The sequence below is a fragment of the Pan paniscus genome, chromosome 7 (genome assembly GCF_029289425.2).
Source record: "Pan paniscus chromosome 7, NHGRI_mPanPan1-v2.0_pri, whole genome shotgun sequence".
NCBI lineage: Eukaryota > Metazoa > Chordata > Mammalia > Primates > Hominidae > Pan > Pan paniscus.
In genome coordinates, this window is record NC_073256.2 from 113,550,934 (window position 1) to 113,695,112 (window position 144,179).

Sequence of the window (144,179 nt, forward strand, 5' to 3'; positions counted from 1 at the left end):
TGATAATAAAAACAAATCACTGAAAATTTGGAAAATGTGAAAAAGCATACATAAAAATCTTAACATCATTTCTAATTTCAGTAATCAGAAATACCCTTTTAGTCTATGGAGTTTCAATCTGGATAGATTTCAAAAGATCTGTGGCACAAACCTCTAAAAATTTATGGAAAACTACTGCTTAGTCTTTTTTTTTTCCAAACCCATACGTGGTTTTTTATAATACTGGTATTGTATATTTTGTTTTGAAACTGCTTTTTTATTCAGTTAACAAGAATGCATGCACATTTGTCCATATCCTTAAGTACCCTTTGAGAATATCACTTTTACAGGGTGAATAACATTCCACCAGCCATCTTCCCAAGGTTGAACAGTAACTCTAACTATGCTTGAACAGTAACTTGAACTATAAATAATGCTGTCATAAACATCCTTGTACATAAATCTCTGCATTTTTATATACACCTTTTACATTCTGAGATGTGAAATTACTTATTGGGTTAAATGGTATGTCTTTTTAAAGACAGCATCTGCTGCCAAATTGCTTTTGAGAAAGATCATCTCAATCTGCACACTGACCCGGAATGTATTAAAGTGTAAAGGAATCTATTTTTTTGTTGTTGTTTGTATAGTCTTTTTTTTTTTTCAGGCAGAGTCTGAACCTGCGAGTATGTTAACCTACATGGAAAAAGGGACTGTGCAGATGTGATGCAGTTAAGGACCTTGAGATGGGGAGATTATCCTAAATTATTCACGTGGGCCAATGTAATTCTGCTCTGTCGCCCAGGCTGGAGTGCAGTGGCGAGATCTCCGCTCACTGCAACCTCCGCCTACCGGGTTCAAGCAATTCTCCTGCCTCAGCCTCCCGAGTAGTTGGGATTACAGGCATGTGCCACCACACCCTGCTAATTTTTCTATTTTTAGTAGAGATGGGGTTTCGCCATGTTGGCCAGGCTGTTATCAAACTCCTGACCTCAGGTGATCTGCCCGTCTCAGCCTCCCAAAGTGCTGGGGTTACAGGCATGAGCCACTGCTCCCAGCCTGTTTGTATGTTCTTGAAATGCATTGTGTAGCTTTGATTTCTTTTCAGATCTCTTGTATTAGCAAAGTTTTTTGGAAAATGACAACCTAATAAAGGGCCCAAGCGTCCTTAAATGAGTTACCTGAAGAAAGACAAAAGAACTCACCTGAGTTACTCTAAAACCCTTCGTCAGTCCCAGCCCAGGCATCTCCTGCTCCACGAGGACCCCCCAGTTATCCATTCCTTCCTGTGGTGTCTAGGTGTTAGATGTGTCCACATCAGAGCTCCGCATCTGAACATGCTGCCTCCTGGGTGGAGGGAAGGAACCCTTCAGAGTGTGAGTCCTGGTGGAAGATAAACCCCTCCATCCTGTTACCGGAGCATCAGAAACTATATGCCTTCTCCTGAAAGCTGGCCCAGTATTCCTGAACCAGGCTTCACCAACTATATGTTCCAACTCAAGAACTTTGTCTTGCAGGAATCACACAGGCACAAGGATAGCTGAGAAATGACTCACGGCAGCAGCAGGGGCTTGCAGCTGCAGTGGCCAGTGCAATGCTTCAGGTCCTGGGCAGGACCTCGGCTATGTACTTGAGGCTATCCATACCTCTCTTGCATTTTTCTTTCTTGCCCTCTGTCTGAGTAACAACCTCCCCAAAGATATTCCTATCCTCCTCCCTGGAACCTGTGAGTATGTTAACCTACATGGCAAAAGGAACTGTGCAGATGTGATACAGTTAAGGACCTTGAGATGGGGAGATTATCCTAAATTTTCCAAGTGGGCCAGTGTAATTCCAAGAGCTTTTATAAGAGGGAGGCAGGAGGGTCACAGATAGGCAACGGCCATGTAGCAATGGAAGTAGAGATTGGAGTGATGTGGACATCAGCCAGGGAATGCTGGAAGCCTCTAGAAGCTCAGAGAATCAAGGAACTGATTCTTCCCCAGAGGAGCCAGCCCTCGCAACTCTTTGATTTTGTCCCCATAAGGCTCATTTTGGACTTCTGACCTCCAGAACTGTAAGATAATAAATTTATGTTGCTTTAAGCTACTAAGTCTGTTCATTTGTTACAGCAGCAATAGAAAGTTTTCAACTAACACACCTTCTCACTGATTCCATGATATTCTCTCAATACAAATTTCTGCTGAATTAAACTACAGTCCATTTCAGTTGCTTATTACCAACTGAATGTTACCCACCTCTAGCCTACACCCCAGCGTTGGTTGGGTACCCATCTTCTATGCTCCCATGCCACCTCCTGCTTCCTGTGAAGGAGTCTCTCTCTCCCTGAGTTGTGATTGTCTGCTTACTGGGCTATCTCCCCCTCCAGACTGTACTCAGTAAGAACAAGGACTGAATGTGATTCATCTTTCCATGCCAACACCTAACACATTGTATGAATAAATATTAGTTGCATGAACAAATTAAAACTTATTTGTATATAAATGTGCAAAAAAGGTGGAAGTGGCTTAAGAAAAAAACTTTCTGAGTAGATAAACATTCATACTAGGCTCCTTTTCTTTGGACAATGGAAATTATAAAAAATCATATACTTCTCTAAAAGGAAAATTCTGTTCAGATTTATGATAGAACGGTAAAAAGCTGAGTAAACTTACAATATGTTAGCTAAATCACTTGGACAGAACCGAAAGCAGAGTCAATGTAATCAACATATGATAGTATTAAAACCTAATGAGAAATTAAATGTCCGTTTGAGTAATGCTGGGTGTGTCTATGTTTCTCACACTTCAGTGTTATTGTAGGACACTCCAGTGGCTGGTTGCAAAATCTTGATGGTCTGCTAAACCTGGCTTTATCCAGGCTGATGTAGAACACGCATTTGAGACATTTGAACTTAGGAGATCTCTCTCCCTTGCATGACAGGGATTTTCTCCCCTCCCTACCAACCATGTTTCCTGTCTAAATTTTTTAAGCCTTTGGATTCTATCCTACCAAAATTCAAAAGCACAAGTGCACAAGGATATTCACTGCAGCTTTGTTTGTAATAACATTCGATTGGAAGCAACCCAAATGTCAATCAACAGGCAAGTAGTTGAATAAATTGTGGTACATCCATAATCCGGAGTTGTATGCATTTCTTAAAAAGAATGAGGTAGTTTATACATACTACTTGCCTTATAATCATATTTCACTGTTAAAAACCCTCCAGGGCCTACAGTTGCATTTGAGTAAAATTTAAACTCCTTCTTCTGGTCTAAAATGCCCTCCATGGGGTGGCTGTGCCTACCTTTCTGACCTGAGGGTTGGCACTCTTCCTTCTCCATTTGGATTCAGCACAGTGGACTTCTCTGTCAACTCCTTCTCAGCCACCCCCAGCTCATTCCTACCACAGGCCCTTTGCACTCACTGTCCTCTTTGCCAAGAATGTTCTTTTCTAGATCAATGTTTATCAGCCTCAATTACACATTGAGACCATCTGCATCCCAGGCTGCTTCCCAAACCAATTAATGTGGAAACTCTGGGGGTCGGACCCAGGCATCAGGTTATTTGGGGTTTGTTTGCTTGTTTGTTTTGAAGCTTCCCAGGTGATTCTCTGCATAGCCCACCTAAAGAACCAGGGCTTCCTGTGGTGGCTCCTCTCCAACGTTCAAATGTCATCTCCTCACAGACAGCATGATCACTCTACTTTCACAACTAAAGATTTCATTTAAGAAATAGAGTTTAGAAAGAAAAGTATAAACAAAAGATGAGTACAAAATGGAATTGAGTTTGTAAAAATAAAGGTAAGTGTGGGACAGCATTGTTGAAAAGACAAAATAAAAAATAAAATAACCTGATTAAAGCATGGGCAAAGGACCTGAATAGACATCTTCCTAAAGAAGACATGAAAATGGCCAAAAGGTACGTGAAAAGGTGCTCATTATCACTAATCATCAGGGAAATGCAAATTAAAACCACAAAGAAATATCCTTTTACACCTATGAGGGTAACTACTATGAAAAAGACAGGAGATAACAAGTGTTGGTGAGGGTGTAGAGAAAAGACAGTGCTTGTGCACTTTGGTGGGAATGTAGATTCATGCAGCCATTATGGAAAACAGTATGGACATTCTTCAAAAAATTAAAAGTAGAACTACCATGCAATCCAGCAATCCCAGTTCTGGATATATACCTCCAAAAAATGAAACCACCATCTCAGAAGGCATCTGTGCCCACATGTTCGATGCAGCATTATTCACAATAGTAAAGACATGGAAACAACCAGTGTCTGCCAACAGATGAATGAATGAAAAAATTGTCATACACACACACACACACACACACACACACACACACACACACACACACAATGGTATGTTATTAAGCCTTAAAAAATAATAAGATACTGCCATTTGTGACAACATGGATGACCTGGAAGACATTATGCTAACTGAAATAAGCCAGACACAGAAAGAGAAATACTGCATGATCTTATTTATTTGTGCAATCTAAAACATGTCAAATACATAGAAACAGAGAAGAATGGTGGTTTCCAGAGTGGGAAGGATCAGGAAATGGGGAGAGGTAGGTCAAAGGATACAAACTTGCAATTATATAAGATGAACAGGTCTAGAGATTTCATGTACAGCATGGTGACTATAATTAATTATATTGTAAACTAAAAATTTGCTAAAAGTATAGATTTTAGGTGCTCACCAGACACACATACACAAAGTACTATTGTGGTAATGGATATTTTAATTTGCTTGCCTGTAGTAATCATTTCACTATGTATATTTGTATCAAAACATCATGCTGTACACCTTAAATAAAAAAGAAAAGACAACATAGCAATTTCAAGGAAGACAGAATTTAACTTTCCATTTGCTCACTTGCAAAATGTGATTTTGTACCCGTTACCTAACATGTCTGAGCCTCTATGAAAAGAGGATAATTGTGCTCACCTTGGAAAAATTTTCAAGGAATAAATGAAACCTGAAATGGCCCACAGTGAACACTAGGTAAATAGTATTCATTATTGTTAAATAATAAATGATTGGTTGAAGTAGTAAGTGCTTTACAAAGTCAAAGAAAATAGAAATGTCAAGTGCCTGTGGATGACAAAGAGCTTCTCCCAGTAGGCAGAATTTAATTTTTGTCTTAAAGTAAAGCTAGAATTTAGACAGAGAGTATGGTGAGGATTGCAAGTGGCATTGCAGGGGACTGAGAATAGAAGGAAAAAAGGTTAGAGGTAGAATTTTGCAGAATGTGTTTGGGGAAGAGGGAGTTAAAACAGGAGGAAAGAGAACACAATGTTTTCAGAATGGACAAACCTTCTGTTTTCTATCATATGGCATCTTTTTAGCACTGGCATTTACCTGCATTAAATTGTGTAGAAGAGTAAGTCTCTGATTGGAAGCAGATCTATCATGGGTAGAGGCAGACAGGTGGGGGTGGTAGAAGCCAGGCTTTGGAAGGCCACTCCCTTCAACTGGAACTAGTGTGGTCTCCTGGAGTCTGACTCTGGGGCATGAGTTAGCTTACCTCAAAGAAGCAAGTTTTGGTTTTCCAGGAACTGACCACAAACCAGTTCCAAGTGGCAGCACTTGGTGCTCTCATGGGGCAACCCAGCCATTCTCAAGGGCAGCCCAGTTCTGTGTGAGTCAGAGTCCTGGCAGGAAAGTGTGGCTCACCCAATCAGGCAAACCAAAGAATGTCCAATGAAGGGACAATTAACAAAGGGCAGGCAAGGTCAAGGAGAACCAACTTTGATAGAGATAGCACAGTGGGGAGGGATGGAAGGGAGAGCTGTAGGAATCTTGAGAGGGGCTGCCTGACAGGAGCTGTAGCTTTCTTCAGAGGAACGTGGGCTGGGGAATAAATATCCCTGTCTCTCTCATCTGCCCTCTCTTGCAGGTGGCCACCCTCCCCACACTGGCTGGCCAAGCCCAAGCCAGAAGCCAGAAGGCAAAAGTGTCTATTTGTGCAGTCTTTACATCAATTTATCTCTCCTGGGGTACAGAGCTGAATCCTGGAGGGACAAGAGTAGATTTAGAATATGCAGCACAGCCAACGTCTCACAGAATGAGAAGCCACAGAAGGGGCTGATTGCCAGGCTGCATCACCCTGAACAGACCCGTGTTTGCGGAGCCCCTCCGGACCTCTCTCTTTTACCCTTCCTCACATCCACCTCCTACACATCTAACTGATATCCAGTCAGGCCAACTGGACTTCTTAGTATCTCTCAAAAATATACTCTGCTCACACCATATCCCTAAACTCCAGAGGGATTGAAGATTTATGGTTTTGTTTCTTATACCTAAAAGCACTGGATGAAACCTTGCTGGATATTTATGAAACCTTGGAGTAAAGAGAGGACTTCTCAAAGCATGACCTCAGAGGCAAAACCACAGAGGAGAGGACTGAGAGTTTGTACTACATAAAAATCAGAAAATTCCATTTGACAAAACCCACCATGAACAAAGTTGAAAAGGCATCCAAAAAACCTCAAATAAAATTCAAACAATGAAATAAAAATATCATTTCAGCAAATGTAAGTAAAAGGGGTACTATCTAAACATATAAAGGTCTCATACAAATAGATAAGAACTGACCCAGGTTTGGGAAGGGGGAAGAGGGAGCTAAGAGGAAAACTAAACAAATAAGGAAAAGGCTGTGAAAATTAAAAATAGGCCCATAGGTGAAGGACATGAACAAGATTGATGAAAGAGAAATAACAACTTGATAATAGCATATGGAAAAACGTCTAGCTACTCAATCCAAGAAATGCAAGTTTAAACAAGAAACTCTCCAACCAAATTCACAAAGATTGCTTTTAATGAGAGCACTCAGTGCAGGCAGGAATGCAATAAAGGGACCCTCGTGATTGCTTAGATGAATATAAATTATTATAAACTTTTGAAAAGCAAATTGGAAGTCCAGTATTGAAAAACTTCAAATATTCATCCCCTTTGCCCCAACATTTTCACTTCCCAGAATCTATCCAAACACTCTGCTGCTCACAGGATGAAGTCCAAGCATCTCAATATGGCGTACACCTTTCAGGTTGCATCTCCCATGTCTCTCCAGCTGATATTTGCCACTCCATCAGTGCAAAACTGCCTGTCCTTCCCTAGACATACACCCTGCACTTCCATGCCTTTGAGCATTTCCTGCTCATTTTCTTCTGCTTGGAAAGCCCTTCACCATCTTCTTGGCTTAGCTAACTTTGCTTACTGTTCTGGAATCAGCCACATTATCAGAGGCCCTGATTCCCATCCAGGTTTAGTTAGTTTACCTTCTCCATGTTTCCATAGTACCCAGGACATATTTTTTGTGGACAATTCACACAGTATGTACATATATGTTTACATATTCATGCATCTGATTACATACCTGTCTCTACCATCTTGGTTTTTCTCTGTATTCCCTACACTGGTGGTTTTTAGCTGGGGGCAATTCTCCTCCCCCAGGGGACATTTCCAGACAATGTCTCAAAACATTTTTGGTTGTTACAATTGGAGGCAGGAGGTGCTACTGGTACTTACCGTGTAGAAGCTAGGGATGCTGCTAAATATCCTGTAACATACAGAGGCCCCCACAACAAAGAATTATCTAGCCCCAGATTTCAACAGTGGCGAGGCTGCTATATTCTTCCTAGCTTCTGCCTAGCCTGGAACATAAACACGTACATCAATTTAAAAAATCCAGAAAATTATGTAATGAACAAGCATAAAATGGACTTTCAAAGCCCAATTTCTTCTTCCATACAATGGACATTATAATAGCCATGCCAGAAGGTTGCAGGGAGGATTAAAAGAGACAACATACGAACAGTGCCTAGTACAAAGCTAGTATTCCATCAGTATTAGTTCATCCCAACAATAAAGAGCATAAGTTAAATCACAGACCCAGAAGGTTTTGGTACTGAAATGAAAAAGACTTTTTAGTCAAAGCCCTTCATTTTATAGCTGAGGAAGCCAATCTTTAGACTAATGACTTGCCTAAATCATTGGCCTCAGATCAGTGCTTCCAGTTTAATGGCAAACCACATTTTAAATGCATGCATAAGAGAGAAATTGTAAGCTGACTCCTTTGTAAAACAAATAATTATCTTTTTTTGGTTTGGCTTGTGAATACAATTGTCACAGATATGTATACAATTTTCTTAAAATATTTAGAATACTAACAGAACAATTGTTCAACTGGATAATGTTACCAGAAGTTTTCAGGGGTTTATTTTAAAATTACATTTTTACATTTATGCAAAAATAGGCACATGTATTCAAACAAAAAGTTCAATAAATAATACACTCTTTCTCTGTAGGAGATATAATCAGAATCCAGAATGACAATTTAAATAGTTTATCATAAGCCTCTGGAATATTAACAGGCTTTCTGACATCTATGCTAAAAATTAACCACCTTATAATGATTCAGTTCTTCTTTCCTGCTCAATTGCTAATACAAGAAAATTTCTCAGCAAAATATAACTTAGAGGCACTATCCGACCTGAGATCTCAGATTCTAACATGTTATGGCTTTTAATATGAACTCCAGTATAACCAGAATGTAAACAAATTATGGCATATAAATTAAAACATTTAAAATATTTTAACATCTATAGACTTTATTAGGTGTTCCTTATACAGTCATCTGGTATGTTTAACGAGTGAGCAATCATATAAAAGGAAATATGGTCATAACTGATTGAAGTAATAAAATCCTGAAACTAAATAACATCTCATAATTCATTGCACAACATATATTAGATTTCATTACATCAGTATATAGCTTAGTAGTAAATTCTCCTGATGGCCATAAACCTCTAAGGTGTTGTCATCCTGAAAAATGAAGGAGGGGAGGGAGTTGGTGGGGTGCAGAATGGAGAAATCTTCCATAGTGCTCCTGTGATGTACCCTAAGTTGTAAAGTTATAGGGCATCGCCACCTAGTGGCAGAATTTCATGCCTTGTTCTAATAAAGGGATTTTCCTTGTTTTCCAAAGAGCAAGCTGTCTTACTCACTTTCTAACCATCCCTCTCTGATACTGTCCCTCCTAAAATCCATGCTTCCTCCCATACACCGTAAACCCATCTGCTCTTCATCCATCAAGCTGTCAAGGATTTGGTTATGACAATCTTCATGTTCACCTAACTTTTTAATTCCAAGTACTTTGGTTATTTTCAAAGCTACACACAGGATGCCCATATTTTTAAAACTCCATCCTATTTGTGAAGGATTATTACTTTGGGCTTTGGCCCAGTTTTTATTCTTACTGCTGAATCTTTTCATAAGTCAAAATTAGTGCAGAGTTAATGCTTGAAAAGGGAGTCCTTAAAGTAAATAACTAAATGAAATCACTACCAAAATGTACACTTTGGATTTATTAAGATTCTAGAATTTAAAAACAGGAAAAGGTGCCATTAGGGAAAATTCCATCACTAACATTTTGGTACCACTCGTAGAGCGTCACATAAATATTCAGACCATGATAACTCAGTGCAGGAATGTTATCAAATATTTCCATGCAATCTGGAACTAGGACCACAGCTGGCAATTGGGGGTCTGAAGGCCCAACATCCCTTACGCTGCTTCCTACATCTTGACAACAGGAAGGCCAAGTGATACTAGGTAGTGCACTACAACAGTGAACATAAGCCAGCCATCTGTTTTTTTGCAAAGTAAAACGAACAAACAGAACATAGACCACTTCAGAGTAAACAAACATAACCTTCTTCAAGATGTAGGAAAACCGTATATTCAAAACCAATCTCAAACTTTAAACAACAAAAGATAGCAAACATTTTAAACTGTACAAAGCAAATTAGCAGGATTTGAATGTTGGCAGTTTTAAAATGTCACCCATCCAAAACACAAAACAGGGAGATAGCCAAGTCTTAGCTCCATCCTAATCAAAGCTGTCATGCAGATCCAGTTCCACTCTTCTCATCTCCAGCAGGTACTTCACTCAAGGAGGTGACACCCAAGGGGAGTAGATGAACCAGAAACAAGAGTGCCACATAGAAGGAAGAGAGGAGACCTTGGACCTTAGCTACTGGTTAGCTATTCGACATTGATGATATTCAGCGTTTTCCCAAGTTATTTTTTCTCGCTTCTCAGCACATAATTTACATTATGCATACTATGTGCCAGAAACTGTTAGTGCTTGACATGCAGTCAGTTAATTTTCACAACTGGGTAAAGTAGGTTTCTATCATTAGCTCTATCTTAGGAACAAACAAACTGAAGCACGGAGAGGTTAAATTGTATTCCTAAAGCACTACACAGTGAGAAAATAGATTCAGACCTGTGCAGTCTAACCCAGAATTAGCTCTGAATCACTCTACCATTCGGTCTACAGGACAATGTAGACCAGTCTACAGGACAATGTAGATTTGGTCTACAGGACAATGCAGAGTGCCTGTGTTTCAGGCACTCTCATGGTGATTTTTCACACAGGACAGCTTTTGATAATAGAAAGGCCCTCTCTTTCAAATGAAAGGACTTCACTGATGGATTAACAAATTCTCACCCATTCACCTGTGTGAGCCAAATACTAGATCTACTTTCTTAGTCTTCATAACAAGCAGGACGATAACCATAATTTATAATGAACACAAAACATTGATCTAGTGTTCAAAGAACTTTTGCACACTTGCTCTCATTTAGAAGAATGAAGTAATCTGGAAACATAGAATAGGCATACACTTTGGCTTTAGGAAGAACTCTTACAAAATCAGAGGTTGCCCTATGTAATACCACACTTTACCTTGAGCAGGTGGATAGCCTGGGGGTTCCTGTTATACCTCAGTCTTGGTCAGTTCTATTTGTTCCCCTGTCCTTCAGCAGTGCCCTTAGGCTTGCTTTAAACATTAACAGCATTCATAAGCATGGTTTCTAGGGTCAGAGCCCAGCCTCCCTCCACCCGGCTCCCTACACACCTTGACAGTGCTCTTTGAGATGCCTCAGTTGTAGTCTCCTTGTAATTGTGCACAGTAGACGTCTGAACGAATAGACCAGAGTCCTGCAAACGTGATCTTGAAATCACTATTAAAAGAGCCTTTGCAGAGATCTACTCAGGAAAAATTTCTGAATAGACAAATGCTTTTAAAGGGGGTTCTAGACAGCCCATCTTCTTGGCCTCCTTCTGCAAAGTAGGACTACATTAAAACCTTGTCACAATGTGACCTGAGCAAAACCATTATCAAGTGATCTAGTTGTCTTCAACCATACAAAGGAAAATTGACATGATTTCAGGATAGGTTTAGAAAAATAATGACCAGCGGAAAGAAAAAAAAAGTGGGGGAGGGGGTTCCTAGAGAATTTAAGAGGCTAATATTTTAGCAAAAATTTAAAGATGCTCTTTATGATACACACATTTCTCATTGCTTTACAAATTTTAAATGTAACACAAATTCGTTTTTCACACTGTTTTGTTATTTGAGGTAAGGCATTCCTGCCACACACAGCAATGACTTGTCCTGGAAAACCAGGGAGGCTGCAGGTCCTACTGTTCCTTCTCTACTAGCTGTGGCTCCGCACTCTCACCTCTACCAAAGAAAGCATTTCAGAATTTAGGAGTGGAAATGATGACAACATTGAATAATCCTAATTTTTTTTTTTTGAGACAGTCACTGTCGCTCAGGCTGAAGTGCAGTGGTGTGATCTAGGCTCACTGCAACCTCCGCCTCCTGGGGTCAAGCAATTCTCCTGCCTCAGCCTCCCCGGTAGCTGGGATTACAGGTGTCCACCATCATGCCTAGCTAAATTTTTGTATTTTTAGTAGAGACGGGGTTTCACCATGTTGGCCAGGCTGGTCTCAAATTCCTGACTTCAGGTGACCCGCCCGCCTCGGCCTCCCAAAGTGCTGGGATTACAGGCATGAGCCACCATGCCTCGCCAATGATTCTAATTTGTATTTTTAAAAATTACCCTATAATCTTAAAACTTTTAACTGACTAGTATCCATCCCTTAAACTTCATAACAATCATTTCCAAAGTGGAAAAGTCACTGGGATATGGGGACAGTATGATTTGTCTTTATACTTTTATTTTTCTAACGTCTTTTTGTTTTCTAGTCTACATGTTAGCATAGGAGTATATATATTACTTAAGTATGCCTATGTTGGGGTGCATACATAATTTCTTTTTAAATGATAGGATGCAAAATCAAATCTGTTTGCATAGCAGTGAAGAGGCTATTTCTCAATCTTGGCAAACTAGGGGGTGCATACCCCCTTCTTTTATTCAGTAGCTTCCATAAGGATGTAACTTACGGAAGTTATATCCTTCCATAAACTGATAGGCTACCCAACCAGTGAGGAAAACTGATAAAGTGGTTTCTGAGCTCCAAGTAGCAGTTAAACACAACTAAATATATCTTGAAAGTTTGGAAAAAAATTTAACAGTAAAGGGATTCAGTAGTTATTCAGTATAAGGTTTGGAATTCAAAAACTCCAGCCATTACAATAGACATTTATTTAAAGTAAAACATCTGCAGACCAAATAATTCTTAAAATTGTTTGTTTCAAGTTTAACCATCTTCATAACAGCTGCATCCACAGACTTCAACTACATGATTACTTCTTTGCCCATTCTTCTCTTTCTTTTCTTTCCCGAATAACCTCTTTCAGATACGGTTCAAGGTAGAAATTTTCCTAAAGAATGAATGAAATATTATATGTTACCATCATGTACTGATATATCCCAAACACTCAACAGGTCTTCAATAACAAGAAAAAAGCAATTACTTTTGAATTTCCAATTTTAGAAAACATATTCTCAACCTAAGAACTATCTGCTTTTTAAAATGTCAAATCTGTGGTGATGGTGTGATAAGTTGCTTTGATAGGTTATGAGGGGGAAGTCTTTTCAGGAAGAAAAAGAAATGAATGTCTACAGGCCTTTGCCTAGTTTCAATGCAGTTCAAGGGGTGAGAGTTTGCTTCACAGAAGCTCTTCTTGGGATCTGGAGGGACACTCAATGGGCTGATCTTTTCATCTAAGTAGGAAGCAGAGTGCAGAGGTGGAAGAGCAAAGACCTGGGAGGCAACAGACCTGGATTTTAGTCCTGGCTCTCTATATTAGAGACTTGCTTAGTAATTTCAGAAGCATCATTTCACACATAAGACTCAATGTGGTTTTCTTCTAAAACGGAAATAACATTTGCTTTATTAACCTCACATATTTATTTGACATGACTCAGAGAACTCTAACACTATGCAAATGAACATGTTTCTCTTGTTTCTAAAACTCCATCCTTAATGAGCAACACTGTCAGGTAAATAAAGCTGTGCTACCTCTTCATATTTGGTCCACTGCTCTTTAGGCAAGATCTGATGCTTCAAGTTCAGGTCCAGTGCCCTCTTAATGCGAAACATCCTGTCATTATAAAGGTTCTCAGGAAGCCTTCTTATGGCTTCTTTTACATCTTCATCCTCGTATATTGTATCATCTCGCATTAACCCTATGATAGACGACAAAGTTAGATTGCACATGCATCTCAAAAATCGCGGTTTTTTTTAAATTAGTAAAATATCTTTATGACTTATAACTTATAACTTACAACTTTTGGTGAACTATCGAATTCAAATCACTAGGTTCAATGGAAATTCAATGCATTTCGTACATTATTAGGTTGGTGCAAAAGTAATTGCAGTTTTGCCATTAAAAGTAATGAGTTATTACTTGATATAATGGGTTACTTCTTGAACTAGACTATGGAAACAATATATGAGCCTCTTAAAATCCAATGCCACAAAATTCATATTTTATCTAAACCATTTACAAAATATTTTAAATGTTTACTTTGTTTTTAAACACACATTAAAAAACCACATCTCTTCTCAGTTTAAATCTGAGATCAAGGTATTAAAGAATCTTAAAATGATAGCATACTAAGGAATAGTGACTTTTGCTTACACTTTCTTCAAGCTTCAATAGCAAAAGATGAAGTTCATGGTAAATTACAAAGTTCTAAAAAAGCTTAGGAATCATATGATTGCATGGACGTGATAAAATTTTAATATTCGAAAACTCTCTACTTTCAATGTTTATATAATTTAAATTAAAATTTTAAGTGGAAGTCTGGGCGCAGTAGTGCACACCTATAATCCCAGCACTTTGGAAGGCCGAGGCAGGTGGATCACCTGAGGTCAGGAGTTTGCGACCAGCCTAATATGGTGAAACCCCGTCTCTACTACATACAAAAAAAATTAGCCGGGCGTGGTGGCACATGCCTGTAATCCCAGCTACTCAGGAGGCTGAGGCAGGAGAATCACTTGAACTTGGGAGGTGGAGGTTGCAGTGAACCGTGATTGCGCCACTGCACTCCAGCCTGGTGACAGAGCAAGACTCCGTCTCAAATAAATAAATAAATAAATAAATAAAATTTTAAGTGGAAGAGTTGGGAAAGGGGGTGTAGAAGGAAAATGTCTTACTACTTAAATCATTACCAAGTCGAACATTTTAGAGGCTTTCATCCCTCTTCTCTCAAAAAAACTTTAAAAAGGAACTGGATTTAACATAATGTGATTTAATTTTAAAATCTTCTGATGTATACAAGAATTGAAATGGTTTTTGGAACCACAGTAACACTTGCAAAAGCAATACTCTCAGAAAAATTAAAAAAACAAAGAAACAACAACAACAACAACAAATATTAAACAGCACAGCTGCTTACCCAGTTTATTGAATCCTGCAGCATTGTAATACCATTTTCGAATACCATCCAGCCACTTGCCTGATGCTGAAACTGATAATTGTCACACTGTTAATTGCTACAATTTAATTATACTATATGAACACATTGATAGGCAAGCAACCAGTACTCAGTTATCTTGCTGATGAATGCAAACATAGAAATAAATTTCCTTTTAAAAGTATATAGTATATACAGCAAGAATTTAATCAAAAAAGAATTAGATTTAAAAGAAAAAAGTTTATACTCTATAAAGTGTTGATAAAAAGTGCTTATTTATGAGCAAAAGTGGTTGCAGGAAAATGGTGGCAAGTCATGACAGAAAAGGGTAAACTCAAACACTGAATGTACAAAAGATCCATAGGTACATCGTGTGCCCTTATGCCTGCCCTGTTACCTTCAGAAATGAAGGGGTGGGAGATAGGAAAAGGACTTGGAAATTTCTATCATTTGTAATTTCATAAATAGATCACAGGAAATAATTGTAAACTTTTCATTTCAAGAGAGCTGGAGTTGTAGGGAAAAGACAGTGAGATTTCAGCATAGACTGGCAGGTCTAAATGACCCTCATCCTCTAAAATTTTCACTCGATATTACAGTTATTTCATTTGGCCACATTCTTTAAAAATGTATGTATTTTGGGGAGGATTTTGATACCATTAGTCATTTAAACATTAATATGGATTCGTAAAAGAAGTCCATTTACCTCCTCCTAAGCAACTAAGTTCCCCCCAAGGGAATGGATATTGAAAACGGATGAGAAATAGGTAATTTTAAAACTGTTTGGGGAACAGGGCTGAGCCTGATAAGTAACCCAGCAGGGTCCAAGTACAGCAGGACCGTATCTGACATTTTAGGAGAGACATTTTACAAAAGGAGAGGTAGAACAAGTTTGTATTCTCTTTTAAAATTTTGTCTAGGGTTAGCCCTTACCAAGGAAGGAAAGCAAACTCTCCCTTCACTCAACTCTCCTTGCTTGCAAACTCAGTGCACTACAGATTACGTGGCTTTAGCAAATCTCCTTGGAAATTAAGAGTCATGTATAAAACTGCTGCTAGAAAAACAAGTATCAGTCAACAATCTACAAACATACTTGTGGAAAACAGATTATTTTCAACCATTTCAACCACCTATCAGTGACTATAATAATATTCACTAAGCACTTATTGTGCACCAAACACTTTCCTATTTGCTTTACCAACATTAGCTGATTTATTTACATGTCTATTACTACAGAAGGGGAAGCTGGCTTACAGAAGTGACCCCACCCAAGGTCAGAGTTAGCTAATGGGAGTTGAGATCTGGTCTATGTAGTTCCCAAACACGCACAGAAGCAGTGTCTTGAATTTAGTAAGACTCCTTCAATATCTGCCAAATTAATAAAATAATTATTTAAAAAGTCTCCCCCACCCCCAAAAAGCTCAATGTCAATTAGGTTAACGGATGTTTCTGGCAACCTGATGTTTCCTAACAGCTTCACAATTGCTGGGGGCGGGGAGAAAAGGATCAACATTTTTTAAAAGCTACTCCAACTTGGTTGCATTGCAGTGAGACGAGATTGTGCCATTGCACTCCAGCCTGGGCGACAAAGCAAGACTCCGTCTCAAAGACAAAACAAACAAACAAACAAACAAACAAACAAACAAAACGGCTACTCCAACTTGTACCGCCAGAGGGCAGAGATTAGCAAAAAAAAAAAAGAAAGAAAAAAGAAAAAAAGAACCTACAATAAATTCAAATTTCTCCAAACCTACTGATCAAGCTGACGCTCTAGATAATCCAAGGTCAACCTGAGGCGTCGCTCGTATCCCTTGCTCAACTGTCTCTGATTCGCAGTTTGAGAAGCGCGAGGGGTGCAATGATATTTCCAATTCTACTTCCTTGGGTCACTTTGCCTCAGTTATCTTATCAGCGTAAAAGGGAAATTAATATCTCCCTCGTCGCAATGGCAAGAAAATTTATAGGGCCAATGCACACGATAGAGCACTTGGGTCATAGAAAGCACTGAGCTCATTCGGGTTGAAAGTCATCCACTAGTTATCCTCTTGTGCCCTTTAACTTTTCTAAGGCCAAGGGGAAGGACTTCCGAGCACAGGCAGCTGGAACTCCAGGGCTGTCAGAGCCACCGCGGGCACCTTCACAAACAGCGGGTTAACATCCCAACCCTATACAGGCAAGCCCGCCCTGGGGACAGCAAACGAGTGGGGAAGCACATCCTTTTCGCTGGACTGAAGCAGCCAATTTCCCTTCCGCGACAAACTTGGCCACTTACAAAGAAGAGAGAAAACGTAGCAAGCTGCAGCAAAAATAAACGGTGAAGCGCGACGATGCCGGCCAAGAAGACCCCCAGTTACTTACCAGCCTGCTTGCCAGCCATTTTGACCAGAAAGAGAAGCGTTGCCTTCTGGGTAAGTCATAGAGGACAAGCTGGGCCCAGTCCGCAGGCGCGTTACGTCACATCGCGAACAGAGAAAGGCCGCTTGCGCAGGCGCAGTTCTGACGACGGCCGTTCAGCACCTGCGTAAGCACCTCTCGGCCAGGGTGAAGCCAATGGAGTAGGCGGGGCATTTTGCGTGCTACATTCTAAGAAGTATTGGTTGTGATGTGATGGGAAGAACACAGGTCAGGAATTAGGAGACCGAGGCTTAAAGCTGGGTTCTGTTATTTGCTGTTAATAGCTATGAGAGCGTGGACAGTATTAATTCAGCTCTTTGTGCCAGGCAGGAAGCTAAATGTTTTAAGGGCATCGTCTTACTTTCTATTGAAGGACTGATGGATGTGCCATCCCAAAAATATATGGAATTGGTACATTGATTATTTCGAGTTGAAAATATTGGAGAAATTGTAGTTTCAGAAAAGGTTTGATGACCTATCTCTTCCTGCATGCAGCAAGCCATAAAGCTTCCTCCAGGATTCCTCTGGAGTACCCGTCCCTTACCAGAGGGAGAAAATAGCACCTATCACCAGAGACGAAACTGGGGGCTGCTTTGGACCTGAATATACTTTCCGAAGTAACCGTTATCTTCCACTAAGTTTACACCCCAACACACACACTTTTCTCCTAATGACTCCACAAGAAATTTACTGCCCCTAGCCAGATCCCCTTTCTTCTGATTTGTAGTTCGTGTAAAAAGTATAAAGGCATCTTACATTGGCCACTTCACTCTTTTGTGCGGATCCCCGTGTACATGTAAAACTAGTAAAATTAGTATGCTTTTCTCTTGTTAATCTGCCATGTGTCAATTTGGTTCCTAGATCCAACCAAAGAGCCCACATAAGAGCAAAGGGGAGGGAGGGTTGGAGGTGATCTCTCACTCCCCTACACTATCTTTTAATTCTAAAAGTACTGTAATTATCTCATTGTAGAGAGGAGAAAGCTGAGGCACAGAAAGGTTGGATAACTTGTCCAAGAGCACATGACTAGAAGAGTCCAGGTTCTTTTTCCAGAATCTGAAAATCCAGATGCAAATTTGGGGCTCCTTAATTCTAGGGTCATATGCTATACTGCTACACTACTAATCCAGGAAAGACACCAAGTCTTTCAGGCCTTGGGTTTCTCCAGCTGAAGATCTATATCTAGCTATTTTAGTGAAAGGTTAGGTCAGAAAAGGTTTTGGGTTTTTTTTTTTCACCCCTTTTTTTTGTTGTTCAGCCTCTGTCACCCAGGCTGAATGGCACAATCTCGGCTCACTGCAACCTCTGCCTCCTGGATTCAAATGACTCGTGCCTCAGCCTCCTGAGTAGCTGGGACTACAGGTGTACACACCACCATGCCCGCTAATTTTTGTATTTTTAGTAGAGACGGGGTTTCACCGTGTTGGCCAGGCTGGTATCAAACTCTTGACCTCAAGTGATCCACCCATGTCAGCCTCCCGAAATGCTGGATTACAGGCATGAGCCATCATGCCCAGCAGAAAAGGTTTTTAAAGATTAAATCTAAGATGTATTGCAGAATTTGCACACAATTTTAAGACAAAAGAGAAGTATATAGATTTTCTCACTTTTAAGGTCTCAGCCCCAACATGCGAAGTCTTAGGCATAAACATCTAGAGACAGAAAACAATTAGGGGGAGCTAGCATGACTGATAGTTAACTGGTGAACTTCTACCATTACTCAGTGATATCTTTTTTTTCCCCTCAGTTTTAAGCTCAGAGCTGGGACAATATAGAGTAGAGCCTTGTCTCATCCTAAGTTCAAAAGGTTAGATTTAACGATCTTAGTCACATTCCAGTTCTAAAATTCTATTGATTTTCCTTTTTCTTCTATCTCCATGCTGTCACAATTTCTTCATTAGTCAGTCCTGTATACAGCACTAAAGCTGATGAATGATCTCTTCTATCTTACACTAGCCAAAGTGAAGTCTGAAAGATGTGAAGAAATGCAATACATTTGCACATTGGCACATTGCCCTGCAGAGGGTAGGTACTCAATGAACTCTCCTCCCTTCCACCCTTTAAGTTTTAGCTTGCTGGTTACAGGTGAAGGTAGCAAGAAAAGACATATCAAAAGATCTGAAACCCAAAATTGTCACAAAATCCAGCTCCTAAGGAATTAAGCTAGAGAGACTGAATGTTTGCTGGTAGTGATTGTTGATTCAAAAACTATTTTTGGTTTTCTTTCCTCCCAGCACAGGATTAGGGATTGCCTCTCTGCCCTATTAAAGTTAGGCATGGCCATGTGATACTTTGGCCAAGAAAAATGTGACAACTTTTTAAGAGCAATTCTTCACATTCCTTTCCTTTTCCATAGACTGGCAACACCAGAAATGATGGAGACAGGATACATCAACCTGTATCACTGAAGACGATGTGGAGCAGAGCCTTTGTGGTCCTAAGAAACATGTATAAGATAAAAACTTTTGTGGTTTTTCAATCATTTGAGGTTTTAGCATTGTTCCTTGTATTAACACAACTTGCCTATTCTGACTGCTAAGGTTGTTCAGTGGGTTATTCATAAAGGCAAAATGAGGTTGTGAGCCACAGAAAGAGAGGACAGGATGGTTCCATGGTGTCCCCAGCTTATTTTTTATTGTTTCCTGTTTATTGATCTCATCCATTGGAGAACTCCATGAAAGCACATATCTATGCCACACTCACCACTGTATTCTAGAACTCAAATGTCGGTTGCATGAATAAAATATGTAACAGGAAGGCCACTATACCTGGCCCTGACCAATTCCAAATTTAGTTTTTCATGAGGTTTTTTAAAGGGCATCCAGCACACCACAGAACCCTGTGCACAACAAACTACCCCCAAAGTTAGCGGCTTAAAACACTTTCTCCCAATTCTGAATTCCGCTGAGTCGTTCTGCTTAGTGTAGTATCTACTAAGTCTGGGACATCCCAGATAATTTCTTCATGCATGTCTGGTGCTCAGTTGGCATGTCTGAAAAAGCTGGGTTTGGCCAGACATCTTTCTGTCCACCTAGTTTCTCCAGCAGAGTAACCAGACCTCTCTACACAGTAGCTTAGGGTGCCAAGAGCAAATGTTCCAAGAGGGCAAGCCCTGATGTGCAAATTCTTAAGCCTCTGCTTGACAAATGTCCTCTGGGCCAAATCACATCGGCCCAGAGTCAGTGTGGGAGAGGACTAACTACACAAGAGTGCAAATACCAGGTGTGGTTCATGGGGGCCACCAGTGTTAACAGTCTACCCAATCTGGTGATCATAAGGCAGACAACTGAAGTCATGATGCTTCGTTTTACAAATAAAAAAGCAAAGGCTCAGAAATGAAATCACTTGCCCAGGATAACACATGTTGTAAATGGAAAACAAATCTTTGTTTACTGGTAATAAGTCAAAGGCTAGTTAAGCCTTTCACTATATCTCATTGCCCCTAATCTTTAAACTCCACTTCCCTTTTCCTTATTCTTAGCCAACTGTGAATATCTGTGTTCAAGAAGTTAACAATGTAGATAATCCAAAATGAAGTGTGTTTTGTAGCATTATCTGAGCAGTAGATATTAGATGACTAATGTAGTATGCTCTGGAAACTCGTAACAGTTCAAAGGAAATAAAGCCATTTTATAATGAAACCACTTTAAAAATCCTCCACTGTTTTTATCTTCATGAGAATGACAAAGCACCAACTTAAAGTAAACCAACTCTTTCCCCTTCTCTGAGCTTGCTGTATTTCCTAAGAAGGAAGGAAAAGGTCAAACAAGAATTAAGTCACTAGGAACTTGATGAAAGTTCTACCACAGTATATGTACCCAAATTTACAGTATCAAATGGTTTCCAATATCAGTTGAGACCCGAGGCATTTAAAAATATATTCATTTATTCATATATATATTCACTTTACAATACTGCATTTTAACATACATAAAAATCTAAAGCGTTTTTAAGAATTTTTCAAAGTCTTGTACTGATGCTTTGGCAATCTCTTCACAAAATATTTCATCAGGAATAGATACTAGTTTGTCCAAAGAGATGTAGTTAGGTTTTGCTGGATCATACTGTGCTCTTCCTAAATAGGTAAGAAACAAGTGTCTTTCTTTGACCTTAAACAGCCTTGTATTAAATACCTAGAAAAGAAAAAAAAGTTTTTAAAAAACACTGCACACGGGAGGATGAAATATTAAAAAGTTTACTTGGCAAAAATTTTAATAGGTTAACCAATACCAAGTACTGACCATGCGTTCAGTAAGTAGGATAAATGCCAGAGGATTTAAATCCTATATTTTCTGTGAAGAAACTAGAAAAAGGGATTCAAAATCAACATACAAAACAATAATAAAATAATTAAGGGCTATACTGTGGGCAAAGAAGATTGAGTGCTCCAGAGACAGAGGAGAATGTGTTAAAAAAGCAAATCTTCGGCCGGGCGTGGTGGCTCACGCCTGTAGTGAGGCTGAGGCAGGCGGATCATCTGAGGTCAGGAATTCAAGACAAGCCTGGCCAACATGGCAAAACCCTGTCTCTACTAAACATACAAAAATTAGTTGGGTGTGGTGGCGCATGCCTGTAATCCCAGCTACTCGGGAGGCTGAGGCAGGAGAATTGGTTGAACCCAGGAGACGGAGGTTGCAGTGAGCCGAGATCACGCCACTGCACTCCAGCCTGGGCAACAGAGTAAGACTCCATCTCAAAAAAAAAAAAAAAAGGCAAATCCTCAAGCCTCACCCCAAAACTACTTAATCAGCAACTTTGAGAGCAGAACCCAGAAATCTGTCTTAACAAGCCCTCTAGATGATTCTGATATCTACCAAGTTTGAGAACCAATGTTAGAGATTAAGATGTTATTATAAAAAATTGTATAAGATTTCATAATCTGTAACACCTCTCTCTCTCCCTTTTTTAAAATTTGCACTCCTCCCCTTAACTAGAATCAAAATGAAATGAATCTGACCTCTGGGAGAGCAACTAGGGAAAGTATGTCTTACCTGCCTCAAAGTAAAACTCCTAAAAACTAGAGTGAGCGGCAGCAACTTTAGAAAGGAGTCAGAAGCAGGCAAGGCTCTACAGTCAGCTACAGAAAGAAGAGAGAAATGGGAGATCCGGCCAGACGAGCTACAGCCCTGAAGCCTGAGAGACCTGTGAGGTTCCCTGGTGAGGCTCAGAGGAAGCCCTTTCAATATTATGCCTGCCTCAAGCTCTCCTCTTGGCTGTTACAGATATAATGTGAACACGGGATGTGACACATAACCCCTAGGCCTCTTTCCCTATATTCAAGTGGAAACAGTAACAGATCAGTTGGAAAGGACACTGAAAAGCAATTGTTGAAAACCAAAGTACTATGAGAAGAGTGACTAAAAAAAGCACAGGGTGCTACCTCAACATAGGTTTGGCTTGCTTTTGGAACAGAACATCTCCCTTTTCAGTCTCTGCTATTCTGCCCTTGTTCTGATAACTAAATTCCCATGATCACAATATTATGGATAACGAAGATGTAAGAGGTTTTAGATAGATTTTTTTTTTAGAAGTATGACTCCTATGCAGTGATTCTTGGCTTAAAAAACTATCACCCGGCCGGGCACGGTGGCTCACACCTGTAATCCCAGCACTTTGGGAGGCCAAGGTGGGCGGATCACAAAGTCAAGAGTTTGAGACCATCCTGGCCAACATGGTGAAACCTCGTCTCTACTAAAAACACAAAAATTAGCTGGGCATGGTGGCAGGCGCCTGTAGTCCCAGCTACTCGGGAGGCTGAGTCAGGAGAATCACTTGAACCCGGGAGGCGGAGGTTGCACTGAGCCAAGATCACACCACTGCACTCCAGCCTGGCGACAGAGCCAGACTCCGTCTCAAAAAAAAACAAAAAAAACAAAAAACAAAAAAAAACTATCACCCAACAACAGACAAAACCACAAATGGTTCTGGTGCTCCTAAACGATTACTAATTTCCTAAATATAATAATACTTCAAAGCATTTATTTAGCTTATGAGCAGATATTATATGTTTACTTCTCCAGTGGACCGAAGTTACTCCATCATTAGAGAGTTGTGTACTCTTTCAAGTCCAAAAGCTACTGCTCAGATTGCGGTGTTTCTCCCTTCTTTTTTTATGGGTGTGGTGGTGTGGGGGGAGGGTTGTTGGCCACCAGGGGCTACTTTGCCATTGGCACAAAAATTTCATCCTATTAATGACATATTAAATTCTTCGGAGTTAAAAAAAGTGCCCCTAGCCTGAGAATTATTGGTCCCCTCTAATCCTAAGGTGGACTTCAACTTTGCCTTCACAGAAAGTCACAGAGGAAGGGGAGAGTGAAGGTTTCGGGGGATCCTGAATATAACCTCTTTCCTTAGCCTAGTGATTTCTTCACATTCATTACCCTAAAACTGCTTTTGTTATCCTTTACCTTCCAAGATCTCTTCTTTGAAATGACTAAATTGATCATAGTTATTAAGTTATACTTCTTTCCCCATTTTTAATTAATCGTAAGTCAGATCTGCCAACCAGGAATATTATCTGCATGAGAAAATTAGTTCCACGCCACTGAGATTTAAACACCAGCCAAAAATTTAAAGTCTATATCAGCCCGTTCACAGCCTTACTGTCCGTTAATGTATTTTTTCATTAATAAGCTTTTTATTTTTCTGTTTTTTTTCCCCAATAATTCCACCTAGACTCTAGGAATCTGAGAATCCCAATTTGGAAGCCACAATTCTGCAACAGAGCTTCTCTGAGGCAAGGGTTTGGGGTGCCTAAAATCTGTGTTTTTAAGTGATTTTGATGCATCTGGTCAGCTTATAATTTCTTCTATTTGGAAAGCTCCTCTCCATCTTTTAAACACCACTCACTCTTCTACAGACAATTCAAATGTACTTCTAGCAGATCCTAGTAAAGGGCTTGGGTTTTTAAACTGGACTGTTGGAGTTCTAATCGTGGTTCTGCCCCAACCTTGTTACTTGGGTAACCTTATAGACAGGTTACTTAAATCTCTTTAAGCTTAAGTTCTTTACGTGTAAAATAGGGGTAATAATAGAATCTACCTCATATGGTTGTTGTGAGAATTAACTGTGTTAATACAAATAAAGCAATAAAGATAGAGCTGGCACACAGTAAGTACTCAATTGCTGTTATTACTTCTATAATTCTCCTACCGCTTCTAAATCACTGTAGGAGCTCTGGTTAGGACTCTTTACCATCATATAAAGCAATTCTATTTTTAAACCTGTCTTCCACACTCGATTATAAGTTCCACAAGAACAGAGATCATGTCTGCTTGACTTTTGTATCCTCAGTGCCCAATGTGTAGCACTGATGGATGCTCAGTGATATACTGGAAAAATGAATTACCCACCAACCCAGGGAAAAACAAATTGTCATTTCTTTTTCGTTGAAGATTATTTCACAATTACTCCATGAGCCAAATTCACAAAACTGTAGGCTTCTAACACTTCTATAATGGGTATATTTACGTTTGGTAAAATAGGAAAATCCTATATTAGAGGCCCATTCCTAGTGAAGTATAATAGGCAAATAAATATAGCTGTATGTGAAGGAACTGGACCTAATGCAATCTAGTTCTGAGAGTTGTATTAAGGTCATATTTCTTTTACCCATCTTTTTTCAAAAACAGGAACATGTGTTCTAGCAAATGGAGTAGAGGGATCACTTAAATAAAAATCCAGTTTGTCATTTATCCAATAAATACTGAGTGGCTATTTGCATAGGAAATAGGAAAAAAGGATTACTTTGATAAAATCCAATCATTCATTTGTTCAACAAATATTAATTGTGTGCCTACTTAGTGCCAGGTGTAGTTCTAGGCACTGAGGATTTGGCAGTGTATAAATCAGACAAAGTTTCTGCTTTTAAAGAGTCAATATTCAAGATTAATATTCTTGTGAACAGCAGATAATATCACTCACTAGGTAAAGAATATGGATGGAAGCTTGATTAGCTTAGAAAATATAATTACGGCTTTGGCATGATGGCAAACTGGATCACTTTTATATTGGGATGGGGATCATTACAATATGGCTTATTGATTCATGAATTTAAATAAACTGTGACTAAAAAGTACACGTAGCAGTGAAAGGACCTTTAAGGGAAGTGATCTATTCCAAAGTAAAGTAGAGAAAAACATGAGGGAGACTACATTAAATCTGTTGGCCTAATTCCAACAATCAGAACTAGGACTAGGTAGAAACTCCAGGGAAAGAGACTAATCACTGATTTCTCCTCAGGAGATGGATATTTGCGCCCTGCAAGTTGTAAACTCTTCCCAGCGTACAGAACTATGCAGCTGGAGAGCAGCTCCAAATGAAGCGCAATGGCAGCGCTTACAGAGAGAGCTGTGAGTGGCATTACCTGTGGGAACTTGACAATGATGTGGTGGGGAATGCTCATCACATTGTGCACAAAATCAAACGTCTCGGTAAGTTTCATTTTATTTGCAGTTAACATCTTTGGGATTCTGGTGATCATATGTTGAATTTCGTTATGTTTAAAACCAAGTTCAAGACGATAAACCTAAAAGAAAGTAAATTTGCTATGAATCGTAAGTAGAAATAGTTATTTTGGTACCATGGCAAGGCTGCACTGATTTTTTTTTTTTTTTGAGATGGAGCTCGCTATGTTGCCCAGGATGGAGTGCAGTGGCATGATCTCCTGCCTCAGTCTCCCAAGTAACTGGAACTACAGAGGAATGCCACCACACCTGGCTAATTCTTGTATTTTTAGTACAGCCAGGGTTTCACCATGTTGGCCAGGCTGATCTTGAACTCCTGACCTCAAGTGATCCACCCACCTTGTCCTCCCGAAGTGCTTACAGGTGTGAGCCACCGCGCCTGACCATGATTTTTTTTTTTGAGATGGAGTCTCGCTTTGTCATCCAGGCTGGAGTGTGGTGGCACGATCTCAGCTTACTGCAACCTCCGTTTCTTGGATTCAAGTGATTCTCCTGCCTTAGCCTTCTAAGTAGCTGGGATTACAGGTGCCCACCACCACGCCTGGCTAATTTTTGTATTTTTAGTAGAGATGAGGTTTCACCATGTTGGCCAGGCTGGTCTCAAACTCCTGACCTCAAGTGATCTGCCCACCTCGGCCTCCCATGCCAGGGTTACAGGCGTGAGCCACCACGCCTGACCCATGATTCTTTTAAACTTAAAATAACATTTTAAAATTTGGAGACAGCTATGCCAGTGCCTTCAAGGAATTACAGCTTCCGGCTCCTGGGGTCACCAGAATTTCAAACCCCTCTGCTGAGAAACAGCTACACCGTGATGGTCATGAAGATCACCAAAGGGGCAACCATAATTACAAGAGAGAATGAGTGACATGGGAGGGCTGCAGGTCAGAGGCATGGGCCCAACACCAAACAGATCCTTCAGCAGCAGGATCTTCAAAATGCTTTTTGAGCTTTTGCTCCCAAGTACACCCACATATGTGTTGTCTGAAAAACGACATGTCAACATTCCAAGCAGAGATGAGGAACTAAACAACCAAACACAGGCCAGGTCCTCTACTTGCTTTCATAGTGTCCTGTGTGCCCCCACCAAGTAACTGCCCCCATCACTCTGGATTTGATCCCCCACTAGATTGTAAGCTCCTTGGGAGGAGAAGCTGTCTCCTCAGCATGGCACTTGGGCAGGAGCTCAATAAAGATTTCTTCAATGACTGAACTGTTCACCTCAGAAAACAGCCCTTATATAATATTTCAAATACTACTACAGCTTTATATACTAACTAGTCAGCTGCTCTTGGCTTTATCTTATTCTCTTGGAGGAAGGACAGTAAAGAGTGTCTGGTACATTCTGTGATAGAATGAGAGTCGGCAACTGGGACAGGTGCAAAGGAGAACAATGTGCTGGCTGCTACTCTTTTCACAGAAGTCTTTTGGATCCAGCCTCCAAAACTCCCTGAGACATACACAGACTGTCATGCTGGCCAACAGGAGTACTTTCATAGACTGGTAACACTGCCCAGGTAACAAAGACGTCAGACGCCCACAATGGGCAACAGAAGCAGTTTCAGGGTACCACTTATATCCCTATCTAATGCTTTAGGATTGTGGGTATCAATGTCTGCAAGGTGATTTACTCATGTTAATACCTGCTCAACGTGAAAATATTAACTGAAACAAACTGCTTGCTAGACATTTGTTAAATGTTCCTATTTCTCTTTTTAGAAAGAACTTATTTTAAAGTCTAGTTTTCTTTTACATGACAATAGCAAAATCTGTTCTCTTCAGAGGATTTTAACACTTAAAGAAACTGATTTCTCAAAAAGCCTAAAGTTGTCCTACCTTCATATTTTCTTTCACGGGTTCCAGACTTCCAGTTAGCAGCCTTGGGAGACGAACTACCAGATCTCTAGTCTGTGGTTGCAAACAAAACAATCTAGTATTACTATATGTGCATCTTTAACTAGTTTGGAAAATTAAGGCATTATTAAGATACAAAGTTAAAACTTAAAATATGACCCAATCAGAAAAGTGATAGGAACCCCAGGAATATATAAGATTAGTACTGTTTGGAAAAAAAGAAAACAAAAACTGAAGGAACCAGTTTGATTAAGTATTATAAAATGATGGAGCTCTATGTTTAAACTAGCAGGATAATTCATTTTTGTACAAAAAATACCAGGAATTTATATGATTCACATGGGCCAGGCATCTGTTGGGAACATGAGATCTATCAGCTATTAAAATGTACCTGACATGGAAATAAACAAATTCTCTCCTTTTCTTTACCTTCTTCACACTAAGTTCAAGTTCTTTCTGAAAAAATCCCAATCTGTTATCCAGTCTTTCCACTGAAAAGTTCAGCAAAAATGGTGCTTTTCTGACCATCTGTGCAACATCTGCTTTACTGAAATTTTTTGAATGCAGATAAGCCACCCTAGAGAAACATAAATACATACGCATGTGATAAACATTTACATTCTTTTTTTTTGAGACGGAGTCTCATGCTACTTCCCAAAGTAACAGCTATTTTTAAAAAGGCTCCCACACCCTAAATTACTAACTAAATAAAAGCATTCTGTAACAATGGCAAAAACATGTTTAAAAAAAAACAAGCATTCACCCAACTCTAGATGGTTTCCATTTATACTTAAAAACAGAAAATAATTCTGAAATCCACTAATAGGTATTAGTTGCGGTTTTTGCCATTACTTTCAATAGCAAAAACATGATTACTTTTGCACCAACCTTTAGATTCTCTTTTCAATTAATCTGGTTTATTACTTGGTAAGAAAGAATGAAATAGCTTCTGCTTAAGATTTTTTTTTTTTTTTGATAAGAACAGAAAAACACAAATTAAGAAAATAACACAAATTAAGAAAATTAAGGAAATAATGGTTATAACTGAGAGAGGCATTTTTTAGGTTAGTATATTTACTGAGCCCCTCCCCACCCCTCTTCTATTCTTTTCTTTTCAGGAAGAGTCCCGCTCTGTTGCCCAGGCTGGAGTGCAGTGGCATGATCTGGGCTCAATGCAACCTCCGCCTCCCAGGTTCAAGTGACTCTCCTGCCTCAGCCTCCCAAGTAGCTGGGATTACAGGCACGCACCACTAGACCCAGCTAATTTTTGTATTTTTAGTAGAGACGGGGTTTCACCATGTTGACCAGGCTAGTCTCGAACTCCTGACTTCAAGTGATCCGCCCACCTCGGCCTCCCAAAGTGCTGGGATTACACTTGAGTGACCATGCCTGGCCTGAGTATGTATTTTTATAAATGATTTTTACTACAGTCTTTCAATATGTATTTTGTTAACTGAGAGATTTTCCTGCTAAGTTTTTGAAGATCAAACTATGTAAGTTAGTAAAATATAGAAAGTTTGGCTATAAAATAACATTTTTAAAAAATCTAAAACATAGTAAAAGATGGTTTTACTAAATGTCTAAAATATATCAGGATATTATTTTGTTTAATTCTAACCAGAAAAACAAAACAACTTGTGAGCCAAGTGAATTTTCCATGAGGAAACACGGATTCAGGGAAGTTAAATAACTTGTCTGAGATCATCACCTAATTACTGACAAAACTAAGATGTGAACTCAGGCATGCCTACATCTAAAGCCTATGGTATTTTTATACTATATACCAAAACTTATATTACTTTATAATCACATGACTATTACTCCTTTAAAAATAGTTAAAATATTTATAAGTTTAAGTATATAAAAATTTTAAATGCATGGCAAAACAAAACAAAACAAAAACACCCCACTATAAATGAAGTCAAAAGACAAGTGACAATCTAGGAAAAATATCTGCAACATGTCTCAGAGACAGAACTAATTTTCTTCATATATAAAAGAACGTTTACCAAAAAAGAAAAAAGCCTGATTAAAAAATAGCAAAGGATATATTACAGAAAAGGAAATGTAAACAGAAATTCAACATATGAAAAGATGCTCCAAACAACATTCCATGTTTCAACATCTGATGCTCCAACCAACAAATAAAGTACTCTTTTTATCTATACAATCAACTGAAAGCAAAGTGTGATAGCACTGTATCTGTAAGGATAACAGGGAAGCTGGCACTTCTGTACACTGTTGGGGAGAGTATAAACTGGAAAACAACCCCTATGAAGGATAATTTGGCAATATCTATTGAAGTTACAGATGAACACACCCTTTGACCTAGCATTTCCACTTCTAGAAATACGTCCTACAGAGAGACACCAATATGTGTGATTTTTCAGAAGTATCTACAAGGTAAGTCACTACAGCCTTGTCCTAACAGTGGACTGGAAACATACTCCATGCTTATCAATAGGTACTAGCGAGATCCGCAGCATGGACTGTACTAGAGTTAAAAAGAATAGGCAGCACCAAGAAAAAATAATCTCCAAGATACAGTGAAGGTAAGATAGTGGGATACAGAATAGTGTGTATAAATGCTACCAATTGTTATGTATTTGTATTCATGTGTGTATACACAGATATATGCTTCCTAGAAGGTTGAACAAAAAATCCTGATAACAGTAGCTGTGTCGATAGGTGGGTCTTGAAAGGCCAAGGGACAAAGTAGGAGAAAAGGAGGTATTACTTGTTTTTTTGGCAGCAAGGTTCAGCATTTGATTAAAAAATTATCAAAACTATTGTCTACATTGTAATGATTTTTCCAATAAAAAATCAAGATATAAGGCCCACCCAACCAAAAAAAGAGTATTTAAATAATTAAAATGCGACTATTCATTTGAAAATTCTACAAGGATTTTTTAAATATAACTTTTTATTTAAAAAATAAGTACATGAAATCAGTGCTGCATATATCAGAACCAGAAACAAAGTTCATTTAAATAAAGGTTCTCATACCTGTGCCTATTCAGTATTTTTTACTGTATACTCTTTTGAATACATGTGGCTGCATTACCTATTAAAAAATTCTAAGTAATTTTTAAAAATGTTCTACAGTTTAATTTGATAGCCAGCCAGGTTTAGGAATCAATGGACTATGCTACCGACGTGAGAATATTCCTCAATTGTTAGGAGCATATATGGCTTGAGCAAGTAACTTAAGCTATTAAGTTTCCTTCAAAGAATTAAATGTAGAGACAGTGTGTAGTAGTCAGAACCCTGGAGTTTGATTAACTGGGGTTGAAACCACTTACTCTGCTACTTATACTAACGGTGTGTAATCTTGGGCAAATTATTTAACCTCTCTGCGACTCCCATGTACAAAGGTGCTATTAACAATAATGGTGCAGCGTGTGAAATGATCCCTACCCTCCTGGTATTCATGCTTTCTTGGAATAAATCTTGAGCAAAAAGGGCAAGCTGGTTTTTGACTGCAGAGAGAATTAGTGTTCCTGACGCCAGGAAGACTAGAGCTGGATATGTCAGATGAGTTTCTTAGAATCATTCTCTCTCCCTTCTGTATTGTGATAGACTATCACTCTCATGAAGGGAAAGACTGTTTTTGATGTCTAAAGTTTAGGCCAGTGTCTCACATATAGAAGGGCTCAAATGTTCAATTTAATAAATGCGGTTTTTGTTTAGTTTTTTTTCCTAATTCCGAGAAAAGACATTAGACTGATGGTTTAAGGAATCGCAAAGCTCTCTGAAATGTAGTAAGAATCAACATCAGTGTGGAGAACAGTCTGGAGGGTCATGACTAGAGGCAGACCAATTAGGAGACCATTGCAGTAATCTTGGTGTGATATTATGGGGAACTGAGGCAAAATAGTCAAAGCAAAGATTCAGAGAAATGTCATGACTGATTTGAGCTATAAGAAGAGAAGAACTGATGGGCTTTCATGGTTTATTAGATGTAGATGATAAAAGAAGAGAAAGCAAGTTAATACCAATATTTCTGAGTTGGGCAAAAGGGTATTCAGTGAATCTGGGAATACAGACTGGGTTGAGTGACAGGTGGGGGCGATGATGAATTCAACATGTTAACTTAGGGACAGGGGTTTTGCCTTGTTCTCTGTGGTATTCCCAATGCCTAGCAGGATTCTTACCTCATAGATCAATATCTCACTGTATTTATTTTCACAAATTCAATAATTCTTTGAATGTTGAATGAAGTACAGAGATGTTTATAAAAGTGCTCCTTAAGAAGAAAACAAGGAACAACCAAAATAGCCAACTTATGGAAATGATTAAGCAAATTATACAGTAATTTGCCAAGACAATCTCAAATGTCTAACAACAAAAATTGGCCAGACAAAAACTACAAAAACCACAAAAGATCATATCTTTAAGTGCACTCTCAGATAAGTTAGCTATTTGTTGATGGGTTTTTTTTTTTTTAAGAAAAAAACTTATTCCAGTTTCTAAAGAGAAAGAGTTAATTACTGACTCAGTAATAAGTTGAAAACATAAAAATAATAATGGGGCCAGGCAGGGTGGCTCATGCCTGTAAAATCCCAGCACTTTGGAGGCCAAGATGGGCAGATCACTTGAGGTCAGGAGTTCGAGACCAGCCTGGCCAATGTGGCGAAACCCCATCTCTCCTAAAAATACAAAAATTAGCCAGGCATGGTGGCCACTTGTAGTCACCCAGCTACTTGGGAAGCTGAGGCAGGAGAATCACTTGAACCTGGGAGGCGGAGGTTACAGTGAGCCGCAATTTTGCCACTCAACTCCAGCCTGGGCGAGACTCCATCTCGAAGAAGAAAGAAGAAAGAAGAAAGAAGAAGGAAGAAGGAAGAAGGAAGAAGGAAGAAGGAAGAAGAAGAAGAAGAAGGGGTACTTGAATAAAAGAACTGTTGTAAATACTTAATTTAGATCAAAGAAGGTCTATAACAAAAAAAAATTCATGTTATCTCAGTAGACCCTTGTGCAGCAGAGACTTAAAGAATAACTTCCACATATATTTCCTTCATAACCACTTCTTAGGTTATATGAGAATCCTTTTAAAAGTCCTACCTGGTCTTCAGATTTTCAAGGTCTTCAGAGAAAATTGCATGATTTTTTGTCAGGAATGCTCCCAGTTGGTTATCCTCTATACCCACATCTTTAAGAAACAGAAGCATTTGCTTAATGTCTTTTTCAAAATCCAGTCTCAGAAGGAGGTTTGCTGCTTCTGGATGTTTTTCTATCTTGGACAAATCCACGCCTATAATAAATTATAAATACTGTCTGAAGATGACTTCTTAGTTCACCCATTAAACTCATATACATAAGCACAAGAAATTACTGATGGAGATCAATACCTATCCAAAGGAGCACTGAGATAGATCAATAGAAACTTCTAAATATTTTTAAACTAAGTTGGTTGCAGAAACAACATAGTATTTATTTTAAAAATCAAGTACAGAGGAAAATAGAGCATTTAGTGCTACATTTCCCCCCAAAACAAATTCACTAAGTCATATTGGTGTAGGGTCATCATCTTTGTCTAAGGTTTCTTGAATATTGTTTCAGAATGTTTGTCAGTCCCAAATGAACCCCATAGTAACTGGTAATTCTGCAGGGTAACAAACAATATGAATAAAATGTTACCTTCTTTGAAGATTTTATTTTTCCTTAGTTATAAGCATTATTTAAAAAATATGTTTATGATTCCCATCATAGGGGGAATAAAAATGACCCTGTGCCTTACTCATCGTTGTAATTTCTAGGTCTTTAGCGCGGAGACAAGTCCCTTGAAGAAACTCAAGAAATGTCTGAGTGAGAACAAGTGAACACATAGCCCTTCAAGTATACAACAAAGCAGAAAGTATACAACCTTAAACCTCCACATTTAAAACTTCTTAATGGCATCACACAGTCAAAAAAAAATTGTCATATTCATTATAACTCCAAATATTATTAGAACCAAATATAATTATAAATCCAAATTTCTTGATATTAAACAGGTATTAAGATGCCCATGAACAGTAAAATAGATTAAATACACAGACACAATGATATGGTTAGGCTGTGTCCCCACCCAAATCTCATCTTGAATTCCCATGTGTCGTGGGAGGGACCAGGTGGGAGGTAACTGAATCATGGGGAGAAGTCTTTGCTGTGCTGTTGTGTGATACTGAATAAGTCTCAAGAGATCTGATGGTTTTAAAAAGGGGGGTTTCCAGGCACAAGCTCCCTTCTCTTGGCTGCTGCCACGTGAGACGTGCCTTTCACCTTCTGCCATAATTGTGAGGCCTCCCCAGCCACATGGAACTGTAAGTCCATTAAACCTCTTCCTTTTGTAAATTGCCCAGTCTCGGGTATGTCTTTATCAGCAGTGTGAAAACAGAATAATACGCACACTCAATGAAGATGAGAAACAGATCCAGAATAAACTAAAAAATGTTATTATACAAACAATAATGCATTTCAAATCAAATAGATAGACTGTTAAAATATATGGGACCATTAGCTATACTTTTGAAAAAAATTATCTTTGTATCTTATACAGAAATTAATTCTAGATAAAGAATCTAAACATATATTAACTCTACTAGAACAACAAAAAAAATTACGTTTAACTACAGAATAGTATAAAACCTAGTGTAGAAAAAGGTCTGGAAAGCTATTCCACAATTTGGTTAATAGTGGTTACCTTTGAGAAGTGGAACTGGGGACGAAGAGAGGGTAAGAGGTCCTTCTCTTATAATATCTGCACTTTTGACAACCGGATGTAATTCCTTTGTAATTTAAAAATAATACTAGTAGAAAAATAAATCCAATTATTAGATGGACAAATAAATAAGATGAAAACCAGTTCCAAAAATCTGTGATAAATGGGGGAGCAGATGCTTTAAAAATAACATAAAGGGTTCAGACTTCACATTTAACTAAATATTACAGCTGACATGAACTGAAGTGCTTTGCTCAGCATGAGCTGTCACACCCTGACTGTGCTCGAACAGAAATCCTGAAAAGCTGCTTTTTAACAGCAGTAGGAGAGCAGAATCTCATCAGGAATGCACACTGCTCTCAATGCAAATAACTTGGGCTCACTTCATTTCATTAACTTGAAAAAATATTCCCTGAATGCCCACTATGGACCAGGCACTTTTTTAGGTATTGGGGTTATAAAAAAAGAATAATACACGATTCTAACCTCTAGGTGACAAATCTAGTTGGGCTTTACCTCATCAGTTCAGTAATTACGAATATTACCATTTTATTCAGTTATGGTTACATGTATTTAGTACATCAATCAGGGTCTAGCAGGCTATACAACGTGCCCTGGAAAGTACAAATGACAAGGACTTTAAGGAAGGGACTCTATACAGCGGTGTGAGCAGCCTTAAGAGAACAAACAAGAGCCTTCCCAACACTAAAGAGACAAGGAGGCAAAATGTTACCACGGCGCAGAGGGACTAGAGGCTATTAAGGAAGGGCTGCTCAAGAGTGCTGTTGTCATGGAGTGAGGCAGGTACAGGACCCAAAGAAGGGAAGGAACGGGAAAAATATCCCCACCTGACCCTTCTACCTTCTGTCCTGTAGGTGCCTCCCACTGGCTGAAGCTGCCAAGAAGCCAGCTGGCATAGGAGCCCTGGTGCATAGGGGTTGGCCTCCTGGGATACAGATCGGGCAGAGAACAGGTCTCAGAAGCAAACAGAGAAAAAACTAGGACTTGGGTACTCAAAAATACTGTCTGACAGAGCAAATAAGGCTCCCCTAAGTTACTATTATTTAAGTTACTTCTAAGACATGCTGTTGAAGTATCAGCATACAGGTAAAGGAATGGCTGAAACATATTCCAAACCTGTAAGTATACTGTAAATTATTTAAAGATAAGGACTAGGCCAGGCACGGTAGCTCATGCCTGTTATCCCAGCACTTTGGAAAGCCGAGGTGGGAGGAAAGCTTGAGCCCAAGAGTTTGAGACCAGCCTGGGCAACACAGTGAGACCTCCCTCTATTAAAAAAAAAAAAAAAAAAAATTAGCCCAGATGGCATGTGCCTATAGTCCCAGCTACTTGCGGGGCTGAGGTGGGAGGATCACTTGAGCCCAGGAGGTCAAGGCTGCAATGAGACAAGACTGTGTCACTGCACTCCAGCCTGGGTGACAGAGCAAGACCCTGTGTCAAAAAAAAGATAAGACAGGGACTGTGTCTTAGGTTTTATCTTGTATCATCCATAGCACCTGCCATAAGACAGGGAAAGCTGTTTCGAAAGGAAAGGTGACTGTCTCCTCACAGCAGACGTCATCTTTTTCCTGCCTCTGAATGTACACTTTTTAAATTATATGTTTATGGGATACAACATGCTGTTTTGACATTTGTATACATAGTGGAACGATTAAATCAAGCTAATTAACATATTCATTACCTTACATATTCATGACTTTTTTTTGTGGTGAGAACACTTAAAATCTACTCTCTTAACAATTTTCAAGTATACATTATTATTAACTACCATCATCATGCTGGACAATAGATCTCCAAAACTTATGCCACCTGTCTAATTGAAACTTTGTACCCTTTGCCCAACAACTCCCCATTCCTCCCCACCCCACTCCCCAGCTCCCTCTGCTCCTATGAGTTCAACTTTTTTAGCTTTCATATATAAGTGAGATCACGTAGCATTAGTCATTCTGTGCTTATTTCACTTAGCATAGCATCCTCCAGGTTCATCCGTGTTGTTGCAAATAACAGGATCTCCTTTTTCAAGGCTGACTAGTACTCCAGTGTATAAATATACCACATTTTCTTTAGCCATTCATCCACTGATGGACACTTAGGCTGATTCACAGAACACTTTATTTGCCTCTCATGTGGGACTTATCACTTTGCTCTCCATCCTTGCATTCCAGTTATTCTTATATATTTAGATGTTTCTGAGGACTTGAAGCTTCTTGAGAACAAAGGCCATTCTAAACATATGGGTAACATATGGGTAACTGGGCAGAGAGAGATGCGTATACAATTATAATAGAGTGTCATTAATGCTAGGATCCAAGTAAGCAGGGAGTGAAATGAAAGCCTGAAGAGGGTAACTCTGTCTGCAGGGTCAAGAAGACACTTTAGAAGTTACTTGGACTTCAGTGATGTTCTCCAGTTGTTGGAGTTGGCTAAACAAAGGAGGGAAGTGGCAAGCCATGAAGCTGAACAGGTAAGCAGAAGCCAAATCAGGAAAAGCTTTGATGCCATGGGAAGGTTTTGAAGGATTTTAAATAGGTCACTGACTTAGATCTGCATTTCAGAAAGAGCACTAACACTGGAAAGATATCAGAGCCAATACTGCTGAGGAGAAGACTATCAAGATAGGAGGCTCCTGCAGCCACTCAGTGACAAATGAGGACCTAAACAAGGTAGTGACTGCAGGATGAGAGAAGTGGATGGATTTGAAAGAAATAGAGAGGGTAGAATCCATAGGATAAGCTATTAAATTAGATGTAAAGAGGGAGGGGACAAAAGCAATAAGAATCAAGGATAGGCCGAGTGCGATGGCTCATGCCTATAATCTCAGCACTTTGGGAGGCCGAGGTGGACAGATCCCTTGAGGCCAAGAGTTCAAGATCAGCCTGGCCAACAGGGTGAAACCTCGTCTCTACTAAAAATACAAAAAATAGCCAGGCATGGTGGCACATGCTTGTAATCTCAGCTACCAGGGAGGCTGAGGCGGGAGAATCACTTGAACCTGGGAGGCAGGTTGCAGTGAGCTGAGATGGTACCACTGTACTCCAGCCTGGGAGACAGAGTGAGACCCAGTCTGAAGAAAAAAAAAAAAAAAAATCAAGGATGACCCCCAAAGTTTCTAACAGAGCACAGATTTTTCTCTTTTTCCTCTCCTGTTAAAAATCACCTCCCAAAAATATGGGGAATGACAAACAAAAAATGAGATCCTTCTTTAAGGAAACGAGATTATATCCCCACATATCTGAAAACATCTGAAAACAGATGAAAGCATGGCAACAGCCTTATCGGAGAGGAGAAAGACAACACTGAAATGCCTGCAAATGAGAATCTGGCAAGTGGTAAGTGATCAGTACCACAAAAAACTCAAAGGTCTCCAAAATTGGAGTCCCTAGAAATCTGAGAGATTAGAGGTGAGGCACAGACTAAAAACTGGGGTATTGGGTATGGAGAAACCCGACCTCCCCCAAATCCAGTTCCTCTCAATGCACTAGGAGAAAGGAGATTCATTATCTGGGAAAATCAAGTATGAGAAGTACCAAACCCAGAGAAATGAGGAAAGCAAAAGTTTGTAATAAAATGCCAGACTAAAAATAAGATGACTAAATGAAAGTTTGGAGGGAGATCCCCTGGCTCCCTTAAGCTATCCAGATCCAAGTGCAACCTAATGGTCAACAAGTGAAGGCAGCTATAGAGTAGGCCTAGAAACCATTCAAATCAGGAGGACAGTGGCTTCAGGAAGGAGGTCGGGGTAGTGTGACAAGCAGGGAACAATCCACTCTGGAGAAATGAAATACATCATCTGATAGGGTTACCTGGGAAAAACTGTCCTGAGAGGCTACTGGAAGGTATGGAAAAGTTTAACCCCAGAAACAAACAAACAAACAAAACAATTCATCAAATGAAGAACAAGGCAACTATTAATGCCGGAAAAATGAAAAGTTGTACAGGAAGGTAAATAATGATAGCATACTTCTTGTTAGGGCAGATAGCAATATTTATAGTCATAATTTAACTACTGACTAATGATTTATCTAAAATTGTAATTTATATTAGGAGAATTGAAAAGAATACAGGAAAAGTACATGTGTACATACAAGAGATCAAATGATGTCTAAAACTGATGAACCAAACAACAGCACTACAAACAACTATTTTAAAATGAGGAGGTTGAACACAAACAGAAAGAATGATACAAGTTAAGTAGATGCATCTGGGGAATAGGATGCAAGATCAGCAAGGATGAGGCAGGGAATACGGTTTCTCACTAGAAGCCTTTATGCTATTAGACTTTTGCTTATGTTTGTATACTACTTAGTATAGATTAAATTGTTAATTTAAAAAAGTAAAAAAAGTAATGAAGAGTACATGCAAAAAGTACTTGTAGTTTAGTCAAACTTACCTAGAAGAACCAACTTCTGCAGAGTCTCAGAATGATCCACATAGTCTCGAAGTGTGAATGAAGCTGGTGGCAATGGAGGGTCTGCAATAATCTGAATAGCCTCTTCCTCTGAAATTGGCTGCATTGGAGACAATGGAGGCAATTCATCCAGTTCTTTGAAAGAGAGAAACAAATTAGTGCTCTAATATGCACACTTAAAACTATTTCTACAAAGACCAGCTCTTCCCTTGTTTGCTTCTTTCAGTGGTTAAATCTTGGGATCATTTTAGAATTAAACATCCAAGTCCCCAATTTTTCACCTTTTAAGAGGTAAGGTTACAACTATTTAGACAGACTAACTACTGTTCTTCCGAGATTAGAAATTTGTTGGTAAATTTCAAAGCATACAATGCCTTTCCTTCACTTAATCAGTAGGTGAGAATGCTAAAAATCACCTAACTTTCAAGTGAATTTTGAAACAGAGATTGAGTTTACCATAGCCTGTTAACTTGGCTAAAAGTACACATATGCCAACAGTCTGAATTGCATGGATTAAAGTAATCATATCATGAAAGTCTTTGTTTTGACCCAATGCCCTCCCTTCCAAGTTACCCTCAAATACATCTTTAAAAGGGCTTCTATGATTGTTTCTACAACCTGCAGTCCTCTCTACAGGAGATGTGACTCTCTAGTACAGCCCTGATTCTGAAGTTGTTTTTGTTTTTTTAAAATCAAACGCAGCATGGAAGACACTTAGAACTACACATTACCTTAAGCTAAGGAATCAGGTCTGTGATCTTTTGTTCTGTTTTGTGCTTCTCATCATTAACTATCCTTTCTCATCATTTATAGCCAGCATCTCCTCCCTGCCCTCTCCCCAGCTGTCTTTCCTTCATATTCTACTTAACCTTATATTATTTCATTACCAGTGAAATATTCCTAGAATAGGACCCATAGGAAGGAGAGGATTGACTAAAAAGCGACCATGAGGGAACTCCGTGGAGTTAATATAACTGTTTTATTTGTTGATTGCAGTAGTTCTTACACACTAAATGCATATGTCAAAATTCATAGAACTATATATCCCACAAGATGAATTTTACTTGATATAATTATACCCTAATAAAACTAATTACCACTAGAAGAATTTTGTTTTAAGAATCTAAACAATAAAATATTTAAAAAGCAAATGTTTTATATGTGTAGCTATAAAATAATCTTACACGTTAGCCCACAAACTTTTTTTCTTACCAGTAAAATAAAGGCATGATAGAAGTTCATCAATAGAACTGGTATTATTCTTTTTCTTTCTTGGCACAAAATATTACCTGAAATGGGCTAGCAGAAGGTAAACAGGTAGCTTGTTCAAATGGCCAAAGTAGGGAAAGGGAGACTTTTCTGAAAGTTCAGAATTACCTTCTAGAAACAGCTCAGAATCAAAGCTGGATATATTTTGTGTCTTCTGTGACTGTTCATTCATGGAAGGAAGCAGACTGCTTTGGGCAGAATTATTCTCCTGACTACTTGAGCTAGTAGACTGGGAACTATTCCATAAGGAGGAAGTCCTGTAAGTCTTAAATCCCCACTGGAGAAAGCAATTGTCAGAGGATATCTGAGGCTGAGCAGAAAAGCCATGTAACAATGTTCTTGCTGGTCTAGTAAAACGTTTTGTGAGTTGTGCAGCATTAATGAGGCTCCTCAACTTAACTGAGTTAAACCATCTGGGTATCTGTTGGGCTGACAAAGCCATTTTTCTTAGTCTACAAAGGAAAGATATAACCGTCAAAAGAAGAGAAATTTAATTTACTTAAATGTTTAAAACAGTATTCAAACAACAAAAAGATGAACTGGAAATTATTTTTTTCTAATTGAAAGGTGTTTAAATATATATTTAGTCTAAAATAGTGAGATGTTTCTTATGTACAGGAAAAGCCAACAACAAGGCAATCTCAGTTACAAACCAACAGACAGGAACTTCTGAGTGGAAAAATAAAGATATACTTTACAATTTAAAAACAAAATGCAATGACACTGGTGTAAGAAAAATGCTTAAAACAAAAATCTGCAAATGTTCAAGTGACAGCAGACCTCACTAATCTGTTAATTTAATCATTTAAAGAGAATAAGCTGATGCAAATAAGTGTTCTTGAAATTTGGTGTGAAGGGTGTTTCCGCAGCAGATTGCTGATCAAAGTAACACTGAATTATTCAAATGCATTTTATGTATATAAATTTGTCCCAAAATGAAAAAACAGAAATCTACTGTGTCCTAAACAAATCATCAAAATATTATCATTGATATATAGAACAGTGAAAGCAGTTTCTTGCTTCATTCTCAGGGCTGAACACTGTTGATTACTTCACAGATAAAGCTGTTCTTCCAAAGGGAATTGAACAAAACCAGTTTTGTCAAGTTTTGTTTCCCTGTAGGAAAGGAGAAAAAAGCCTTCAAAAAGAAAAGGTCAAAACTAGTAAACAAAACCAAGTGACAGAAATAAATAAGCAACCAGCAATTAATACCTGTATATTTTGACTGAAAAAGTAGTTTTCAAAAATATTTTTATCAGGAAAGGCTAGTGCTATGTTAAACTCCAGAAATATGAAGGGATTTTATATTTAGCCAGCTAATTAGAAAGGTAAATTTGATGCATATAATCTTACGTTAAATAACATTATCCATATAAAACACAGGATGGAGTCAGGATATAAGAAATGCTCAATAAATGTTAGCCATTATTATTGGTTACACAACCAAATACAAAAATTCTGCTGAATTAATTGCTGCCTACAACTTTATACTTTGTTTTTCTGCATACTGGAATTCAGCTTGTTTTATGCTCTAAATTAGACCAAATACTTGAGGGTCTAATCTTTTCTTGGAGATCTGTAGTTTTGGGAAGTTTGCTGAAAGAGATTTTACAAAAGTGAAAGTTTCCTTTCATTCTGCAATTATTTATTATTATTTTTTTTTTTGAGACGGAGTTTCGCCCTTGTTGCCCAGGCTGGAGTGCAACGGCACCATCTTGGCTCACTGCAACCTCTGCCTCCCAGGTTCAAGTGATTCTCCTGCCTCAGCCTCCCGAGTAGCTGGGATTACCCACGCCCGCTACTATGCCCGGCTAATTTTTTGTGTTTTTAGTAGAGACGGGGTTTCACCATCTTGGCCAGGCTGGCCTCGAACTCCTTACCTCAGGTGATCCACCCAGCCTCCCAAAGTGCTGGGATTACAGGCGTGAGCCACTGCGCTCGGCCCATTCTGCGATGATTTTAGAAAAGAAGTAAGTATTCACAATACCCTGCTGGGATAGGTGGTTTCTGTTAGATTTTGGTGGGAAATGGGACTCCAAATGTGCCAAGTTTTCCCTCAAACCTACAACATTCATTCTCTGCACGGTAGTCATAAGGGCACTAAATTGAAAGTCAGAAGACCTCGGTTGGGCTACCTTGACAAGGCTGTTTCTGGCAGCAGTCTAACAAAAGCAGCAGTCTAGCCCATGATGTGGGGGGTGGGGGTGGGGTCAATAACCATTCTTCAAATAATGCTTTTTTAAAAGGCTAGGGGTACAATAAGATGATTCTTAAGGCCCCTATCAGCTCTAACATTTTTTGACGTCTAAGCACTTCATCCTACTTCAAACTCCTGAAATCCCAAATTCATCCTGAAGCCTTTCCACACTCAATACCACTTAAACATCAGGAAGACTCACTTTCAAATTTCACCCCGTCATTAAAAGATCTTTGTGCATACAACTAATGTTTATCCTTGCATTTTTATTTACAAGTGCACTATCTTCTCCATATCCTTTCATTGCTACCTACACATCTTAACAATTGATTAACTGTTCATGCACAAGAGTAGAGCTGGGTCTCATCCCTGGATCCACCCTTCCGGGGACTATTCTCTACTTTCCCAGAGCCTTGTACTGCTCTAATGTTTGCGGAATGGAAATAAATCAATGGCAAGTACAGTTAACTCACTTGCTTACACAGTATGCAAAAGCGGGTAGGGGATGTGCAGATGTGTATAAAAGCCCTGTAAGGTAGTAACCAGAAGTCTTCTAACAAGGTCCTTTCATCAGGAAAATTACAGAAAACCCTTAAAGAAACTGAAGTCTCTTAACAATTCATATATACTGTTCTCAATGAGTGCCTAGTGCTTCGCTAGAAAAAGGCACTGAAATAGAGTTCAAGATTTCTACCTACGAAATGCTATAAATGAAATTAGGAGAGAAGGGCGGTTATGGGGGCAGCTTCCTAATAAAGGGTCTCTCAATACTTCCCAGGCCATTTTAGCCCACTTCAGTTCCCCAAACTTGCGCAGGAAGGCAGAGCCCCCTCCTGAGGCTTCTCACACTGCGCTAATTAGCCAGCATGGTTGAGTTTTCACTACATCAGCCAGGGGAAAAACACAAAACAAAACCAATCACCCTCTACTGGGCCGCGAAAACCTAAAGGCCCTTGAGGCCCTGGGGCGCGGTCTGGACGCGGGTGCGCCGGAACCTGAACCCTCGCCAGGAGCGCGATCCTCGTGCTGGGGCAGCTCCTGCTTTACCTGTGGCGAGGCCTGCTTCCCGTAGCGGGTGACCCCGGGACCGACCAACTCGCTGGGCCGCACGTCCCGTCCCGCCGCGCCGCACGCCGGCTCCTCAGCCCGCCCTACACAGCGCAGCCGCGCTCCCGGGCCCACGTGGGCTGCGCCCGGAGTGGGCGAGACCATGTGCCGGGTTGCGCGGGGAGACAGCGGGCTACGTGCTCTGAAAAGAGCCAGCCAGGGGCCGCGGCTACCCTTCTCCGGCTCGCTATTCCCCTGAAGTCCTGTGGACTTGGAGTCTGAAAATTCCTCGAGTGCGTAGAGATGCCTCAGCCAGGATGACAGCGTGGGGACGGCCGGCGGCGTCCCCTGCCCCAGGCCGCGGTGGCGGCGCCGCGACCCCGCCCTCTCGCGCCTGTCCTTCCCTCTGCTCCCAGCCTTTGCTGGGCGCCAGACCCGGCTTCGCCGTCCGGCTATTAGCCTACTGTGGCTAGTCACCCCCGGGGTCCCGGCCTTCTCGGGCTGGGGCCGCCGCCACCGCGGCAGGACGGGGAGGCGGGCCATGGCGTCCTGCGTGGGGAGCCGGACCCTAAGCAAGGATGATGTGAACTACAAAATGCATTTCCGGATGATCAACGAGCAGCAAGTGGAGGACATCACCATTGACTTCTTCTACCGGCCGCATACCATCACCTTGCTCAGCTTCACCATCGTCAGCCTCATGTACTTCGCCTTTACCAGGTGGGGCGGCCCAGCCGAGCGGCGGGCGCGTCCAAGGGCTAGGGAAGAGGCGGGAGGGAGGGTGGCGGGGAGGGGGGCCCGGCATGGCTCTGGGTGAGGAAGTGGGCTGGCTGCTCCACGCACACGCACTGGCAGCCCGCCGCGCACGCGGCCCCTCCGCCCGCCCGGTGTCTCACAGTACGCTAGCCTGCTCCCCTACCCCTCAGTGCCCCTTCTCCATACAGCGCCTCCGGTTACACGGGGAACGCACGCGAGTCACCTAGCACGATCGCCCCCCCACCCACCGCACTCAGCATCGCTCCACACAACATCACGACGCGGGCCCCTCCTCTGCACTGCTCCAGCCTTCGTCCCTACCCAGCACACCGCATGAATCATGTCGTATGCACCACTTTCAGCACACACCGCTACACATACAAAGCACCCCAATCCACAGCGCCTGCAGGCACCATACGCAGGCCCAGGACACAACCTAGATCCCTTCCTGTGGAACTCCGGTATTCGGCACTATCCGTAACGCACAAAAAATGCACATGTGTGCTACATACACGGTCTTTCCTGTGCAGCACTTCCCGTATGCATTGCACACAAGTCATCCAGCATAACACTTCCCCCAGCCTCAAACACTACCATCTGTACCACGGCACAAACTGCCACTCTAAACACACACCTCACAGCGGACCTTTCCTTTCCAGCACAGCCCAATACCCATCATCTGTGTACATGGCTGCACAGACACCAGCCCGCCACACATCACGCGGTGCATACCCTGCTCACTCATTACCTAACATACGTGCTGAAATGTGATCTTGTCCAGCAATTTTAATGGTGCCTGGGGTATAGTAACTGCTGTGTGTTAAATGAAACACATAAACCTCACACAGCATAACACAACTCTCTTATTCCCTGGAAAACATACACACACATTCTAATATATACCGGTTCATAGGAGCTGCCCAGCCCAAATCTTGAACACACCTCATGTTAACTCTGGCACTGCGCCTGTGGCTCCTCATTCCTAACCTAGAGAACTAATTCATCCTTGGTTCATAAGGAGGTACACACCGTGGTTCCTACTTAGAATGATTTATACTTTCTGAATGAACCTCTTTAAAGAAAGGGAAGTCACACCTGTCTCACCATTATGGCTTAAAAGGCCAACTTAGAGTAGAGTAGTTTTTGAGCCACACTTTTGGTTTCAAAACTGGCTGTGTGTCCTTAATTAAGTTGCATAACCTTGCTCTGAGCCTCAGGGGCCACACTCGTAAAATGGGGATGAAATATCTACTTATATAGGGTTATGAAAATTAAATGAATGTGTGTGAATGCATTTAGCAGAGTCCCTGGAGCACAATGTACAATTCATGTCAGTTACTTCTCTCCCAATATTTTTATCCAACAATCAAGGTTCTCTGTCAGGGTCAGCAGAACATGTGTAGGGATATATGTATTGGGTAGTCACAAGAATTGAGAGAACTTCTAGTATTTGGGAGGGGGAGCAGTTAACGGATACTAAATGTATTGTGACATATGTGACAGCGCTGTACAACATAAAGTGAATTGTCTTCTACACAGTCGTTTGCATACACACACACAAGTGCCGGTGGTGCCTCCCTTAGGAATAACTGCAGTTTTTCAAATCCTCATAAAACTAATATCCTCCCACATCACACTTGTTCCTTACCTCTGGGATTCATTTGACTCTTGGTTCTTGTTATGTAAGTGTTTATCCATTTGAAAGAATCTACCTAAAGGTATAAAGCTTAAGTAACAATTGCTTACTCTTTAATGATTGAGGGATCTTGCCACTATTACTATAAAATCTGCTAAAGCTGTGCAGCAGGTGAAGACCAGACCTTTCAACAGTACCTGACCAGACATATTTCTAGCTTTGGAGAGAAATTAGTCATGTCCCTAACTATGGTTACTTTCAAATACTTCATTATGTTGCCTGATTTTATCACTTAATAGCTGTGTGGCCACATAATTTTGCTAGGCCTCAGTTTCCTTATCTGTATGTAAAATGAAAATATCAATACATTAATCTGTCGGGATTATCTGTCATGAGGATTAAATTCATCTTTTTAGATAATCTGTTTAGCTCAGTGCATGGCAAGTATTAAGTGCTTAATAAACATTAGTGGTTATTACGATGTGATTTCATTGAATGCTACTGTCTTCTAAGTTATATTTATTATTGAATGAGGATGTAGTATGCTCTGTAATTGAGAAGGATAAAAGCATTGGGAAAATGGACATTAGATAACATACATACCTGTTTGATGTTAACTTCAGTTTAACTTCATCTTAGGTGTGGGCTTGAAATAATGAAATTAGTGAGGGAGTTTCTCTGGAAATTAGAAAAATAATTATGGTATTTTGTTTTAAATAATGAGAAGCAAGAATGAGCCATTTGTTTCAGCCTTTCATTTTTAATATTATTCTAGGTCCTTTCAAAATAGGTTTCTCTTCCTCTTTTCTGATATAAAAAGTCACAATCTTCTGAAATTTCCTTTTACATCATATTCTGTCAAGGCAGTCAATAAATTGCAGCAGTGAAAGTATAAGAAATGAATATGAATTTTAACAGCTTGTCCAAAATAATAGAAGAACCATAATCTCAACTTCAGACTGTAGCCTCGTCCAAAAATGTTAACAATTTTATTTCTTCCACTAATTTCATAAAGAGACAGAAATCACATAATGAAGAACTAACTAATAACAAGTTTCACTTTATATAAAATCATAAGCACCATTAATAGAATTAGTACTTACTAAATCTTACTCATTTTTTGTAATGATTTGACTTAAGTGGGGCATTACAATGATAGCTCTATATTCCTCCATAAAGACGGAAAGTAACGACTTCTTAAATGAAAATTTATCCTATGTTCTTTTGTAATGATTAACTCCAGTGCCTTATTATTTAATTTATAAGATTTTAGTTGGACAATTGTTCAGTGCAATTCTTTCAGTAAAACTTAAAAGATATGTCTTAAAGTTTGTTTTGCAAAGACTAGTTGTCTAAGAGAACAAGGAGATAGGATTCTTTTGGGATGTCATATAACCAGTATGTGAGAAACAGTACTTGGGTACTGTCACATGCTTCAGAGATCCAGCAAGAATTTAGAATTACAGAGGATTAGATACCTTGCACTGAAGTCTGAGACAAGTTTGGATTTGTCAAGTAGTTCTTTTGTTAGATGGCCCTTAGGTCAATTCCCTGTTAAACCATAGTATTTAAATCTCCTGTCTTTATCACCATCATTAAAAATAAAGTTAGATACTACCTAATCATTTTCCTATTTGAAAAAGCTCATTTCCAGCCTGGACAACATGGTGTAACCCTATCTCTACAAACAAACAAAACAAAACAAAACAAAAATTAGCTGGGCGTGGTGGCATGCACCTGGAGGCTGAAGTAAGAGGATCACCTGAGCCTAGGAGGCAGAGGTTGCAGTGAGCTGAAATCATGCCACCATACTCCAGCCTCCACCCTACTCAATCAACAGAATGAGACCCTGTCTCAAAAGAAAACCAAAAACTTATTTTCCCACATTTTAGAATAAGTAGGCTGGGTGCAATGGCTTATGCCGGTAATCCTAGCACTTTGGGAAGCCAAGGTGGGAGGATTGCTTGAGGCCAAGAGTCCAAGACCAACCTGGCTAACATAGCAAGACCCCATCTCTATTAAAAAATAAATAGTATTTTTATAAATAAATGCTTACGCATATGTCTTAGAAGTTTGTTAGCAAAGTAGGGCAAGGAAAACTTTTGTCTCAAGCTCAGAGTATAATAATTACCTATAAGATACCCTCATATTTACTCTGCATTCAGGGGTTGGTAAACTTGGAAATATTGAATGCCTTTAGTTTAAAAAACTCAAGCTTTAGATTTAGAAAACACCAGAATCTATTAATTCACATTCAAAGAAGCCCACCTCTCCTTAAGAGGCACCTGCCATTAAACAGTAGAATCAGCCTTTGTTAGCACTTGTCCAACAAAAATTGTTACTTACCTAGAAGACATTGCCTTTCTGCGGATTTGTGTACTTAAGTGATCATCAATTTGTCTATGCTTCATTTCTCCTCGATTTAGAACTAAGGAGACAGGCAAGGACAGGGAAATGGACAGACTGATTGATTGACTGATTGATTTGTTAATAATGGTTTTTACTTAATTTCCCTTATTGGCTTTGGAACTCCAGTTCACCGTCATATCATTGGGGCATACTTCTGGCCACCTGTATTATATTGCTTATGGATACTTGCTAGCCTTCCCTGTTCTTTCCCTCTTGACCACATAAATTCCCATTAGAAAATGTCCCCTGATACTGCTGATTCAGTTGTCTTTATCCTGTTTCCTTTATATACATCATGTTCCTTCTCTCCCAGCAACAAAAGCCCTGCATGCCCTTGTTGGCTGACACTAGCAATGTTAAATGCTCATCTATAGTGATTATGGGCTAGGATTAAACCAGCCCTGGAGGTGAACATTGTGTTAGGTTGCACCTGAGGTCCAGTTATCAATGATTGTTAGCATTTCTTTTCCCCGGTTACCATTTGAATCAAATTTTTTATTGAACTTAATGTTTTACATTTTTTGTTATACTGATTTCCAGAGTTTTATGTCCATAATACGATTTCTAATTTGTTAAAGGGGGAAATGTGCCATATATTTCTCTGGGGTCTTCTGCAGTGAATGGGCACTTGGGTGACTTAAATATTTATTTGGCTTAGATGATGCCTCAGCCCACAGAGATTATATACCTAGGAACTGCTGCCTTTCAGACTCCTCTTTAGTAAGCAACCTTAATTCAAGTTCATCTGTTCTGAATAAACTGTGTTTAGCATTTTAGATGTAGTTCTATTACCAGATGTAACACAATTTATCTTGTGACATAATTCCTATTGCCCCAGATTTCTGTAGAGAAGTTACAGTTTTTCAGTCTTAACTAATCCCAGAACCAGGACTAGTCCAGTCAGCCTGCACTGCTTCCTCAGCCCTGGCATCCCATTTAATTCAATTAATTCAATTCAACAGTTCATAGTCCTCATTGCCTCTAGCCCAGGTTTCTCCCAACCTGGAGTTCACCATCTCATTTATCTTCAGCAGGTCTGATTGGGCCTTTATAGCTTTCGGGACTGTTCTCTTTCCATTCCCAAGCCTTTGCTCAGCAAACTCCCAACCCTTTGGGATAGCTGACTCTCAGGCCCTGGCTTCCCCTCCCTCCAGTGCTGCCCCTGTGATCTTTTTAGACAAAATCATGGTCCCATCTTTCCCTGTTTAAAATTCTCGTTTATCTAATAAATACTTTAAAACATATCACCTTTCTCCTGCTTTAGTTGATAACTTAGCTGTAATTCTTCACAAGGATTGTGACTTTCCATAAAACGAAATTAGTATGGTATGAAAGATAACACCAAAGCTGGTTGACATCGGTATTTCAGTAGATGCCTGTCACCTAAAGGAAAGTACTAGCTGGACTCCAGCGTCCTTTGTAATGGAGTAAGTCTACTTTCCCACCTCTATCCCTCCCTCCATACACAGCACACCCAACACCCAACACCCAGCAGGCCCCGGCAGCTCACGTGTCCCATACCTAGGCAGGGCTGCCATCTCTCAGACTGGAAGGCACCTCCCGCCACCTCCTGCCCACACATGACACCACCCTTGGCATCCTTCACAATCCATTTGGATGGTTCCCCTCCAAGATACCTTTCTCAATTGTTCCAAGAAGCACAGAGGAAGAAATGTTTATATCCTTCCAAATACTTGTTATTATTGTATCTAACATGTCATAATATTAGTTTCTGTATCAGCTTCTTGAGGCCAGTTATCTGAGTCATCCCAGGATAGACATCCAGTAAATGCTGAATGAATTGAATGCATGAAATCATTTATTCAATAAGAACTTAAAATTTATCACCATTCTTTTCCTTTAGTTGATGTCTCACCCATAATTCTTAACAAGGATCATAACTTTCTATAAAATAGATGAATGTGGTATTAAAGATAATACCTAAGCTACTTAACATTGGTCTACCATGTAACCTGGGATTAAACTTTTTACTGGGAGAGATGATCCTTAAACAGTGACTCATCTAAACATGAACCTATAGGTCTTTATTTAAGGACTCATATTAAAAGTAATGAGGGAGAAGATGGGAGGGGGAGAGGGACAATTAACCTAGAAGCCTTAGGAATCATAATAAAGGTTAGATATTCCTGGCTGCCTGACCCCAGGGAGAAAGACTTGTCTAAAAGATTGTAGGGAAGTGAATGGACTTTGCTTTGGTTTCCTGAAGTTACCACCCCTCTGGTCAAATTCCTGTACTCAAATATTAAATTGAGACAGAATCGGAGTCAGAGTCCAGAAATTCTTTGGAGTGCAAACTTTTTTTTTTTTTTTTTTAAACTCAGGGCTTTCCTGATACTTCCTGCTGTTAAGACTTTGTCTCTTTGGGTAGTTCCCTATCCTAGCTGAAACAATGCTCTGCAGAAGAAGCCAAGGTGTTTGAAAACTTGATTGGGATTTTAGATATTTGCTGATGGTCTCAATAGCCCTCTGTAGCCAACACTCTGCAAGGGGAGAGGGAAGTCGCTGCCAGTGGACCCTGTGGGTCAGGCTGAGACTCCCCCCTCATGTTACCTGAGTCACTGGCCTACTCTGTCATATCATCTTGCTCATTCTTGCCACCTACTATGGCAGGTGGATGCCTGCTGTGTGTCAGGGCATTGTGCCAGGCACTAGAGCTACCTTGGGGAAATGAGGTGGGACTTGTGCCCTGGGGAGCTTTCTTATTTTAATCTGTACATTTGGTATTTTCACAATATGTGGTCAGTGCTATTCTGGAGCACCTCCTAAGTTTAGCAGAGAGCGAGGAAGACTTTGCCTTCCTAAGCTTGTCTGTTTTTGTCCTTATTGGAGAATGTATAATAGCAATCTTGACCTACAGCCAGCATTCCAGAAGCCCTCATACCTACTTCCACTCTGCCTCTATTTGTGTGTGACTGTGGGCAAGATAAACCAAGAGCTTAATTTTCCTCATCCTTCAAACAAAGATAATATTGGCTCTGCCTTCCCCCACAGAACTGTGGAACTGTTAAATAAAACACCAGCTGTGAAAGTTCTTTGGAGTGTTCAGGGCACTGCAGACTGGGGCATTTTGTTGTTAGTAGCTGCAGTAGACCCAGGAAAGAAGTCAAGGCAGTGTCACAGCATCACAATGGAAAGCTTTAAGTCTTCATATTTGTTGTTGCTGTGAACAAGCAACATGTCTTAGTTGAGCAAGTACCCTTAGGCCAGGAAGAGTCAAGATGAGGATTGGGCAGCCCAGACCACAAGTCATGATCTTTCCTGAGAAGCAGGAACCACACTGCAGCCTCACAAAGCCAGGAGACAATTACAATCCCACCAAGGGGCCAATCACAGGTGAATACCCAGGCTTTTTTGAGGTTTGTCAGAGACAGTTCCTACATATGAAAAACATTTCCTTCAGGGCAAGGCTATACTAAGATAATGTCTCATTGTCCTTTTTTATCTTGATCCACTCAAGAATAAGGGCCATGTCTCTTTATCTCAGACCTCAAAGAGTCCCTACCCAATGATAGGCATTAACTAGAAGAAGGAATGAGTGGACATAAATGAAGGGCATTCAAACGTTGTAAACTCATGATAGTAACGGACACTTTCTCTGTGCCAGGCACTGTTTTAAGTGCTTTACATGTTTTAAGTTATTTAATCCTCACACAACCCTATGAGGTAGAACTATTACCATCCTCTGTTTACTGAGGAGGAAACTGGGGCACTGAGAGGTTAAGTAATCTGCCCACGGTCACACAGGCTGGTGGTCTGGCCCCAGCCTGTACCAGTCACTGCACTGTATGGCCTCCTGTAGGGGAAATAGCTTGTACTTTGGGGCCAGACCCTATCAGTAAAATGCAGATTATGATCATTTCCTGCTATAGAGTGTTACAAAGATTCAGAGAGCTAACATGCAAAGCCACTAGAATATAGTGGCTGTCCATGGATACTAGATCTTGTCCCTCATTTGGGGTCCACTCATGTGGACTCTGCAGCCAAGTTCTGTTTCATGATTAACTATGGAAACTTCAGCATGTGGTTAAATCTCTGGATTATTCGGGGTTCAGAGAGGAGGGACTCACACCAGACCTTATAGAATGGCCCTGTGTGCTCAGGTTGCCCTGTGGCCAGAGGGGAGTTTGGCATCCTCACCTGTCAGGCATTCTGTTCTTTTTGTGCACCACCACCACAGACTGGTAAGGGGCTGTTCTAAATGAGGTGGGGACACCCTCTCTGCTCTCGAAACTCACAGTAGAGTATGACATCGGGGCCTTTAGTCTGATAGGACTCACATGGCTTCGTAAACTCACTCTCCTATCCCCTAATCTTTGATTGCAGAAGTTTGATCTTCCCATACTGCATATTTTCAGTTTATCCAAAGACCTCACTGTCTTTCATTAATACATTTTTTCCTAATTAGACAAATATAAAACTGCCAACTTTTCAGAACCACCTGCTATTTTATTCCGTTTAATCAACATTTTCCCGCCTCTGAAACTAGGCCATCCATTTGATCCTCTTTTTCTAATAAAATTGCTCAAAATTTACAAAACTGCCATTTCATTGGTTTTACAACCTAATATATTACCCATTTAGTTATAAATTTAGTGCTGATGTACCTTTTCAAGCATTTTGATTGGTAGATAATTTTAAATAGAGACTAATTTACTGATTTGCCATGGCCATTTATTTGTGGTTAATAACCCATTAATTAAAATTTTAGTTAATGTTTTTAAAGAGAATGATGTATTCACGTCGCTTGAAGTCCAAGATACATCAAAGGGTATGTGGTGAATACCTCTCTCCGTACTTCTCCCCAGCCCCTCATTTTTCCTCTTTGGAGAAAACCAGTGTCACCATTTTTTTGGGTGGATTTCCAGTGACATCCTATGCAAGCATAAGCATAAATTATAAGCTACATACCCATACACATTCCCCACCTTGTTTTGCACAAATAGTTGCTTATTATACCTACTATTCTGCAATTTGCTTTATTTACTTAATGATATCTTTTAAATTATTATGAATCAGTTGATTCTTAAAAAGCTTCCTTGTTTTTTTAAATGGCTGCCCAGCTTTCCATCACAAGACTGGACCATAATTTCTTTACTCGGTCTCTTTTTGGTGGACATTTAGATTGCTTCCAACTTTTTAAGAATACATGTAATGCCATGTGAACAATCTGGGATATACGTCATTTTTACATGAATGAGAGTTTATCTAAAGGATAAATACCCGAAAGTAAAATTGCTGAGTCACAGAGCATATGCATTTGTAGACTTAAAATAATGCCAAATTGCCCTCCATAAAGGTGATTTATTTATACTGCTACCAGCAATGTATGAGCATGCCTATTTTCCTGTTTCTTCATATCCTCCCCAGCTCAGTCATTAAAGTTTTACCTTTATCAATAAGGTAGATTTTAAAAACAGTTTCTATTTTAACTTACCATGAGTGAGGCTGACCATCTTTTCACTTCTGAGAGCCTTAGATTTTTTACTCTGTGAACAAACCCTTCATATCCTTTGCCCATTTTTCAATAAGGTAGACTTTTAAAACGGTCACTATTTTTAACTTACCATGAGTGAGGTTGACCATCTTTTCACTTCTGAGAGCCTTAGATTTTTTACTCTCTGAACAAACTCTTCATATGCTTTGCCCATTTTTCTATTTAGATTTTTTTACTTTGTGAACAAACTTCGTATCTTTTGCCCATTTTTCTATTTGTTTTTCTGTGTTCATTTGTTGTTCTTCCTGTTAGTTGATTTTGGGGAAAATGCTTTGCATATTAAGGAAATTAGTCTTCTGTCTTGATATGAGTTATAAATTTTTTTCCCCCAAGTTTACCTCTTTTCCTTCGATTTTGTTACTGATTTCTTTGCCATGTGAATTTACCACTTCATGATTGTTGATTGTTTTGTTTTGTTTTGAGGTTCGTTTATTTTTTTAATTCTCCAATTTCTTCCAGTATTTTTAAAAATTTTTTGAATCTTTAATTTTAATTTTTTGAATCCTCCAGAATATATTTATTATAAAGTATGAGTTACAGAATGAACCTTCTTTTCCCATGCAACAGTTGTTAATTTCAGCTTTGCTTTTATTTTGTAACCTACATATTGTGTGTCCTGTCAATGTCTTTTATACCAACCCTGTGCCTCTAACATAAGTCAGGCTGATTTAGGATGACAGATCATTTTTTCATGAGATAGCTTGGCTTGGGGGAACAATCATTGTCTTCAGTGTCTAGCAGACCTGGTTTTGAATGCCAGCTTAGCAATGTCTTACCTACACAACCTCAGACAAGTTACTTAATCTTTCTGAACTTTTGCAACCTCATTTTGTAAAATGTGGTTGATAATACTTCCATTTTGCAAACTTGTGATCATTAGGGATAACGTTTATAAACTGCCTGGTCAGTGCCTGGCACACAGTAGATAGATAAATGGGAGCTATTAATGTTGTCATCATCATTCCCGATGTCAATTATGTGATGTCAGTCTGAATGAGGACATTGTGTGCCCTCAGTGTGCAGCCATTCTTAAGTAAAAACTGGTGTTCCTGGAAATTGGATGTTGAGCCTCCCTATCTAAGCCAGAAGGCATCACAGGTACCCTAGTAAAGATCAGGCTGGCATTTTGAGGGCCACATTTATAACCTCTGGGCAGATATTCAGTTGTTAGGTGTCTATTAAAAGTGCACTTCACTGGAAGGTAAAGTGTGTCTGATTATGTAGTCTGGTTTTATAATCAGGTCTGTGAAATTAACAGTCAGCATTAGTTTGTTAGTGCCGTTTGGACACATAATGATCTAAGAATTATTGTATGATCTGTATAAATCTCTTATTTCAGAACCTATGTTCAATCCTGTCATACATCTAGCAGTCCCCCAGTTTTTAGAACATGGAAGTCTTCCTTCCTCTAGGTTTTCTATTTGGATCTGAAAGTAAATGCTCAATGTTGTTTTTCTATTTTCAGGGATGACTCTGTTCCAGAAGACAACATCTGGAGAGGCATCCTCTCTGTTATTTTCTTCTTTCTTATCATCAGTGTGTTAGCTTTCCCCAATGGTAAGTAACGTCATGCATTACCACATTTCTCCTATATTGTGCCTTTCTGGTTTTTTTGAGATGTGAGTCGTCTAGAAAATGAAGTAAAGAAATAATCTGAGTTTTGTATAGCAGTTAGGGGCACAGGCTCTGGAGGCAGACTGCCCATTCTGCCACTTCCTAGCCCCAGAGAAGCCTCCTAAGAGTGCTGAGAATACTTCAGTTTCCTTCTATAAAATGGAGATAGCAGACAGGTACGGTTGTGAGGGTTAACTAAATGGGTGCACGTTAAACACTATGAACATGACTGACAAATTATAAGCTCTCAATAAATGTGGTTCTTTTTGTTGCTGTTTTTGTTATTATCAGTTGAGTCATAAAATACTCCATTACTGCTGAGTTCTTCCTTTTTGCTAAGGACAGGGTCAATGCTGTAATGAGTATTACTTAAATAAGTTGTCCCAAGTGATCTTCTGTCACCATAAACTTTGCTGATTATGCATTTAGGATATGATGAATTTTCATCAGCAGGAAAAAAAGACAATGATTTCTGTGAATTTTACCCCCATCATGATTATGGAGTGAGTGAGGCAAAGCTTTTGTTTAAAAAGCAAGTTTGGTGTTCTGCCATGCTCATAATTCATCCCTTTCCTCCAAATTCTTCCTTAAAAGTTGTTTTCTTTTTTCTTATTCCCTTTCAGTACCTTTCCACTAGAATATTCTCTACTTGTTCGCCGTAGCCGTAGCCACTTCTAAACGCTCACTCTTGTCTTCTATTTTTTTTTTTTAAACACCTATGACATTTGGAAATTGTTCCAGTCTTTCTTAGGGGTTATTCTCCATGGGCCGGACATACTCAGGTTTTAAATATCTTGCTTTAAGATGCATTTCTTTTGTAACCGCTCATGCTATTCAGTAGGCTATCATGTGTAATATAAGAAGCTCATTATGAATGTTATCAGATGCTACCTGGAAATGTTCCATGTCAAGGCCTTCAGGCTTCCTAAGATGGTGGCAGTGGAATTTTGTCCTATTTTTTGAGATACGAGTCATCTAGAAGATAGAGTAGAAAAAACAGCCGGGTGTGGTGGCTCATGCCTGTAATCCCAGCACTTTGGGAAGCCGAGGTGGGCGGATCACCTGAGGTCAGGAGTTCGAGACCAGCCTGACCAACATGGAGAAACCCCGTCTCTACTAAAAATACAAAATTAGCCAGGCGTGGTGGTGCGTGCCTGTAATCCCAGCTACTCGCGAAGCTGAGGCAGGAGAATCGTTTGAACCCGGAGGCGGAGGTTGCAGTGAGCCAAGATCACGCCATTGTACTCCAGCCTGGGAACAAGAGTGAAACTCCATTGCAAAATAATAATAATAATAATAATCCGAGTTTTCCATCGTAGTTAGGAGCATCACTCTGGAGGCAGACTCATACGTAGCACTGCGTTTACAAGAATGTAGTGGTTTTAGTATGTAGCAGACTAGCATAATAATCATGCTGATAAAACCATGACTCTGAATCTCTCAGAGAATGAATTGTTCTACATAGCCAAGTTATTTGGGAGCTGAGTTTAGCTCTCCAACCACTCAAGCTTTTAGGTGAAAAAGAATTTTTTAATGAAAATCTGCATACCTTATGCAGATATGTCAAATGTAGTTTGGCTTTTCCGTAAGGATTGGTGGTTCTGGTAATGCACAATTATCACGGTATGAAGACAAGTTGTGCATAATATGGGTAAGTCATGGAATAAAGGGGTGTTGACCCTGCTATTGAATTTTTAATTTAAAAAAAATTTTTTTAGAGATGGAGTCTTGCTGTGTTACCCAGGCTGGAGTGCAATAGCTATTCACAAGTGTGGTTATAGGGCACTACATCCTCAAACTCCTGGGCTCAAGCAATCCTTCCGCCTCAGCCTCCTGAGCAGCTGGGACTTCAGAGATACACCACCACACCCAGCTAATTTTTTATATTTTTTGTAGATAGAGATGGGGTCTCACTATGTTGCCCAGACTGGTCTTAAACTCTTGGCATCAGGCAATCCTCCATCCTCAGCTCCCTGAGCAGCTGGGATTCCTGCTATCAAATTTACTGAAAAAAATCCCTGACGTCAAACAGCTTTTTGGCTATTTGCCAACTTTCCCTTCCCTCTCATTGAATTGTAGGTTAGAGGAGTGCTTGGGTCTTATGTAGACCCTCCTCTCCTTCAAGAGTGCTGTATTGTATATGGCATAAGTGGCCAGCCAAGGGTGGGTTCCCTGAGCTCTTTCTGTACAAAGGTGGCCTAAGAATACATCTCAAAGCAAGGAAATGGCAAACTCTATCTCAGGTTACATACCAACACAAGGCTGACCACCACCAAAGCAGACATTTGGAGCCTCTAAAACATGACTAGGTGACTATTCAGATGGTAGTGACAGTTTATTCCCCATTCCCCTCAGCCATTCTACCTTCTGTATCCCGTGATCTGCTGCTTTCTTCTTTGTCATCACTCAATGCCATGACCATTATTGGTCTGTGCCCTCTATTCCTACTTTTCTCTTATTTCTCTTATGTCCTCTGTCCTTTTTGTTCCCTTATCAGTCAATCAGAGCATGATACGTGCATATGTCCTCAGGAAACTGATCAGTGCACAGGTATCAGGTCTGTTCTTTAAGTCTTCAGCTTTCCTTGACCTGTGTTATTTGTTGCTTAGTTCTCAAGGGTTACTTTTTCATGGCTTTGAAAGTTTCTTTTTGGCTCCTTATGAAAAATTTGCTGTTTCTGAGCCCAGAGCTGTTTTAGAAGTGTGAGGATTCTAAAAGATTAGTCTCTCAATAGCTGTGATTTGTACAGCCGTCCCTTCTCTAAGTCTTTAGCGGGAGCTGAGTATTGGGGCTTCATTAGCTGATGTTTTTCTTGAGGTACCAAAAGCACTGAAGGTTAGGGGATTAAATCTATTTGATGTAACACTTTGTGTGATTTCTTCTGGCTTTGCCTCTGTTCCCCAATGAAGTCCTCTAATCTTCAAAGTTGACTTCAGCTGCTCAATCTCTCATTGTGGGACTGTGCTTTTGTTTTGATTCTGGAAAGATAAAACTGAAGCTCCGTTTCCTTATCCTGGCTGCATGGACTTTGTGATACACACAAAGGGAGGAGGAGCCACAGAGCTCATCTAGTTCAGCCAGCTCGGTTTACCAGTGAGAAGGCTGAAACGTGCCACCATGTACCCCAGCCTTTGATGTCAGCCTGTTGGCAGGGCCACAGCTGTGCATTTCCCTTCCGCGGTGCTGCTCTGGTCATATCTCATATTAGGTCCATTGCAAGGTGCTTTATCTCTGGCTTTCTCCATAATATGTTTTCTGTCTCCTGCTGTTTCTCTTTTTTTCTGTCAGTCTCTGGCTTGTCTTTTCCCCCATGGTGGGATCTTAGTTGGCCTGGACCTAGCGTGCTTTGCATCCCACAAAGGAGGTGGGTGGTGACTGAGTTGATGCTCCTCCGTTGCTCATGTGTTGTCTGTGACTGGCAGGAGCTGACACATTGATCTGAGCCTTCCTACTGTCTCCTGTTTCCACTCTATTTCTGCCCTACCATCCTTTCTTCTCCTCCCAGGCACATACACGCACACACACACACACACACACCCACACACACACCATTCACCAAAAGGCAGACCATGCCAAAAATAAGGTTTCAGATAGGTATAGAAGGTATAAACAAGGAGGATGGCAGTTCAGTGTCCTGTGCAGGAGGGATTGGGACATTAGTCAGCAAAGGGAGGACTTGGATTCTCTTGAAGCCATGTGTATATAGCAAACATACTGTGTTTACATCGTTTGTTTTCTAAAGATCTGTTTATTCATACCTTACCTAAGAGTAGTAAAACTAACTTTTCCACATGAAAGAATGTTATTGAATATTTTCAAATTAGGGATGGCTTTGGAAGGTGCTAGTGGAGATGGTGGGGAGTTGGGAGGGCCCTGGGCAGGGTGCCCCTGAGGTGCGTGGCCTCCCCTATTAGAGCCCTCTCTCAGGCCACAGGCCTCCCCAGGAGCCCATGCTGAACGGCTGTCTCTGTGAGTGGAGTGTACATGCCCCTTCACACTCAGTCTTGTCCCCTTATTTTCCATTCTCCCCACCCTTGGCACATATTCTCAAATCAAGTAGTGAAAATGAATAGGAAAAATGGAGCCCAAACTTGCCCTCTCCTTCACAGACAGTTTTGGGGAAGTGCCTGCAGTGGATAGCATGTCCGGAACAATTTTTTGGCAACTTGAAATGCATTTATCCTTGACCTGGTAAATGCTGCCCTGCACGGCTGTGTATAGGCCAAAAGTGGATTGTGTCCATTTGTCTCATCACGTATGTGTGAGTTCATATATGTTATCTATGTGGTAGACTTGGTCAACTTCTACAGGAAGGGAGCCTTGTGATTCTTTTTGTAGAGTCTAAATAACAAAAAAGACCTTTGACTTTCTCCATAGGATTTTATAATAGTCAGGATGCTTTTGGCTGCAAGTGATAGAAAACACATTTCAAAATGGCTTAAACACTAAGGAAATTTGTTATTTTCTTACGTAACAAGACGTTCTGAGATAGGGTGGTTGGCAGACTGGCTTATTCAGTGGCTCAGTGACCTGTGAAGACCCAGCTTCTTTACCCCTTTCTGTTCTGCCGTCTTCTAGGCTGCAGTCTGCCCTGCTGGCCTTGAGACAGCTCCTGCAGTGCCAGCCATGTAGTGGCAGGCAATGGCCAGCAGATGAAGAGATCATCTCTTCTCGTGTGTCTTTACTTGAGTAGAGACCCCTTTTCTAGCAATCCTCCAGCACACTTACATGTCTTTGACTAGGATTGGGCCATATGTCTCTTCTCAACCAGTTCCAAGGACAGAAATTTATAGTGTGTAGAGGAGTAGGTGTTCAACAGATATTTGTTGGCTAGAAGAATGACAGGGGACTAGGATTACCTCCACTGGTTTAGAATCCACTCCTGAGCTATATGGCAGAGGAGTGGACACTCAAACAAAATTTTGTGTGACAATCAACAGGGTGAGTGGCAGGATTAGGTCCCAGAGTTCTTTCATTCAGTCCCATAAGCAGATGTGGAGGGAGAGGGCTGGCAGTGAGAGCAGGGGAAGGAGAGGGTCTGATGTCTGCTTTTACACTTCTCTCCTGCCCTCTTCGCCTCTTCAGTTCTCCTCTTCATTCTCTTTTGGCTTCCTTACAAAAATGTTTTAATTGCTACCTTCATCCCATTATAGCAACTGACACTCAAGTGTCTGTGTAATTTTAACTATACCACCCTATCACTGGAGTGAAATTTAGAAACCTATTTGAGTCTCCAGTTGGCTGGAGATTTCTTTCAACGGGCGACCTTCTGATGTACATTTCCTGCTTCTGAGAACTCCCTTTAACTGTTGTTCATCCCCTTTCCACCTTACCACGCCCCCAAAACCAGCCCAGCCTTATCTGTACTTCAAGTGCCTGGCCCATATTAACTTCTCATGAATATATGCTGAATTAAATAATAAATCCACCTGGAAAAAAGTTCACAGAACAAGACCTCTTTTTTCCCTTTTGTTGTCTGCAAGAGAAACACCATTCAGCCCTTTTTTTTTTTTTTTTTTTTTTTGAGACAGAGTCTCACTCTGTTGCCCAGGCTGGAGTGCAGTGGCACAATCTTGGCTCACTGCACCCTCCACCTCCCGGGCTCAAGCGATTCTTGTGCCTCAGCCTGCTGAGTAGCTGGGATTACAGGTGCATGCCACCACGCCCAGCTAATTTTTTTTTTTTTTTTTTTTTTTTGTATTTTTAGTAGAGACAGGATTTCACTATGTTGGCCAGGCTGGTCTGGAACTCCTGACCTCAGGTGATCCGTCTGCCTCGGCCTCCCAAAATGCTGGGATTACAGGCATGAGCCAGCACACCTGGCTGCACTCAGCACTTTTTTACGGTCTTTGAGGAGAGTGAAAAACTAGTATTTCTTATTTTTCCTGAGTTTATCATTGTTTCTTCTTCTGTGTCATTTGATTTCTCTTTGCTAAGATAATGATAATCATGTCTCCTTGATGTTTAGAAGTGGTCCAAAAGGTCACCATCTTCTAAATTAAAAAAAAAAAAAAAAGTTCCTTTCTCCTTCCATCCTGTGTCCCCTCCTTCACTACTTTTTGTAAAAAAAAAAAATTTCCAGCCCAGCGTAGTGGCTCACGCCTGTAAGCCCAGCACTTTGGGAGGCCAAGGCGGGTGGATCACTTGAGGTCAGGAGTTCAAGACCAGCTTGGCTAACATGGTGAAACCTTGTCTCTACTGAAAATACAAAAATTAGCCAGGTGGGGTGGCGCATGCCTGTAATCCCAGCTACTCAGGAGGCTGAGGCAGGAGAATTGCATGAACCCGGGAGGCAGAGGTTGTAGTGAGCCGAGATTGCGCCACTGCACTACAGCTTAGGCAACAGAGCAATACTCCATCTCAAATAAATAAATAAATAAATAAATTTTCTTTTCCTTAGGTTTGAAAGTTGCCTAGAGATCATTTTTTTCACCTTCTCAAATTTTCCTAGAAGAACTCTAACTAATAATAATCAAAAAGAGAAGCTGACTAAGAGGGTCTGCCAGGGGGCCTCTGGCCTGAGGATACAAATGTTAGCTGTTGGACAGGCAATGTCTGATTTTTATTAAAATAATTATATTTCCCTAAGGTGAAGTCCTGTGAACTTAATTTTTTCTAGGTATAACAGTTTCTGGTGAGTCAGGCAATGATCTTATTTTCTAATTTCTGACGTAGATTTTAAAATGCTAGCTCTTCTCATGAAGACATTTGGTTTCTAGTTCTTTTGAAATTAACCTTGCTCTTAATATAAGATTGAAAATGATGTATTCTAGGCCAGGCGTGGTGGCTGACACCTGTAATCTCAGCACTTTGGGAGGCTGAGGTGGGCGGATCACTCGAGGTCAGGAGTTTGAGACCAGCCTCGCCAACATGGTGAAACCTTGTCTCTACTAAAAATACAAAAATTAGCTGGGCGTGGTGGCACATGCCTGTAATCCCAGCTACTAGGGTGGCTGAGGCAGGAGAATCACTTGAATCTGGGATACAAAGCCTGCAGTGAGCTGAGACTGAAGCCTGCAGTGAGCTGAGATTGAAGCCTGCAGTGAGCTGAGATTGCGCCAGTGCACTCCAGCCTAGGTGACAGGGTGAGACTCGTCTCAAAAAAACAAAAAAGAAAAAGAAAATGATGTATTCTAGGTGGAAGGAACGGTAAATAAAACACATAGTTTTTAAATGTCCCTCATAAGAAAACCAAAACCCAGCGTTTGTTGCTGCACCACTGCCCTAAGAAGTCTTCCCCAATTCTCCAACATAAGCAAGAGAGTAAGTAACCAAACCACAGATCCAAATTCTCCCAGGCAGCTTTTATCAAATCCGATATAAAGCACAGATAAGGAGTAGGAACTCCTGTGGAAAGCAACCATGAGGCTAAGCCCTTCTAATAACCTAAGAACCATAACAATGGTCAGAGAAGAAAAGGAAGCCTGCCTTTACAAGACCACTGAGAAAGTAGTCAGTAGTCTGTTGGGAAATAAGATCTGTGGGGAAGGCATTGAGATGACATGAATGTTCACAGGATGCTACAGGTGGGGCTCATGCCGGGCAGGTGATGCTGTGGAAGGCGGGGCTCCTCCTCAGTTGCATCCCCACCCCTGGCACATACACCCTTAGGCTCTGCAAAGGTGACTTGACTGGAGTAGCCAGGTGCAAGTAACCTAGTGAGCATAAGTATCAGGATTTATAATCTAGAACACGCCAGCCTCATCCTCGATTTTTTTTTAAAAAGTAAAATGATACTTTTAGCAATACTGCTGTCTGACAGTAAAGATTGCACTGTTAGTATATAATGCTACTAAAATGTACTTTTTAAAATACCACTTTAAAAAATTCAGAGTTTCTTCTCAGGAGGCAATGGGCAGTTATGACAAGGTTCACACTCGCAGGGCGGCAGATTTGATGGTTGAAATCAAACCTAGACTGGGTTTTGAAGTTAGTTACTGAAAGGGCCACCTTACATTCCAGGGCCTTATCTCACCTTTTGTAGGCAAAAGTTACCAGTGGTTCCCACCTCCCTGGATTAGGGTGGTCCCTGGCTTTTATCTCTAGAGCTATCAGTTCCCTGCCCTTTCCCTGGTCTTGCTTTTCCTGAGCCTGCTTATCAGTTCCACATTATGGTAAAGCCTGCGCCATGCCTTTCCCCCTGTTGCATCGGCTCTAAACACTCCTAGCTTGTTTCTTTCCCCTCACTCTCCTGGTTCTGAAACCAGTCCGGGCTCAACCCTCAGATACCCTCTCTAACCCTTTCCTCTTCCTGAGCCGACCCAGTTCTGTGAAAGTTCATAGGAAAGTCCCCAGGTGCTCCTCACGACTCAGCCTGGTGACACAGGAGGCTCTGATGGAACTAAGGTGGACTCCATGAGCTGCATGACCCCGGGCAGGTTCCTCTGCCTCAGTACCCTTATCTGTAAAGTGGGAGTAATGATGACACCTTTGTCACTGAGTCCTTATGACACTGTGTGGGGGTGTCTCATTCCACAGCCTGGTGCATAGTAAGTGCTCAGGAAGGTACTGCTGACTCCTGTCATTATGATTGCTCTTGAGAATAACATTATAGAATTTTTAAGTGCTGATTTTGTCACAAGCCAAATAATAGGTCATACAGTTTTAGAGGTGAACCTTATAAGAGGAAACTATACAGAAAACTGACGTCCCATTTTATATCTAAAAGGTTAATTTAGTGTTATAGATGAAGTAATATTTGCAAGCCAGGCAGCCACCAAATACAGAAGTCACTTATGGTGACACGTCAAGAGCTATGGCCTACCATGAGTAAAGAGGAGCATTTGGAAGTGAAAATAACTTAAAAGATGATAATTTCAGCCATGAGTTTCCCAATGACTTGACAAAAGGTGATGGTGTCACATTACCTGGCGGGGGATCCTGGTTTATAACCTTCACTGTGACTTTCTGAGAAAGAAGCAGCTGATTTTGAAAAGGAATATAGGTATTCCTCACTGTCTGAGCCCTCACTATTAGAACTCAGAAATCAAACAGATTTAGATGAATTTTCAATAAACCCCTAACCATCTGCGTTCTCACTACCTGCCATCCAAAATGCAGGAACCAAACGCAAATGCATTTGGATAAAGCAGAGTCTCTCATGAACCAAACTCACCATCCGAACTGCCACCTAGGAACTGATAGATTTGAATGGTGGGGGGTACTTGTAACTGATTTTCATAATAAGAACTCGACTCATCAAAAGAAAGTAGTTAAAATATATTTCAATGTGGTCTTTTTAAGAATATATAGATGATTTTAGAATGAATTCAGGAATAAAAATTGCAGCAGAATGTTTGCCTCAGATAGGATTCAAGATTGCAAGCAACAGAAGCTGACTGTGCTTATTAAAGAGCCTGTTAAAGACTAGGAGTGGCTCACAGTGTCATAGGCTTGCTTGGAAACCAACCATAGTCTGACCTTCCAGAAACAGGCACCACCCCCAGAGCTGTTCTAAGGAGGAAACCCCAGCGAGCATGGGCTATGGTCTGCCCCAGTGTCACTTCTGCAATGGATTCTAAGGGAGTGCCACTTTGGATGGCCACCACCTGCCTACTGCCCCTACTGGCCAGGGCTAGAGAAACAGAGAGAGAGGAGAGCTGTACCTACTCCTTTTACTGTCACTAGCTCCTGAGGCCAAGCCTGGCACGAGTGTCACTGCAGAATGAGCCCTACCTGTAAAGAAGGCTGGGAAACAAGCTCTGGTGTCTCTCCTGGGGACATGGGATTCATAAAGTTGGAAATTCTGCAAGTGTAGGAAGGCTGTTCGAAAGGCGTGGGCAGACCCGCATAGAACAGGTACTCACCAGAATGGTGCTTTTCCATAGCTGTGAGGTGTAAGGTCAAGGCTCAGCTTGCTTTCTTCTCCCTCTTCTGCTTTTTTAATGAAAAAAGAGAAAGTATTGGCCTATCACTTGTCGTAAGGGAAAGTTTTGTCCTATGAGACTTTTGTTTCAGTTGTGTGGAATCTGCATGTGTCTGAACTGGATTGCCATGTCAGAGGTGTTTTGTCAGCACAGGTCATAATGAAAAGCCACACGGTGTTTCTGTTTCCTCTGTTATTTTTCAGTCTCTCTCTCTCTCTCTCTCACACACACCCCCCCCACACACGTGCACACGCGTACACACACGCATGCACCCACATGCAAACGCACACACATGATGATGACTGTGCTGTCCAGAGCCTCTTTCCCTGGAGCTCCTGGGCAGCTGGGACATTTTACTTGTTAAGGTACAATATGTATCACACACACTTAAGCCTAGCCTGATGACCCACTCACTATTACAACATTGTTTCCATGGGAAATTATGTTCTGACTTCTCAAGACAAAGCTTTAAAAAAAAATCTCTGTTGTGGAGAGTTGTGCCTGTGATGATTGTGGTGACAGTCGTTATAATGTGGAGAAAACATTTCAACCAAACTTTGACCTCAAAGTGTTTATGTAGAAAAAAAAAAAACTTTTAACAGTAGAGAGCTTTTTCTTCTTGTTATCTGTATGGAGATCAGCAGCACCTTAAGTTTTAGCCTTCTCTGAAACCAGTTCCTTCTAACTTTATAATGTTATTTATCTGCAGGTCCGTTCACTCGACCTCATCCAGCCCTATGGCGAATGGTTTTTGGTGAGTTTATATTAGCAATGTAAAAAGATGTTCTATTTTTTTAGTCTTTTTTCTGTTTATCACTTTAAGACTTTTACTTGCTACTCTCAATAGTTAAAACTTTATTCTAGCTTTTTGCTTTTTGATGTTCCTAATATACATGTTTTCTTAAAATTATTTGACACAAAATAAAGTGTTGAGGATGACTTAAATTCTCTTACACATGAACTGTTTCAACTCCACATGCCTCCTTATGTTGTTGTCTCTTAATGTACACAGGATTTGACTTAAGCAAATATCTCTTGTTTTCCTTTATGTGTTTTCATAGTGCTTTTTACTAGTGCAAGCCCAAGAACTTACGATGAGCACATTTGTCTTGTGAGCATCTGGAAGGGAATGAAAACAAAGCAATTCAATTTCTTCAGTTTTATGAATAAGAAAGAAGTTGGAAAGAGAAAGACTTCTGATAAAGAACCCTAATTTGAACTAAGGGTTAGAAATAAGCATATAAATATTGGATGTCTTATTTTTACTTGATTTTGTAGTCTAAATAGTGAAATCACCTAAGGGATTTAAAATGAATCTTCAAAACTTTGGATATTGGCTTCATCTGACCTAAATAAGTCACCAAATTATTTTAGGTTTGGAAAATGTAATCTTATGTAAAAATGTACAAGAACTCTAAGAAATTGCTATTTTGCTAAAGGCTGCCTATTTTTCTTTCAGCCTTCAGAGCTTCTAGGTAACTCTTAGTCTCTTTGAATTGATTGGTGAACTTTTCACTCAGCAGCCATTCACTGAGTGAGCTGTGTGACAGGTGCTGCTCTGCGCCCTGAGGCCACCAGGGAAGGCCAGACAGACAGGAGCCTGCCCTCAAGGAGCTGCCCTTCCACTTGGAGACGGAGGACAGCTAGTAAACAAACTATTACACATATCAGTAATCAAAAAAATATCAGCTATCTGAAGTTAGTAGGAAGCTAGTTAAGACCAGGGGAGGTGACAGGAGCTGGTGTCTGGTTTAGCTTGAGGAGTGATGGGAGGCCTGAGGGAGTGATGCCAAGTCTGAAACTGTCATACAAAGAAGGATCCAATCCTGCAAAGATTCTGGGGGAGGGGAGCATCCCAGGCAAGGGGAAAAGCTGCTAAAATGGCCCACAGCTAGAAACCACTTCCAGGCCAGTGTGGCCCTAGTATAGTGAGCCCTGGGAGAAGAGTAGGAGAGAAGTCAGAGAGTCATCGGGCACAGATGTAATCATGGGGACTGTGGGCCAGGGTAAAGAGCAGGGCATGAAGGGCAGGGGGAAATCACGGGAGGGTTTTTCCCAGAGTGACCTGATTCCATTTACATTTTCAAAAAGATAGTTCTGGCTATAACGTGCATACCTCCCATTGATTTAATAGTGCTGTTTGAAGTTATAAGTTATTTTCAGCTATTTGGACACATCTGAATTCTTCCTATTTCAAATGATCTATGGTAGGTAGTAAGCAGTTTTATTTCCTTCTTGAGAGCCTTTTGGGAGCATGGAGCCCTTTGATAATCCGATGAGACCTATAGATAGACCCATTCCCTATGTGTGCATCCATGGACATTCACCATGCACAGCTCTGCATATAGTGTCCAGGGCTTCACAGACCTCGAAGCCCAACCAAGAACTCCAGATTGAGAATCCCTGCACCACAGATTCTTTCTGTCCTAATGTAATTATTCAAGAGGATCATAATTATTAAAAAGTGTAGTGGGGGGCGTTTGTGGTGAAAATTGGTAAAAAATGGGTGGTGCATAAGTGCAAACTGAAGGCAATTCTCATATCAACTTGCCTAAAAAATGTGCATTCCCTGGGCCCTAGGATGCACAATTATGGGCTGGCCACATACCACCCGGGCCTCCCTTGAACTCCCTGAGGCCAGGAGAGGGGTGCCTGTTAGAAGGCCTGGCACTATAGCGCTTGCAGTGGATTTCATTCCAGCCACAGACGTGCTCTCCTCTGGAGTGGCTCACTGGAGATTAGTGCTGAGCCAAGTTTGGATGGATGCTGTGATCCAAGGTCATTTGTATCACGATCTCTAAATGTCCCGCATAAACATTCTAATTCCAATGAGTTCAAGGGAAAGAGAAACCACAAAACCCCTCGTGATCATTTCTGAAATCTCTCTAAAACGTATTGGACAGGCTTTTGCTTTCTAAAAGTGCATTGTTAACATTTCTTTTTAAAATGATATATAGTGATTATTAGGATAGCAATTATGAGATGATAGAACAATAAAATAATGCCTACACGGGGTAATGTGGAGTGTAAGTCTCAAAAAAGTGGCCCTGGGCCACCTCTTGAACCTTACACCGGTAGTACTATCCACACCCAGCCTTGCCCTCCTCCAGTCCACTTAGTTGGCTTTTTAAAATGTTACCTAGATCATCTTATTTCCCCACTTAACTTACAATCATATCTGAAATGTTGGCCGTGGCCTTTAAGCCCTGACGGTCGCTTCAGGGCCGCCTTGCTCCGTTCCCCTCTCTGCCAGTGCTCTAGCCACATACGGGATCCTAGATATTTCTCTTTTCGGAAACCGACCTGCATGCTGTTCTCTACCTGAATGTTGCGTGCAATCCTCACACCCACCCCGCACACCCTTTGCCTCATGATCCTTCAAGTCTCAGTCTAAGTTAGCATCAGTTTCTCAGAGATGGTTTTCTTGACCACTCTCAATCTGAATTAGGACTGTGTATCAGACTGCCTCATCAAGGGAAATCCCAGATTATAAGAGGAGTCTTGACAGGCTGTGCTGCAATCTTAGTGTCTGGTTTTGGCAATGCCATTCGAGTCTAATGTGTATTGTGTGTGTCTGACTATTGGATCTCTTCTAAACTTCAGCATGTTTTTGTTTCTCTCAGGACTCAGTGTGCTCTACTTCCTGTTCCTGGTATTCCTACTCTTCCTGAATTTCGAGCAGGTTAAATCTCTAATGTATTGGCTAGATCCAAATCTTCGATACGCCACAAGGGAAGCAGATGTCATGGTATGTACTTGTCAGTGGCCTCTTGGAGAAACTGGTAGACTCTTTCTTGGGTGTAAGAGGTAATAGACTTCATATTTTAAATTGTTCCTTCTCTGTATTTCCTGTGTAGTTACCTAAAAACCAGGTCTCTGGGAGGGTTGTTGAGTTGCATGGTTGTCCACAGGTGATAGAGTCCAGGGAACGAAAATCCTCTCATTACGCAAAGGGGTCTGTGAGGAAGAATGCACACTTAATCGTCAGACAGCCTTGGGTGTGAATTCTGCCTCTGTTACTTGGTAGTTGTGGGACTTTGGGCAAAGTACTTGTTAGATTATTCCATGTTTTTGTAAGTTGACATAGTCATACTTACTTGGGGATTATTGTGAAGTGAACAAAGTAGCATTATCTGTGAGGCCTTCTGCGAGGTGGGCCATGGTGCCCCCAACACCCCATGTTGTTGGGCCATGCCCTGGGTCACGGCGGCTGCCCCTGCACCTGTCAGTGTCACTCTCAGCACCTGCACTCTCTGGCCCTGATGCCTTGATCCTGCTCCACTGCTTGCCACAGAGAGGCCAGTTGTAATGAATTAGTTTATTTCATTTGTTACTATTATTTTTATTAAACCATACAAAAAAATTTTATTCTTGGCTAAAACGACTTTATTTTGGCTTTTACTGAAGAGACTGATTATGTGGGAAAAACCAACTTTTTCTCTTCACTGACGGTGAACACTTCTGTGACCAGATGTGTAGGTTTTTCCCACACCAGCCAATTCTCTAACTTTCCTGACACCTGGAGTTAGCGTCAGATCCCACTAGTTAAGGGCCCAGTTCCATAAGACTGCCCACATTTCAGATGCCACTTGCAAGTCCAGGCTGTCACCTGTGCTTCTGACCAACCAGCTACAAATCAGGGGTTCCCACAATATCCTCCTTGTGCACGATCATTTGCTATGATGGCTCACAGAACTCAGGGAAATATTTAAGTTTGCTGGCTTATTGTAAAGGACATGATAAAGGATACAGGTGAACGGCCAGATGGAGAGGTACCTAGGGCGAGGTCCAGCAGAGTCCTGAGGGCAGAAGCTTCTGTCTCTGTGGAGTTGGGGTACACCACCCTCCCAGCATGTGGATGTGTTCACTAACCTGGAAACTCTGAACCCCGGAGTTCAGAGATTTTTATGGAGACTATCGCATAGGCATGATCTTTTTTTTTGAGACAGAGTCTCACTCTGTTGCCTAGGCTGGAGTGCAGTGGCACAATCTCGGCTCACTGCAGCCTCTGTCTCCCAGGTTCAAGCAATTATCCTGCTTCAGCCTCCCGAATAGCTAGGATTACAGGCGCCTGCCACTAAACCCGGCTAACTTTTGTATTTTTAGTAGAGACGGTGGTCTCACCATGTTGGCCAGGCTGGTTGCGAACTCCTGATCTCAAATGATCTGCCTGCCTCGGCCTCCCAGAGTGCTGGGATTACAGGCATGAGCCACCACGCTTGGCCTTTTTTTTTTTTTTTTTTTTTTTTGAGATGGTGCCTCACTCTGTCGCCCAGGCTGGAGCACAGTGGCATGATCTCAGCTCACTGCAACCTTGGCCTCCCAGGATCAAGTGATTCTCCTGCCTCAGCCTCCTGAGGAACTGGGATTACAGGCATGCACCATCACACTCGGCTAATTTTGTATTTTTAGTAGAGACAGGGTTTTAACATGTTGGCCAGGCTGGTCTCAAACTCCTGACCTTGACTGATCCACACATCTCAGCCTTCCAAAGTGCTGGAATTACAGGTGTGAGCCACCACTACTGGCCCATGATCAATTTTTTTTTCTTTCCAAGATGGAGTCTCGCTCTGTCACCCAGGCTGGAATGTAGTGGCACAATCTCGGCTCACTGTAACCTCCACCACCCTGGTTCAAGCAATTCTCCTGCCTCAGCCTCCCAGATAGCTGGGACTACAGGCGCCTGCCACTACGCCTGGCTAATTTTTCTATTTTTAGTAGAGACAGGGTTTCACCATGTTGGCCAGGCTAGTCTCAAACTCCTGACCTCAGGTGATTTGCCCTCCCATAGTGCTGGGATTACAGGTGTGAGCCACTGCACCCAGACCCCCATGATTTTTAACTCAATCTCCAGTCTTGCTCTCCTTTCCGGAGGATGGAAGGTGGGACTGAAAGTTCTAGGCTTCTAATCATGGTTTGGTCTTTCTGATGATCAGCCCCAACCCAGGAACTTACCAAGTCACCTCATTAGAACAAAAGATGCTCCTATCACCCAGGAAACTCCAAGGAATTAGGAGCTCTGTGTCAGTAACTGGGGTCAAAGAACAGATATTAGAACAAAAGATGCACCTGGCACCCCTATTGGTCAGGAAATTGCAAGGGTTTCAGGAGCTCTGGGCCAGGAACTGGGGACAAGGACCAAATTATGTATTTATTATGAATCACAGTATCACACTATTTTATACTATAATATATATAGTATATATATATTCTTTTATATTAAAAAACATTCTTTTCTAATGTTTTTTAATCCCAACATTTGGTACAGGTTAATTTTTTTCTGAAAAGGAGAACGGGAATTTGGGCCATAGATGGGTTTGCTTTGACAAACAAGAAGTAACACAAAGGGACTTCATAAAAGGTCCAAGAAATAATCATTCCCCCATAGTGACATTGGTCAAATCCTTCTTAGAGTGGTATTTAAAGATTGTTATCTATAAATTTTTTAAGGGATATGCTTAAAGCAAAAATAAGAATGCCAGAAATTATTTATCAGTCTCGGGGGAGAAAGTCTGTTTTGGAATTTTTTTACTCTAAGGGAGAGAATGACGGAGGTTGACTTCTTAGCCTATGATGATGATGATAATGCAGATGACGGTTATGAGGATAAGGGCAGTTATTTATTATGAATTGTCTGTGTCAGACACTGTGCAGGGCACTTTATATTCTACATAAGCCTCGTGCATGCATGCTAGATGTTCATATCACCATTTTACAGGGGAGGAGATGGAAGCTTAAAATGCAGTATCTCACTGAAAACACAAGCCGATGGATCTCTCTGGCATCAAAACCTGTGCTTTTCATTTGGAGTGTGCTTTCAGTATATAGTTATAAAAATAAGTGCTTTGATGCTCGCAGGAGCCTTAGGAAATAGAAATTGGGAGAAGGATATCCCAAGTGTAATATTTTCCCAAACATCTTTCTTGCATTTTTGAGCAAAAGTGGTCACATTGCAAAGTAAACTGACTTGCAGGTGGATGTGCTTGTGTGCCTCTGCTGATCCAATTCTCACAGCCAGTAGGAGGAGATTGAATCAAATGATAATGCTCTTGACACCTGGCTTTCTTAAGAATTTGACATCACAGGGACATCCAGATGTCAAAGTTACAGCCCCAAGTAGCTGAAACTGGCTTTTAAACTCTAGTTTTCAAGTATTGGCTAAATCTTTCTTGCCAAAGTAAAGCACGAGGCTGTGTTCAGCCTGTAGAGTTCTAACTGGTGCTAAAACAGCCTCATCTTCTCCATCTCTAATCCCATCCCTTTATACTTCTTTAAATTGTCTTTTGCAATTCTAAGGACCTATTCATTAGTGGTTCCTTTATGCAAGACAGGTCTATAATTCCTGGCTTCCCAGAGTCCCTACTCTCTCCACTCCTTCATGTTGCTACCCATTCCTAATCTTGATAGACCATGGTCCATGCCTGGTATCATACATTGAGACTCAGACTTCATTTTCCCTTAGAATTAATATTATAAATTAATATTATAAAATATTATATAATATAAATATTCATAAAATATATTATAAATATTATAAACATTTATAAAATAATATAAATATTATAAACATTTATAAAATATAAATCCCTTAGAATTAATATTATTATAAATATTATAAATTGGATCACTGAAATCCCATTAGAGGCAGTTTTTTGTGTAATTGAAAAGTTGCTGCATTTTAAAATATTGATTCTATTCAAAAATATGTCTTTAAGCTTCAGACAAGTTTGTAGACTGGGTTGTCTTGAAGCAGCAGTCTTTGGCTAATTAATGCTGACCCAGCTTTTCTTCTGCATAAGATACCATCCCATGCTGGGGGGAGTGGGGGAGAGGGTGGGTATGCTCCCTGTCCTCTTGGAGCTTAGAGTCTACCAGAAAGCAAATTAAACAAATAATTGTTGGCTATTGAACCCTAAGACAATTTCAACAGCTTTTTAGAATTTTATTATGAAAAATTTTAAACCTATGCAAGAGTAGAGAGAATCTATAACTTCAGGTACCCATCACCCAGTGTCAGTATTATTGACACAGGCCCAAACTTGTTTCACCTTTTCATCCCACATCCTGGATTATTTTGAAACAGTTCTCAGGAATTAAACCTAAAATAGATGGGCTTTTCTTTTTTTTTTTTTTTTTTTTAGCATAACCACTGAACAGTGAACAGTACGCAGTGAGTGTTGACATTTCTGCAGTCGCTTCGTAAATGTTCTGTATAGTTGATTTATTCAAAATAGGATCCAGACAAGGTTTACACATTGCATATGATATGTCTTTTAAATCTCTTTTCATCTGTAATTCCCCTCATCATGTCCTGAAAATTTATTTGTCAAAGAAACCACATTGCTTATTCTATAGGGTTTTTCACATCTGGATTTTGCAGCTGCATTTGCAGTATCATCATTTAACATGCTCTTTTTGTCCCCCTATATCTTCTATAAAGTAGAACTCAGGTGTAGGGGCTGGATGAGATTCTAGATTCCAGATCAGTTTTTATAGTGGGACTGCTTCATAGCTGGTGCTGCGTATCACACTGGGAGGCACACAGTGTCTGGTGGTCTCGCTTTTTATAATGTTAAGATTGGTCATGGCTTTGTGAGGTCAACATCAATTTTAAGATGCACCATCAATTATAGGTATGACTTTTTGGAGGAGAAAAAAAGAAACCTTAGGCTGAGCATGGTGGCTCATGCCTGTAATCACAGCATTTTGGGAGGCCATGGTGGGCGGATCATAAGGTCAGGAGTTTGAGACCAGCCTGGTGTTTGAGACCATGTTTGAGACCAACATGGTGAAACCCTGTCTCTACTAAAAATACGAAAATTAGCTGGGCGTGGTGGCACACACCTGTAATCCCAGCTACTCGGGAGGCTGAGACAGGAGAATCATTTGAACCTGGGAGGCAGAGGTTGCAGTGAGCCGAGATGGTGCCACTGCGCTCCAGCCTAGGCAACGCTGTCTCAAAAAGAAAAGAAAAGAAAAGAAAAGAAACCTTATATTTAAAGTGCTATACATTGTAATATATTGAAATAGTCACCCTAATTCTCAAAACAATACAGTGTGAAAAAGGCATGTCATAGATTCAAGGAAGCACGATCGTTACAAATGGTACAGTCTGTGTAGAGGTCCTGATTGGGGGTGTGGGGAGCTGGGACCAGTCTGATGCAGAAGGAGTGTAGGGATCATGAGGCAGAGGGCCCTGCCTGAGGCTAGGAGGCTGCCAGGGCTGAGCCAGCTGGGATGAGGAGTTTGGGTGTTATTCTAAGTGTATGAAAAGGCCATGGAAGGTTTATAAGCAGAGGAGCTACATGACCTGTGTTGATGTTTTAGGAGGTCAATCAATAAATACCTCCATTTCTAGTTGAGTTTGGAAACAGAAACAAGAGATCAAAATCTCAGCTGATTTCTTCCTGTAAAAGCTCAGTGGAGCAGATTGCTTTAGACCTGGGCTGAAGTAAGCAAGCCTGTCTTCCCCTAGCCCATTAGACAACCACAAGCTGCTTCTGCAAAGCAGGGCCTGACGCACAAAAATTGCTGCATGGCTGGGGGAGCTGATGAGAACCTGTGCTGTCTGTAGGCAAATAATTTCCAAAGAGGACCCAAAAGAGGTTAGATCTCTTTCTTCTTCCAAAGTCAGCAACTGCCCCAGAGAGGAGTGAAGAGATAGTTGGGCTGGAGACCTGGCGTGTGTAGTAGTGGAGATCCTTCTACATTGGGATGGGCATGCTACCCAACCCCTTTCTTCCTACCCTCCTGCCCCAGACACCCTTACACACATGCATGCACATTCCGTGATCTGATTATGATTTTCAAGATCTCTCTGTAGTCTTAAGCTGGATGTGAATACCTAGGTGCTTATTATAGCATCATCTATACTTTGTTATATGCCTGACACATTCCACAGTTTTCGAAAGCTATTATTACGGAAGTCTAAGCAAGAAATAATAGTGGCAGCGAGATGCATAAAAGAACAACCTGGGGAGGTAAAGTGAATAGGACTTGGTATTTGGTTAGGTGTCCAGCAAGCAAGGCAGAGGGTAAGGCCGCCAAGATCAGCCTAGGACCAGTTGGGAAGTCAGCAGAATCTGTCTTTACTCATCTTTTGCTCACAGACATGCACCTGTCCACTTGACCCCCTTTCCAGGCTTCAGCTCTACGCTGTCTTCAGTTAAAGCCTGTTCCTCCTGGTTCCCAGGGTTCTGCCTGCATGCAGCTCTCTGGCTGCTTTAAACTGCAATGCCCTGTGGCCCTTCCAGGACAAGGACCTCAGGTCTTATGAAGGGGATAACTGGCAAATCTGTTCATTACTAACTATACTGGAAATAGACGGATTGGTCTTTGTGATTTTTAAAATGCCTTCCCACATGTCAAAGCATAGAGCTACTTAATAGAGTGTAAAGTCCTCCAGAGTTATCTGCAAGCTGTGATTACTTTAAGAGCAGCCTTCTAAAAACAGATCTTACCCCTTTCTTATCTAACCCTACACAGTGTATTCCAGAGTAAAGAAGAGGGTGGGGTGGTTGAGACATTTGAGGTTGACTGGACGTGGCCCTGCTCCTTAACCTAATATACAACCTGCTTCAGCCTAAGGGCATTTCCCTCTGTCAGCCTGCGATTCTCTGTGACAAGAACATGCTGTTCCAGAGTCCGGGAAGAGACTTTTCATCTTATTGCAGGGCAGTTTGTTTTTTTTTAAAGCCTTATCTTGACTTACCCTATTGAATTTTATCCTCTTTTCTCCAGATTTCCCATTTACACAGCATAATCTCACATCATACTGCTTCTCAAAAAATAGAATTCTTAAAAATGTTTGTTCAGCTTTGCAAGTCGAAATGCATTTTATCTGAGAAGGAAATCTGATGTGTGGTGGGTTTCAGAAGAGACAGGGAAGCTCTTTTGCTCTCAGAAAGTATCATTTCTGGAATTTAAAACTATTATAGTTTATAGGAATATTTTTCAGCTGGCTGATAATAGGGGGTGAATATTTGCCAACTCTTACTACTGCCTGTCAAATTAATTTTGGGAAGAAAGGATGTGAAATGTAGAGATTCCCAGTAAATGTTATATTATCATATTGTCATGCAGTCATATGATAAGCTATTAAATTACTTAGAAATACGTATAATCAAAAACAAAGATATTAGAAATGGAACCAACATTCTGAAAAGCTTTGTAATTTTTAATATTTAAATTATGTAGTATCCGATATATTTTTGGGGAGGGGAGTTCTCTTTTAATTACTGAAGTTGGGTGCTTTTCTTCTTTTTTCTAGCTAACTATTTAAGGCTTTACATTTTCCTCTAAAGTTCAATTTTTACATGGTGTTTTTTCATTATCATTATGACACGTTAAAAAAATTCCTATTATGATTTCTTCTTTAATCCATGATATTTAGAAATGTGTGTTTAAATTTCCAAATCTATTGGGAATCTTTTATTTGTGCTTTAGTTACTGGCTTTAATATTGTTGCCCTGTGGTCCGATGACATGATCTATGTGATACCACTTCTTTAGGATATGTCGAGCCTTTGTAAAATTATTTTGCTTCTCATTTTAATGCAGCTTTTGCAATTCAGAGCAAAGCAGTTTTGATTTATAAACTCAAATACTTGTCTATTTTCCCTCAAGGCCCTTAAGTTATTAAAACTTTCTCATTTGTTACTGAGCAGGACTTATTATTTAGTTGTCAAGTTCATATCTATTCTTTTCATTTACCAGCAGAATCCTGGAAGCAAGTTGATTTCTAGAGTTTCACTAATTATTCTCTTTTTTATTTTAAATAGGAGTATGCTGTGAACTGCCATGTGATCACCTGGGAGAGGATTATCAGCCACTTTGATATTTTTGCATTTGGACATTTCTGGGGCTGGGCCATGAAGGCCTTGCTGATCCGTAGTTACGGTCTCTGCTGGACAATCAGTATTACCTGGGAGCTGACTGAGGTAAGAAGGAGGGCATTGGGGGTTCCCCAGACTGTGCCATGTGTGTAGTTTATATATAGGAAAAAGTATGTCAGTTAACAGTCAGTTAATCCGTTCTCCAGCCCCTGTGGTACAAAACAGTATTTAAACCATCCCATAAGAATATTTAATACTTCTGTTTAAAAAACAAGCAAATATTAAAAATACGTCCTTGTTAACTTAATAAAGTGTACCTCTGTCCTGCAAGTCTTAAAGAGAAACAAATGAAATAAAGCTAAAGAATGAAGTTAAAATTCCAAGTAAGACAAATAAATGGGAATGAGGAGATCTGCTTAGAATTCAATAGATCAGTTGACCTACTAACTAGCTTCCAGTTTGAGATAATAGAATTGTGTGTTCAAGTACTATAAGAGCATCCAGGGTATTTGGTAGCTGCAAAATGGATTCCAAAAGTTAGCTCTAATATGTCAGTAATCAAAAGTTTGTTGCATTTACTTAATAAAAGAGTTACAGTCTTGAAAAACTATAGCAAAATGAAATTTTGGGAACTAACTCATTATTGTTCTATTATTATGAATCATTCCCAGTGAACAGAATTCAGCCACATGCGCAGTATACTTCTCCATGCTCATCATTGTCCTGACCCTAACTTAGAGACGTGTGCCAACTAGATGTGGCTTCTGTTAATGTGCCTCTCACTGTTCTGGAGGCCAGAAGTCCAAAATCAAAGCGTCGGCAGGACTGGTTCCCCCTGGGGCCTTTTGGAGCATTTTTTTCAGGCTCCTTCTCTATCTTTGTGGTTTGCTGGCAGTCGTGGTCCCTGGGCTTGTTGATGCATGACCCCTTCGTGGTCACGTGGCATTCTCCCTGTGCGTGTCTGAGCCTTCATGGTGTTCTGTTTTTTGTTTGTTTGTTTGTTTTTTGCGACAGAGTCTCGCTCTCGCCCAGGCTGGAGTGCAGTGGCGCGATCTCGGCTCACTGCAAGCTCCGCCTCCTGGGTTCACGCCATTCTCCTGCCTCAGCCTCCCGAGTCACTGGAACTACAGGCGTGTGCCACCACGCCCAGCTAGTTTTTGGTATTTTTAGTAGAGACGGGGTCTCACCATGTTAGCCAGGATGGTCTCAATCTCCTGTCCTTGTGATCTGCCCACCTCAGCCTCCCAAAGTGCTGGGATTACAGGCGTGAGCCACTGTGCCCAGCCCCATGTGTTCTTTTTCATAAGGACACAAGAGCATTCCCTTTTATAAGGACACAAGTCATATTGGATTAGCAGCTCACTGTACTGCCTATGATCTCATCTTAACAAAGTACCTCTCCAATGACTATCTCCAAATAAGCTCAAATTCTGAGGTATTGGAGGTTAGGGCTTCAACATAGGAGTTTTGAGAGGACACAATTCAACTGATCCATAATAGTGCCCAACACTTTACATATGCCTTCTAAGTCCTCACAACAAACCGGGAAAGGCGGTGCATATAGGTTCTCACTGTACAGATGGGGGATCCGGAGTGCACAGCCTTGCTTCCTTAGGTGAGTTAGGATTGGATTCCAGATGTGAAGCCCACGTTCCTGCCCTTATACCACATTCCACCTCTGAATTCCAAGTGTCTTTGGAACCCGGCCGCTGCATAGGCTTGTGTCAGGCACCTGGCCCTTGTCGGCCTCGCTTGCTTCCCCCTTGCACTGCAGACTGGGCATCTGCTGTACCTTCTTTCCCTGCTTCCCAGTGCCTGTGGTCACCAGGCCCTATAGAGTTCTGTAGAGTCTTCTAAGCACCCAGTCGTCCATTGATGTCTCTTCAGACCTCTGCTCCCACCTGTCTCTAATCCATGGTCATCTCTGTCAGAATTGCTTGTCTCTTCACTATTTATTGCCAAATGATCCTCTTTAGACCCCACCAGACCAAGGCTCTTTCCTACTCAGAGCTCTTTAGTGTTTGTCCATTACTCTGTTTTTTTTTGAGATGGAGTCTTGCTTTGTCACCCAGGCTGGAATGCAGTGGTGCGATCTTGGCTCACTGCAACCTCCACCTCCTGGGCTCAAGCGATTCTCTTGCCTCAGCCTCCCAAGTAGCTGAGATTACAGGCATGTGCCACCACACCCAGCTAACTTTTTATTTTTAGTAGAGATGGGGTTTCGCCATGTTGGCCAGGCTGGTCTCTAACTCCTGACCTCAGGTGATCCACCTGCCTCAGCCTCCCAAAGTGCTGAGATTACAGGTGTGAACCACCGTACCAGGCCTCCATTACTCTTAAAATAGAATCCAAACTTCCAACCCTGCCTACGAGGCTCCAGGTTCACCGGCCCCTGCCTGCAGCCTCACCCTCATCATGCCTCATTTTTGCCCTCAGTGCTGCAGCCGCCTCTGCTGTCTTCCCCACCACAGAGTCCTCCCTGCTGCTCCTCCCTCTTTTCTTGCCCTTCACCTGCTAACAAGCTGTCTCCAGAGCTCAGCTCTGGAAGGCTTTCCCTGCCCCTCAAGTAACTGTGCTCCATCTTCATACAGCTGGAAATAGAACACCTTGCCACTCTCCTTTGAAATGTTCCTCACGTGTTAGACACTCGATAAGTGTCTCTTCTGCTAATCCTTGTGCCTCAAGAGGGCAGGGCCCATGCCTATGTATTCCCAGACCCAAGGACTTTGCCTTATACATGGCAGATGCTCCACAAATCTGTAGTGAATGAAAGAATGCAGCCCCCTCCTCCTTGGGCTTGGGTCTATCGGGGGCTCATCTCACCCCCAGAACCTGGTACCTTCCAGGAAAGTTCCTTAGGCTGGAGGATGTCCTCCACATTCCCACTTTCTCTTGCATAGTTTTCTTTCAGCAAATATGTGTCATTGACTTCTGCTGAAGTTTCTCCCTTCCCTCTCTAAGGGCAAGAGTTAAGGCTCCATCTCGTGGCTTGGAACCTGGGAATACACTTCAAGGGTAGTACCAGGCCCCCGGGGTTAATAATGCAGCCACAAGCCATCTCATGCAGCAGCTACTCTGTAGCTTCTTGACAGCAGGTTCATTAAGAACAAAAAATTCCTCATATTTATAATTTGTTTATAGCTTACAAAATGCTTTCATGAATACTGTTTTATCTTTGCAGTACTTATTATATTACTTCAAAGGTTTGTAATTACAGGCTTGTCTCTTTCCAGAGAACTCCCAGGCATTGTCTTAGTAATTTCACCTTTTTACATTGGGCCTTCACACGGCAGGGCATGCTGTTCTGAACACAGTGGATATGCCCTTTGTTTTGGACAAAACAAATTGATTTCCAGAGAACTTCTGTTCTACCCTTGATCTTACTGTTTCCTCTTCCTGGAATGCCTGCATCTTCATCTCTATCTCATGAAATCAGTCATTCTTGTCCTTAATGTTCCCCCTCCAATATGTCTTTCTTGCAGAAGCCCTCTCCAGGAAAGTTCCAGAGGCCAAAGGAACCTTCAGCCTCAGTCAGAATGAATGTTTTTTTCCACCATACTCCATTTATGTCACCATTGTAACACTTTCCTCAGTCTACCATATTTTGTGGTTCTGGTTATCTGGATAAACATCTGATCCCAGCACTTTGGGAGGCTGAGGCAGGCGGATCATGAGGTCAGGAGTTCGAGACCAGCCTGGCCAACATGGTGAAACTCTGGCTCAACTGAAAATACAAAAATTAGCCGGGCATGGTGGTGTGTGCCTATAATCCCAGCTACTTGGGAGGCTGAGGCAGGAGAATTGCTTGAACCCGGGAGGCAGAGGTTGCAGTGAGCCGAGATCGCACCACTGCACTCCAGCCTGGGCAACAGAGCAAGACTCTGTCTCAGAAAAAAAAAAAAAATACAACATCTGACACCTCTCCTTGAAATCAAGACCCTTGACTTCCTTTTCTCTCACCACCTTGCACATCATGGGCACTTAATAAAAGATTGTCATCATTGTGAATCAGTTGGTGTGAGATTTCCTATTAAGCTGTCATGCTTCCTACATTGTGTCATCAAGAGCTAACTGTTCTTTTACAGCTTACTCACTGTTTTACCTAAATATCTAGGGGATATTTTTGAAATGCACAACTTGAATTCTCAAGCTGCTAATTTTGAGAATTATGACAATGCTTTGTTGTCGGGGTTGGAAACTTTTCTCCTTTTCCCCTCCCAGATCCTTGTCATGTTGTCATTAGCCAAGGTAATTAATTGGTAGTATTTTTCAAGAGAGACCATTCTTTCTTTAAAAGCCCTGTGTCAAAAAGAGAAGAGCTGTTTGGATATGTGCTGTTTGTTTGCAAACCATCTGCAATATAAAAAACAAGAAACAGATTGCAGAACCTGTTACTGTTGGTTATTTTCTGCACATTAGGAAAAAATGAAATGTCAACAACTTCTTCTAAAATAATGTATTGTTAAAAAGGAAATCTATCTATCTGCATGGTACCCCAGTTTTGTTTATTTTTCCAACCATGGGCTCTTGTGTTTCTCAGCTCTTCTTCATGCATCTCCTCCCCAATTTTGCCGAGTGCTGGTGGGATCAAGTCATTCTGGACATCCTGTTGTGCAATGGCGGTGGCATTTGGCTGGGCATGGTCGTTTGCCGGTTTTTAGAGATGAGGACTTACCACTGGGCAAGCTTCAAGTGAGTTGCCTTCTTTTTGGATATTAGTCACAGTTTTTCATGATATATATTTAATTGTTTTGGTAGGAATCCATTTTAGTATGATCTTTGACGATAAGGAATAAATTCCATGTTAATAACTGAAACTCATAAATGATTATAAACCTGATTTCAAGCATTTGTCCAGAAAATGCTCAATCATTTATGATTTTCTCTTTCTCACCCTATGTATTCAGGGGGTCCTAACACCATCGTCCTAATTCAAAAGATTTCTCAAATCCACCCCCACTCTTTTTTATCCCGACTGCCTTAGCCTTCATTCAGACTCCCATCCCTGGATCAATTCATCTCTGTTTCCAGGTTAAGTCCTCCAGTCCTTCCCACACCATTGCTTGAGTGATCTTTTTAAGAACATCAGATTCATCATGTCATTCCCCTGTGATGGCTTCTCATGGTCTTTGGTCATGGTCAATACATCCATTACCCCAGTAGGGAGATCCTTTCTCTACCCCCTCCCAGGCAACCGAGAGTCTGTTTGTGCACATGCTCCCCTCTCTTCACCTGAGATTTGGCCTGTGTACCCATAGGCCAGCCTGATCATCCTTTTCTTTGCTGACTTAGCTCACTTGCCACCCAGGAAGTTCTCTGAATAGTTTTAAGTTGCATGCCCCACTATGCTTCCAGTAGAGGACAGTCATACCGCCGGCATTGCTTTATCCTGCTTTGTTAAACTTGCTTCTCATTTTGCAGCACGAATCATGCCATTGATAAGGAAGAATAATGGTACTGATAATGAAAGTTGTGGTTGCTTCAATTGTGTTTAAAACTTTGTTTACTCTATATAACAAAATAGCATTTTCCCACATCATTAAATATTCTTCTAAAACATGATTTTAAAGGGCTTCTTTGTACTTCAACATATGGATAAACCATGTAGTATTTAACCAGTTCCATTTTATGGTCCTTTAGTTGTTTCAAAGTTTTTGCTTTCATAAAGAAGACTGGAGTGATCATTCTTGGACATATATCTTAGTGTGCATCGCCTTTTTTTGGTAAATAAATTCTTAGAAATAGAGTGTACCAATTTGTAATCTCACCTATAATATATATGTATATCCATTTCACTATTTCCTTGAACTGCATTTTTAAACCTTTGTCAAATTTATCACACATAAAATTGTGTGATACTGGATTTCTATCAATTTCTATTGGATTTACCCTCTTTTATTTGTGCTTTCTACAGATTAAGCTAATTAACACCTTGCCATAAATGTGACTTTATTTTCCATTTTGTCACCCCCTTTTTTTTTGTTTGTTTTATTGAGATGGAGTCTTGCTCTGTCACCCAGGCTGCAGTGCAGTGGTACAATCTCGGCTCGCTGCAGCCTCCGCCTCTCGGGTTCAAGCAATTCTCCTGCCTCAGCCTCTCAAGTAGCTGGGACTTCAAGCGCGTGCCACCACGCCTGGCTAGTTTTTGTTTTTAGTAGAGATGGGGTTTCACCATGTTGGCCAGGCTGGTCTCGAACTCCTGACCTCAGGTGATCACCCGCCTCAGCATCTCAAAGTGTTGGGATTACAGGCGTGAGCCACTGTGCCCAGCCTGTCATCCCCTTTTAAACTAGTTTGTGGTGGATTTTTTATTTAAACATCAAAAATACTGTTAATCTTTTTGTTTAGGTAAATATTAACCAGTATTTTCTTCTAGTTCTTTTTGTTTGTTTGTTTGTTTGTTTGTTTTTGTTTTTTTTGAGATGGAGTTTCACTCTTGTTGCCCAGGCTGGAATGCAATGGCACAATCTCGGCTCACTGCAACCTCCGCCTCCCAGGTTCAAGCCTCAGCCTCCCGAGTAGCTGGGATTAGCCACCACGCCCGGCTAACTTTTTTTTTGTATTTTAGGAGAAACAGGGTTTCTCTGTGTTGGTCAGGCTGGTCTCGAACTTCTGACCTCAGGTGATCCGCCCGCCTCAGCCTCCCAAAGTTCTGGGATTACAGGCGTGAGCACCGTGCCCAGCCTTTCTTCTAGTTCTTTAGTGGTTTTACTTGTTTTAAGTATTTAATCTGTCTCAAATTTATTTTGGTATATGATGTGAGGAGGAGATTTCACAATGTTTTTGCCATTGGTTAACCAGTTTTCCCCATCCCTTTTATTACTAAACCTTTCTTTAGTCACTGACTTGCAAGGACACTTTTTAATATATTTAATTTTAATTCTAATTTTTATGTATTTGTTTTTTTGAGACAGAGTCTTGCTCTGTCACCCAGGCTGGAGTGCAGTGGTGCAATCTCAACTCACTGCAGTCTCCACTTCCCGGGTTTAAGCAGTTCTCCTGCATCAGCCTCCCCAGTGCCTGTAATCCCCAGGTGGGATTACAGGCATGCACCACCACACCCAGCTAATTTTTGTATTGTTAGTAGAGACAGGGTTTCTCCATGTTGGCCAGGCTAGTCTCGAACTCCCAACCTCAGGTGATCTGCCTTACTCGGCCTCCCAAAGTGCTGGGATTACAGGTATGAGCCACCATGCCCAGCCACTTTTTAATATATTTAAGGCAGCATTTAACCTAATAAAAATAGTAGCCATGCTTCAAGTATTGCTCCAAGCAAGCTTCACAAGCAGTATCTCATTTGAGCCTTGAATCAGTCCTGAGGGTAGACACTGTTATTCTCTTCAGTTTAGGAATGGTGTGATACTGAGGCTTAGGTTTAGTAATTTGCCTAAGGACACACAGCTAGCAAGCAGCTGAGTCTGAATTTGCACCAGGATGTCTGCTTTCCTTGTTGTTGTTGTTGTTGTTGTTGTTGTTGTTGTTGTTGTTGTTGTTGTTGTTGAGGCAGTCTCACTCTGTCACCTAGGCTGGAGTGCAGTGGCACAATCTTGGCTCACTGCAACCTCTGTCTCCCAGGTTCAAGTGATTCTCCTGCCTCAGCCTCCCAAATAGCTGGGACTGCAGGCACCCGCCACCACACCTGGCTAATTTTTGTATTTTTAGTAGAGACAGGGTTTCACCATGTTGGCCAGGCTGATCTCAAACTCCTGACCTTAAGTGATCTGCCGGCCTCAGCCTCCCAAAGTGCTGGGATTAGAGGCGTGAGCCACCATGCCTGGCCTCAGGATGTCTGCTTTCTTGAACACTGCTACAGTATACTTCCTTGTTTTCTTATGTTTATTCTTGAAATTTGACTTCAGAATCATTTTGTCAAGTTCCCACGACATAAACCCAACTAATAAACAACAACAAAAAATCCTATTGGTGGTTTTTTTAAAGTAATATTAAATGTATAAATGAATACAGATTAAGTTGAATTAACCTCTTTGCTGTATTAAATATTCTGATTCTTGATCACGCTGCATCTCTCTTTATTCCCATTTTCTTCTCAGTCTTTCTATGCACTTTGCTATTTTTACAGTACAAGTCTTTTGTAGTTCTTGTTTATTTTTGGATAGTCTCTATTTTTTGCTGCCAGTGTGCCGCAGATCTTCTTGCTGTGATGTTTTCTCAATACGAGTTTGTTGGTGGATAGGTGGGTGGATGAAGGAACAGCCCTGGTTTCCTATCACTCTCCCTGCTCCCACCCACTAGAGCAGAAGGCCTGACTGGTTGGTGCTTGTGCCTCCAACCACTTAGCACAATGTTGGAGACGTAAAAGTTCATGATATAAATATTTGTGGAATTAAAGACTCTTTACCAGTTATTAAATAGTATTTATTATACCTTGGGTTTTGGCTCTCCTGGACTAGTACAGGGAGGGCTGGAATCTGCACCCACTCCTCATGCTGAGTGTGCCAGCCACTTGCTGTCTCTGGGCCTTAATGTCTGCATTTGTAAACTGTAGGACTGTTTCGTTCTTTCATGGGTGTGTGAAACTTTTAATTGAGTGATTTCGAGGATGCAAATGAAGAAAGGTTAAATATCACTGTTCATCAACCCAAAATGTTTACTGCTCTGGGGAAGAAATAGGGTAAAGAAGTGTTGTGGGTGATGCAAGAATATGGAGTGTGTGCAGTTTTACATGGGAGACAAGCAGTGGGAGAACAGTCTCCTTGCTGCCCTGTGCCTGTCATCAATGAGATTCCCCATTGAGTGTGCTTCTGTCACCTGCTTTACCTGTATAGAGAGACCTTTGAGACACAATTCAAATAAAAAGCAGTCTCTTTGTCCTGAGCATTTATTATAAAAATCATCAGCACACAGGATTTTTTTCTTGTGCTTTGTTTTCCCCCTGCGTTATCTCTGGATTTTCACTGGAGCCATTCTCTTCTTACAGGGACATTCATACCACCACCGGGAAGATCAAGAGAGCTGTTCTGCAGTTCACTCCTGCTAGCTGGACCTATGTTCGATGGTTTGACCCCAAATCTTCTTTTCAGAGAGTAGCTGGAGTGTACCTTTTCATGATCATCTGGCAGGTATTTTTTCAGATGCCCAGAAGTTGGGAGGAAAACAAAAACTAAAATAAAAACTTTTTAGGAATTTAGAGTTAACGTTAGTTTACATTGCTTTTCAGCTCCATACTTTACAAGATATAATATTCTGCAGCTGGCATGTAGAATAATTAAGCAAAGTGATATTGTTATGCCTAAGGTCTTGCCTCATTTTGAAGACAGTTTTAAAATATGGATCTTTGAATTACAAATTAGAAACAGATTAGATTCCGTGAAATAATTTGTGTCTAGCATCCATCATCCAATGAGTTAGGCATTGGATTGCTTTTTAGAATGATCATTTTCAAGACCAAAGGAACAAATGAGAAGGCTTTTCTTACATTCCTAATTCAGTGTTTATTGGTTAAAATCGTTCCTCATCTGTTACCACTTTGGGTAATCTGTAGGGTGCTAAATGAGTGCTGGGGAATTGGAGCCTTTTGCTGAGTCCTCCAGAGTGTTGTCCTCCGTGGAGAGAAGCTGTATTTCCAAGTGGCCCACTTCACGACGGAAGTGATTCTGACAGCCCAGGGTCTTGGCAAAAGATTATCAAGCATCTGTGTTTCTGAGAGACAGCAATTTTTTCTGATGCTCCTGGCCCCAGGTTGTTTCACAACTTTTGGAAAGTAGCCAAGGGAAACAAGCTTTTGCCTGAAGAGGATCTTTCAGAGTCATCAGAAATTATGTTTTGGACACATAAACACAAAATACTCCCAACATAAGGAAAAAATTAGCAGATGTCACTTTTAGGACAGACGATCTTCCTTGTTCACACAGAGACAATGCCCATCGCAATAAATGAAGTTTATGCATACAGAAGTATACGTGAATAGTTAAGTAAGTAATCACTGTGGTTTGGAGAGGTCAGTATCTTTAAAAACAGGACTGTAGATGGATTGGGATTAAGCTTTGCCTTATCAGGCCCAATGTCATGGAAAGCAGAAGCTTTCTTTTATTACAAGGAGGAATGATTGAATGTGTCAAGGAGAGTAGTATAGTGCCGTTAGGATGGAACCACCTGGTGGTATGCGATGGAGCACACTGTTCCCATGAGTGTGAGCACTGCGCTGGGATCAGCTTTCCATATGTGATATTAATTAGACTATTTTTTATTTTGTGTCCTTGAAGTCAGTGCTATGGGAAAACAACATGCATTTTGTGGAATTGTAATGAACCTGCCAGTCTATGTACTGTGTTCTCCTAGCACAGTGACCGTTCCATAATCTCCACCCCTTGCTTGCTACCTGGAGCTGGGCTCTAGGCAGAGAGCAGCCACGTCCCAGCCACAAGATATTTTGTGCTACTCATCATGATGAACTGCATGAGGATGCTAACCTCAGGGAAAAGTACTACTGCTCCCAGCTGAAACTTGGACCAACCCTTCATACCTACTTTTAAGGACTGCCTTTGGTAGAGGATCTGCTCTGTCCCAGGCGTGTGCTGCACGAGTCCATCGTCATCTCTCAGATGTGTCTCCAGCTTCTTTTTTTGCTTTTTTTTGAGACGGAGTTTTACTCTTGTCACCCAAGTTGGAGTGCAATGGCGTGATCTCGGCCCACTGCAACCTGCAACCTCTGCCTTCCAGGTTCAAGCAATTCTCCTGTCTCAGCCTCCTGAGTAGCTGGGATTACAGGCGCCCACCACCATGCCTGTTTGTATTTTTAGTAGAGATGAGATTTCACCATGTTGGCCAGGCTGGTCTCAAACAACTTACCTCAGGCGATCTGCCCGCCTCGGGCTCCCAAAGTGCTGGGGTTACAGGCCTGAGCCACCGTGCATGGCCTCAAGCCTCTTTTGATTGTTAAAGAGCTTACTTATCTACAGTATTCTGTTAGACCTGGCCTGATTTCTGTAAGGCAGCATAGGTGTTCTGTGGCACAGGTTTGCTTTCATGACTTCTGTATGCTCAAAGCATTTCTCTCCCGACTATCCCAGTGGATCACATGTGTGAGCTGAGTAACAATCATACAAACCAGGAAACATGACAAATAGCTGATAATCCTGTTCCCCTATGTGCCCATCCACCACCCCTGCCACCTCTCCCTGGGCCTCCAGTTGCTCCCTGCCCATAATGTACTGGCTGTTAACTAGTTTGAATAGCAATCCTTGGAAGACCACATCTATTCTCTGAAAATGCTTTGAACATACCAATTATTTCTAATTGTAGACTGTCTATTTAAGGAATAGAGGATTTTGAATTAGCATGAGGTACCAGGTTGACTAATTTCTCCGTCTTTTTCAGCTGACTGAGTTGAATACCTTCTTCTTGAAGCATATCTTTGTGTTCCAAGCCAGTCATCCATTAAGTTGGGGTAGAATTCTCTTTATTGGTGGCATCACGGCTCCCACAGTGAGGTAATTCTGCACAAGCCTGACTGTCATATGAGAACATTAACTTGCTTTAGATTGTCCTGTTTAGCATAAGGAAAGTCACATAAACTAGCAGATTTTCCATGAAAATACCATCGTAAAGAATTGTACATCCAGAATATGACGAAAATGTTTTGTTCTCAGATGTCAGTAACATTAACCAGACGTTTAAAAAGAGAAGCACTTGATCAACACCACACCAATAGTACTATTCATTATTATCAGATTCCTTTACAGTCTTGGACTGCCGATCTTTTTTTCTCCTATAACATCATATTAGAAAAAAATAACAGCATAGTGATGCTGAGTTTTTTAAAAATGAGATTACTGGAAAAATGCAAACGTTTTTATGGTAGAACTGAAGTCATAAATGACATTATTTTTTGAATGAGACTTTTAGCTTTTTCAGACCCAATTAATTTAATTTCCTTTTAAAAAGGCCCTTCCTGTAGTCCTCCAGGACAACTGAGATAAGCTTGGGTGTTCCCGCCATTATTCCCCTGGATTAATGTGGGGCCCTAGAGGTGAGGCTTATTCAGACACCATCCCTCAAGTAGACTGGGCCCAGTGCAGTTCAAAGCAAGCATTTTCATTTGTTTCATTTTTCCTATTTAGAAATGGCATTTGAGTTTTATAACTAATATGGAATACTGGCATTAATGAGTAGCAACACCAAAGATCTGCCAAAGGTACAAATATAATTTAAGCAGTTAAAAGAGTTAGCTTTTCAGAAGCTGTAAGATTGTTTATTTCATTATTTTTAATGTGCTTGCAAACCCCATAAGCAGCGGGCCTCACTTGCCAAGGACAGTAGATCTATACCTTGGTCAAACAGACCTTCCAGCCAGCACCTCTTCTTGTCATCATTCATTATTACCAAAAAAAAAAAAAAAAAAAACCTCCAGATCCTGGATTCAACAAATCAAGTAAGACATGTCCAAGTCCTGAGGAGTTAAGCCTAACATTCCCATCTGTTCTTTTTGTTATGACCAAAATGGAAAAGAAGAGTAAGCCAGCAGCCCTTTGAAACTTCGTAGATTAGTGGTCTATTGCAGTCATTATCTCATAAATCTTGTTTTTTCTTAATGGTTTAGAGTCCCCATTTAAAATGTAATTTAATTTGAGACTTTATAATTTTTTTCAGGAAAGATTCACCGCAGCTCTTTCACAAAATTAAGAGCAATCAATAAAGTCAGTAAGAATGGAAAGAATTTTCTTCTTAGAACAAAATAGCAAATCGTATATGATTTATCATGAAATTTCAGTACTAAACATTCCAAAATAAAAACTAGACACTAAAAATCCAACGTTTTGAACTTTTGAGAGATCCTCAAAATTTTACAATGCCCTATGGATTTCTCCACAACTCTCTTTGTTTAAAAAATCAGACGCTTCCTGTGCCCTTACACTGTTTGAGGCAGTTCCCATGTAAGGAGTTTCTTTGACAAGTTACTCGGAAAGATGGATGTGCTGCTAATGGATTTTAACACAGCCACCCCATTTAGCAAATGTTAGGTCCCGAGAGGAGAGAGAGTTTAGAGGCTTCAGTGTAAATCCTAACATCTCCAGCTTCTTCCTTTTTTATTAGACTTTCACACGAATCTGCTTTGAGAAGATATTTGAGTGAACATGCTTTTAATCTGATACTGTAAAGTACAATATAAGGAAATGGGTCCAGTTAGAGTGTAAAGTAGCTAAAATGATCAAGACATGTTAGGTCATGACAATATGAAGTTAGAGGAAAAGCTACATTCTTTATAATTAGAATTCTTCACTCTGGTCTTTGGGGTGAGACAACAGTAGTTTATGCATGAGCTTCAGGTATTCGTGAATCCTCTGAACTTTAATGCAAAGTGTTATGCCTTTCTTTCATCAAATCCTCAAAGAGTCAGTGACCCCAAAAAGATGATGAGTTCCTGGTTCAGGTGCTACTGCTGAAGGGGTAGATTGAGTTTCAGGGGTACTTATAAGACTCCAAGCCATGCTGTCCCACCAGAGGCCACTCACCACGTGTGGCTATTGAGCACTAGGGATGTGGTCACTCCACAATGAAATGTGCCGTGCATGGAAACTGCACACCAGACTTTGAAGAGTCAGGGCCAAAACAGAATATAAAATACCTCATTATAATGTTTTAATATATTTGTTTAAATATTAGTTTAACATATTAATAAAATGGATTTTATATGTTCCTTTTTACTTTTTTAACATGTCTACTGGAGAATTTAAAATTGCATTTATGGCTTGCATTGTATTTCTACCGGATGGTGCTGTTCTGAGCCTTTCAACACCATGTCATTGCCTGTTTTTTTTCTGAACTTGTCAGTAACATTCCAAGTCATTGGCATTCAGTGGCAGTGAGATATAGCTGGGGTCCCATTCCAGTTTCTGAAAGCCAAAAATCTGTATATTTTTTGCCTGGTTACAATCAGCAAACTTTGTCCTGGAGAGAACCAGAGGAGACAACCAATGGACAGTGCTGCTCACTCTCTGGAGTCACCTCCACGGAGCTACACATGGAAACACCCACCTGGGGTTCCTTTGCAGTGCTGTGGAAGTCTTACCACTGAATCCAGACTGCCTTTGCCAATAATCTGGCTCTTTTTAGTGGTTTTTGTTTTTTTTTTAAGGCTAGTCAAGTGAAGCAGTGGGAGTGGAAAAAGAACAAAGAAATCTGTAAATGGTTGTGATCAGTTAGTTGTAAACACCCCGGCACTCAGACCAGACAAGAATCTGGCTCTTTAAATGATGCTCCCCTCCCTCCAGCCTAACAAACGCTGAATCTCTTACAGGAATGTTTTAACAGGCACTGGCTTTCTCTTCTCTTGAACAGAACTAGACCAGGCAGCCTGACATGGGACAAGGAGGGACGTTTTTTACTTTGTCAAAGTGATTTAATTATGTGCTGACTCGCTGGTCTTCCAGCAGCTCTCAATGAATTCCAACTTTGTTCTTTCAGACAGTACTACGCTTACCTCACCGACACACAGTGCAAGCGCGTAGGAACACAGTGCTGGGTGTTTGGGTGAGTAATCTGTTATTGTGGAGATTTAAAAACCACTTAAGCCCTAAATTTCTTTGGGTATTTCTTGACCCTGTGTTAAGAGCCTTTCAGTATAATTTTTCTATGAAGGCAGGTGGACAAGATTTTATATATCTATATCTATATACATATAGATATATCTTTTCATCTTTAATATTCCCTTTTCTGATTTAAGTTAAGAATAGTTACTTGGCAAATTATAAAACAAGAGTATAGAAATGGCTCTCTTATTTTGGCCGGGTGCAGTGGCTCACGCCTGTAATCCTATCACTTTGGGAGCCTGAGGTGGGCGGATCACTTGAGCCCAGGAATTCGAAACTAACCTGGTCAACATGGCGAAACCCTGTCTCTACTAAAAGCACAAAAATTAGCTGGTTGAGGCTGAGGCAGGAGAATCACTTGAACCCGGGAGGCTGAGGTTTCAGTGAGCCAAGGTCACGCCACTGCACTGCACTCCAGCCTGGGCGATAGAGTGAGACTCCATGTTAAAAAACAAACAGATAAAAAGAAATGGATCTCTCTCTTTATTTTTTTTGAGATGGAGTCTCACTCTGTCCCAGGCTGGAGTGCAGTGGCATGATCTCGGCTCACTGCAACCTCTGCCTTCTGGGCTCAAGTGATTCTCCTGTCTCAGCCTCCCGAGTAGCTGGGATTACAGGTGCGCACCACCACACCCTACTAATTTTTGTATTTTCAGTAGAGATGGGGTTTCACCATGTTGGTCAGGCTGGTTTCTAACTCTGACCTCATGATCTGACCCCCTTGGTCTCCCAAAGTGCTGGGATTACAGGCATGAGCCACCGCACCCGGCCTTGGCTCTCTCTTTTTTTTTTTAAACAAATTAGGAAATCAGATGGTATTTCCCACAAACAACTCTGAGACTTTGTTTTATGAAATACATTAGAGAGAAAATGGATTGGTTGCATTCCTTCTGGATGTATCTTGAGTTTGGAATGCCATCCTGTCATGGGCTGACCCACACCCCATATTATTGTCACATCAAAAGGGCCCCTTGGAACAGCTGCTTGCTATATACTGAAGTATAATTTTATTGTTGCAAAGAGAACTAACATACAGCAGCATGGTCACAATGGTCTTGTTATAGATTCAAATGTTATATCTTTTTTTTTTTTCTTTTTGAGACGGAGTGCTCTGTCACCAGGCTGGAGTACAGTGGCGTGATCTCGGCTCACTGCAACCTCCGCCTCCCGGGTTCAAGCGATTCTCCTGCCTCAGCCCCCCAAGTAGTTGGGACTACAGGCGCGTGCCACCACACCCAGCTAATTTTTGTATTTTTAGTAGAGATGGGGTTTCACCATGTTGGCCAGGATGGTCTCGATTTCTTGAACCTCATGATCCACCCACCTTCTGCCTCCCAAAGTGCTGGGATTACAGGAGAGCCACTGTGCCCGGCCTCAAATGTTATATTTTAATTTATTATTTAACTGATGAGAAAGAGACCTTACATTATCTAGTTTAACCTCTTCCTGTTAAATGTGAGACCCTCTTGAATATCTCAAGTAAGTTGTTTTTCTACTTAACATCAGCAACAATTTACCATCCCATTTAGTGACTGAAGTTCCAGAGACATCCAGCAAATCTATACATGATGTTCAATCCCCAAGGTGGCTTAGCTTCAAGACCTAATCGAGGTTCTAAATGGAGTGTGAGAGTGTAAAGAAAAATTGAGGAAAACCCATTATAAAGAAGAAATTACTTTTTACAGATTTTTAAACAGGACATTCTTCCAATTAAAAAGTAATACATGCACAATGATAAAAATTCAGAAAAGGATCTAGAAGGAACTAAAGATCACCCAAAGAAGTCAACCATTTAGAGATAATTGTTGTTAATATTTTAATGTCATTCCTTTCCATTTTTCTGTGTATGTGTGTGTGTGTTTCCAGCTGTCATCTAGATTCTGAAGGGTGACATAGTTTTAAAGGCTAAAAATGTTGATACTCAGGTTAGATTTAGGCAGGTTCCTCCCGACCCTTAGAAGACTAAGGGCCATTGTCATTTGTTTCTCATAGGTTCTATGGTGTAAGCTGATTTTCTTACCCAAAGTGGTTTGTCGTAAAAGGTGATAAGATGGATTTGGTTTCGTTTGTTCATGATACAGCAGGAGGGAGAATTCACACATCTCCCAGATTTCTGACAGAGCAGAGATGGCCCTCCTGCTTCATGTGTGAGGGCCCTGTGTACTGGAAGAAGGGATGTGGGCCCCTCCTTCTAAAGGACTGTCCAAGGAGGAAATGGTCTTTCCTTTTCCTGCATTTGAGCTCTTCTCTCCCACTCACACATTCTTTCCACGTGCATTTTGCTTTCATATTTAAAAGTCCTTAGCAAGGTCCTATTATTCTGCTGTGGAGTGGAAAGTGGGTCAGAGAGAGAGGTCGCATCATGACAAAGTTTCTTTCTAATTGGACAGCCATGAAACACCATCCCCACGGTGGGAGAAACGGCAAAGGTAAACTCCACTATGGCGGCTCACGCCTGTAATCTCAGCAATCCAGGAGGCTGAGGTGGGAGGATCGCTTGAGGCCAGGAGTTTGAGACTAGCCTGGGTAACATAGCGAGACGTTGTCTCCACAAAAAGTTTTTTAAGTTAGCCAGGCATGATGGCACACACCTGTAGTCTGCTACTGTGGAGGCTGAGGCAGGAGGATCACTTGAACCCAGGATGTCAAGGAGGTCAAGCCTGCATTGAGCTATGATTGTGCCTCTGCACTCCCACCCGGATGACAGAGCAAGACCCTGTCTCTCTTTTTTTCTTTTTTTAAATAAAGGAAAAAAGTAAACAATGCCAAAGAGTGGTAAACACTGCCCCAGAAAGTTGTGCCTTGTTTGAAAGTGATTAAAATATAGTGAAATGCAAAGGAGAGATCACGGGCTTAGTGTGCTTTACTGAAAATTGAGAACTCCCAGAACAGTGTGATACAGAGATTGAAGACTCTTGTGAGAACCAGTGAGCTATGCTGAAAAATAATAAAGCCCTCCTCATAAATCACACCCAGTGGATCCTCCTGTGTGCGTGAACAGCTGTGAGAGCTGCGCCCTGCACAGTCCACTGCCAGCCAGGGAAGGTGAAACAGGAGCCACAGCCTCCTGCTCTCCTGACCCTGGAGGCCACCCACTTCCTTCCTCTGCCCCAGCTCTACCTCCCCGCCATTTTGTCATTATTTCCTCTCCTATCAAAACAGAAAACACTGAAGTGTGTGGTTTCCTTTAATCACTAGTAGCTGCTTTATAGCTTTCTTTTCACTAATTTTGGAATGATCTCAGACTTTGGTAAGGTGGAGAAATGAGAGGGAGCAGTGCCCTAAATAGTGACTTTCTGAATGTTGCCTTTTGGGAGGTAGAAAGGGGAAGGCAAAGGTCAAATAGGATCACCCGCCTGGGGTTCTTTCCCAGCACTCCACCCTTTTTCTCCTGAAGAGGGTACTTTCTCTTCTATAAAGATGGTATCCTCAAAATGTTTTTATGAATTACTTGCTATTGTAGCTAAATACATGTCATCCCTAACGGTTGTGCCTTAGACTGAGCTTTTAAACCTTTTATACGAAAGGTGTTGCACTCAGCAGAGAGAGGGCGCCATCCAGCAAGGGAATGGGATCCCTAACAGAGAGAAAGCAGCCGTGTGGAAAGGTCGGCTGTTTCTCTATTTAGATGTCACATGATGTTCCTTCAGCTCGGTGGGAGTTTTGGGGCCAGACTGATGTGAACAAATTCTCCAGGTGTGGGGTTTATGTCATCTTTGTCTTTTCCCCATTCCACCCTGATTAGAATTGAGCTTCTCTGCCTCAAAAAGAGAGTATTGGCCCAGTTTAAATAGAAGCAGTGTTTTATCGCCTGGTCCTGGGAGGAAGGTTACCAAGCGTTGGCTGAACAGCAGTGCACAGTTGCTTTTCCTCTTCCTGGGAGTGCATGGGGTGGGCCCTCGTGGGAGAGTGAGCCTACCCTGCCTGAGGGCCCAGGGCTGCATCCTGCCTCCCAGAGGCAGCCAGAGCTGCTCCTCACCCGACCAGTTTCCTCGCTGCCTGTGATCCCACCTCTGCTAATGTGTCCATCACAATAAGTTCCCACCTCTGCTGCTCTCCAAGGTCAGCTCCAAACCAGCCAGTCCTTTCCTCATCCTCTTCTTGGATCTTCTGCACAGTATTTGCCTTCTTGAAACTGTCCTCTTTCCTCTGCAATATCTGTCCTGTATTTCCTCTCACTTTTCTGTTTTCAGTTCCCTTTGCTGGCTTCCCATTCTACCCCTCTCTCCTCCTTACAATTTCTCATAATTGTGCTTTTGTTCTATTGTTCTTCCAGGCCCATAGTTCAGGCTTTCTTTCTTTTTAAATTTTATTTCTTTTGAGACAGGGTCTTGCTGTGTTGCCCAGGCTGGAGTTGAGTGGCAGTGATCACAGCTCACTGCAGCCTTGACCTCCCAGACTCAAGCAATCCTCCCACGTCAGCCTCCTAAGTAGCTGGGACTATAGGCACACACCACAATGTCCAGCTAATTATATTTTAGTTTTTGTAGAGACAGGGTTTCACCATGTTGCCCAGGCTGGTCTTGAACTCCTGGACTCAAGCAGTCCTCCCACCTTGACCTCTCAAAGTGATGGGATTACAGGCATTGGCCACGGCACGCAGCCTAGACTGTCTGTCTTAAGGGTAGATGCAACTATGAGCATGAGCTTCCTTCTAGGGAGAGGGTGCAAACACAGGGGAACAGATGTTGGGAGGGGGGTCCCTTCCCAGCACAGGGGAGTCACCGCCGTCCTGCTGGTATAGCTTTATAGCCAGTTCCCCTTCTCCTCGTGACTGTGTCTGTTCATCCTCCCTTTATCTTGCCACACCCCACCCCCTGCACTCAAATGCACCTCCACTGACATCTCAGAAGCTCTGACAGTAGTTACATTTGAGATGGAGTCTCACTCTGTCGCCCAGGCTGGAGTGCAGTGGTGCCATCTCGGCTCACTGCAAGCTCCGCCTCCCGGGTTCATGCCGTTCTCCTGCCTCAGCGTCCTGAGTAGCTGGGACTACAGGTGCCCGTCACCTCGCCTGGCTAATTTTTTGTATTTGTAGTAGAGACGGGGTTTCACCATGTTAGCCAGGATGGTCTCGATCTCCTGACCTCGTGATCCGCCCACCTCAGCCTCCCAAAGTGCTGGGATTACAGGCGTGAGCCACCACGCCTGGCCTACAAAGCTTTTTTTTAGCAGCCGATCCCCTTTCTTCAAATGGCATCTTGCCCCAAATCCTACTAAGTATCTAAACGACTAAGCAGAACAGTTCTGGGTTTGCCACCCAAGACCCGCTTCTCCCCTTCCCTCCTTGTGCCGGGGATTCTTTGGAAGTTAGAAAGTTGACAGGAGCACAGTAGGAATTGTATCTATTGTTTATGCCACACTTAGCTCTTGCTTCCTCCAAAAAGGTGTCTTTGCCCACCTTAATCAGAGCTAGAAGCTCACTCCTGAACTTGGAGGACCTTTCCTGGCATCCTGTGTGATTGTGTGGTCATTGAGTTAACATGGATACACATCTCATTTCCACTATTGGAGGCTGGGCCCTGGCTGCCAGGAGAGGGGGTCTCCCACACTCTGAGCCATCCAGGGATTGCTTGTGCAGCCATGGAGCAGTGCGTGTGGGATGCAGCAGCCAGGTACCCGGCCTCCATATCCATGGCATTGCTGTGGCATCCTCAGAATCCACATGCAGGCTTGTTGGCAAGCCAAAATCTCTTCTTCTGCTTCTCAAGTTTGGCTCATACACCCAGCTCACACACACGAGCCTAGAGCTTTCGTGCCCCAGATTCCTACAACAACCCTGCCACCATGCCTGTTCCACTCAACTCACCGAAGAGCTCCTGACTCTGGGCTCTACATTAACATCATCTTTTTTCCCACATTGTGGAACTGGCTCCACAAGTCGGGGGTGCTGGGAGTATGTGCGCCAGTAACCAGCCCTAGGTCAGGAATCTCTAGTGCCTGCTCCCAGCAGAAGCACCTCAGGCTGCCCAAATGTTTATTTGCCTTTTAACCCTGCTAAACCAAGATACAGGATGGTGGATGGCATCAAAGGGAGTGGAGGCCCTGACTGAATTCCATGAAGCCACAATTTGTCCACCTAGCTTAGCCTGGGAAAGATCAGAGAGATTTAAATTGAACTGAGTAAAGGGACCTATTGCTGAGCTGTGCGGAGGAAACCCTAGCACCCCTGGGGGTGAGGAGGTAGGAGGAGGTATGTGTTCTCACACTGGCAGGCTTAATACAGGCTCCCACTGTGCTGAAGTCTCCAGCCTCAGCCCTAAACTAGCCACTCTTTGAGTCTTGGTAGAAAAGTAATGTCAGCCTTCTGGAAGGGTGCTGTTGATTAGGACTCCCTCTAGTGGGCCAGAGGTAATGGTGGGAGCAATGGCTGGTGGTTAAAGGAGCCCATGTGATCGTTGGGTTCCCACCGCTTCTCACCATCTCCACAGCCCTGACCCGGGTCCCCATGTCTGGATGAGTACAGTAGCCTCCCTGCTTCTGCTCTTGTCTTCTCACACAGTTCTGTTCAGCCAGCAGAAGGTTCTTGAATGTTCATCACCACGCTGTTCACAATAGCAAAGACATGGAATCCACCTAGGTGCCCATCAGTGGTGGACTGGATAAAGCAAATGTGGTACATAGACACCATGGAATAATACACAGCCATAAAAAAGAATGGGATCACGTCCTTTGTAGCAACATGGGTGCAGCTGGAGGCCATAATCCTAAGCAGGAAAAGAAAACCAAAAACCGCATATGCTCACTTAAAAGTGGGAGCTAAACATTGAGTACACATGGACATAAACATCAGAGTAATAGACACTGCTGACTACTAGGGAGGGAGGAAGTGGGGCATGGGTGGGAAAACTACTTGCTGGGTGCTGCGCTCACTACCTGGGTCCAATATACTCATGTAGCATTCCTACACATGTACCCCCTGTATGTAAAATAAAAGCTGAAAAAATTTTTAAAAAAATATTAAGCAAACTGGCCAGGCGAAGTGGCTCACTCCTGTAATCCCAAGCACTTTGGGAGGCCAAGGTGGGCGGATCACGAGGTCAGGAGGTCGAGACCATCCTGGGCAACATGGTGAAACTCCATCTCTACTAAAAATACAAAAAATTAGCCAGGTGTGGTGGCACACGCCTGTAGTCCCAGCTACTCAGTAGGCTGAGGCAGGGGAATCACTTGAACCCAGGAGGTAGAGGTTGCAGTGAGCTGAGATTGCACCACTGCACTCTAGCCTGGGTGACAGAGTGAGACTCCGTCTAAATATATATATGTGTGTGTATATATATATATGTGTGTGTATATATATATGTGTATATATATGTGTGTGTATATATATGTGTGTGTATATATATATATAGAGAGAGAGAGAGAGAGAGACAGAGAGAGAGAAGACTGTATTAAACCCTCTGCTCTAGACCCTCTAGGATCCCCTCAGACTAAAAGCCAAGCCTGCGGGTGGCCTTCCAGGTCCATGTTACCCTGACCTCAACTCAGCCCTTTCCCCTGATTCCTGGCCCTTCCTTGTGCCTTTCCCATGCCCAGGCCTCAGTCTGGGACTCTCCACACTTATATAATCCCATAGCTGGCCCCCTCACCTCCTCCTAGCCACCTTCTCATGAGATGTGCCCACACACACGGACAATGGCTTAGCTAAGACTCCTCAGCACATTGGAACAAATCATATCCTTAAGTTGCTAATTCAAAAGCACTGGTCTTCAGAAAAACTTCAGGTTGACCAGGTGCAGTGGCTCATACCTGTAATCCTAGCACTTTGGGAAGCTGAGGTGGGTGGATCACTTGAGCTCAGGAGTTCGAGACCAATCAGGGTAACACAGCAAAACCCCGTCTCTACAAAAAATACAAAAATTAGCTGGGCGTAGTGCCGTGAGCCTGTAGTCCCGGCTACTTGGGAGGCTGAGGTAGAAGAATTGCTTGAGCCTGGGAAGTGGAGGTTGCCATGAGCCAAGATTGTGCCACTGCATTCCAGCCTGGGCAATGGAGTCAGGGCCGGTCTCAAAAAATTAAAACAAAAAAACAGAAAAAACTTTAGGTCATTATGAAGCCAGTGATTGGGTTCTGGCCAGTATTTTCTTAAAATGAAACAGAATAGAAAAATATCAGAATAAAGATGCAAATTGTCTTATGAAGCTTTTGTTTCAGTGAGTGTGTGTGTGTGTGTGTGTGTGTGTGTGTGTACACGCATGCGTATACTGGATCACAGTGAAAATTTGTGTTTCTTGCTATGGTTCTTAATGGGTCTTAGATCACAAAAGTTTGAGAAACACAGCTTTAGTCGGCCAATCAGCATGCTTTTAAAAGGGCCCTCAGGCTGGCTCATGCCTGTAATCCCAGCACTTTGGGAGGCTGAGGTGGGTGGATCATTTGAGATGAGGAGTTGGTGACCAGCCTGGCCAACATGGTGAAACCCCGCCTCTACTAAAAATACAAAAATTAGCTGGGTGTGGTGGCAGGCGCCTGTAGTCCCAGCTACTCGGGAGGTTGAGGCAGTAGAATTGCTTGAACCGGGAGGCAGAGGTTGCAGTGAGCTGCGATTGCACCACTGCACTCCAGCCTGGGTGACAGAGCTAGACTCTATTTAAAAAAAAAAAAAAAAAAAAAGAGATAGAGGGCCTCAAGTCTAGTTGAATATTCAGAAATCTTTCATAATAAACTCAGGGTGTTCTGTCTGGCTTATGGGTAGATAATCACACTTATGTCCTGGGCTCAACACTCCCATCATAGGAGTTATTCACGAAGTCCGAGCCAAAGATGAAATCATCCTTTTTATGTCTCCTCACTGCACAGGCTGGAATACCAAACATGTAACTGCCACCTAGCGTCTTAATCACAGTCTAGACTTTAGAAGTACAGTGAGAAAACCTTCTGGGTTCCTCCACTGAAATGATACTTTCTCACATGTGACATGCTTTGTGGAGCAGCGCTTTAAAGATTGAAGCCAACCACTCTTAAACCTTGTTTGGTTCGGGCTAGGGGAAAAGACAGCCCCAGACTCTCTAAAGACAAATTGAGGAGAATTTCTGTTGATTTTTCTGCTTTGCTGAAGTGGTTCTAACTCCAGGCATTCAGGCCTTCAGTTGTTTAGAGCCATCTACACTTTTGATGATGGCAGTGACCACTGTGTCTGCCAGTAAGCAGGGGTACCAAGGGCCTTCTTGGCCCCTTCTTGCCTTTTTTTTTTTTTTTTCTTTTTTGAGGCAGAGCCTCACTCTGTCGCCCAGGCTGGAGTGCAGTGGTGCCATCTTGGCTTACCACAACCTCCTCCACTTCTCAGGCTCAAGTGATTCTCCTGCCTCAGCCTCCTGAGCAGCTGGGACGACAGGTGTGTGCCACCACGCCTGGCTAATTTTTGTATTATTGGCAGAGATGGGGTTTTACCATCTTGGTCAGGCTGGTCTTGAACTCCTGAGTTCAAGTGATCCGCTCGCCTCAGCCTCCCAAAGTGCCGAGATTACAGACATGAGCCACCATGCCCTGCCCCTTCTTGCCTTTTTAGAAAACATCTGTGTGAGTACACCATTCCTGGAGTGTACAGATCTCATCTTGAGCAAGGAATGCATAAAATGGACTTGTCTAAAATCAGTATTCATATGCTGCCTGGGATCTCATGGCCAACTATGTCAACCTCACCTCATCCATTCTTACCTCCAAGTCCTGAACCTTTAGAAAGGCCTGATTTTTATAGTCATAAATGAAGATACAGAACACAAGAGTGACTTTTTTTAATGTTTTAAAGGGGAAATAAGTGTGTGGCGTTTCTTAAAAAAAAACAAAAAATTTGTATTTAGCACAATCTTTTACAGATCAAGAGAAGGTAAAGGGTTTATATTGTCACCAAAAACGGGGGCTATTTCATCTGGAAATTCTTAGAAGGCTGGGAAGGAATGTGATTAATGCCTTCAAATTATTGAAAGACTCCCTTGGAAGGGTCAAACTCACCCTGTGTGGCAGCCACCTAGCCTCTTAATCACAGTCTAGACTTCAGAACTACAGTGAAAAAGCCTTCTAGGTTCCTCCACTGAAATGATGCTTTCTCACCTGCGACATGCTAGGGTAATGTTAGGACCCAGGGTAGGAGGTATAGGAGGCAGATACCAGCCTGTGACAAGGAAAAACTTCCTAACTGCTGAAGAGTTTGACCAGAAAAATAAGCCACCTTGCAAAGGTAGTAGTTTCCCTGTGCCGGAGAGGGTTCCAGCAGAGGCGGCGTGATCACCCACCCTTATGGCAGTGGAGGTACTGAGTTAGGTGATGCCAGTGCCCCTAGCTATTAAAATTTATGAGTCACGATTTCAGTCTGGGAAGAAGGAAGAGGTGAAAAATACTTTATTATTTCTGAAGTAAATGCAGTTGGCTTGAACAGTGTTATTTTGTGGGGTACCTGCTACCAGTGTTTGAGGCAGAAATCGCATGATGAGTTGAACTTTTTGATTCAATCATGCATATTTTGGATAAAGTGTATGCTCTGGTAAGATGGATTAATACTTAACCTCTGTTCTCTGTCTAATTAGGGTCATTGGTTTCCTGGAGGCCATTGTTTGCATAAAATTTGGACAAGATCTCTTCTCTAAGACCCAAATACTCTATGTTGTGCTTTGGCTTCTTTGCGTGGTAAGTCATTGCATTTTACCCAAAGGCATTAGCTAAACTCTCATAGTATCACTTTAAACGGAGGGGGGAAAAGAAACCCTCTTGTGTATCAAAGTTCCTTAGAAATTCATAAAAAGATGTTCTTGTAGTTGTCTGAGACTGGCCACCAGCCTAATTTCAAGAGTAAGACACAGCTACACAGTATCTGAAATAGGTCACCTCAGCAGATTCCAGTCAAATGCCCTCTACAGGTACACCCCACGTGCATTTCCTTGACTCACGAGAATTTGTCTGCACGTGCTATGCATTTAGGGACCGCCATGAAAGGACAAGAAAGATCACAGTGCACTTTGCTTTCTCATCATCATGCCGCATACATCTTAACATACATATCATTGCACATGGATTTATATATAAAAGGACATATGGTCATTCATAGGCAATAAAATATGTTTTGGAAGATAATTCGATCCTGCAATTTCTGCCCTCCAGGTCCACGTTATAACCCAAGCCTGGATATCACCTTCTGCTCTGAAGGGAAGAGCCTGTAGGGACACCGGCCTAAGCCTTGGTTCTTTTGCCCTGGGGCTCTTCCCTCACCTTTCAAATGAAGTAAGATAGTACCCACTTACACATTTTGTGACTGCCATTCTTCATTTAAATATTTGAAGTTATTATTTTGAAGAAAAGTTCTTATTTTATATTTAAGCTTAAGATTTTTCACTTAGTCTAGAAAATGTATTGGGCTTTTTAAATAATCATAGAAAATTTCAGACATGTGCAAATAGAGAGGATAGATGGCCCCTCATGAACCCATCATCGGTTATCAACTCAGGGCCAATTGTGTTTCCTCTTATGTTGTACTCACTGCCCCAACCCTAACTTATTTTGAAACAGATCCACCTTTAATATTTCAGGATGGATCACTAAAAGAAGCTCAGGATACTTTTTCGGTTTAATGCAACCACCCTACCATTATCATATCTAAAAAAGAATTAACAGTAATTCCTTAATATCATCAAATACCTAATCAGTGTTCAAATTACTAACCTTTTCTTAAAGCTTGTATTTGTTTAACAATATATTTGAATCCACATTCACCCATCGTGATTGGTTGGCATGCCTTTTAAGTCTCTGAATCCATAGGTTTTCCTCTATCGCTAACCCTCTTTCCCTCGTAATTTATCGGTTGAAGATAGCAGCCCTTTTGTCCTATAGATTTTCCCACAGTCTGGATTTTACTGATTTTATCGTATCTTGTAATTTAACATATTTCTTTGTCCTCTGTATTTTCTGTAAGTCGGTAATTGGACCTAGAGGCTTAATCACATTTGGGTCTAGTTTTTTCTTTTCTTTTCTCTTTTTTGGCAAGACTAACCTTTGTATTTTTAACGTGTCTTTTATCGCCTTTAACGGGATCTATTTTTAGGGTTACTTGTTAGAAATCCTAACTGTGCCAAGGCACAGTGAGCCCGTTCTGTCCTGTTTCATCTTGAACAATAAAAGGGAATAATGATCTCCTTTGTATTTAAACTACAGAATTAATGCCCAAGTATATTTTTCCATGTCAGTGAGACCAGATGTAAGGAATCGGTTAGGGAAATGTGTCAGACATGCCCAGAGATTTTCACTATGCTCTTCTCAGATATGTCTCTGGCCTGTGCACCTCAAGTCTGAATTGTAATAGGACCTGACTGCAGGGGGCAGAGGTGGGTGCCCTCTTCACCGGGTACCAGAGAACCACCCGCCCACAGGGAGGGTGAGACAGGCAGGACTCCCAGGACAAGACAGACAGCCCTCCTCACCACAGCAAATCACAGGCCTCCCAGCTGCCTCCCCACCACTGCCCCCTGGGCAGCAGTGGCCAGAAAGGTCTTCTCAGGCCACCTACCCAGGCAGCCCTCTCTGGTCCCTGTCTTAGTCCATTTTCTGTTGCTATAACAGAATACCATGGGCTTGGTAATTTACAGAGAAATTAAATCACAGTACTTTATTTGGCTCACGGTTCTGACAGCTGGGAAGTCCAAGAGCGTGGTACCAGTATCTGGCAAGGGTCACCCCATGATGGAAGGGCAGAAGGGGGAAGTGAGCATGTAAGACAGCAGGAGGTGGGCCGGACTTACCCTTCTTATCAGGAACCCACTCCCATGATCACTAACACGCTCCTGTGGTAACAATCCCACTCCTGCAATAATAGCATCAGTCCATTTATGGAGTGCACTCCTCATGACCTAATCATGTCTTAAAGGCCCCACCTCCCAATATCATTACATTGACAGCTAAGTTTCAACATGAGTTTTGGCAAGGACATTCAAGCCATAGCATTCCACCCCTGACCCCCGCTTCTCACATACAAAATACATTCATTTCATGCCAGTAGTCCCAAAAGTCTTCACTTGGCCCAGCATCAACTCCAAAGTTCAGAGTCTCATCTAAATCAGATATGAGTGACAGTCAAGGCACAATTCATCCTGAGGTGAATTAACCCCACTTGGACACCACTGCAGTTTCTGGCCTATACCTTCCAGAGTGGTAGCTCAAGCCACACCAAGGTCCACTTGAGCCACAGCCAAGAAGAACTATGCCAGCTGTGAGCCTGTGAAATCACACAGGTCATCTACTTCCACAATACAATAATGGGACAGGCATAGGATAGACATTGCAAATCTGAAAGGGAGAAATGGGCAAGAAAAAAGGGATAAGCAGTCCCAAGTAAGTACAGAACCCAACAGGGAAACATTACATCTTAAAGCTGGAGAATAATCTCCTTTGACTTCATGTTCTGTGTCCTGGCCTGGGGCAGGAGTTGGGCCCCCAGGCCTGGCAGCTCCACCCCTGTGGCTGTGCCGGGTTCAGCCAGTGCTTCAGTTCTTCCAGGCGGGAGTTGCACACTGGCAACCCTACAGTTCTGTGGTGTTGGGGATGACCCTGCTGCCACTGCTCCTCTCTGGTGGCTCCAACCCCACATTTCTCCTTGGCATTGCCCTAGTATTGGCTCTCTGCAGTGGCACTGCCCCTGTGGCAGGTTTTTGCCTAGCCTTCTAGGCAGTTCGCCGCATCCTTTGAAATCTAGATGGAGGAAGCCATGGCCTCCACAGCTCTTGCGTTTTGCATACCTGCAGAATTAACACCACATGGACACCACCATGGGTTATAGCTTATCCCTCCCAGAGTGGTAGCCCAAGCCACACCAAGGCCCACTTGAGCCACAGCTAAGGCAGCCAAGGAGCACTCTGCTAGAATGTGGGAGTAGAGTCCCTAGGTAGCCCTGGTCAGTGAGCCCGTGGAGGGCTCTCCAGGCCTGTAACCGAAAACCATTCTGCCCTCTTAGAGCTCTGGGTCTATGATGGGAGGGGCAGCCTTGAAGATCTCTGAAACGCTTTTGCTTTCAGGGGTCTTCCTCACATTTTCTTGATGAATAGCACCTGGTTTCTTTCTTTCCATGGTAATCTCTTTAACAGCCACGTGGCCCCACCCTTAGTGTTTGGAATATGCTTTTTCACTGTTTACATGGCCAGGCTTTGAATTTTCCAGATTATTCCATTCTGCTTCCCTCTTAATTATAAATTGTCTTTAAGTCATTTCCTTCCTCTGGAATCTCATTGTATGCAGTCAGAAGTAGCCACACAGTAGCGCGAATGCTTTGCTGCTTGGCTGTCTTCCACCAGATATCCTAGTTCATTGCCCTCAGGCTGCACACTCTAGAAAGCCTTCAGGCATGGACACAATTCAGCCAAGGTCTTTGCTACTGTGTGACAAGGATGCCCTTTACTCCACTTTCCAATCCTTGCTCCTCATTTCCATTTGAGACCTCATCAGGATGGCCTTGACTGTTCATATTGCTACCAGCATTCTGGTCGGGAACGCTTAAGTAATCTCTAAGAAGACTGAGGCTTTCCCTCTTTTCTTCTGAGCCCTCACCAGGATCACCCTTAATGCTCCCTTTACAGCAATACAGGCTTTTTCTAGCCTGCTCCTCCAAATTCTTTCAGCCTCTACCCATTAGCCAGTTCAAAAGCTGCTTCCATATTTTCAAGTATTTGTTATAGTAACCACCCCACTTTTTGGTACCGATTTTCTGTCTTAGTCCATTTTCTGTTGCTATAACAGAATACTGCAGACTGGGTAATTTCAAAAGAAAAGAAGTTTATTCTGCTCACAGTTTTGGAGGTTGGGAAGTCCAAAAGTATGGCAATGGCATCCAGTGAGGTCATCCCATGGTGGAAGGGCAGAAGGCAGAAACAAGTGCACCAGACAGAGAGGGAAGTGCCAAACTCATCCTTTTTATCAGGAACCCACTCCCAAGATAACAGCCTGAATCCATTCATGAGGGCTTTGCCCTCATGACCTATCACCTCTTAAAGGCCCCACCTCCTAATACTGTTAAGTTGGCAGTTAAGTTTCGAGGAGAGTTTTGGCAAGGACATTCAAACCATAGCAGTCACTCAGACTGTAGGGACCCCTCTAATTTCTCTTTAAGTTTTAGAGACTTTCTGTTACTTATTTGACACTTAGAATATATCTCCTTTTGTGGGTTAGCCTTTGTATCTATGTGATTGTAACTTATTGAGGACATGCACCATTTCTTATGCTCCCATTGACCTCTGCTTCACTTGGCACAGACCTCTTAGTCTGGGCTTCATTCACAGACAATTGCTGAGTGCTCTTCTGTGCTGTGCCTGGGGCTCTAGCCACACAGATAGATGACGGTGATAAGATTTACTGGTGCCTACTATGTGCCAGAGACCATTCTAAGCACTGTCATGAATTCCACATTTGATCTTCACACTTTGAGGGAAGGTATTTTATTATCCCTCTTTTACAGATCAGGAAACAAAGGCACAAAGAAGTTCACTAACTTGCCCAAGGTCACATAGGTAGTTAAGTGGCAGAACCAGGACTCAAACCCAGACATTCTCTCTAGGGAACTGCTCTTCATCACTGCCCTCCAAGGATCTCTGAGTTCAGATGGCAATTAGACATGCAAACTAATTATGTTAATATGTGATAAATACTGTAAAAGATTGTGTGCATAAGGCTAAAGGATACTTAGAGCAACAGACATGCTGGGGGTTGGTGAAGGCTCCTTGGTGATATGTGAGCAGGATTTTTAAGGGTTGCAGTGAACCGCTGGCTTTCCCCCAGCCCCCCAGGCCCCAGCTAAAAACCTGGAGGCTGCTTCCTGTCCTCCATCACTCTTCGAATCAGCCAGTCACTAAGATCTGTTAATTTGACAATGCAGCTCAACTCCATCTCCTCTCCATTCCCACTGCCTCTGCGGCTGTCAGGACACCCATTTTCTTGCCATTCTGCCCTCCAAATCCATTCTCCATGCTGCTGTCAAAATGATCTTCCAAAATTCAGAACTCAATCTCTTTCCCCTGCTAAGTATCGTTCTCTCTGGCTGGGGGCTTGAGAGGGCACAATAACACAATCTTTTTCCCCACCTGAGTTAAAAAATAAGTAAGAGATAAGCAAGATAGAGGAAAGATATGGGGATCAGAGTAGCATCTTCATTAGTGAGAATTCACCTTTTTCAGGAAATGCCGGCTTCCTTAGTCACCATTCAAGGTGTGACTTCTCCCCAGGGAAGGAGTGAGGGGTGGAGGGAAGCAGTGAAGCTTCCTCCACACAAGAAGAAACTTCAAGAAGGAAGAAGGCTCCCCACCACGAAACCTCCCAGATGAATTATGAAATCTGCTCGTGTGTTCAGGACCTTCATAGTGGGAGCATTCCATCACATCTGCCCACGTGTACTCTATTCTCAGGCTGCACTTGTCTGCTGGTAGTTACCTAAACAAGTCATCCTTCCAGACTTCTTTTGCCCTTCCCATGCTGTTTTCTCTGCCTGATCTGAAAGACTTTCCCTGCCTTATCTACATGATGAAACTGATACCCCAAAACCAACTTAAACATATGACCCCCATGAAATATGCTCTGACCTCCAAGGCAAGTAGATAGCTCCCTCCTTGGGACCAGTAGTGCTTTGTACGTAACTCTCAGTTCTAACCCCAGTGCAGTGGAATTTGTTTTTTTTCTATCTGTCTCCTCCACACTGCACTCCTTGCTCAGAGAGAATAAGTTGAAGTCATCCTTTTGGCCCCACTGTCTCAAGCACCGTGCCTGGTGCATAGGAAGCACTCGGCAGCTTCGTGGAGAATAAAGGAGTGAGTTCAAGAGACAAAAACTTGCGACATGCAGGTGGCTGGGGGGCAAACATACAAAGACAGGAAGCTGTGAGAGTGCCCAGTGGCTCAGGAAGGTGGTGACCTGTTTGAGGAGTGACAGTGAAGAGTTGGATGAAGAGTAGGACAGGGTCCCCTGCTTAGGAAGGGCTTTGTGCGGCTGTAGTTGGAGCCCCAGCAATTTTCAAGCGGGGAAACAATGTGGTCTGATCTGTGTCTCATGGGGAAACACCATGGAGGCTGGGAGAGTCTAGAGGGAAGATGGGTTGGGGGGAAGAAGTACAGTCAGAGGTGCTGCCAGGCCTAGTTGACAAGTAACTGAAGCTGAACCAAGGCAGAGGCATTGAAGATGCAGAGGAAGGGCTGGATCTGAGAGTTGTTTAAGGAATCTGCTCAACAGGATGCCATTCCTCTTGTGGTAGCTGGGAGGGGACTTGAGTGCCACTCCAAAGGTTCTAACTGGTGCCACTGGGTGGCCACCAGTGCTAGCGACAGATTGGGGGATATAGGAGAAGCCCATTGAAAGGAGGAGGTGAATTTGGTTCAGGGGATTTGGGTTTGAGGAACCTTTAGAATTTACAGGTGGAAGTGTCCTGTTTTATGGGAAATTCTAATCTGTCAATAACACTGGAAGGATTTGGTCGTTGGTGGAAATAAAATACTTGGGAGGAGCCCATGTGGAGGGTGCAGTTGGAGTCCTGGGATTAGGTTAAGAGCTCAGGGAACATGCCTCTGGGAGAGGAGCTGACTGAGGCTGGGATTCCTTAATAAGAGGTCAGGCCGGGGACGATGAGCAGGATTTTGAAGACAGGCAGAATCTCTGATTAGACTTACAGGATGAGACATGAGAGAGGGACGTCGCCCGAAAAGAGGCCCTGAGACAGGATGATTAGGGGTCTCCACTGCCTCCCTTTAAAGAAGAACAGAAACAAGGTCCTGGCACTTTTAAAAATATTCCTGACCTTTATTATAAAGAGCAAGATTGATCGCAGACTCAGGAGTAGAGGCGAACATTATTCAATAAGAGAGCTTCAAGTTACACCATGCCTTCTGCCCCACTCAGAAAAGCAAAGCCCCTAATTACTCCCCTGGCCTGGTAAGAGAGCGCACACGGAGCTTGAGATTAATGCAGAAGCAAAGATCCGGGTGCTGGTTAATAAGCTTTTCCAGGAGCGTGGTTGTCTGCTCAGCCGTCATTAATTTGAATGCTCATTACCATAATGTAGAAGCCAAGCTGGGGTCCTGCGCCCTCGTTGCCGCCAGCCCCGTGGTCCTGGACAGCCTGGCTCTCATCCCACGTAGTTTCTTCTCGCCCCCCCCCCCCGCCCTTTCTTTAAACGAAGTGTGCAATTGCTATTTTAAATCTGAGCCTTGACATTTTCAGTGGGTACATGCCTAGATTTCCACAGGTGTGATTGCAAACCTGTAAATTACCGGCTTCCGTTTGCTGGGACAAGTGTAAAATGGGCCTCTTTGTACGCAGGTGAAGTAGATTTGGCAATCACAACAGACCCTTTGTGTGACGATTGTGATGATAAGCACCTGTCGTTCTCCACTTGCCTGCTGTTTGCCGCTGGAGGGAGCGGCAGCTGCCACTGCCTGTCATATTGGGCCTGGGGCTGGGGAGGGGAAGAGCCCCGCGTGCCTGCCCTCTGGTGGTCAGAGTTTGCAATGACAGTCTAGTTGAGGGACCCGCCTCCCCACAGCCCTCTCGTTTGGGGAGGTGGAACCTAAGCCCCCCAGTCCGCTGTGTGAAACCCAGAATGTTCTGTTTTGCTCTTTGTAAGGGGCCTAACGCATACACAGGCTTACACTCTGCAAATCATTTCTAGTCCTTCCCACTCTTTCCATGCCATGAAAATGGCACACTTAACGTTGGTATATCTAAGAAATCTGGGCAAGCATTAGAGTATGTTAAAGGTTGGAAGTCATTTTCACTTTGTAGTTTTAATGTATTCATTCGTGGCCTAATTTTTTGATGGATATGAGCTTTTTAATAAATCCCTAACCTGTAGGTATATGCCAGTTTGCACGTGGGTTTAGCAGGAAATGAACCAGTGGCGCTGCTTGTGCTTCTCACTCTCTCTCCACGCTGCCACTGTTCCTGCTTCCACGTAACTGGCATGGAAGAGGACAGCTAGCCAGAGTGTTGCTCTCCTTTCTTTTTTGGAACTAAGATGGCACTGTGTATCCAGCAGCTGCCAGGAAATGTCGCTGATAAAGGAACTGGGCCAAAGCTCGACTGCAATCTGCCATGATGAGAATTCACAGCCCCTGCCTTCCCGCCCTACCACCAGACTGTGGCTGTGCAGAGGAGAAGCTGCTGCCGTTCACTGTTCCCATGATGCTTTTCGTTCTCAGGGATGGATACATGGATGGAGAAATAAAGCTATATAGACATAAAGCCAATATTTGTATCAGTAGCCATCCCTTAAACCCAGATCCGGGGGTTTCAAGAGATCTGAGTTCCGGCTCCAATGTTCACCTCTCTGAGCTTTCATTCTTCTTCTGGAAAATGAGGGGCAATGAAATTAATGGTCTCTGAGGTGACCTTTTGGATCTAAAGTTATGATTCTTAGAACTAAAATTATTTCCTTGAGAAGGTCCCTCCATGCTCTCACAGCTGTCCCCACAGTTGGTGTAAGATGATAGGGGTCCAGGAAAATGACAGGTGCCCAGGTGTCCACAGGAAATGCAGGGGGAGAGATGGAGGCTCAACAGCCAGGATGGCTTGATGTGAATGGGTTTCTAGAGTGAGGAATTTGGAAGGAGCTGGCAGTTGCCTTGTTTTATTCTGGTTGCTTTGCTTGCAGTGGGGAAGGTGTGGCCGGGGAGATTCATGGCCCTGCTCTACCGCTCACCCTCCCTCCCTCCTGCCTTTGGTATGCAGTCCAGGCAGCTGGGAGACTTTTCCTAAGCTTTGATTTTTTGACATGTTTTGAAACTTTGGATTCTTGTCTGTGCTTTCCTTTCCTTAAATTAGGGTATAATTTAGGGTGTGGGGGCAGGCCCAGTGGGTGGGGCAAGTGTGGAGTAGAGGTTGTCCCTGCCTCTGGGCACCCACAGGCCACACCCTCCTCATTCCACTCAGGGCCTTACAGAGCATCTTTATTTTCTCTTTGTTTTCCTATCCATATAACCAAGAAAAACAAAGCAATAAAAACTGGGGTCAGAGTAGGGTCACTGACACTCAAAAGCCTGGAAAAGCAAGGGCAGCCCTGTCCAGCTGAGCTCCCCACCCTCTACCCTGGGAGTGTTTGTCCTTGGGCCCTCAGGTGCCGCTGTGACCTCTTCCCCCTAGAAGCTGACACACTGAGTCCTCTTAGCGCTCTCCTGTGATGGGGAAGCCGGGAGAGAATGGGCCCTGAAAATCAGAACTAGAACATAGAATCCTCTCTATCTTCTTCAACAGAACCCGCAAAGCTATCAAGAAAATGCATCCCACCATATTCCACATCTGAAAATTGTCTTTCTTGCTTTCTGATAGTAGAGTCACAGGTAGTAACTGTGGTCTCATCATAACCTTTGTTGTCAGAAGCTTTGGGTGTGCACCCTCCCCTTGAGGTCTGATCTCTGCCACGTCCAGCCGTTTTGTAACCGGCGTCCAGACGGCAGAAATGCATTGAACGGTCCTGCATTCATTCCCACTGAAACCCTGAAGTTCTGGGAAATTGAACTTTTTTGTGCAGCATCATTTGTTTTTCTCTTCCAGGCTTTCACCACTTTCCTCTGTCTGTACGGCATGATTTGGTATGCAGAACACTATGGTCACCGAGAAAAGGTATGGAAGGAGAGGCAGGCATGGCCATTGTTTAAAATAATCACCCCGGGCTCGGCAAATTAGCTCAGAGCACGTGCCTGTAAGGATATGGCGAGGTAAACACTGAGGTTGGGGCCTCCAGTCCTGCCACTGCAGAAACCGCATGTCACAACTCATTCCCTAGCCATTGCTGGCCCTGCTTGTGACGGCTCTGTTCAGTAGACCAATATTTTTGTCTAACTTTTGTTAGATAAAAAAAGTTATGTTTGTTTGGAGAAAAAAAGAAAAGTGATGGGAAAGCTGTGGACTGGCTTTTGGAAGCTGGGTTTTCTCCCCAGCTCTTGAACTGTGTGGAGGCCTCTTCCTGTGTTCCGGCCTGTAGCTCTTCTGGGCAAACGCTTGCCCTGACCTTCATTTAGTAGATATGAGGATACCATAGAAAATAGACATGAATGGCTTTAAGACACGATGGCCGTCTGGTAGACGGTAATATTTTTTTCGGTAAAAATAACACTTTCATCCTTTATTTACACCTTCAGTCTAAAGAACTTAAGGCATGTTGTGGAAGATTGATTCTGCATCACCTGTGAGAGGAAAGAACCTTGTTTTTATAGCAGAGAAATATAAGCACAGGGAGGTTCTGTCACTTGCCAGTGATGATCCCAGCCTGGGAGAGGCAGGGATGCAGCATGCTCGCCTTTTTGCCCTGCCACTTCTCCCAGGGAGTTCCTAAAATTCCTGCACTAAGCCTGTCTCTCTCCCTAGACCTACTCGGAGTGTGAAGATGGCACCTACAGTCCAGAGATCTCCTGGCATCACAGGAAAGGGACAAAAGGTATCTTGTTCTTGTTCGTTGTTTAAAATTTTACTGGGTCCTTGAGATGTGGAATTATTACCTATTCTTTGAGTGGAGATGATATAAGCCTTGAAGGGTCTCAGGCCTACCCATTGAATGTCTCCTGTCACTTATTAAGAAACATGCAATGGCTAGGCACGGTGGCTCACGCCTGTAATCCTAACACTTTGGGAGGCTGAGGTGGGCGGATCACTTGAGATCAGGAGTTCGAGACCAGCCTGGCCAACATGGTGACACCCTCGTCTCTACAAATTAGCCAGGTGTGGTGGCGGGCGCCTGTAGTCCCAGCTACTCAGGACGCTGAGCCAGGAGAATCACATGAACCTGGAAGGCGGAGGTTGCCATGAGCCAAGATCGTACCACTGCACTCCAGCCTGGGCAGCAGAGTAAGACTCTGTCTCAAAACCACGGCACTCCAGTCTCGGCAGCAGAGTGAGACTCTGTCTCAAAAAAAAAAAAAAGAAAAGAAAAGAAAAAGAAACATGCAAAATGCTCGCAGGATCTGAGTGAAAGACTTAGTTTGTAAGAAGAGGCTCCATGTAGCTCTGCCCTTCGTGAGGGCCCCACACCGTTTCAAGCACCCTGATGGGAACGTTCTTCCTCTTGGCTTCCATCATGAGTGAACAGGAAGAACTGTATATCCGGCCAGGCACAGTGGCTCACACCTGTAACCCCAGCGCTTTGGGAGGCCATGGCAGGATCATTTGAGGCCAGGTATTTGAGACCAGCATGGGCAACAGAGCAAGACCCTGTCTCTACAAAAAGTTTTAAAAATTAGCCAGATGTGGTGGCACATGCCTGTAGTTACAGCTAGTCAGGAGTCGGAGATAGGAGGGTCACTTGAGCCCAGGATCACTCCCATGTGGAAGACAGAACAAGTCCCTGCCTCTTAAAAAAAAAAAAAAAAAAAGAACTGTGTATCAGGAGGAAAAGCCTTTCAAAAGAGGGGGATCATTTTAATGGCATTTATTCAAGAGGCAGGGCAGTGTAAGAGATTTTGGTCGTGTAGTTAGGGAACCTCCACTGGCCTCTAAGGATCACTTTGGGAATATTTGGGGCCACCTGGTTATTTCAAAGAATTAGACTTGTAGAATAATGACATTGAGGTGATTTCATTGGACAGTAATTCCTCGTCAATCCTTATAAGCTACTTGGGAAGCTTGGCTGAGGAAAGAAAATTAGAAATACTAAAGACTGAATTTTAGCTCACAAAATTGCTCAGAGAAACAGTGGGCCAATGGAGAAGAAAGCGCCCTGTTGCAGTCATTCTCCTAAGTTCTTTTGGCATCAGGCTCATTAAAGATCTCCCAGGGGAGACACTAACATACACTCTGCTGAGCTGCTGGCCGCCCTTTTGGGGAAAGTTTCTCCTGAACCACGGAATTGATCAGTGAGCGGCCCGTTGTGAAATCTGATAGAGATGGACAGAGGGGCTCCCCAGCTATCTTATTTAGAACCATGCCCTTACAAACAACCTTGGCACTTACAGGTTCTCCACTGAAGAGAATTAAGCAGTAGTAGAGATGTATTTACTTGATGGAATAATAAAAAAAGAAAAATAACAAAAACAGAAGTCTTCTGAGTGGGGAAAGAATCTCTTAGTCTAAGTCAAATGCTCCTTACAGTGGAGACTGTAACTCTGGTAACTTTTTTTTTGTTGGCAGCCTCAGGTGGAGATTTCCTATGGGGCTGGATCAGAGCCCTGGGGCAGAGAACCCTTTGGCTTGGCCGCTAGGCCAGGCAGGGGCTGAACAAAGGCTCAGCTGGAGGGCAGAGGCTGCCCAGTGCCCTCCATCGTGGGCAGCAGGGGCCTGAATTGTAAAGATGTTCTCCAGATCAAATGGTAGAGGGTGTGAAATAGCTCTGATTTTATAGTGTCAAGAGTCTTTCCCGATGTCGGGTTTAGAAGGTGGTGTGGAGCAGGTGAAGGGATGGAAACCCTTGGTTGCAGGGCAGGATGGGCACCGCGTGGTGTGTGTTTTAATTGCCCCTCGTTTGGGCTTCCGTTTCACTTGTGCTCTCACTTCTGGTCCTCATCATCATGACCATGTCCATCATACACAGGACAGATGTACACATGCTTCAGGAACCACCCAGACTTTGGGGGGCTATTGCGTTGAACCCCGCGCCACCGCGTGTGTTCCTTCAGTACTAGTTCTGTGTTTGAGAGCCTCGCCTTCATTTATGAATGAGGCCACTAGGGGGAGTGCACGTATCAGGGAAGAACCTGTTCCCCGGCAAGCCTAGGGCGGTCTGGAAAGGGACAGCCACCAATCTCCAGAGCCCAGGGTGACGGTGTGCTCTGATTCCTTTGGCCAGGTTCTGAAGACAGCCCACCCAAGCATGCAGGCAACAACGAAAGCCATTCTTCCAGGAGAAGGAATCGGCATTCCAAGTCAAAAGTCACCAATGGCGTTGGAAAGAAATGAAAAACCCTGGTTAATCAAAGATGTTCCAGAGTGCCTAGAACTGAGAGGGAAATGGAACTCATTTGGAACTCCCCGTGAGGAGGTCGAGGCGCACAGGGCAAGCAGGAAGAGGCGAGGGCACTTGGGGGTCATTATTTGAGATCGTAAGTCTTGTTTCCCACAGACCTGGCCGCGTCAGGCAGATCATCGCCTGGGGGGCCTTTGCCAACGTGGGGTCTCTTCTAACTTCAGCACTTGACATGCGGTCACCGGTGGCAGCGCGGTGTGTTGAAGGGAAACGGTAGCTATTCATTCACAGTTGCCAAGAGCAGCTCCGCGCCTGCTGGATCGTGGATGCAGCGTAAACATCTTCCTTCAGACAAGGCATTAACCCCATGGTTAATGGACTGGTCACCAGTTTTTATTTTATTTTTATGAATCTACCTTTCCATTGATTGATTTAAGTTCAGGCCACTTTTCTGCCTTTTATTTGGTTACTATTGTTATTTGTTTTTAAGTTAGGATGCTTTTTAACAGCCTTTAGAAGCCGCTGCTGAAATTGACACTGGGGGAAGGGTTCCCCTTCCTTCTAGAGCAGAAAAGGGAGAGAGGTGTTGCATTTCTGTTTGGTAACCTCAGTCTCCTGTAAGACCTCCTACCACATGGCGAGTATACACCAATCAGGAGAGGGTAGCTGCCTGCATAGGAGCCTCGCTTCCGATTATTCCCTTCCCAATGTTATTCATCCAGACTTACCCACAGTGCACAAAAGCAAACCTGCTAGAGAGGCAGTGAACACCACAGCTTCTCCCCAGCCAGGTGCCTTTTACATCGGGTTTGTTCTCCTTCCATGGTGTGTTGCTGACATTGTCACTGAGTCCCATGTGAGGTGCTGGTGAGTATTACCTTTCATCTGTGCCATGCTCTAGAACCTTGACCTTGATAGTTCACCACCTCTGATGGATCCCTGTTTTAAATAAAAACGATTCACTTTAAAGCCTATCAAAGGTCTGTCTGTAAAATTCTCATTTTCTTGCATCTTACTGGTATCTTCTATTGATTGTAAGCAGTCTGTGTTTTTCAAGTGACTTTAGGATAATATATATGTGTTTTACATAGTGAGAAGAAAAAAAGAAAAGATGTGTATTTTAAAGGGCTTACAGACATATATGTCCTACTTCTTAGACTACCCAAGTGACCAACAGGAAATGAACAACATAGTCATTGTTTTTTCCTGTGGTAATGGCTTCCAAGTTGGACTTTTTTTTCCTCTAACAAGAGGCCAGTACCCAGTTGATTAGCTTACAGATATCAACTCACTGAAAGTAATCTTTTGTTCCCTCATTTCACAGAGCACAAAGGTTCGTTCTGATGTTTCTTCTTCTTTAAGGAAATCTTTAGCCATAGAAGTGTCACTTTTTTTTTTTCTGCAAAAGAATTCCAAGATGAACGGGTTGAATGAATCATGCCAGCCAGGGTCACATCCTGTCCTCAGGGGGCCCAGCGCTCAATAGTAGATTCTGCGGGAGTGGAGAAGCGTCAGTGGCAGCTCCGCTCACTTGGCGAGTGAGGGATTTGGCTGTGATGAGCCTCAGCTCCGAGCTCTCAAATGTCCTCCAGCCAGCATCTGCCTGCTTCCCACAAAAGGATAGAAGAGAGACAAAGTGCGTGTTTTATAAAACCTGCCTGCACTTTTATAACCCATCAAAGAGGCCATTTTTAAACACAGGTACAATTTAAACATGATCTTTCTTTGCAAATAAATATGTTTTGTTTCATCCTGTGTTCTGCTTTTCTAAGCATGACATGCTTGTGCCCATTGGAGAAGACACCTGTCTCTTCTTTCTCACACCGGTGGTGCCTCACTGAGTGTTTCCGGGTTCATTTTCCGGGAGCGCTGGGCCTGACACTTTCACACTCTTCTGACTGTCGCCTTGTTGCAACTGATGGAGCATGTGTGCTTCCTCCGAGGCCAGCCTGCAGGAGGCAGCTGTTTCGCAGGTGGTGAATTCGACTTTATTGTAGCATTGTGAAGAGCAGGGTGCACAGGAGATGATTTTTTCTCCATGGCTTTGTAAGAAACAGCCAGGAAAGTCCTCAGATACTTTCCATGCCCTTTCTTTGAGTTGAAACTTTCTATTTCCCTTCAGTCAGAGCTCTTTACTATAGTAGTTACAAAACCAGTGCTTTCCATGGCTGGCCAGAACCACAGCTGCCATTCCTTTTAGAAGCCATACTGCCGGGTTTGGCCTACTTTTTTCACCGTTTCTATGGAAATAGACCTCACATTGATGGAAATAGAATGTGTGTTTCAGAATCATCATTCAATATCTGAAATGATTTGATTGTAAATTATCTCATGGTCCCTGTTTGCAAACCGCCCTCTTAAGAGAGAACATTGTTTTGGACCTAAAGCTTGAAGAATGGTTTCTGTATTTTTCTCCTTAAGTAGCATTGCATTGAGTGTTAGGTTCTTTTCCCTTTTTTTCATTCTTGGTCTTCCCAAAGCTTCTCCCCACATTTCGTTTGTGTCTGTTTCCACCATTCATAGAAACCTTGGAACCACTCTCACAGCAATGCTAGGATGTTTCATGGACCTGTTAAGCATTTTGATGATACAAGACATCCTATCAATGCCAGTCTTATTTTCGCTAGGACTCTGCTTCCACAGTAAGCTCCTAAGGTGCTCACCCAACCCAGGAGAAAACAAAATTCATTACCAAATACAACAGGTTCAGCCTTCTTGGTCTTCCCTCAGAAGCCACCGTTTAGCACCCTGGAATGATGCCTCTTTATGCCAAGGCCCACCCTTTGGAAATGGGAGGGTTTTGGGTAGAATCCTGCACTTACAGAGGCCCTTGGGGTCATTGAGAAGTGGAGGAGGTTGGACACAGAAGGGGAGGCTAAACACAAGGTGGGGAAGAAAAAATGTAACCATTGGCAGCCAGACTGAAGCTAGCCCTTTAAATACGGGGTTGGGGGGTTAACATCCACTCTTTGGAATGTGCTCAGTGACTGCTGCAGAGTTCCTGGGCCCACCCTAATGTTTACCAGGTGGGCGTTGTTTATATGGTTCTTATTGTTATGACAACTAGAAATCCCACAGTAGACTAGATAGTGCTCCCTACCATTTCCCATTTATAGGATTGAAATCAAGATGTAAGGAGAGCTGGCCGGGCGCAGGGCTCACGCCTGTAATCCCAGCACTTTGGGAGGCTGAGGTGGGTGGATCGCCTGAGGTCAGGAGTTTGAGACCAGCCTGACCAATATGGTGAAACCCTGTCTCTGCTGAAAATACTTAAATTAGCCGGGCATGGTGGCAGGCACCCGTAGTCCCAGCTACTCGGGAGTCAGAGACAGAAGAAATGCTTGAACCCAGGAGGTGGAGGTTCCAGTGAGCCGAGATCACGCCACCGCACTCTCCAACCTGGGCGACAGAGCGAGACTATCTAAAAAAAAAAAAAACTGTAAGGAGAGCTAAGACGTCTGTCTGTCAGTGTTCCATTACATAATACACCTCTTTCCTTCACATATGTGTGCACATTCTCAGGATTATATTAGAGATTTGATTCTTTGCAAGGGTCAGTATCAGTAATGGCTGAGACTGGTGGGCTGCAGTCATGTTGCTATGCCATAAGAGGTTTTTACAACATTTCCCCTTTTTATCACACTTTATTCTAACCTGATGATGGGCCTATCTCAGGTGAAGATTGCAATAGTTTCCTTAATTTAACTTTGGTATTTGATGCATTAAATAAATATGGCTTTTTAATTTTGCTATCTTCTGTGAATTTAAAGGAATTATTTCATTGATGTCTACCAAAGAAGAGAAAAAAACAGTTGGATGTGAAATTTTTTTAGTTTGTAGGAATGCTACATTGTAAAAATCTTCCTTTTCTTCCATGTTCACTAAAAAATGCCTTTAGTCCATTTCAGAAAGTTCATCTGTGACTTGGTCTACTCTGATATTCCCTTTCTTGCAGCTTGTTAGGTGGAATTTTGAAGTTGCTTGTCCTGCAAAGAGATATTTGTTGTCACAGTCTAACAGTGTTCAAGGGTTTGCAACATGTCCAAGTACCTCCAAGGCCTCACAGGGCTAAGCTGAATTTATCCCTCATGATACTCTGATACTCATAATACTCTGGTTGAAGCCTGGTCTCTACCTCCATATTCAGTACACCCGGCTGGGGAGGCAGGTGACAGCAAGCTTCCTGCCTGCATTTCTAGCAAAAGGGACTCCTAAGCCCCAGCATTGTTGTCCTCTTGGAGCAGAGAGGAGAAGGGTGTTGGCAGATCTCATGGTCCCTTCCCCTCTCGTAACCCCAGTGAGGACAGTAACATCATTCAGAACATAGAATTTACCCAAGGGTTTTGCTTTCACAGCTGATGCAACCAACCACCCAGCCTCTTTAAGTGATCTGGGCTCACGCTTGTACTTGTGCCCGGGAGTTAATTGCTGGTTTTTCTTTGTTACTGGAATGCTCAAGACATCACCCTGGCCAGGGTCTGCAAACTGTGGGCACCGACAGTGCCCTGCGGTGGCAGGAAGATTTGCTCAGAGCTGTGACCTCCTGCCCCTCGGAGCAGTCATCCCGGGGCGTCAGAGCCTGGTGTTCCAGTGTAGGGTGTGGCCCCTTCCTGGATGCTAAGTAAAGGAGACTCTTGTGGTTTTACAAACCACAGGAAATGAAGTTTGTCTGCCTTTAAAAGAAAATTGGTTTTCTAACATTTGAGACTAAAAAAACCAAAATACTTCATTTTCGTGTCTGAAGTATACACACAATAGCTTTCATTACAGAGTCAAATTGCAGGCAAGGTTTATGTAACAATCCATACTGGAAATCCGGGCTGTAAGCCTGACTGTTCCCACCCGCCCGACAAAGGGCTGTTTGGGCTCATTCTCATCTCTCCAACTGCATACGTCATGGACTGATTAGGTATTTTATGAGTGCAGCGTGGGAAAGGCTTAAGAAAGATCTTCAGCTTTCAAAATGTTAGGGATCCTCCACCTCTCTTAGAGTGGATGAAATCCAGACCAGGAGCAGGGGAATAAGAGTTCACTAGGGCCACTGCTAACATGACTTCCAGACAGTGGCATTCAGAGGATTGGAGCCTTCAAAACACCCCCGTGTGGGGCTCTCCGCACCCCTTCCCTCCTGTCCCTGAATCCTCCCAGCAGCCACAGTAACACAAGCTTGCACATAGAGCACACGGCCAGGAGGTGCCGGGGGGCCGCCGGAGCAACACAGCCTGAGACTCTGTGCCAGGCTCCTCCCCTGGATTCTTGTGCACATGTCTTACTCCTATCAGCAGACCACAGCCCCATAGATCCTCACTGGCCTCAGAGCTGGCAAATGGATGGCAAGGAGCTGGTTCCCTGGTGACCGCCACACCTTTGCTCCTCCTCCTCCTCCTTGGAAGGAGACTCCGATCTCAGGTGCTTGCTTGATTAGAGATGGCCACACCTCCAAGCCACTCTTCAGGTGGCTCCAGGGGTGGTTGGCTGGTTGTGTGCTCTGTGGACAGAATAACTGGTGTTGGCCTTCGTTGTCTTTTGTGTCCTGTGAGTAGGCAGACCCCGGCCTCGACATCCCTGTGTTTCTGTGGCCTGAAATCAATCGAGATGCCAGCTCTTGAACAGGGTCCCTATACTCCACGTGGATTCTTTTCCCAATGTTTTGACGCATTCTGCAAACTGTTGGAAGGCAATTTCTCTCCCCTGTAGCAGCTCCCTCTGCCCTCAGGAATGTGATTTACAATCTGATGAGGCCATAAACCTCTACTTTTCGCATCTGAAAAACAGCAAAGTATGGGAAAGAATGTAAATTATAAATACTGAATTCCTATGGTCAGCAATAATGGAATGGCCTGGGTGGGTTATTTTTTTAATATGGTATGCATATGGCTTTAATTTCGAAGGGGTTGGGTCCTCCCCCACCACTGTATTTCTTGGGAGAACAGATAACAGCAAAATGTCCTGCTGTGATACGGTGTTTTTCCAAAATGAAAAAATAGCATTTTTCTGATGACTCACTGGCCAAATACTTTGAAAGGCCACTGTTCATGGAGGGGGATGGGATGGTAGGTGACAGTGACATTTCCATACTCACCACCCTGGTGATCTGGTGTCTGTCCACCCCAAAATAACCCCCAATGTTCTCACTTAGCAACCTCCCGCCACCCCACTTTAACTTTCTAGGAGGAGGTTTTCCTATGAGATTTTTGAAATTCTCTTCCCATCTCTCTTATCAGTTGAGGTTCTGCTCCCTAACTGGGAACAGACTTCTGATTGCCACCATGAGCAGGAAAGACAGCCACAAAGCCAAGAGGCTGTGCAGGTTTGAGTTTTCATTCCAGCAGTGGGTCAGCGCCTGGCTGAGATTTCACACGCTGGGCAGCAGCAGCCCTGCGCTTTGCTGAGGTGGGAAAGAGCCACCAATCACGGGGTGAATTCCTGCTGCTGTTCTCAGACCACAGAAGCCAATGTGTGGTATTGCTGTGCTGGTGTTCAGCATTTTTCCCCTTAAACCCTCACTCATCCCAGTTCAAAATGATGGGTGAAAGCTGAAAAAACACCCAGGGCCCAAAGTTCCCAAACTCCTGTTTCAACAGCCCACGCCTGCCGGAGCATCTATGACAAAGTGAACGGAGCTGTGTTTTTCTTGGTGTGGTCAGTTAAGTATGCTGACGGTGGAGGAGTGTGCATGAGAATAGGATGCCTGAAATCGCAAACATATCCACCCACAGAAACACATAATCTCACAAACACCTATTCACTCAACACTCACCCTTTGTGTCTTCCTGCCGCTTTCTCTGGACCACATTTGAGTCACAAAATCCCAGGCTCAGCTTGAGTGCAATCACAAATGTATCCACCTACAGAAACGCATAATCTCACAGATACCTATTCACTCACATACTCACCCTTTGTGTCTTCCCGTCGCTTTCTCTGGACTGCATTTGAGTCACAAAATGCCAGGCTCAGCTTGAGTGCAAGGCTAGCCAGACCACACATAGGGCATGAAGGAGAGGCCGTTATGGTTCTTGGTAACATCCACGTATGTTTGTATGCTTTGGCCACCCAGATCACCTCAGCTGCAGGTCCATTCATCAATATTATGTATCTGCCAAATAGTTTTTGTTTATGTACATCTAAGAAATTTCAACAGAAAGGAGATAAGCCCAACACCATTATCCATTTAAAAAAAAAAAAGTACACATCTTGTTCTCACTTATAAGTACCCTTGTCCAGGCGCGGTGGCTCACGCCTGTAATCCCTGCACTTTGGGAAGCCGAGGCAGGTGGATCACTTGAGGTCAGGAGTTCAAGACCATCCTAGCCAACATGGTGAAACCCCATCTCTACTAAAAATACAAAACATTAGCCGGGCATGGTGGCAGGTGCCTGTAACCCCAGCTACTCGGGAGGCTGAGGCAGGAGAATTGCTTGAACCTGGGAGGCGGAGGTTGCAGTGAGCCAAGATCGCACCACTGCACTCCAGCCTGGGTGACAGAGTGACTCCGTCTCAAATAAATAAATAAATACCCACTAAGCAATGGGTATACATGGACATACAGAGTGAAATAATAGATGCTGGAGATGACAGAAGGTTGTCGGAGAGGGTTGAAAAATTGCCTGTTGGGCACAGTGTCACTTCGGGTGATGGGTGCACTAAAAGCCCAGGCTTCACCAGTCCTTCATACATGCATGTATGAAGTCTGTACTTGTACCTCCTAAATACACAAATTTTAAAAAAATTAATAATAAAAAGTTGGCTTAAAAGCAACAGTGGCAGCCAGGCATGGTGGCTCATGCCTGTAATCCCAGCACTTTGGGAGGTCAAGGCAGGTGGATCACCTGAGGTCGGGAGTTCGAGACCAGCCTGACCAATGCGATAAAACCCCGTGTCCACTAAAAGTACAAAAAAAAAAAAAAAATAGCTGGGTGTGGTGGCGTGTGCCCGTAATCCCAGCTACTCGAGTGACTGAGACAGGAGAATTGCTTGAACCCAGGAGCAGAGATCACGCCACCGCACTTTAACCTGGGTGACACAGCGAGACTCCATCTCAAAAATAATAAATAAATAAATAAATAAAAGCAACAGTGGCTTCCCTTTGGTCCAGATGGTGCCCTCTTGTGTAAATAGTGTTGTTAAATGAATGCCCATCAGCTGGAGGACACTCGATGACACACTGGAATGTGGAAAGAGCAGGGCAGATGAAAGAATCACCAAACACCTTCTGAATGAGCACTCACATCAGTCAACAGGAAGCCTCCACTGTATTGTGATCAGTTTTCACTTTCAAGTGATTGACTATTATGTTAATAGATTATGAAATGGAAGTGATAAAAAAAAATGGAGGCATCAGCCTTGTATTTGAAGTAAGTTTTGTAAGTAAATCTTATAAAGGGAAATGACAGAATCAGAGTTCTGGAGTAATGGATGCTCCAAAATGTGATTGTTGGCCTGTAAATTATCTTGTATTGTCACGGGTTTTTCAGGCGACATTGCTGCGAGCAGCAGAATTGCCTTTTAGGTTTGGAACAATGGTGTAAACACAACTTCTGGCGCTCTGTTTCAGAGCTGGCCAGCTTCATGAAATCTCACCCAAAATGGGTATGACAGAGTTGGCCCAAGGACAGAAACAAGGGTCTACATCTTGTGTGAGATCCGCTGCGTCAACCTTTCTCATTTGTACTGTTTTAGCCCTTGATTTTTAAATATTGCAAACGGTTGTATCATGTTTAAAAAAATTCTTTATTGTCCAGCTGCTCCGACTGGGAGAGGGAAAAGGAATATTGAGATTTTCCAAATAAATTGTTTAATATTTAACATGTTGACATCGCCTTTGTGCTGTTGAGTTGCTAATGTGACTGGCACGTGATGTTTTTACTCTCCTTGGCAAAATAATTTCTATCAAAGCTAATGCTTCCTTAGGCTGTGTGCCATGCACCTTACTTTGTGCTTTTCATGGATTTTCTGATTTATTCCTCACAAGATCTTCACTGATGTTGCCCCATTTTACAGATGGAGAAACGAGAGGTTTGAAGAAGTTAAGTGACTCAGGTAATCTAGAATGCAGATCTTGATCCTCTACCTGAGATGTGATAGTGTAAGAACTCTAGCTCACACACCAAATTTTTCTGGTTCAGATCCTGCCCCTACCACTAACAAACTATTTAACTTTGGGCAACTTATTTCATTGCTGTGCCTCAGTTTCATCCTCTGAGAACCAGGAATGATAATACCTACCTCATAGGGTTGTTAAGAAGAAATCCCAAATGCATCTTTTACAAGCACATATAACAGTGTCCAGCCTGTCATGAGTGTTCAATAAATATGTGCTGTTATCACTGTTACACTGACTGCCTCTTTGGAGGCAGGGAAACATTAAGAGGCAATTGTGATAAACTAAGCAGGAGCTGGTGAGGACCTGAACTAGGGCAGCCTTTGGATGGAGAAGAAGAAACAAACCAGAGAGACCTTACAGAGAGAAGCAGTGGGGCTTGATGCCCAATGAGAGGGATTCAGGATAAAGCCCATACTCCTTGGCATCTCAAGGGAGCACCAGGATCCCACCCAGCTGTGTGTCCAGCATCAGCTCCTGCTGATCCCTACATCTCCACGCTTCTCCCTTATACTTAGCACTGTGGAACCACTGGGCCTCCGCACAGCCCACCAAGTGCACCACACTCCCAGGCTCCTGCCTGGAATGCCTGCCCCAGGCATTCTGCCTGGCAAGTTCCACTCGTCCCTCAAGTCTCAGTGCAAATACTCTACACTCTATTTCTGTGAAACTCCCCTCATCCCCTATGCACTTGGAAGTGCTCTCCTGTCCTGTTATTCACCTCTTTCATACCGGTGCTGTTGCGGATCTCAACTACACTCCAGGCTCCTTGGGTGTTCATCCCCAGCACCTACACAGCAGGTGTTCAGTAAATGCTCTCAGAGTGAGATTGCAGGACAGAGGGCACAGACTAACCCTCCCTGGATGTGACACTTCCGGTGTGGGTTGTTCGGGTTCCCTCTGATTATGTAGAAACGTTGTAAGTGTCCTCTGGCCCATGCGCCCCTCAGCCTGCATGTGGTGGTTGGGTCCTGCCACCTCCACTTCTTTAGCTGGCACATTCAGCTGTGTCCGAGGGCCCACACCTGGTATTGCTTACTTTTTTCTTGTAAGACCTCCACCAACTGTAGAAATTGATAGCCCCTGCTTTGGCATGCTAATCAGAAAATACCTTCTTTCCAAGTTTCTTAAACCTTCCTTCTTTGGGGTAATGACTGAGGATCAATTTCTGATCATTAGTACTTGAGCTGGGACAGGTGCCAAGGCATCCACTCTCCTCCACCAGTACCTGCTTTGATCTTGCCAGATCCCAAAGAAGGCTGTGATTTTCTCCCTTGGATACCAGTTCATGGGTATAACTCAAACTTCAGGTTTTGTGGGGCTCTCCATTTGGGGTTCACAATTCTAGAGGTTCTTTAATAAAAATAATATCCAAAGGCTCTTATTCTTGAAATTTCACAAAAATGAATGCCATGTGGCTCCATTGCTAGACTAATTCCCAGGGTCTTGGAAGATGCACATGCAAAGGAAGGGAGGGGACTCAAGAGCATAGCTTCATTAACTTCACAGTGAATCCACCTCTAATATAACCAGGATAACTCGCTTTGCCTGCTTGGAGTTCAAGTAAGCCACATCTCATATTTTTCCAATTAACTGCTCAAATCCCGAGATGCCATTACCAGCCGGAAGTGCAGCATATCCCTGCTGAAGCCTTCCACCACACCCAAATTCTCTCTTTTTTTTTTCAAGACAGAGTCTCACTCTGTCGCCCAGGCTAGAGTGCAATGGTGCGATCTCGGCTCACTGCAACCTCCGCCTTCCGGGTTCAAGCGATTCTCCTGCCTCAGCCTCATGAGTAGCTGGGGTTACAGGCATGCACCACCACGCCTGGCTAATTTTTGTATTTTTAGTAGAGATGGGGTTTCACCATGTTGATCAGGTTGGTCTCGAACTGCTGACCTCGTGATCCACCCGCCTCAGCCTCCCAAAGTGCTGGGATTACAGGTGCAAGCCACCACGCCCGGCCCAAATTCTCTTAACACTAGGGATTTATTCCACCCACTGGGGTTGGAGAACTGGGTGGTCCCACCAACCTGGGGGCACTATGAGGTAAGCACTCTGCTCCACAGGCTCAACCCAGGGCAGTGAACGGTTGTCCTCTCTGGCATGATACTGTTTTCCATTTCCACCCCACTGTGATAGTGTTTTAGCTTGGGTGGCTGGGTGGCACTATGCCTGGAAGTCACTCCCAAAGCACAAGACAGTGCCGGGGAGGTTGGAAGTTCAAGCCTCAAACACAGTCTACTCCAGACCCAGCCCTTGCCCCACGAGGAGCCCAATTTTCCAGCCAGGCACCCCCTTGACTCATGAGGAATCTTCCTTTGTGGACTTGGTATCCACCCAGAATCAACCTAATCCATCCGGGAGATCCCCATAAGGGCTACCTCAAAAGGAAAGAGGTGGAACCGTTGGCCTCTGGAGATTTGTCACTTCCCCAGAACACTTGCTAATGGAGAGTATTGCAAGTGGGTGCTTCGCTGGGCCACAAAAGCAAAACAAAAAGTTCTGCTGCAGCAGGTCCCCGAGTTCCACTTTTATGGCTCCTTGCCCATAAGGAGCTGGCTGGATCCACTTCAGTGCATCTGACAGTTCCATACCAGAGCTGCTTCCTTCCTGATGGAATCCACCGCCCCTCTGGTTTTCAGATGGGACTGCAATGTTTGTCGGGGGTTTTCCGGAGCTTTGCTGAGCCCCAGGGTCTAGGCTGCCAGGGGCTGCATCTGCTCTGCATCTAGGGAAGATGTTCTTCCTTCTGTGTCTTCTGAGGCTTAGTTACTGCTCTGATCAAAAAAGAGTGTAAAGAAAAGGCACTTCCACTGGCGGTTCTCCCCAGACTGAACTAATTATCTTTCATCCTCCTAACTCTATCCTGTCATGGTGAGTTTAGGTTGGGGAACTATTAAATGATCATCCCTCCTGCATCCGCTTACTGCAAGCTTTCCAGACAGGCAATGATGGACCACTGAGAACATTTTATCCCTGAACAAAACACATTAGTGTTTTTTGAAAATGTGTTCTGTCAAGAAAGCCAGCCCCATGTGCAACAACCTCCATTTCCAAGCAAGTAACTGTGTTAATCTGACTTCTCCCTAGTGTTAACTGAGCCAAACGTGAATCACTCACTCGGCCACAGGGATAGGTGGACTCGTCGTTCTGTAAGATTACAATCCCATAATCCGCCTCCTGATCTCTTCTGCTGATGGAAGCCAGAGTCTGGGCTGCATTAAAAGATGACTGGGGAAATAAAACAGAATAGCACATTTTCACCTTCTTTCCGATCCAAGGAGAGTTGCTCCCAGATGCTGTATCTGCAGTCCAGCTTTTGACTTGCAAACAGTTCAAGAAGGAGGCTGTGGCCTGGATGGCAGAACACCCTGTATGAGATAGCTGTCACATGCAAACACATGCACATGCAGACAGGGGAGACAAGGAGCAACGAAGAAGTTTGAAGGAGGGGGCTCAGGGTCAAGCCTTGGTTGAATCCCTTACATTGCAAAGGTCAAGACACTGAGGCCCAGAGTAGTGCAATAACTTGGCCAGGGCCACAGAGCTGGTGATAGCAGAGCCAGGGTTCAGGCCACCTTCAGATTCCTCCTCCTAGCTTCTTGCCCTTATACACCATGTCCACCCATGAGCCACTAAATATGAACCACACATTGCTTGTGCAGCCTTGGGGCTTCATACACTTAGGGAATGTGCCCTTTCTACCAAACTTCTTTTTCTCTTCCCTGACACCACATTTCTCATCTTCAGAAGCCTGCTCCACTCTCTGAAGCCTTCTGTCACTGACTAACAGTTCAGAACTTTAAAGGGCATGTATATACAAAAACAGAATGCACCCAGCCAAGGATGCTTATCAAGAGTGGCAAAAAAACCCGCAAAAGGAGAGTATCAGGAGTGGCCAACCCTGGGGTGATTTGAGGTGTTTAGAAAAAGCAAACGACTATTATTTAAAAGGAAATGGGCACAGCTTACAAACTCCACATATAGAACAAGAGTAGGAGACAAAAGAATGGGTGTTCACTCCTTGGGAATAGAGTTCAATCTGACTGTTTCTCTCTCACTGCTGCAGTTCCTTCTGTGATTTCTCTTTTCTCTTTATCAGGGCTCATAAGCCATGCTCTGGCCCTCCCTCATGTCCCTGGTCCCTTTCTCCCCTCATCTCTGTCCCCAGCCATTCTGGACTGTTTCCATTGCTTGAATATTCATCAGGGTCTTTTTCGTCACACCCTTTCCCCTACCCCGCCACTAGGAAGCTCATCTTCACCCTTTAATTCTCAATCAGAACAGTTCTGTAGCAAGACATGCAGGCTAGCTCGTTACCCCCATGGCATCTACCTCCTTTTGTGAGTAACATGAAAATCTGAGGGAGCATGAGTCAGGAATCTGCCTTGACCATGAACCTCAGTTGTTTAGATTTCGTTTATATGTTCTCCATCAAGAGAATCCCATTCAAACTAGAAAAGGCAGTGCACACATGGATAGAAGAGAACTGAAGCCCACAGTAGCAGCTGACTGTGTCAGGTGCAGTAAATATCATGCTTCTGTTGCAGTAAATATCATGGTGCTGAAGTTCATAGTTGCGGTGGGTTAAACCCCGAGAAACAAGAATGTATTGTATCAGGAGAGAGAAGAGAAAAAATAGATTTTGAAAACTGCAGGTCAACAAGCATGGTCTTAATCCACAGTAAAATTCTAGAGCAGATTATTAAAGGGTGGTCTGTGACCATCTTTATAGAAGCAAGCATTGATCACTGGGCATTAGCAGAGGTTCACTAAGAACAAGCCATGCAGAGCTAATGTTGTATTGCTTTTACATGTAGTTATCAGATTGGTAGATCAAGGGAATACTACAAATGAGCAAATAGCAGAGTACAAATCCCACCTAAGCAAAAATAAAATAAAATAAAGGACCTACCTCAACTTTGAGAAACACAGTGTGCTACTGTAGTTTCTCTTGAAGATTCACAGGACACATTAGCACATTAAAGGTTCTGAGAAGTCCTGCACCAAAAAACCTATTTAATACCACCATCCCACTGATCAAGCATTCTACAGAACACACTTGGAAAAAAAAAAGGATGTTTTGGATGAATTCCAGCAGGTGTTTTGCAAAGCTTTTTATTACATAAACTGTGAGGAGGTAGAGAAATGAAATGTGGAGTTAAAAATAACTCACTGGAATCACAGCTGGGTAGACAACTGTACTGAAAGAGCATTAATTAATCGATGAATTGCCACCCTGTTGGAGGTGTCCAGTGGATGTCTCAAGGCTGGGCTCTTGGTCCTGGCATGTTCAACATTCTTATCAGTGACTTGTATCACAACATTGAAGACTTACTTTTAAAATGTTCAGATAGCCTAAAGCCAGAGAAGCAGCGAATATGCTGTTTAACAAATTGAAATACTCTCTCAAAACCAATAAATGAATCCAACAGGATCCCATTGAGACTTATTAGAAGCAATGGTGTAAGTAAGGGATGGATGAAATGTGACTTGAAACCAGCTCATATGAAAAAGACCCAGGTTGCAGCTACATCAAGATCAGCCCAAGCCAAATGTGTGACAGGTCTACTATGCTTCTTAAGTCAGTGAAGCCATCCTGGGCATGCAAATGGCGTGCAGGGCAAGCAAGCTAGGCAGGATGGTCTGGCCACACTGGGTATTGAATTCTGGTCTTATGGTGCATTTCAAGAGGGACATTGACAAACTGGAGCCTGTTCAGAGAATAACCAACATCAGGAGAGTTCTAGAGAACTTGTACGCTGAGAAGGAAAGTCTGTAGAAACCAGGGATATTTAGATGGTCTATAAGAGAAGATGAGGAGCATGGTGATGACAACTGGCTTTGAGAGGCAGTGTAGTGTAGTAGAAAAGAGGTGAGTTTGTGTTCAAATCTCTGCTCCAGTACTTCCAACTGTGTAACTTAGACAAGTGTCTTAATATCTCTAATGACTCTTAATGTCTCTAATGACTCTTCAGAGTCCTTCGATGAGAAACCATCATCCCTATTAAGTGGCACTATTGGAATGTGTTTGGAGCAGAGTAAGTGGTCAACACATGCTTGTCTTCCCTTTATCCATGTGAAGAATGGCAGTCACGGCAATGAGAAGGGTGACTATTTGCTATAGATTTGTGGGGAAAATTGGGACCAATAGGAGAATTCCCCAAAGGGAGACAGATTTGGTGATGAAAAGCAGGAACTTTATAATAACCAAAAACCTGGAAAACAAAAGAACTGGCTCACTGCCTTTAAGTTGACACTGGAACTTCCACAGATACTTGTAGAAGAGATCTCTGTTTGGGGTGAGAGGTGGGATTAGATGACCCCCCAGATCCCTTTCAACTCTAAAATCCTGTGATTCAAAGATACAGCCAGACTATTTATTGTTCTCTTCTGTATGTAGTTAACTCATATATTCACCCTCCCCATTCATGTATAGTACAGTGATACTTATATGTACTTACTTAGAGTTATTCCTTGGCCATTCCCCATGTGTGGGTTTTTCTCTCTCCTCTATTAGTGTTCACATTACAGCCTTGTTCAGGAGCTTGTCCAAAGTGGGCACTTAATAAATGTTAATAGACTAATAAGAGAGGTCTGCGTAGAGTGATGACTGTGAGTCATTACTCATAATGACTCATACAGGCATATATTTGAACTCATACAGGACTCCTTTGGACTCATACAGGCATGTATTCAAATCTTGGCTCTACTTCTTGGGCAAGTTTCTGTCTGGGCCTCTATGTCCTCATCTATGAAATGGAGATAGTAATATTAGCTTTATCAGATGAAATGAAATAAGATTGTTTTAAGTCCTTGGAAAAATAGTAAGTATACAGTAGATGGCAGATATAATTATTTTTGTTGTTGCTACCAGAGTGAATGTAAATCTATTTAATACTTATATAGGGGTTTTCTGACTACACAGTAAGAGGCGTAGGAACAAATGGGTTCTTCCTGCACCTACTTGTTTCAAAACATTTTCTCCTAAACAGTGTTCTTGTTTATACCCCAAAGCCTTCTTAAGTCTATTCTCCCATTCCTAGCAGCGTATATGATTGGCACAAAGAGGAACCAATTGGAAATGAGCAAAAATGGAGAGACTGAAGTGGGCATGACTTTAGCCTAGCCAGAAAATCTATGCCAAGGCCCAAGCTGGTCTGAGGCATCCTCATGGGGAGTACCTGGTGTGCAGTCTGCCCCTGCTGGCTACCGAGGGGGCCTCCAGCTGTGGCCACTGGAGAATTGGCCCTGCCATCACCCTCTTGTTGTGCTCTGCAGAACAGGGGAAGTGTCCAAATGAGCATTCCCTCAGGGGCCCTGTGAGCCCCTCCAGATAGGTCCTGACCTTGGTTAGGCCTAGCCCAGCATGGACCATGGCCTGAACTGCAAGATAGTCGACAAGAAAGTAAGGGAGAATAAAGCACAGATGCTTTGTAAAGTTTGTAATTATGGTAAAAAACACATAACATAAATTTTACTGTCTTAATCATTTTTATGTATACAGTTCAGTAGTGTTAAATATATTCATATTGTTGTACAACAGAGCTTCAGAACTCATTCATCATGTAAAACTTGTGAAACTAGGCTGGGTGTGGTGGCTAACACCTGTAATCCCAGCACTTTGGGAGGCTGAGGTGGGCGGATCACCTGAGGTCAGGAGTTCGAGACCAGCCTGACCAACATGGTGAAACCCCGTCTCTACTAAAAATATTTTTAAAAACTAGCCAGGGGTGGTGGTGGGCGCCTGTAATCCCAGCTACTCAGGAGGCTGAGGCAGGAGAATTGCTTGAACTCAGGATACGGAGGTTGCAGTGAGCTGACACGGTACCATTGCACCTCAGCCTTGGCGACAGAGTGAGACTCCATCTCAAAAAAAAAAAAAAAAAAAAAACTTGTGAAACTAAACTCTTACCCATTAAACAACTCCCCACTTGCCACCCCTCCTCGTTCCCAGCAACTGTCATTCTATTTTCTGTTTCTATGAATTTAACCACTTTAGATACCTCGTATGAGTAGAATCACACTTTATCTTTTTTGTGTGACTAACTTATTTTTCTCATCGTAACATCCTCAAGGCTCATTATTATTAACCTCAGCGGCATTATTCACAACAGCCAAAAGCTGGAAGCAACCCAAGTGTCCCATCAGTTAATGAATAGGTAAACAAATATAAACAAATTGTAGTACATCCATACAATGAAATATTGTTTGTCCATAAAAAGGAATAAGGTACTGACATGCCACAATGTGGATGAACCTTAAAAACACTATGCCACTTGAAAGAAGTCAGTCACAAAAGGCCACATGTTATATGATGACATTCATATGAAACTCCAGAAGAGGAAAACCTGTAGAGACAGTAAGTGGATTAGTGGTGGGCAGTACTAATGGGAGACTGAGGCAGGAAGATTGCTTGAGCTCAGAAGTTCACTACCAGCCTGGGCAACATAGCAAGACCCCGTCTCTACAAAAAAAAAAAAAAAAAAAAAACCAAAAAAATTAGCCCGGCATAGTGGCATGCACCTGAAGTCTCAGCCACTGAGGAGACTGAGGCAGGAGGATGGCTTGAGCCTAGGAGATTGAGGTTGCAGTGAGTCATGATTGTCCTCCTGCACTCCTGCCTGGGTGACAGAGCAAGACCCTATCTCAAAAAAAAAAAAAAAAAAAAAAAAAGTAGATTAGTGGTTGCCTAGGACTACAGAGAGGGGGCAGTGGAGGTGGAGTGATAGCTAAAAAGTACAAGAGTTCCTTTCCGAACTGATAAAAATGTTCTAAAATTGACTGTGGTAATGGTTACACATATCTGTGAATATACTAAAAACCACTGAATTGTATGCCTTATTTTTTAAACCACTGTATTGAAGTATGACTGATATACGAAAAGTTGTATGTATTTAATGGGGATAAGAATACACTCATGAAACCATCACCACAATCAAAGCCATAAACTTATCCATCACCTCCAAAAGTTGCCTTCTGCCTCCTTTATGTATTTATTTATTTTAATTAAATTTTTTTCTTTTGTGGCAAGAGTTCTTAACATAAGATCTACCTTCTGAGGAAATTTTTAATTATACAATACAGTATTGTAACTGTCGGCTCTATGTTGTACAGTAGATCTCCAGATTTATGCATCTTGCATATCAGAAACTTTGTGCCCTTTGAACAATACCCCCCCATTCTTCCCCACCCAGCCCCTGAAAACCACTATACTACTCTGATTCTATGAGTTTGACTATTATAGAATTGTCATAAAAGTGGGATTGTGCACCCTTTGTCTTTCTGTATCTGGCTCATTTCATTTAGCATAACTTCTTCCAGGTCTATGTTGTTGCAAATGAGAGAATTTCCCTCTTTTTTAAAGTCTGAATAATATCCTACTGTATGTATGTACCACATTTTTAATCCATTCATCCATTAATGGACACTTAGGTTGATTCCATATCTTGGCTATTGTGAGTAATGTTGCAGTGATTATGAGAGTACAGATATCTCTTCAGAATCCTGACTTCAACTCCTTTGGATGTATACTCAGAAGTGAGATTGCTGGATCATACAGTAACTCTATTGTTAACTTTTCAAGGAAATTCCGTACTGTTTTCCATAGTGTTTGCACCAATTTACATTTCCACCAACAATGTACAAAGGTTCCCTTTTCTTCACACCCTCACCTTTACACTCACAGACTGATATCTTTCGGAGTTTTTTGATAATAGCCATTCTAACAGATGTGAGGTGCTAGCTCATGACTTTGATTTGCATTTCCCTGATGATTAGTGATGTTGAACACCTTTTCATATACCTGTTGTTCATTTGTATGTCTTCTCTCGTGAAATATCTATTCAAGTCCTTTACCCATTTTTACATAGGGTTATTTGTTTTTGTTTTTGTTTTTTTTGCTATTGAGTTGTGTGAGTTCTTTATATATTTTGTATATTAACTTCTTATCAGATAAATGATTTGCCAATACTTCCTTCCATTCTGTAGTTTGCTTTTTCACTCTGTTGGTTGCTTCCTCTGTTATATAGAAGCTTTTTAGTGTGATATAATCCCATTTTTCTCTTTTTGTTTTTGTTACCTGTGTTTTTGTGTCATATCCAAGAAATCATCGCCAAGTCCAATGGCTGGAAGTTCTTTCCCTGTTTTCCTCTAAGAGTTTTATGGTTTCCGGTTTTACATTTAAGTCTTTAATCCACTGTGAGTTGATTTTTGCATATGGTGTGGAATTGTGCACTTTACATGGGTAAATTGCATAGTACATGAATTACGTCTTGATAAAGCTGGTTTTTAAAGAAGACCCACACGTGGGAGCAGCACTGAGGGGACCTGGTGCTGATTTGGAGGAGGATTCGGCCTCTCATTTCTGTTTTCTCTGTGCTTCTGCTTCATCCTTCTTCCTGTCTGAGCCGGGCTTTCTCTACTGGCTCTCTCTCTGCCCAAGGAGAAAAGTGGCTTACTCTACATTCCAGCCAGCTGCAGTGGCCATTAAGTAGAATCTCTCACCTGATTTCCAATTTCCTGGACAGAGACGTGTTTACCCAGCGTGGTCAGTGCCAGGAAACAGGGCTGCCTGGTTCTTGCAGCCAGCACCCCTCTTAGTAAAACTGTGCAGGATTTTTACTGTGCAGAGGAGCAGTTCTGATCCTCAGAGGTAACAAAAGTCAATTTTCAATGTTTTCTAGACAGAACCACCATGCAGTGAGCACCTTCCATGTGCCCTGTACTGTGTCAACTCCTTTCACCTCTCTAACCCCATTTAATCTCTGCTCGACACTGTATGAAAGCATGTGCTGACTCAAAGAAAACATTCTCAATTGGGTTCAACTTGTGGCACATGCATAATGTCATATCAAGGCCACAGCTGGTAAAATCATCTACCCAGGGGTAGCAAGAGGCCTCCTGCAATGGGATTACCAGCCACAGAATCTGGTTACCAGAGGGTGGTGTATTTAGCTCACCAAAACACAGGGCTGGGGCTTACTCGTGGTTAGTGAGCCACAGCAGCCAACAGAGAGGTGTTTCTAAAATGTGCTTTAAAACCCAATCTACTGGGAAGAGAGTCTGTTGCAAAAACCTATGTGGTTTTTGAACATTAGTAATCTGTGTGTGCCTTATTTAGAAGTCCTCTTTGGCCTTTGGTTATCCAACATCACTCCTGAGAAAGAATGAGTGCTAGTTCCTGAGGCTGAAGATGGGGAGTGAGACACAAGGAAAATCCATATTTTTAACTTAATCAGTGCCTGTGGAGTAGGCAGAATCCAAATCCAAACCACATTTTCCAAAAAGATTTTCCTTTTTAATTCTTAAATCCATGTGTATTATATGAGAAATCTAATCCGTATGTTTCTTACTCATTTACACTTAGCTCATCAAAGCGTTTCCTCTGAAGAACTATTTGATGTGCAAGGAGACTGTAGAGACTTTTTTCCTTTTAACAAGCCTTTGTTCTTAGAAATAAAGAAGCTGCTGAAGTTGTATATGCAAAGAATAAATGAACTTGAACCCCAGAAAGGTTAAACTTTGTTTCAAGTAGGTTCTATATTCTGAAGAAACAACTTTGGGAATGAGCTCTTTTTCAAGTTTTTTTTTGGTAGGGGAGGGGAAGGGGCCTCCACTTGGATGCTTGAATTTTTTATGCCAAAAGAATTCCCCCTTCAGTGGATGGTAGTAGGCACTATTAGGGAATCAAGTCCATCTCCTCAAGGCACTCTGAGACGGTCTTCAACTTTTAGTCAGCAGAGACCACACTTAATGTTGATCTCTATCTGGTAATTCATGGAAAAATCTGCACCGAGGGAGATGCATCCTTCTGAGAGTCCAGCATGTGTGTTGGAAAGAACAGAGCCCACTGACGAGAGAAGTGCCATGAAACCATCGGCTGGGCCACCTCACCTGTCCTCTAAGCAAGACCACACCCAAGCCAGCTCAGAGAAAGTGAGCCAATAATTAACTTCTTTCATCCCCCACATTCTGAGATTTCTTCCTGAATTTGTGAACATTTGTCTCTATCCTTCACTCATGTCACATTTCATTGCCTGTCTCCTAGTATAGCAGTGACCTGGGGCTATAGGGGATGGGAAGAGGTGCAAGATGCTGTTCTTGTCCCTGAGAGGTTCATCATTTATTTCACTGAGATACAAAAAACCCAACTGAGAAGATCATCAGATGTGCTCTTGGTGAGTGTTCGGGACTTCCAAGAAGGGAAGGATGGCCAGGGAGTGACAAAATGGGAAAAGCTTCCCAGACCAGGTGGGCCCTGGAGTTGCGAATGACAGCCTGAGCATTGATGCAGCCATATCCAGGAGAAGACACTAGGCACCCAGGGCTGGCATGCATCGGACACTCCTTCAAATTGATGTGTTAAAAATCTTTGCTTGAATTTCACCTGCTAGAGAGACTGAGGCTGAGTGCAGAGGGCATGCAGGACTGAGGGGCCAGGGCGGACAGTCTCTATGGCCTCTGCAGTTCCCAAACACATCCACCCCACCTGCAAAACCAGAGCTGTACAGTCAGTTACCTGCCGGCTCCGTGCCCATCAGTTATTACTTCTCATGGCCCTCGGGAACTTTACAGTCCACCGAAAGTGCTGTTTTTGTTTTCTAGTAAATACATATTTTTTTGTCTTAGTCCATGTCTAGTGAAATGAGGTGTTAGCTCCCCTTATGGTCTGTTATGGGATAACTGTCTGACTGAGACGACAGGAAATTTGTGCAAATATTTGGCTCAATGTGTAGAGAGAAGGAACAATGCTGAAGAAGAGAAAACATGGTCTAGGGACCCAGCAGTGGCTGTTTCTCCTACAAGCCAGCCTAGTCCTTGGTGTCTTACAAGCACATTCTTAATTATCTATAACAGCACCACAGAGCACATATGGTGAAGCCTATTTTATAGAGGAAGAAGGAGGTACATAGAGGCTAACTCATTTACCCAGAGGCAGCTAATAAGGAGTGAAGTTTGGATAGGAACTCATGTTTCAGGGCAGGCGCACTGGCTCACGCCTGTAACCGCAGAGCTTTGGGAGGCAGAGGCAGGAGGATCACTTGAAGCCCAAGGAGTCTGAGACCAGCCTGGGTAATATAGCAAGACCTCATCGCTACAGAAAAAAAAATTAGCCGGGCATGGTGGCTCATGCCTAATAGTCCCAGCTACCTGGGGAGGCTGCGGTGGGAAGATGGCTTGAGCCCAGGAGTTCAAGGCTACAGTGAGCTGTGATCATACCACTCCACTCCAGCCTGGGTGACAGGGCGAGACCCTGTCTCTAAAAAAAGGAAAAGAAAAAAAGAAACCCATATTTCAGTCTGTGACAGACCGCATATACAATGGTGGTCCCATAAGATTATAATGGAGCTGCCCTATACAGATGTACCATTAAAACATTTTTATCCCATATTTTTACTGCACCTTTTCTATGTGTAGGTGTGCTTAGATACACAAACACTTACCATTGTGTTGTAGTTGTCTATAGCATTCAGTATGATAACACGCTGTACAGGCTTTTAGCGTAGGAGCCATAGGCTATTCCACATGGCCTGGGTGTGTAGTAGGCTATACCACCCAAGTTTGTGTACATTCACTCTATGATGTTTCGCACAATGGCAAAATCGCCTAAAGACACATTTCTCAGAACATATCCCATCATTCAGCAGCTCATGACTGTGCAGGGCTAGGTCAATACAGGATAGCTCTTGCTGATCCTAGCCTGAGTTTGTCCACTAGGCTATGCTGCCTCTCACTCAGATGAAAGGGAAGAGCTCTTGGTGGAGACTTCTGGAGGACTGTAAAGGAAAATTGGGCCTGACTGCAAAGAACTGAATGCTGACCTCATGCTTCCCAGTCTTCATGGGCTGTGATGAACAGGATGGAGTGGCGGTGGCAGACTAGAGTGAGGAAGAGCAATGAGGGGCCACTGAGAAACCTGCAGATCCAAGGGAGAGGCAGGGAAGCTGGAAGCAGGGGAAATGGGAGGCCATGAGCAAAGAGAGAAGAGGCTTTGGTGATTCTGCCTTATGTAAGGGTCAGGGGTGGGGTTGGAGAAAACACTGGTGACAGTGAAACTAAGATGTCAAGGAAAGGCATGGGTTGACAGGGAAAAGGGCTGAGTCTGTTGTATTTGAAGTTCTGGAGAAACTTCAGCATCTAGGCTTCTGGTCTGTGCTGGAGAGTGGTTACTGCTGGACCAGAGGACTCCCCTCACGTTGAGTTACTGAAAGCCATGGTGGGAACCGCGGATGGATGAGACTACCGGGCAGAAAAGCCGAGCAGCTCCTGAACAGTGAACCTTTGGGATCACCACACTGTGTTTCTCACAATTCAGTATCGCTGCTTCTCAGTGGAGGCTCTGCTGCCTCCATGGGAGAGCACTGGAAAATAGAGGGGATGCTTTTGATTGTCCCAGTGGTTGAAGGATGGTATAGGCCTTCGATAGATATACAGTGACACAGGGAAACAAGATGTTCTGCAATGCACAGGGCAGCACTGCAAAGTGAAAAATTTCTCTGGGGTCCTCTTGATTTGTAAATATCTCATTGGGCTTTCATTTAGGTGAAAAATCTATTTTGAAGTCTCTTAGCCCAGAACCTAATTACAGTTTCCATATATACCTATATATTTTACTTCATTTAAATTTACATGCATTTTTGTAAGAATGTAACCATATAAATAGAGAGAAAATTGTACTTTGTTTTGTTGGAAATTTACTGAGCTGTTTCATTTCAGGAAATCACGTTTCTGCTGGCAACATCACTCCTAAAATTTGAGTTACTACTCTGCATTGATACCTATCCCATTAGTGGTGATTTTACATATTCATTGAAGCATCTGATTATTTTGTATTAAGTGGTCATGTCTAACAGTAAATTAAAATATATTTTTTCTCTATAGATTCCTTTCATTTATTCTATATACTTACAGTTAGGTTATTATATTGTTCTTTTTAAAAAATTATGTGTGCATATGAGTTATTTTATCTATACAGTTTATTTCAGGAGAGCGAAGAGAGTGTTACAAATTCATTGTGGTAAGGAGGGGTTGGAACTGATGAGGTTGAGAACTGCTAGTTCTAAACTAGCACTATCCAGTAGAAATATAATAGGAACCACAAATACATTTTACATTTTCTAATAGTCACCCTAAAAAAAAAAGGATGGAATATTACTCAGCCTTAAAAAGAAAGTAAATCCTATCACATGATATGACATAGCTGAAGCTTGCGGACATTATGGTAAGTGAAAGAAGTCAGTCACAAAAAGACAAATACTGTATGATTCCACTTATATGAGGTATCTAAAATATCTAAATTCATAGAAACAAGAAGTGGAATGTTGGTTGCCAGAGCTGAAGAGAGAGGCATATGGGGAGTTTTTTAATGGGTATAGAGTTTCAGAGTTGCAGGATGAAGAAGTTCTGGAGATCTGTTTCACTACAATGTGAACATATTTAACACTACTGAACTGTACACTTAAAAGTGGTTAAGAGGGTAAATTTTATGTTAGTGTTTTTTACTATAATAAGAAAAGAAGAGCGGGCAATACTAATTTTCATAACGTATTTATTTAACTCAATATATTCAAAATACTATCATTTCAATATGCAATCAATATAAAAATTATCAATGAGATATTTTATATTCTCTTTCTTGCACAAAGTCTGAATTCTATGTCCATTTTACACCTACAGCACATATCAACCAAGACTGGCTGCATTTCCAGTGCTCAAATGCCACACGTGGCTAGTAGTTAACGGCAAATGCTAACTACACTTGTTGAGCAGACCTTCAGCACCAGGCACTGCTGTGGGTCCTTTACATAGAATTACTCTTCCCATCCTTGGCCCTATGAGATAGGCACCAGGAAATTGAAGCACAGAGACCTTGAATAGCACACTTAATGTCAAGAGAAATTGTCGCCAAGTGGAGAGCTGAGCCTAGGCATTCTGGCTCCAGAGCCCGTGCCTTAATCACTGTGCATAGGCACCCTTGTGGGGTTTTTCTCCCGGACTCCTGTTCTGGCCAAGTGGGAGTCCACCCAGCCTCTTTTCCCAGTGGGATACTAGGATTGTGCTTCCCTGGGCTTGCTCTTCCATGGGCTCACATATTCCATGGAAGCACACTCCTAGCATCTCCCTGGGAAACTGAACCCTGGCTGCACAGGCTTTAGGGAGTCAAAATCTGGCTGGCCCCCAGGGAGCCAGTTAGGCTTGTCTCTCCCTGCTTTCCTGCTAAGCATAGCAGACGCTGGCCAGCCCGTCTGCACGGAAGAAAGAAGCCTGGGTTTGCTTCACAACCGCCTTCAACGTTCTCTATTCTCTGCATTCCCATTAGGAGAGGTAGTGGGCCTGGTGAATCAAGACAAAACACACAGATGTGGCAGAAAGACGGTCCCGATATGCACATCTAATAACAACTTGCCACCAGGACCTTGCTGGTGAATCACTTGCATTTCCAATAACTTTTTCTCCTGAGTTTCCCTTAATAAAGACAGATTTCTTCATTTCCTGGGGCTCCCTCAAGATTATACTGACAACTTCTCCATTAATTATCAAATTATGCCCCATGACAAAATGATTACATCTGCTTCCTACCTAAACACTTCCCCTCATTTGTGAAAAGTCTCATTTAAACTAATATGCTTTTAACTTGCTCAATTTCAACACCTCCATAGAGGCTACTAATGAGCTGATTCCTTGCCCAGCTGGTCCCTCGGCCCTTCCTTGTGTTCTCCGTTCCAAGACCAATTTAGATCTTGCAGTATGGGAAAGGGGAGGACTCACCCTTTGAGTTGGATGCTTGGTGGGAGCCTTCTTGAATGACGTGTATACTTAAACACAGGACCTTGAGTCTGAGCCCCCCACAAAAGTGAGACTCCACTTGCTGCTTCCAGAAATGTGAAAATTGCTTTAGAGTGGGGCCACAGGAGCAAAACAGCCTCCCAGTTTCAATGGGGTAGCTTAATGACTCAGGTAATTAGACCCAGATTCCCTTTACAGGGGCCTCTTAATTATTATTTAATAAAGAGATGATTCCAGGCTATGACCCGCAAGGCTGGCGGCATTATAACCATGAAGCTGAAGAAATACTTCCTCCCAGATGTTGCTGTCCTCTGGCAGGGAGACAAGGGTACTCTGAAAGGACCCCTCAGCCTTTCCTTATGGAGAATGTCATGTGCCAAGCAACTCCTCTTCCTGGCACTGTCTTCTCCAAGGTGTCAGATGGGTCACTTCACTGGAGTGCTGGGAATCAGGTCAGTCTGTTCCTCTGATTAACCCTGATCTCATTCTGCTGGCAGCAGGCAGTAGCCTGAGGCCCTGCTGCCTTCTGAAGGCTGTCCACTCATGCCAAGGCTGCTGGGAGCAGGAAGAGCTGACAAGAACACACCGAGAGCCAGGCTGTGTTCTAAGTGCTCTCAATGCCCTGCCTCCTTAAATTTTCACACAGTATCATTATACTTCCCTCCCCATTTTACAGATCAGGAAACTGAGGCTCATTGGGGCTATGCACACTGTCCAAGGTCACACAACTAATAATTGGGAGAGCTGGGATTTGAACCCACACACTTCTAACTCCAGAGCCTAAGGGCTTAACTCCTGTGTCATATTGCTAGGGATTAGTTGACCAGGGAGAAAATTATTCGGCTATGTTTTCATGGCCAGAACTTAGGTGGGTTATCTAAGTACCTCCATTGTCATCAATATTAATGATGTATCATGCTCTGGCCCTTGTCCAGGGGCATCTAGAGTCATTCATGATGACCCCATCCCAGGCATATTCCTTAGACTAGAGGTCCATTATACCAACCAGACCAATAGGAGGCCCTCCCTGGGATTTTTCATATTGGAACTTAAAAAGATGGGTGCAAATGAGCATTTGTGAGGCCCAAGTTGCCACAGGTTATGATCCAGGTGCATGGAGAAGACAACATTGACAACACACAGAGGAAGCATTCCAGCGATATTTGAGTCCTTGATTCCAGTCCCTGAGGCACAACACTTGTGTTTCCTGTAATTCAGTTAAGTGAACCAACCAACCTCCCCTTTTCACTCAAGCTAGTCCTAGTTAGGTTTCTAACTCCATTGAAATCAAAACAGTTCTAACAATCTATGCTCTAGAATTTGATGTACTGGGGACAATGGTGGAGTCTCTACAGGGTTTTAATCTGTACTTCAGAAAGGCAGCTGAGACATGGGATAGAGGTATGAAGACCAGCAAGGAGGCTTTTGTAGTGTGGCCTGTGGCAATGGCCCACAGGAAAGACGATAGGGCCGGAACCAAGGCAGTTGGTTGTGGGCCAGTTATAATGGAGTCAAGAGATATTTTGTTGATAGAAGTTTTTAGACTTGGTGATTGATTAAAATTGGGGAGATGACATTGGAGGTTCTCAGGGTGACTCCCACGTGGAGGGTGATGCCATTAGCTGAACGGAAAACACAGGAGGCAGAGCAGATCTCAGGAGGTGCTGGAGGAGCAATAGGTAATAAGCTTGGCCGTGGGTAGCTGGCTGGTGTCCAGCTGGGAGTGGCTCCTTGAAGCCAGCATGCTGTGTTCTGGCATCATGATGAAGGTGTGCTGTGGCAGTCACCTGCTAGTCACAGCTAGTCACAGCCTCAGTCCTGACCCACTCATCCTAACCAGGGTCTCACACCCCTTTCCATCCTTCTCTTAGCTCTCCCAGTCACCAAGCAGTCTTCTTATTTTTGTCCTTGCATTACCCAGCAGATTTGTCAGGACTGGTATTGTCTTCTTGGTAGAACTTGGGCACCTTTCCATGGGATTCTGCTCCTTCCTGCTGCCCAGTTGAATTGACCCACCTTGGATAACTTCCTCCCTGGAGTGGCGGGAAAGGATGGCTAGCACTGCTAAAAAAAAAAAAAAAAAAAAAAAAAAACCAAGGAGACCTGCTGTGGAAAACAGACTGCAGCCAATTTGGCTGCTCATTTGGCTTAGGTTCTTTTTGAAAGATATCTATGGCCTACCTTAGTTAAAGCAAGATGAGGACTACAGAGCCCCTCTACTATGGCTACCCATTCAAGGGGTATGTGTATGTTGCACTGAAAGCAAGACCCAAACCAAATTCTGCTATATATATAAACATGTACTAATAAGCAAGCACTATAATAACACATAAGTATTTTTCTAAGCTTGATGAGATCTTTGCTCTCTGTATGACACACATCTTGCATGATGAGAAAATATTCTAGTGGCAGAATTCATGTGGGCTACTAGTCAGATTCAAGCCAGACAGCGTAGAATCATCTGTTAAGTGTCTGTGGCATAAGACCAGATGGAGTCTTAGGCTTGGTGGGACATTATGAAGGGTGTAAGCTGTTGAGCTTGAAAACTTCTTACACTCTGTGCACACAAGCATGGAGGGCCCTTACCACATTCTTAGCCATCCATATATCTTGTGAACAACTCATTTCATTAATGAAAAACTATTCCTAAACCCATTATACAAATGAATAAACGCTCTGGTGCTGAAGGAAAATAAAGATTGCTGAAGCTCTTGCAGAAGCTACCTCTAGAGTGTGGACTTCCAATTAGAGCCTTTCAAAGCTAATGAAACACTCCGGAGTATGTATCCCTGATCAGAGTACTTCACATGTTAGCGAATCACTCCTAAGGTGTTGATTAAAATGAACACACATCTCTCAGTTGATGCTGAAGTATTTAAAAATAAATTACGTGCTGTATCATTCAAACCACGCACTTTCCTCGGAACTTTTGCATAAGCTGTTCTCTGCATACACTATCTTCATCCTCTTCTCATCCTCTTTGCCTGAAAAACTACTATTCAGTCTTCAGGACTAAGTATAGGCTGTCATCTCCTCCAGGAAGCCTTTCCTGATCCTCACTCCAACAAGGCTAAGTTGAGTATCTCTCCCATGTGCTCTTGTAACATCTTGTGCTACTTCTTAGTTTTGAGAGTGAGCAGTCTCTTCCTTTGACTTGACTGTAATTCCTAGTCCTTGTATCCCTAGTACCAAGCCAAAGAGGTACTCAATTTGTTTGTAAAATTGAATTAAATTCAAAAGAAACTGATGTTGTTTTC

General features: G+C 42.5%; 3 protein-coding genes and 1 long non-coding RNA gene across 9 annotated transcripts; 2 read left to right on the forward strand and 2 right to left on the reverse strand.

Moving 5' to 3' along the window:
• Positions 1 to 12,413: 12,413 nt before the first annotated feature.
• On the reverse strand, positions 12,414 to 17,082 carry LOC100985683 (cytochrome b-c1 complex subunit 7). The gene is made up of 4 exons (XM_003821678.7): positions 17,015 to 17,082; positions 14,639 to 14,710; positions 13,257 to 13,423; positions 12,414 to 12,615 (listed from the first exon to the last, which is right to left on the reverse strand). Exons 1-4 carry the CDS (start codon positions 17,031 to 17,033, stop codon positions 12,538 to 12,540), a joined length of 336 nt encoding a protein of 111 aa, XP_003821726.1. The 5' UTR covers positions 17,034 to 17,082; the 3' UTR covers positions 12,414 to 12,537.
• Positions 17,083 to 17,149: 67 nt separating this feature from the next.
• On the forward strand, positions 17,150 to 20,872 carry LOC103786627 (uncharacterized). 2 transcript variants are annotated; one of them, XR_001338407.3, is made up of 3 exons: positions 17,150 to 17,278; positions 18,952 to 19,075; positions 19,407 to 20,872. It is a non-coding gene; the product is annotated as an uncharacterized LOC103786627 (long non-coding RNA). The 2 variants fall into 2 exon arrangements; XR_612370.5 differs by having other exon boundaries at positions 19,007 to 19,075; positions 19,407 to 20,784.
• Positions 20,873 to 20,915: 43 nt separating this feature from the next.
• Positions 20,916 to 43,150, reverse strand: MTERF3 (mitochondrial transcription termination factor 3). 5 transcript variants are annotated; one of them, XM_034966378.3, is made up of 9 exons: positions 43,015 to 43,125; positions 41,651 to 41,761; positions 39,879 to 40,222; positions 38,484 to 38,636; positions 32,434 to 32,623; positions 27,799 to 27,946; positions 27,352 to 27,423; positions 25,416 to 25,577; positions 20,916 to 21,183 (listed from the first exon to the last, which is right to left on the reverse strand). In XM_034966378.3, exons 3-9 carry the CDS (start codon positions 40,210 to 40,212, stop codon positions 20,989 to 20,991), a joined length of 1,254 nt encoding a protein of 417 aa, XP_034822269.2. In that variant the 5' UTR covers positions 40,213 to 40,222; positions 41,651 to 41,761; positions 43,015 to 43,125; the 3' UTR covers positions 20,916 to 20,988. The 5 variants fall into 5 exon arrangements, with proteins under 5 accessions (XP_034822269.2, XP_003821729.3, XP_063462928.1 ...); XM_003821681.5 differs by lacking the exon at positions 41,651 to 41,761 and having other exon boundaries at positions 43,015 to 43,150; XM_063606858.1 differs by lacking the exon at positions 25,416 to 25,577 and having other exon boundaries at positions 43,015 to 43,117.
• A 165-nt stretch (positions 43,151 to 43,315) lies between these two features.
• PTDSS1 (phosphatidylserine synthase 1) lies at positions 43,316 to 116,005 on the forward strand. The gene is made up of 13 exons (XM_003821682.5): positions 43,316 to 43,734; positions 54,796 to 54,887; positions 65,520 to 65,564; positions 68,434 to 68,558; positions 76,590 to 76,748; positions 81,184 to 81,335; positions 85,582 to 85,723; positions 87,981 to 88,093; positions 91,068 to 91,133; positions 101,716 to 101,815; positions 111,692 to 111,760; positions 112,505 to 112,574; positions 114,915 to 116,005. Exons 1-13 carry the CDS (start codon positions 43,556 to 43,558, stop codon positions 115,022 to 115,024), a joined length of 1,422 nt encoding a protein of 473 aa, XP_003821730.1. The 5' UTR covers positions 43,316 to 43,555; the 3' UTR covers positions 115,025 to 116,005.
• Positions 116,006 to 144,179: the final 28,174 nt, after the last annotated feature.

What these genes read in the sequence shown, in the direction of transcription:
- MTERF3 (XM_003821681.5), bottom strand. Translation starts at nt 40,212, where the DNA reads ATGGCTTTGTCAGCCCAACAGATACCCAGATGGTTTAACTCAGTTAAG. An exon ending in CTTGAAAATCTGAAGACCAG is followed by an intron (nt 27,947 to 32,433) that starts GTAGGACTTTTA and finishes ATGTTTCTCTAG; the next exon opens with GGTGGCTTATCTGCATTCAA. An exon ending in CCGTGAAAGAAAATATGAAG is followed by an intron (nt 25,578 to 27,351) that starts GTAGGACAACTT and finishes ACTTTCTTTTAG; the next exon opens with GTTTATCGTCTTGAACTTGG.
- LOC100985683 (XM_003821678.7), bottom strand. An exon ending in TGCAGGATTCAATAAACTGG is followed by an intron (nt 13,424 to 14,638) that starts GTAAGCAGCTGT and finishes CGTCTATCATAG; the next exon opens with GGTTAATGCGAGATGATACA. An exon ending in AGTGGACCAAATATGAAGAG is followed by an intron (nt 12,616 to 13,256) that starts GTAGCACAGCTT and finishes TTCATTCTTTAG; the next exon opens with GAAAATTTCTACCTTGAACC.
- PTDSS1 (XM_003821682.5), top strand. Translation starts at nt 43,556, where the DNA reads ATGGCGTCCTGCGTGGGGAGCCGGACCCTAAGCAAGGATGATGTGAAC. An exon ending in ATCACGGCTCCCACAGTGAG is followed by an intron (nt 88,094 to 91,067) that starts GTAATTCTGCAC and finishes TTGTTCTTTCAG; the next exon opens with ACAGTACTACGCTTACCTCA. An exon ending in TCACAGGAAAGGGACAAAAG is followed by an intron (nt 112,575 to 114,914) that starts GTATCTTGTTCT and finishes TCCTTTGGCCAG; the next exon opens with GTTCTGAAGACAGCCCACCC.